The sequence below is a fragment of the Ornithorhynchus anatinus genome, chromosome 14 (genome assembly GCF_004115215.2).
Source record: "Ornithorhynchus anatinus isolate Pmale09 chromosome 14, mOrnAna1.pri.v4, whole genome shotgun sequence".
NCBI lineage: Eukaryota > Metazoa > Chordata > Mammalia > Monotremata > Ornithorhynchidae > Ornithorhynchus > Ornithorhynchus anatinus.
The window spans coordinates 8,628,072-8,772,250 of record NC_041741.1 but is presented as its reverse complement, the minus strand read 5'-3'; positions in this window follow the sequence as shown (position 1 = coordinate 8,772,250).

Here is a 144,179-nt window from a genome sequence, read left to right as displayed (position 1 = left end):
ATGATTAATAAAGATGTTGTATAAAACCAGGCTTAGTACCACTCCCTGTGGCCCCCGACGGCTCCCCCTCCTTCCCTGAGTACATTTTCCATTTATCATTCCGACTGTTTTATGAGGCTTGAGACAGTTTTCAATCCATGGGAAAATCAGCATCTTTAGCCCTTAGTTGAATCTACTACTTCTCTCTGGGAATCTCACTTCTGAAAATGGATTCCTCCTAAGGTTTTTTTGTATTTCCTTTATTTAGTTTTCCCCTGGAGACAAAAGCCTTTCTTTGGTAAATTGACCAAATGTCCCAGATTATCTGTTCCAGTTCCAGATCTGTGTTGTTGGCCCCAGGCAAATTTAGAACAACTCGTGAATGTGCTGGAATGGGATCGTGCTGTCCAGCTGACCCCAACTGTTCTTGTTCGATGCAAATGCTCAGCACCCCCAACACACATGTACAAGGTGAAGCCTACTCATGATCAGCTTGGAGACAACAGCATTCCGGGACTGGTTGTCCAGTTGTATCGGAATGCCGGTGGAACATTAAACCTACACTGCTCTCCCCTTCTCTACTCTAGCAATCACACAAACTACGGCTGGTGTTCCCATGTCCTGGTTTTCCTTAATGGGGTCAACCATATCGCTTATATTTTCAGCCCCTCCAGGAAGTAGATGCATAGGGGTTGTGTGAGCAGGCTGCAGTTTCAAAGGAGATCAATTAAATGAGACCCAGCTCACGTTTGAGGAGGTAAGATCACTGTAGGCAGGGAATGTGTCTGTTTATTCTTATATTGTATTCTCCCAGGCACTTAGAACAGTGCTCGGCACACAGTAAGCACTAGATAAATATGATTGAATGAATGAATTCATTAATTAATGGAAAGGTCTGTGGGGTTCTCTAGGGACAGACTTTTCCCAAAAGATAGAGCCGAGGTCCTTTCCAGACAACAAGAATGTTGCAAGGCTGGGCTGTGGGGGTGGGAAGAATACGAATGTGGGAAACAAAAATAAATTATGAATTCAAAGTGAACACGAGACACCTGGAGTGTCAGTTGGGCAGGATCGAGCAGGCTCTTTCTCCCAGGCTCCAGGGGAGAGTGAGGGCCTAGCTTCTGGCAGCCTAAAGCAATCAGGAGAGTTTTGTTTTGACCTTCAAAATGCTCTTGTCAGAAAATGAACAATCAGCCATGATATAAGCAGCAGGAACAGTGCAACAACATGGCCACTGGCTCTGCCTTCAACACGACCTGACCAGACCCTCCTGGGAGAACAAATCAGCCATGACCACTCTGCCTTCTGCCCACAGGGGGTGGAGCTAATCCCCTCTCCCTTCAAACCACGGGAAGGGTCCTCTATAGCCATCTCCAGCAGCAGCATGGCCTGGTTAGAAAGAGCACGGGTCTGAGAATCAGAGAACCTGGGATCTAACCCGGCCTCAGTCTCTTGCCATCTTTGTGACCATGGGCAAGTCACTTAACTACTTACTCTGGGCCTCAGTGCCCTCATCTGTAAAATGGAGATGAAATACCTCTTTTCCCTCCCTTGGAGCCTGGGAGCTCCATGGAGGGGCTATGTCTGATGTACTCATAGTGCACCATTCCCAGGGCTTAGTACAGCGCTTGGTACATAGTAAGCATTTAATAAATACCCTAATCATTATTACTGTTATAGGCAGAGGGATTTGGGAGAAGAAGGTGGTTCTTTTATAATTAATAATAATGATAGTAATAATATAGTGTTTGTGAAGCGCTTACTATGTGCCAGGCACTATGCTAGGCACTGGCGTGCATACAAGCAAATCCGGTGGGACACAGTCCCTCTCCTCTGTGGGGCTCACAATCTCAGTCCTCATTTTACAGATGAAGTAACTGATACCCAGAGAAGGGAAGTGACTTGTCCAAGGACACACAGCAGACAAGTGGAAAAACTGGGATAAGAGCCCATGACCTGCTGGCTCCCAGACCCATGCTCCATCCACTATGCCATGCTCCTCCTAAAGAGCTTTTCTGAGGTAACATTTTCCGAATTACCATCGTAGTGTGGATGGTGGCTGCACTCAGCAGAAGGAAGCAGCAGGTTTAGAGCTGGCTGCCATTAATAACTCCTCTAGATGCACCCTGGGGACTCTGACATAAGCACCCATCCATGTGATTGGCACAGAACCATGGGCTTTCCCACTCGGTCACCTGACATCCTCCGCTGCTGGAGACCCAGGATTGAAGTCAGGCTGCAATAGGGGGATAGGAGAGCACACACTCTCCAAGGCACCTGATAATTGGACAGACATTGGGGTCTATTAGGCAGTCTGAATGGGGAAGGAAAACTCCCAATCTAGTACACTTCACAAATAGACTTTTCAGTCCTGATTTGCTAAATCGTAACAAAAGTACCCCCTGATTTCTGCTGGTTGATGAATCTGACGAAGAGGTAATGTAGTCTAGTGGAAAGAGCCCAGATCTAGATAAGGAGATCTAACCTTTTCCACTAGCCTGCTGTGGGACCTTGGGCAAGCCACTTGACGTCTCTGTCATCACTTTCCTCATCTGCAAAATAAAAAGAATAAAAGCTCCTTTTCCCTACCTCACAGAGGTGTTGTGAGGATTAAAATGAAATAACTCACGTGAAAGTAGCATTACGTACTGGAAAGAGCACAGGCATGGGAGTCAGAGGACCTGGGTTCTAACCCCAGCTCTGCTACTTGTCTGCTGCATGACCTTGGGCAAGTCACTTCTCTGTATCTCAGTTACCATATCTGTAAAATGGGGATTAAGACTGTGAGCATGTAGGCCGTGGAGCGCATCCAACTTTGTATCTCCTCCAGTGCTTAGTGAATTTCCTGGACATAGTAAGTGCTTAACAAATTCCAATAAAAAAAAGTACTTTGGAAAAATAAAAGTGTTCTACAAATTCAGCAGATTAGATTGCAATTAGCGTGTATGAGTCATTTAGACACAGATGGGATCATATGGCAGGTTTGCCATTAGCTTCCCCCCAAAATTAGGATAATGTTTAAATGTCCGTATTAGCGTGATAGTGCACTGGGCAACAAACTCAATTAAAAAGGAACCAGTCTCTGTCCCTACCTATTCACTGCTGAAAATCAACAGCAGAAGAAATGACATGGGAGAAACATCTACAGTCCTGAAATGAACAGACAATGGGGAGGCCTCCTGAGGTGTTAACAGCAAATCAAAGTCTTGTTTTGGGTTATTGATTACAGCAGGGTTCAGTTTCCCTTGGAGGTTTTCAGGGAGGCAAGAAAAAAGTCAGGATTAGGGCTGTGGTTAGAGCAGATGGGCAGGAGGGAGTATTGATGCAGGAGGGAGTATTGATTAAGGGTCTGCTATCTGCAAAACAAAGTCCTAGGCACTTTTTTAATGGTATTTATTAAATGCTTAATATGTGCCAGGTGCTGTACTAAGTACTGGGGGAGACACAAGCTAATCAGGCTGGACACAGTCCATGCCCCACATGGGGCTCACAGTATTAATCTCCATTTTACAGAGGCGTTAATTGAGGACCTGGGGAGTGAAGTAACTTGCCCAAGGTTATATCCAGCAGACAAGTGGCAGAGCTGGCATTAGAACCCAGTCCCTTCTGACTCCCAGGCCTATGCTATATCCATTAGGCTACACTCCTCCTCACGTGAAAGAGTATCAAAGATACGATTCCTGTCCTTGAGGGGTTTATACTCTAATGTGGATTAACAGTGAGATTTAGGGAGTGAGACAACAGTATGAAGGAAGCCTAGGAAAAGGGGAAGAGAGGAGGGGGTGACGGGAGTGGGATGATGACAGAAGGATTGAGCCTCACATCCCTGCAGGTGTGTCTGGGAAGACTCACAGAAGAGTCGCTCACTGTACACTGCAGGCAAAAACAAAAAGAGCTCAGGCTACAAATAGCACTGGATTTGACATGGTCACAACCTTGCTTCAGCATAAACCAATTCACGAGCAGCAAAATGAAAATGCAAACTCTTGCAAGATAGGAGTCCCATCATGTGTGTCTTCAAAGCCATTGCAATTCTACCCTAAAGCTTATTCTCTCAGCTGCTACATTAGTAAAGATAGGCTCTCTCACTTACAAAACTCAAGGAGAGATTAATAGGTCACCAGGATAGTCAGGAAAATATGCATAATGCAGACTAAGTTGTTCAGATGGTACGCTGTTCACATTTTACTTTGAATGATGGGCAAAGGGTGAAGCTTTTTTATTTTAACTCGGCTGTTCACAAAAACTTTAGAATAAAATTCATAAGACAATTTCTCCAAAGTAATAGAGTTTGTTTCTGGCCATGAAACAAATCTTCCCATTTTATGATTGGCGGTCCTGCCTGTGAAACAAACTCTTATTTGACAGACAGCCCCAAATTCTCTGTCTCAGATGAAAGATTTAGCGATGTGTGAGAAAGCAAAGAGCAGAATGATGCCACATTAGCAGACCCAGAGTATGTAAATGTCCAAGGTTCTATCTGTGAATAACGTGAAAATAGGTTTATAAGAGAGACCCAGCCCTGTGCAAATATATCTGTTTTCTGGATGGATATGTATTGGCTGGATCTGCTCTGCACATTTCCTAAGAGGATATTTCCAATGAAACCCCACCCTCCCCACCCCTGTGACCAAAATCTATCCAGGGCAAATTGAATTTAGCCCTAATCCTGTCCTTATTGGGAGGGAACATTTCTGGGGTCACTGGAAATCTCTCAGATCACATGGTGGGCCGGCCTCAGCTGGATTGATATGCCCGCAGACTTTCCCACCTTTCAATTAGGACATAATCACATGATCAAAATTCCATGCTAAACCCATTATTTTGACCTTGACATTTTTTGATAAAATATATTGTTTGCTGATTTCCTTTTGGTTGAATGGAAAGGGAACATGAAAAGAAAATAATGTCAGGGATTATAGGTAACAATGCAACAGTGGAAAAGATTGGAAAAGATTGTCAATCAGGTAGTGGTTTTATTAGCCACACCTCCCACCCTGATAGATACACAATCTCTCTTTTTCTCCCTCTCTGTCTGCCTCCCCATATATATTTACTCACCTAATTGCCTCGCTTTTGTCCGTATCAGGGAGGGGCTATTATGAAGGGAATTAGGCCTATCAGTAAGGTAGGGGCAGGAGAAAAGAGAAGAAAAAAAGAGGAAGAAAAGGGAAGAGAAGAAAGATGAAGATAAAAAGACACTTGAGACTATTCTCCTGCTGCTATTTCACTTTCCCAGTTGCTGCATACAAGGTGTACTCAAAGAATTTGCTTGCCTTACGCCTGCTTTGTTGTCAGCCTTCTCACCCTTTTGCTCCTTCTGCTCCTACCTTAATGAATTCAGTACGCTCACCTTGCTTTGTCATGTTCTCGCCCTTCTGCTCTTCCCTGCGTGTGTGGCTCTCACTGTTTACAATTGGAGGTACAAACGATAATCTTGTATTTCCTCCTTAAAAACTGTAGTGGAGAAATTATGCAGTAGAGGTAATTGTATGTGTAATGTGTGTGGATGTATACGCACACAATTATATGTGTAGCTAGATCCACTATATATATTACACATACAGTATATATATATAGCTAGATCCACACTTAGGGAATTACAGAAGTATTTCTGTTCTCTGCTCCCAACTATCTTGTAGTTTAATAGAGAATTAACACAAAGATATGGAACAGTTGTAGTCAAGATAACCCCAAGAGCCTCACCCTCTTTCTAAAGTACAGAAAGAAACCACCCCCACCCCCCGCCCGCTGCCCGCAGAGTCGCTACCGAAATCTCTAGCTTGGGCGAACACACACACTTGCTGCTAAAGCCAGAGGATAGAAAGTCACAGAGTTGCAATATAGTAAAAGAATTCCATTGAAGTTTCTAAATCCAAGGTTATGGATAATTAGCCCGAATTGGGGTTGTTACTGAAAGGGATATATTAGCTGAGGGGTTTATTTTTTTTCAGTCGTTCCAAGAGTCATTGTAAAGAAACATGTTTCATCCTGAACAAGTGTCAGTGACATTAATTAAAGAAAACCAGTCAAGCAGAAAGAAAACTGCAGTAGTGTACTGAGTTGAAACTGGTTCAGTAAGTACTTCAGATCCTTGGGTCTGAGGACATCCTTGCCTCTCTAGAAAAGTCTGGAGTTTAGAGCTCCAGGAAAGAGTGATGCTGCCATTGTTTGGCAGAAACAGCAAACATGTCTCCAAAGTTTCTACTGTTTTAAATACATTTAAAATCCCAGCTCTGTTGTCAGATCTGGCATGATATATTCATAATTTTGACAAGTTGTAGAATGCATAGTATCAGACCTCATTTCTAACTGTTTTAGTGCTATTTATTTCACATACAAGTAGATACACACACACACACACACACACACATACACACTCTAAAATGTATACACACCCACAAAGCCTATAAAGTAAGTTTCTGTACAACATGGATTGCCTGAAGGAAGCCTAACATTTCAGACTTTCTGAGCTTCTGGGCACTATGAGATGAATGACAAGAATTTTGTTCCAAGCAAGAGTTTTTAGGAGTTGTATTTCAAGTTTGTCATTCATCCTATTTCCTGGGATAACAACCTCTAGATTAAGTGTAACTGTCCATTGGTAACTGAAAATTGATTTGGCAATCTACCTCCTTACCAATTATCTTTGTGTCACCTCTCAGGGTATCACTGAACAGGGTGCAGCCTAATTCTGTTAGTCTCCCAGAAACATATTAGCACGATGGAGATAATACAGCTCCCACCAGTAGATTGGAAAATTTATCCTTAGTTCCCTGGTTCCTTTGCCGCACTTAGTGTGAATGCAATTGCTGTTTATATTCCTTGCGTACAAGTGGATCCTTCTGTTTTGTTTATTTTTGAAATATATCTCCAAAGATGCACATAGCACATTATGATACCTGTTGGGTATCTTCATCTACCATTTCTCTAAATCAAATATTAGGATTTTATGACCTTATGGAAAATATTTCTGAGTTTATTAAAATGATTTCTATTTCACTGATAACACAGGGAGCCGCATAAAATCACAGAAATATATCTAGAAGGTGGTGTTTGAAGAACTCTACTCAAAGACAAATTCTATTCAAACAAGCGGCCCGATTGCCTAAGCATAGATACTGAAATATGGCATATACTTACATAACAAGCCAAACATGATGATAATTGAAGACCAGTAGTTCAGAAGATTGTGTCTGACCATTCAGTACCCATAGATATATTCAAGGTGCTGATTAGTCTTCGTGAAAGACAGTTATTCTTCTGGGATCCATTTTAGCATAATTATGCTTCTTCAGCTTCCATTTTCACCATGTTTGACTTAGACAAAGCCAATCTAAGCACAGTTCCACAAAATGTGCAATTTCCATAGGTATTGAAAATGCCCTTGGAAAATTGAAAGTTTGGCATTGGTGTTTGATTTCTTCCTTGCACCCGGTTAAAATCCCCCTCTTGATGCATCTGGGAATATTTAGGTCTAAATGTGATTTTCCTCATTAATAAACAGCCATTAATAGGTAGAATCATGTTTCAAGTTTTCTGGTTTTGCTCTTCTGCTTCAAGACCTAATAATAATCATTATTATGGTATTTATAAAGCATTTATTCTGTACCATTAGCTGAGGTAAACACAAAGTAATCAGATCAGACACCATCCCTGTCATACACAGGGCTCCCAATCTAAGAAGAAGAGAGTTCACTCACTCCCATTTTATGGTTAAGGAAACTGAGGTCTGGAGAGGCTAAATAACTTGCACAAGGTCACATAAACGGCAAGTGGCGGAGCCCAGTTTAGAATCTGTGTCATCTGACTTTCAATCCCATGCTCTTTCCACTATACCATACTGTCTCTTTAAGAAGAAATAGAAATTTGACAGCATTTAAGGAAAATTTATCATATTAATTGTCAGAACATTTCAGAAGTGTACCGCTCTACATGTGCTGAGTCAAGAGCAAGGAAAGAAGTAGGTCTAACCTGCACAGCCATGCAGGGCTGGCTCCAGACAATATTCAAGTGATGCAGCTCCATCAGGGCCTACCCTCACTGGGTGGGGGTGGTAAGCAGTTATCAGGTACTGAAGTGATATACATGCTCAGGTGTATAAAATGCAGAAAGCCCTTTAGCTGGGTTTACAACACTAGAAAGCTGCCTATTCCACTCTGGAAAATATGGTGATCCAGAGCAAAGCGCAATCCTCCCAAGCCCTACAGTTGGGCTCTTTCTTCCTAAATCCAGCATCTCAACTTCTTTTCCAATGTCATGAATTAAACAGGATCTCAGTCTCCCAGCACTGGGGGACTTCTACAACCCAGCCCGCTCACTCCGCTCCTTTACTGCTAACCTCCTCACAGTGCCTCGTTCTCGCCTGCCCCACCATCGACCCCTGGCCCACATCCTACCTCTGGCCTGGAATACCCTCCCTCCTCACATCTGCCAAATTAACTCACTTCCCCCCTCTCAAAGCCCGACTGAAAGCTCATCTCCTCCAGGAAGCCTTCCCAGATTGAGCCTTCCTTTTCCTCTGCTTCTCCTCCCCTCCCCGTTCCAGAGCACTTGTGTATATATATACATATTTATTATTCTATTTATTTTATTAATGATGTGTATATATCTATAATTCTATTTATTTTGATGCTGTTGATGCCAGTCTACTTGTTTTGTTGTCTTTGTCTCCCCTTCTAGACTGTGAGCTTGTTGTTGGGTAGGGATTGTCTCTATCTGTTGCCGAATTATGTTTTCCAAGCGCTTAGTGCTTACTGCTCTGCACACAATAAGCACTCAATAAATACTATTGAATGAATGAATGACTTCCACGGAGGGAGGATGCTCAGGACCTACAAGGAACCAGGGTCGATCTGACACCATTGAGATCTCTATTTCTCTATTTCTCTGGAATGTGTTCCTCCTCCTTTCCAGCCTCCATCTGTGTGGGAGCAAGAGTTACTCCATGGGAGTGAAGGCTGAGCTCTCCTAATGCCAGGACAGCCAAAAATTACCTGTCATTCTAAGTAAAGTCTGTGATTTTGAAATGTCACATAAATATAAATTGAACATATTTATCTGTCTCCATCACATTTGACTTAAACCAAAGGACAAAAAATTGGTTTTGTCCCTTAGAACACCTTCGAGGATGAATCAAATTCTACCAGACGAGATGGTGACTAGCCAGGTCAAACATGACTAGAGTAAGCAAAAGTACTTTGTCTCATTTTTTTTGCACAGTTCTTTCCATGCTGCTCTGCAATTCCCGCTCTGCATTTCCCAGCCCTCACCCCAGCACTACTAGGACTGTTCTATCTGTTATAGGAAGCAGTGTGGTCTAACGAAAAGATCACGGGCCTGGGAATCAGAGAACCTGGGTTCTAATCCCGACTCTGCCACTTGCATGCTATGGGACCTTGAGCAGGTCATTTAATTTATCTCTACATCAGTTTTGTCATTCTGTAAAATGGGGCTCAAACACCTGCTCTCCCTCCCACTAAGTCTGTGAGCCCTATGTGGGACGGGGACAGTGTCCAACCTGATCATCTTGTATCTTCCCCAGGGCTTGACACATAGAGCTTAAAAAATATCTTTTTTATTATTATTATTATTGTTCAAATGTCCAAAGCACCTGGGTCTGGACCCTGAGACCAGTTTCCAACTGATAGTCACCATTGGTCGTAGGTGCCAGGAGACCACTCCACCAAAGAGAAAGTCTGTGAATAGAAAATCTCCATAGAAGAGACATTCATATGTCATATCCACCTACTCATTTTAAGCAGCTTCAGGTTATAGTGAGAGCGAAAGGGTGAGATCCGGTCAGTGCGTTCTGTAGAACTGAATGATTACACCTATCTGTAATTTATTTTAATGTCTGTCTCCCCAACTAGATTGCAAGCTCCTTGGCAACAGGGATTATGTCTACCAACTCTATTGTACCGTTCTCTCCCAAATCCTTAGTACACTGCTCAGCACCCAGTAAGTGCTCAATAACTACCATTGATTGATTGGTTACTTTAGACTGTAAACTCCCTCTAGACTGTAAGCTCCTTATGGAAGAAGGAGTGTGGCTCAGTAGAAAGAGCGCGGGTTTTGGAGTCAGAGGTCATGGGTTCGAATTTGGGCTCTGCCACTTGTCAGCTGGGTGGGCAAGTCACTTAACTTCTCTATGCCTCAGTTACCTCATCTGTAAAATGGGGATTAAGACTGTGAGCCCCACGTGGGCCAACCTGATTCCCCTGTGTCTACCCCAGTGCTTAGAACAGTGCTCTGCACATAGTAAGCGCTTAACAAATACCAACATTATTATTATTATTATTATTATTAAGGGGCAGGGAATGTGTCTGTCAACTCTGTTGTATAGTATTCTTCCAAGTGTTTAGCGCAGTGCTCTGCACACAATAACCACTCAAATTCCATTAAGTGAGCACACCATACTCCACTTTCACTGTGCGGATTTGTATGCTTCTACAGTATGGAGACTACTGGTGTAATTTTCCAGGGGCAGAAGACTAAAAGACAGATGGAACAAAGACTTTTTTTTGAGTGTGGTGTTTGTGTGTTTGTCTGTGTTTGTGTGGATGTGGGTGTGAGTGTATGACCATATGCATCTGCATTCTCTGTGTCTAACAGCTAAAGTCCTTTGTGATCAGTGCTGTGGCTGATTGGGAAGGGAGCTGAAGTGCCAGTGACTCTGTGACAAGAACAATCTGAGATGGTCCAGCTAAAGGGAAGTAGCCAGGCAGGGGTGGAAGAAGCAGCCCAGTCAACACCTTATGCAGAGAGAGAGAGAGAGAGAGACAAACCCCAATTTTTATATCTGATTTTCCATTAAACATGAGGCCCTATAATTGTGGTTTAACATTCACTGAATGCTAACTGTCTAGGGGTGGGCTGCACAGAATATTAAGCAGACCCACTCTCTACGTTGCAGGCCTACAGTCTAAGTGAAAGAGGTTGATGAATGCATGAGTCCATATGGACTCAAGGATCTGCTATCAGAGACCCACTAACCCCACCTCAAAATAACCAGCCCAAAGCCTCACTGACTGACTATTACATGGGCCTGCACAGCTGAACGACCACAGCATAGGAAAGCACTGACCTCAGGACCCAGTCACTGTTTTGGTCTTTAGGCAACTAGCCAATGGGGAGAGGCCTCTGACCCTCCTTTCTAACTCAGGTTAGGCAGGTGACCCTGTCGGGGTAAGACTGTAGCACTGACTCCATGATAATAGAGTTCTAAGTGAAAGAGCACTTTACCGTAGGAAATCATGTAAAGTGCATTAATAAGACCCCAGGAGTCCCCCAAATCCACAAAACAATATAAAAATATTTTAAAAGTGATTAAAAATGAGAGACGTGATCAAATAGAAGATGCACTGTACTCGGAGAAGCAGCATGGTTCAGTGGAAAGAGCCCGGGCTTGGGAGTCAGAGGTAATGGGTTCAAATCCCAGCTCTGCCACTTGTCAACTGTGTGACTGTGGGCAAGTCAATTCTCTTCTCTGTGCCTCAGTTACCTCATCTGTAAAATGGGGATTAAGACTGTGGGGCTCATGTGGGACAACCTGATTACCCTATATCTACCCCAGCGTTTAGAACAGTGCTCTGCACATAGTAAGTGCTCAATAAAAATGATTGAATGAGTCTCCATTTTGCAGTTGAGGGAACTGAGGCACAGAGAAGTTAAGTGACTTGCCCAAGGTCACTCAGCAAGTACCTGGCTGAGCCGGAGATAGAGCCCAGGTCCTCTGACTTCCAGACCCAGGCTCTTTCAGTAGGCCACCCTGCTTCTGAAATCCAACAGAAATTCCTCAAAGGAAGTGAAGAAGAACTGGTCCAAGTTGGCCTCTGAGAAACTGCAGTTGAAGATGCCAGACATTCCTCACGAATGGAGCTAAAGAAGCGCTATGCTACAATCAGGAAAGCCCCTGGAGAAGGTTAGGTCAACAGGAAATGTGCTGATGAGAATTTTAGTAAAAGTAACATTTTCCAGCTTCCTCCATTTGCCCTCAAAAACTCCCTTTGGAAAACCTTACCCCCAAATTCCTGGCCCCTCTACATCACTGAATAACAAAGAGAACTTAGTGGCTTCATAAAAATTGAATCATGCGCATTTTGGAGAGAGCCAATTATGGAAATTGGAATCCACAAAGTCATTTTTAACATGGCTGCCTGTTTTAAATTCCTATAATCTTCTCGTGCACGTTTATATGGACTATAAAGTCCGGCCAGATATTATGTAAAAATGTCAAGGAGGCTGAAAGCAACCCTTGTCTCCTTCCCCTAATACATATTTTGATTTACACCTCTTCTAGCTTTATTCTACTTCCACTGATTAGTTTGAATTTACATTTTCATAGCATCCAGCTGCTCTACATTCATGATTTACACTCATCCAATGTAATTAAAGTATTTGTTGTGGGTTTATAAGATGTTTTAATGGTCTATATTTCTGCATTTTGTGTCTCTCCTTTCCCAAATTTATTTTATTCATCAAGCTGTGTCCTAAAAAGCAGCAGAAACAATTACCTCTGAAGTATGTATGTATACTGCATGAATAAAGCTCACAGCGGATTTAAAATTTCCCTCCCTTGAATTAACAATTCAATGCTGAAAATAAATGTCTCTCTCTTCAGAAATTAGAATATAATTACACACAATAAACTACTTTAAATAATGACAAGGATCCAGCTTAAACCAACAAGAGCCAGGACATTTAGATGGAGGTTTGAAATTTTATCCTGTTACTTTTGCCCTTTGGGGACACAAGTGCTTCTAGGGTTAGGCATTGAATTTAAAGTCTTCACGTGTTGCAGTATCTAGGCATGTTAAACTGAGCAAGAAGTAAATTAATTTTGTCCATTTTATAGCATGATCCCATCTAGGGGAAATGTTGTTTTCAGTTGTTTATATGTGACAAACAGTGAACTTGATTTGGAGAAAGGGGCCATTTCCAATCATAAGTACCACCATGAGACTTGTGGTGAAAACAGTAGGACAGTGTGCCGTCAGGGTCCTCATCTTACATTTCTCTGACTTTGTTCCTTCCCTCCCACCTCTAAGCTTTTGTTCAGATTCTTCCAAACCTATGAAAGAGCTTTTCTCCTCTTGGCTTCCAATCTCATTCTTTCCTTCTTTTTTTAAGGTTCCCTTCCACCAGGAAGATGTTTAGATCAACCATTCTCTGACCCCACTCAACAATCCAGTCTGAGTCAAATCACCTAAAGATCAAAATGCTTTAATGTTCAGTTGGTGACTAAACAAACCAAAGATTCCATCCCTAACCTAACCCTTAGCCCTAATTCTAACTATAACTCATTCAATCATATTTATAGAGCACTTACTGTGTGGAGAACACTGTACTAAGCGCTTGGAATGTACAATTAGGCAACAGATAGAGACAATCCCTGCCCAAACAATGGGCTCACAGTCTAAAAGGGGGAAACTCAAATCTTAAATCTAACCCTAATCTCTAACCTATCTCAAAACCCTAACCTGAATGCTAATCCCAACTTTAATCTTAACCCTAACTTTAAACCTAGGAATGGTTTTCAGTGATTGAGGTTGTTGATGGACAGAATTTTATTTTTATAAACTCTGACAATTGAAATTTGCAGCTGACTAGCGTTTGGTGATTTGTCTATCTCCCACAACACACTCTCATAATCACTGTATTTATCTGCACACGTTTATGTTGATTGTATTTTTTTTTCCTGCCTTATCTCTGCCATTATATTATAAACTCTAGATCTGGGACTGTTTTTAATCTTTACCATGGGCACTCAATAAGGACTTGTTGAAATAAAATAATCATTTAAAGAAAGATTAGATGTAGTACCAAGGGAAATTTGTGAATTCTGCATCCCATCGCATATTTGTTTTGATGAAAGGGAACTACATAATGGAATTATATAAATATCTCTGATGTGTGAATAAAATTGTGGGAAGCTAATATTAATATTCACCTATAATTTTTGGTATGTTGGATTCTATTAAATGAAATTACATAAAGTTATTCAATAGGACCAGTTCTGCATATTAATTTATACTTGCACTGAATGGCCCGGTGGTTTAATTAGCACTGCTTTTTATGAATATTCAGTGATTTTAATAAGAAAATGACCTCTCACATCATTCAGATTCGGACTTTAGGACCAGAAAGACTATCTCACCTCCTCTGAGGGAATCCACCCTAGAACCTCCAGGCTAAAATGAGAGGCAAACTCTTGATGCGGAGCTTTAGGAAGGTTCAAGCCAACCCCTCTGGTAGACTGTAACCTCCTTGAGAGCAGAGATCTTGTTGTACAGTCTCAAGCACTTAGTACAGTGGTCAGGCCACACTAAGGGTTCAAGAAATAGCATCGATTAATTTGGTAAGTATCTTGTTTATATCTAAGACAACTCTGGTGCACTGAATCTAGCCCTTCTCTGTTCCTCTGCTCTTTTTTCCCACTCCCTGCATGGACAGAGACTTGGGTCCCTGGGTCCCTTAGGAAATGGGAAGAGGGGCTTTATTTCAATACAGTGCCCTGGGCCTCCTGGTTGGGATATCATGGCACAAGGGAAAACAGTTTGACTAAACTAACCACATGCGCCCTATTAGGACCTACCAAGTCCAGTCCCACTTGGGTGGGCCCATGGAAATGATTAGTGTGGCCTAATGGAAAGAGTATGGGACTGGGAGTCAGAGGACCTGGTTTTTAATCTTGGCTCCACCACTTGTCCGCTGTATAACCTTGGGCAAGTCACTTCACTGCTCTGTACCTCAGTTGCCTCGCATGTAAAATGAGGATACGATACCTGTTCCACCTCCTTGTTAGACTGTGAACCCCGTGAAGCAAAAGCACTGGGTCTAATCTGTTTCTATTGTTTCACCCCCCGGCCTTAGTGCATAGTAAGCCCTTAAAAAATAAAATCATTATTATTACTGGGGGAGAGCATAGACCAAACTCAAGAATACTGGGGACTACTTTGACAACCCCCTCCCCCCCCCCGGGAAACTCACACCACACACCACCTACCTACTGTGGGAGACAGATCAGCTGAAAATCCAATGGTCTGTATCCTATCAGGCAAAAGGCCACTCCAAGCTTGGTCAGGCTGTTTCCCTGAAGCTCACAGCTTGGGTGGATACTTGGATTCGGAGGCTCAGGCTTGACCCGAGATGGGGCTGGTATTTGAGAAAGAAACACCACCCCAATCCCACAGGAGGCTACAGGGAGTGACCGACCGAGAGGCGCATTGGGTCTTCAATGGCCTCCACATTCACCATCGCCACCACTGCCTCAGCCCTCTAGCCCTTAGCAAAAAAGCCAGTACACTGAGTTACTCCTGCCAAGACACAAGCCCAATTCTCTCCTCTCCTAGTGGTGTGGGAGATTCCCTTATCACCCCAGGGTCAGTTAAGTGCTGCCTCTATCTGATTCACATACAGACACAATCAAGAAGCATGCTAGGGGCCTGAAAGAGGTAAATAACTTAATCACTGAAATGTTCAGGCTCAACCTGCTACTTTCTGCTCTTTTCTTGAGGAAAGTTCAAAATATTTCCTGAATCTTGTAATTGGTGCTGACAAGGGACCTATTACATCAGAACAAGCTGGCATGTTGTCTTCTAATTGTTCCTTTGTTAATTAATAGTAAAAAAAGCAAATCCACTGCATATTCTCCTAGGTTCAGTAACTCACCAAAAATTTGTCAGTTACCCATTTCTTTTAAAGACTCTAAATTAGTTCAAGCAGCCGAAACACCACTTACATTCTGACTCTCACCACAAAATTCTCTGTAACTTAAATCACATGATGACCCTCTCTTCGAGAACAATCCAACCTTGTAAAGAGGAATGTGAAAATTATAACTGCTTTCCTTAATGTCTCCGCCCTCACACCTCCTTTACCGAGTCTAATTGATTATCACAAGGCTTCTTCCCCAAGCCTCTTGGAGATGCCTGAAAATGGCTTTTATTTGGTTCCCTGTGCCTTTTTCTCCCTTCCTATCAGTTTTAAAGCTTTCCACCAGCCGGCTCCGCTTTACTTTTCCAGACTCTTCTCCCATTCCTCCCAAGCAAACCTCCTAATTGCTCTTCACCCTTTACCGACTCACCTTCCACCCCAATTTTCTTGTTTTTCTCTGTCCCCCCAACATTGGCTTCGCCAATTCCATCCCTCTCCTGTTTCCACATCCTGCAAAGAAGCTCCTGATTTATGTTTACCCCCACCCCTCATTCTCTGTCATACCATCACATTAATCACCATAGCGTTCAAAGATCACATTCTTTATTTACTTCTATTGTTTTTTATCTGTCTTGCCTCTTAGATTATAAACTTGCATTTTTTACTTCTATATGTTTCCCAAACCACCCAGAATGATACTCAGCACTCAGTGAGGCATATATGAGAAGCAGCATGGCTTAGTGGAAAGAGCCTGGGCTTAGGAATCAGAGGTTGTGGGTTCTAATCCCAGCTCTGCTACTTATCAGCTGTTTGACTTTGGGCAAGTCACTTAACTTCTCTGTGCCTCAGTTACCTCATCTGGGGATTAAGACTGTGAGCCCCACGTGGGACAACCTGATTACCTTGTAGGTACCCCAGCACTTAGTGCTTGGCATATAGTAAGCGCTTAACAAATACCATAAGTATTTATAATGGTCAATACCACTGATTCTCATCCTGAAAAAGTGCTCACCTCAGTCCACCCAGTCCACTCCATCATCCTTAATGAGGCTGTTATTGGGATGTTAATCCCGGGGCTATGGTAAGAATCTTTTCCTCAACCTTGCCTGGTGAGTCTCTTAGAAATACATTCTATACTGGGTGGTTAAGTTACTCAGTGGGGACGTGTGTGTGTGTGTGTGTGTGCATTGCCCAACATAGTTTCTGTTTTGCATTTTAGTCTCCCAATCTTCCCGAAGCCTTTGATTGAAAAGACTCCACCCTCTCCTCCTTGGCCGTCTGTAATTTAAGATTTCATAGCTCTTGTCTAAATGATGGGGCTTTTTGCACAAAAGCTATTTTCCCCTGGGTCGCAACGAATAGGGTATTACTCAATGTATTACACAGCCCAGAGAGATTCCATCTATTTATTCTAGTAGCAACTTTGCATTTCGATGGACTGTATTTATAGTCTGCCGTACAGGATCAGCGTCACCTAGCTTATGATGGACTGTGTGCTGATAGTGCCGGAAGGACAAGAACAAAAGCATTTCTAAATGTGGAGGGGAGGGGACATTATTTTCACCATATTTTATACTGGGTAACAATCATTTTAGAAGCTGGAGCATAAAGTGCAGAACTTGCAATCTAAAAAATAAGAATACATTTTAAAGACTTGGGTCCTCCAGTTACAAACAACGCAAATTAAAGTCTTTTGAGGTTCTGGAATGAGGACAGTGGAAACCGTATTTATCTCAAGTAGAGGTCACTGGATCCAGTGTCTCATGCTGGGAAGAAAAAAAACCCGGAGACCTGGGGTGGTGCCTTCTAATGATAGATTCAACAAGAATCCATTTTGTTCCGGTGGTGCACACATATCTATTACATCTGGCCAGACCAAAGGCCTCTTTCATAAACTCTTGCAGGACAAGTGATTTATAGTCATACCCCATTATAAAGCTTCTTTTAGCTTTAATACTGGTATTACCTAGAGCCCTCTCTCACTTTGACATTGTGTTGGAAAGTTTACTTCATTCAAGCTCTGCCATTCACCTCCCTTTGAAGTATTTTACTGACTTGACAGAGTGATGACAGCACATTTTAATTGAACATACATCATGCCATCAATTTAGCACAGATATCGGCAGATCTGTTAACACAGGGTTTCTTTTTGCTGAGTAGAGGGTAAATCTATTATATTTATTGAGCACTTACTGTGTGCAGAGCACTGTATTAAGCACTGGGGGGAATACAATGCAAGGGTTGATAGGACATGTCCCTAGCCTACTAGGAGCCTACAGTCTAGAAGGAAAGATCGCCTTTTGAAAACCAAGTACTCAATTTATATTTCGACATCAGAACTGTAATTTTAAACTTATTGGAATATATTTATATTGCTATTTTAATCTAAACAATATTGTCACGTCCCCCTTTAGACTGTAAACTCCTTTGGGCAGGTAACGTGCCTAACAACTCTATTATATTATATTCTCCAAAGTGCTTAATAACACACAGTAGGCTCTCAATAAATACGACTGATTGAATTGTTTGGATCTTGGGAAACTCTACTCCAGTTAGTCCTATTTTGCTTAGACCCTCCATTTTCATGGAAACAATTAAAAGTGCTATCCATGTCTTAGGAGTAGTAGCGTTTAAGTATCCACCTGGTTCAGTGCACTGTCCTAAGTGCTTGGAATGCAGAAAATAAAGAAGTGACACATTCCCCGCTCACGATGCTTTCTAGCTGTGGGAGTGAAGCCACATTTTCACTGTCAGTGCTGTTAGGGCTGGCCTCTGGGCTTGCCTCATCCCAGGTTTTTGATGAGATCTGAGCATGCTTCTAAGGGGAACCGCTGCAAAGAACTGCAGATGGGATCATTTCGAAGCCTATTAGTTAGCTAGTTGTGGTATTTATGAATTTCTTACCAAGTGCCAAGCAGTATGCTAAGCTCTGGAGTAGATTTTGTATTCCCTCATTTTCAAAGAGCCTGAAATTTCCTGAAAATGGACCTTGCAGAAAGCTAATGCTTGCCCTCTGCTGTGAGCTATGGTTGGGTTGGGAGTGGAAAATCGTGGAATATTTCTAAACTGGAAGGGATTCTGGGGAGAAAATCTGTCTATTTCACTCAGAGGCTGTTATGGATGTTGTGTGTAAGCTCCTTCTGGGCAGGGAACATATCTTGAATTGTACAGGCTCAAGCCGTTACTTGGCTCTGTGCACAGTAAGCGCTCAGTAAATATGTTTGACGGATTGAAGCGCTTAGTACAGTATTCAGCATTCACATGGCAAGTGCTCAATAAATATCATTGATTAATAGATAAAAGTATAAATCTGCAAGGAACAAGGTATTGATCAGAAAAGGGGTCAGAAAATATTCCACATAATTCTGGACCCCAAGACAAATTGCCATCCACTGGGAATTTGCTTTTGCTGCTCAGCTCCAGGCAGCATCACATCCCCAAACATTCTTCTCATCTCTCCCCTTTCTCTTACTTTAAATAAGAGGGGCATTACCTCATCACCTGGGAATATTATCACTTTATCAAGAGCTGTATTTTTCATTCAACATACCTTCTCTCCAATTTCCATAATTTCCTTTGCCACTTAGGAAGTTTTCCTTTTCCTTCCCTCTTAGCGAAATTTGCATCTCAATCGCTCCTCCATATAAGAGTCTCAAAACCCCTTAAATCAGAGCATTTCTGAAAACATGAAAGAAAGTTCAGGACTGACTTTGCTCTTTTCTTGTTTACCCATTGGATTAGTGGTTTACATTAACCTCCAGAGTTTAAGGACGAAAAAGCTACTTATAGAGAACTGATCTTTATCTGGGAATTAAATGATCTGGTAAAGCCCTAATTAGGATTTGGACTGTCTGTCCTTTGGGGAAGACCAGGAAATTATGAAGCAGATATAAAAAGGGTGGGGCTCCCAGTGAGGGTGGGGGCCATTAGATTAGTAATCCAAGCTCCAGGGCATGGAGGGAGGGGGGAAGAAAAGGGTGAAGATAAAGGCAGAAGAGAGAGAGAGAGAAAAAACAAAGGTATAGCTACAGAGACACAGAGACATAGGTGGCTGTCTTACTTGCTTTTGATCTGAAGCTGACCCTGCCTAAAATGCAGAGTTAAGAGGGAGGGGGAAGGGGAAGATAGCCCCAGTCCAGGAGGAATCTACTGTTCTGCCTAGAACGATTATAAAGGAGGCCCAAGGAACCCATGTTGTAGCTCTCTGTGACTTGACCACACTGTCTGGTCTCTGGACCAGGGTTGAGAAGGAAACACCTTCATTGAAGATGCAATAACCTTCTCCGTGACTTCACATCTTCCCCAGCAGATGGTCTTGAGTTTACCAGCCACCGGCACCTGCTGCTGCCTTTGTCCATTCAGCTGCGAGGTGGGGTCTGTGGGGTCTCTAAGAAGCCATGCCCCTTTAGGTTTGAACTTTATCAGCAGGATGAGGCACTGCAGCTGCAGGTCAAAGTGTAACCTAGTGGGAACAGCCCAGGCCTGGGAGTCAGGAGACCCAAATTCTAATTTTGCCTCTGCCATTGTTCTGCTGTGTGACCTTGGCAAGCCATTTAACCTCTCTGTGCCTCAGTCTCCACATTTGCAAAGCAGAAATAAGACACCGAATCTCCCTCCTTCTTAGATTTGGAGCCCCATATGAAACATGGACTTTGTCTGATCTATCTTGTATCTAAATGTTCCAAAGAGCCAAGTGCCGGGGCCTTCATCTCCTCTCAGAGTTCAGGCCTCTGGAGAGATTTCCAAAGGAAAAAGCCCCATTGCCTATTACTGGTCTATTCCAGGCTCAAGAGAGGCCTGAATACATAAACTGAAATACAATCTTCACCCATAAAATAGAAACTGATCCATCCATAGCACAAGAACAGAGCTTGAGCAGGTAGAACTTGAGCACATCAAACATTGGGCATGGGCAAAAGATTTGGCAAACTCAAACCCCCACTCTAACCCTTCTCCCATTGTCCCAAGAATTCCAAGGGGCAAAGGCCAAACAATGTCAAGAAAGAGGCAAGTTCAAAAAAGAGTTTTGGAGGGCTCAAATCAAATGATCCTTTTAGGAAGAAGACATTTGCAGCTGTGCTCACTGATGGGCGTACTCAGGAAAGTAATGCTTCCCTCAGAATTATAAGAGGAGATAATCTCTGCCTTGAAAGGAACTGTTTTCTTTGTAATTAAAAACAGTGCTATCATCTGCTTTGTATTATTACAGATACATACCTGATGTTCTTGAAATGGATTTATTCATTCCAGATTTCCTTTTGACATCTACCAACCAGTAGTATTTTTTGGAGAAACACTGTGTGCAGACCACTGTGCTAAGAACTTTGGAGAGTATAACAGAAGCAAAATACATTGTCCCTGACTTCCAAGTGCTTCTAAGCTAATGAAGCAGGCAGGAAAAGTTATTTACAAATAGAGGAATCAGGAAGTAAAATAATTGTTCTCCTTCCTACTTAGACTGTGAGCCCCTCATTTGCCAGGAACGGTGTCCAACCTGATTATCTTGTATTTACCCCAACATTTAGTAGAGCCCTTGGTACATAATAAACACTTAACAAATACCACACTTATTAACAAGGATCTAATAGATAGTGGCTCAAGTATGTCAAATTGAAATAGTTGAATAAATAGCAGAGTGAATAATTAAATATACATTATCTTAGGATGGATGCATAAATGTAAACACAATGATGGCTTACAGGACTTAGAGTGCTATGGGGGGTGTTTGGGGGGTAGTTCTTATTTGCAAGATAGGGTAGAGAACACAGCTGGACTCAGCATTGCCTATAAAGGATGCTTATGCCCAGAAAGAAGAGCGGTTCCTTGAGATTGAATGCAATAGTGCTGAGAAGCTGCCAAAGCTTTTGAATTCCATTCAGGTGGTCTTAGGTACACAGAACGCTGAAGCTGCTTCAGCTGGGGTTGCTCATAGCAACCCAAAGGGGACATCAATACCAGGTTTGTGTCCATTGAAAGTGGTTGTTTGGGCCACTTGTGTTTTAGAGGAAACACACCTGCAGCCATTCAACACTCAGGGTCCCCAGGACTATTTAAGCAAGAACTGCAACATCTTTCTCCTTTTGGTAGGAGGAGGTGTGGGAAAAGGGCTTCTTCTGTCACCTTTCTCTGGACCGGTGGAACTCTCTTTGTGGATTACTCTAACTGATGTGATACTCCTCTGAAGTCTTTTAAAAAAGGTATTCTTACTCCTGAGTGCATGAGATGAATAGATATCGTGTCAGCATCAGGCATTTGACTACCCAGAGGTAGGGCAATGATTTTTCTACCCAAAATCATTGTGTTGAGTCAGTCATCTAGTATAACTAAATATTGCAGAGGTTCACCCAAATGTCAGAGCCCTTGTCAAGAATATAATAGTGTTGGTTTGTTTTTTTTAAAAAAAGCATACTAAGGCTCCCTGAGAACAGGGACTATGTCTACTTTGGGAGCTGTGGTGGGAGGGAATTTTTGCAATCTGCAACCCTATCCCCTACCACTTTACCAAACCACACCCTTTCGCTTATTCAGAGTCTTTTAAAAAAATCCCTCCTCCAGGAGGTACCCCTTGATTGATTTCCCTCCTTTCAATCATTCTGTCACCTCAGAATTCTTATATTTATCTAACCAACCTATCAGTGGTATTGACTGAGCACTGTATTAAGTGCTTGAGAGAGTACAATTGAGTTGGTAGACATGATGGCTGATGTTAAGGAGCTTATGGCCTAATGGGAGCTATTGATTCATTTTTTTGAGCTGGTAGCTATTTATCTCTTCTTTCAACTCTTAACTATGTTTTAGTTATCAGCTGATGTGTGCTTCCTCCCTCATTAGATATGAGCTCTTTGTGGGGCTAGGAGACTCTCCTTTTACCATTTCTGCATGTTCCCCCAGTCCCTAACACAGGGACTCAGTTAATGCTTTTGATACCAGTGCTGCCTCTGCAACCTGTGAGTTCTCTTTGGCTGAGCCAGGTCACTCCTGAGGCTGATTCCCTCCAAGCATTCCCCCCGGGACCCCACGTTCATCTAAGCCATCTTGACAAGGAATGACCTCTCATCTCCAGGGCAGCTCAGAACCTCAGGCCTTTTCAGGTTTCTTCCTAAGAAAAAGGGACTTGCATCCATTGCCTTCCTGATCCAGAAGGTGGAGATGATCCTTCAGGTGGGTTTGTTGCCAGCAGCGGAGCAGGATTTAAGAACTGGGCCACACATTGAAGAGCCTGGCTCCCTCCACCTTTCTCTGACTGTTGGTGTTCACTGAGCCCCAACCAGGGGCTTCTCACTTCATCCTTTCCCAGTGCCCTCTGTTCTCTCAATCTGAATGAAACAAGGATCTGGACTTTTCTAAACCCGGAGGCATGGCCGTTACTAAAAGGAAGTGTGGGTTAGCTGGGAACAATTTGTCTTTAGCTCTAGTACCTCAGAAGTAGGAAGCAGAGTGGCCTAGTGGAATGGGCCTGGGACTCGGAGGACCTGAGTTCATTCATTCAATAGTATTTACTGAGCAGTTATTATGTGCAGAGCACTGTACTAAGCACTTGGAATGTACAATTCGGCAACAGATAGACATTCCCTGCCCATTGATGGGCTTACAGTCTAGTCAGGGAGGCAGACGGACAAAAACAAGACAACTTAATAGCAATAACTGAGCACAGTGCTGAGGGGAAGGGAGAGGGGGAGGAGTGGGGGGGAAAGGGGGCTTAGCTGAGAGGAGGTGAAGGTGGGGGCAGAGAGGCAGCAGAGGGAAAAGGGGAAGCTCAGTCTGGAGTTCTAATTCTGACCCTCCTACTTGTCTGCAAGGTGGTGACCTTAGGCAAGTCAAATTCTTTGTGCTTCAGTTATCTCACCTGGAAAATGGGGATTAAGACTGAGCCCCAAATGAAATGTGGACTGTGACTAACCTGATTAGCTTGTATCTGCCCCAGTGTTTCTAAGAGTGCCGGGCATATAAGTGATTAATGAATGCCATTTAAAAAAAAAAGAAGCTAAAGAGGCACAAATCAATTGAGAAGTAGTGTGGCCTAATGGAAAGAAGATGGGTGTGGGAGTCAGAAGATCTGGGTTCCAGTCCTGTCTCTGTCACTTGTCTGCAGTGTGACATTGGGCAAGTCACTTAACTCCTCCATGCCTATTACCTCATCTCTAAAATGGAGATTAAGACTGGGAGCCCCATGTGGGACATAGACTGTGTCCAACCCGATTGGCTTGTACCTACCCCAGCACTTTCAGTGGTGTCTGGCTTATAGTAAATGCTTCATGAATAACATTTAAAAAAAAATCCATGTAAACCAAATGCAGATGTGGAGGGGATTTTGTACTTGTATGTGTAGATGGGTTGGGTGTACATAGGGGGAGTGGGGAGGAGAGGGAGGGGAGAACTGGAGAGATGGAGAAAAAGAGAGTGTGTGCACTGGATTATATAAAAAGCCCAGTCCGAGGGGCTTACTGCAATGCAGTTTTACATAAAGGCCTGTAGGAGCAACTAGAATGTTATTAGACCATAAAAGCACATCAGGCTGATTTATGGTTTCTGATCAAGGTTTCTGTGAAAATTACTCTGCATCACCAGCTCAAGGTGACTGCTACCATTAATGTGTGGAAAATAAATGAGATAGGGAGGCTGATATCAGAGAAAGTAAAAGGAATAGCTGAGCCAGTTTATATGGCACAGGCTTCCTATTTTGTTTTACAGTGCAGAGAAGACTGTCATCAAAATGATTGCTCTGGGGCAGAAAAGGCAATTCTTGATAATTAGATCTTATGGCATGTCACTGGCATCTTTTTCTATCCAGTTATGATTATCAAGGAAGTGTCTACCTGATACCTGGCATCCCCTTCTCTACTCCCCAGTAAACACTTTCCATTCTGAAGCCCCCCAGGTTTTGGAAATAAACAACATTCTCCTATGTTCCTATACCATTTTTCTATCGGGGATCAAAGCAGAAGACCTTTCTGCAGGAGGAGACTCCAGGAATATTTAATGTCCCATCTGATCGTAGTGAAACACTTCTGCCCTTCATAGCTATGTCTTGCTTCTAATTTATCATTAAAGCAGTTTAGAGATAGGGAGGCGGGCTGTTTGTTTCAATACAAACCAATGCCATACATCAAAAGATTCTAATTCAAGATAGTTCTTGTGAAATATTTGAAATCTGCTGTGTTGACAGGTAACATTTTCCATGACCTTTTGGGGTTTTCAGCTCTCTAAATCTCATGCCTCCCTGTTGACCCTGTGTTTCTGGAACCGCCGGACCCAAAGCTCAGTGCTTGTTGGGAAAGAGCAAATTCTGAAGCCACATTTCTCGGACATACACGTGTGTTCGTGTGTGCACACACACACATACACTGCAGCCTCATTCGTGATAGAATAAAATGGTGCTTTGGATCTGGTTGTTTCATTGCACGTTCATGTGAATCTGCTGAAAGCCGTTGGTTTGCAGGTCATACAGAGAGGATTTCTTTGGTCTTGAGAGTGTGATTGTCCTATAAGTCCACCTATCTGACTACAGCTGTCCTCTCAGTCAGCGTGGACTTTGGACATTGCCATCAGCCCACTGTGCGTGGGGTGAAGGGAGAGGGCTGAGAGCTGGAAATTATAGAGAAGGAGAAGGTTCTTTGAAGCTTGTCAGCTGCAGCTCTGATGGTCCCATTAAAATACTAGAGAGGTGAGAATATGATACAGGGCCTGCTGGAAATTTAGGTATCCATTAGTTCTTGTTCCTGACAGCACAGAAATATCAAAACCAAATATTTTTGGTATTTTTAAGCACCATGTACCAAGCATTATGCTTAGCATTTGGTTAGAAAAGTGCAAGATAATCTTGTTCTTGGCCCACAAAGGGCTCACACTCTGAGGTAGTAACTCTCTTATCCCCATAAGGAAACTGAGGTTCAGAGAGGTTTTGTGACTTGACCCAGATCAAACAGTAGCCCAGTGGCAGAGGCAGGCTTTGAAGCCAGACTCATGTTCTTTCTGCTTTTTTGCCAAAGGTAGATTGTTTGTTTGTGACAGGGGTCTGCTGGTGTTGTGCTGCTTCCTGCTGTTCTGAAATGATCGTCCAGGGCACCTTTACTCAAGTCGGGTAGTGAAATTAGAGGCATCATGGCATAACCAGATGGTGGTGGTAAGAACTGGAAACCTAAGATGGCTATTTTAGAAGCCAGATTAAGTTTAGAGGGGTGTTTTGAGATTCAGACATGATTCTATCTCTTCTCCCCCCTCTACCAAGCTCCCAACACCTCCTCTTTCCTGAGACATGGAAAGGAAGAAGTGTGTTCATCAGAATTAGAACCAAAGCTTCCAGTCAAATGGGTGACCTTCTGGAGTCCTAGCTGTTACTTTAAACTGGGCCCTCAGAAGAATTGCTCCCGGCAGCAAAAAGGGAAATTGGAGCCACCCCATATCTGTGTTTGCTGAAGGGCATTGAGTTTGCCTGTCACTCTGCACCACACACAGGGATTAGTAACAATAGTGACTTCTAATAGAAGCAGCTTATCTGGTCTCCCACTCAAGGCACTAAAACTATCCCTACTGACTCAGGCTCCCATGGCAAAGAAAGGAATATGAAGAGGTAGTATTTGATTACCACTTTTGTTTAGTGCTTACTATGTGCCACCAGGGGTAGATACAGAAAAATCAGGTCAGACAGAGTCTCTGTCCCACATTGGGCTCACAGTCTAAGGAGGAGGGAGAACAGGTGTTGAATCCTCATTTTACAGATGAGGAAACTGAGGCACAGAAAAGTTAAGTAGTTTGCCCAAGGTCACACAGTGGGAAAGTGGCAGACCTGGGATTAGAACCCAGATTCTCTGACTCCCAGGCCCATGGTTTTTCCACTGGGTCACGGTGACAGAGGGAAGGGACAGCTTTCTGGCTGTTTGATACTACCCCCCTCCTTGGGTCTTTTGGGAGGCAGGTAGAGAAGATAACCTGATTAAGTTTAATTTTGAGACTGCTCAGAGACATATTTTCCCCTTGAATATGAATATTGTCATTTAGTGCAGCTCACTGGCTAGAAGTTGTGCCATCTTCTCCCTTCTCTTCCCTGAGAAAATAAAGCCTTGTGGCAAATATGCCCCCATTTAGGCCAAAGAGGGAGATAATTATCCCTGAGAGCTCAGAGTTTAAATCCCCAACCTCTCTAAATTCCCCTCCGACTCAGTGCTTACAACATGGCCACAAAAGGGCTCTGTGTTTTTGTCAGATTTACTGCTCATGTACCCAGCAATTTTTGTCAGAACTGTAATTTTGAAAATCTCCATTTATACTGGGAGATAACATCTCAAGGCCAATCAGCATCAGAAGCGAAGGTACAAATTACCAACTACTAGAGCAAGCAGTTAGGCCCCTTCCAAACTTTACATGATAAACACAGTTTTCTTTGAGAGAGCTTGCATTTGCCTGGCTCTCATTACCCAATTTAGGGACCCTTCACTGGAAACGTTCCTCTCCTAGCATCTCTTCAGCAAGAGTCTCTCTTCCACAGTAAATCATCTCTGCCTGCATCTCTGCAAAGAGGGTTTCATGAGTCACATGCCTGACATCGTCCCAGGGGGCTAGTGGCTGCTTGGATCAGTCGATCGTTGGCATTTGTTGAGCACTCACTGTGTGCATAGCACTCTACCAGGTGCTTGGGAGAGTGCAATACAACGGAGTTGGCAGACACATTCCCTGCTAAAAAGGAGCTTACAGTCTAGTCATTAAACTCATTTACAGACATGGTCCATAAGTACTTTGCAGCTGGGGGTGGAGTGAATATTAAGTCCTTTCAGGGTATACATCCAAGTGCATAGGTAAGGAAGAAGGGAGAGGGAGTAGGGGAAATGAGCACTTAGGGAAGGCCTCTTGGAAGAGATTGATTTTAACAAGGCTTTATTACCGAGGTCATTTAATATGATCACTTAATAAGGCTTTATTACCAACATCATGGCATGTCTACCTCTGAATCATATGCTTTTCTCTCTATTATCATAAACTAACACTGTCTCTATCTCACTGACCAAACTGGATTTACCCAATCTAACCATAGGCACCTGTCTTTGCTGCTGTGTCCAGTTCTCATGCCATCACCCTACTGCACCTCTCCACCTTCCACACAAGTACAGCTCTGCTTCTCCTACCTCACTCATGATCTAGTGGTCTGCTCTAGGCCTCCTCTAAGCCCTAGTGACCACGGGATGCTTCAGGACTCGCAGCTCCTAACACTGCCCCAGTTCCCAAACATCTCTATCCTTATCTGCCCTACTTTCTGCTCTTCCTGGGGGTGTGTCTCCTGCCAAAAAATGCCCAGCTCCTAGCTTCAGTTTTCCTCTTTTAACCTCCCCTTTACCTTTCCCCGTCTACTCATCCAACCTGCTCCAATACCCCAACGTTAGGCTGAGGGGCTGAGGGTCGTGATCAAGCTTTTAGCATCCCACTCAGAGAATATTGCTTCTGCCGGCCTCACCATGAGAGAGAGGAAAAAAAGGATGGCTGCCAACATGTACATACAGTTCTGTTCTCTTTCCCCCATGGGGCTCCCACCACCTTTCCGCCCTCATCTTGGGGGTCCCCACAATGCCCTGGGCACATCAATCGGTATTTACTGAGCACTTACTCTGTTCAGAGCAGTGTACTAAGTGCTTGGGAGAAGACAATACATAATAATGGTGATGGTATTTAAGTGGAGAAGCAGAGCCGGGAAGCAGCAAGGTTTAGTGGATAGAGCACAGGTCTGGGAGTCAGAAGGTCATGGGTTCTAATCCTGGTTCTAATCCCAACTCCACCATGTGTCTGTGACCATGGGCAAGTCATTTCACTTCTCTGGGCCTCGGTTACCTCATCTATAAAATGGGTATCATGACTGAGCACTGTGGAACAGGGACTGTGTCCAACCTGACTACCTTGTATCTAACCTAGTGCTTAGAACAGTGCTTGGCACATAGTAAGCACTCAACAAGTACCATAATTATTACATAAAAATGATTGCTGCCCTCAAGAAGCTTGCAATCCAGTGGGACAACTACCTTCCTACTCAGATCTCCCCTCATCCAGAGGAGTGGGGCTTTGAGTACTGTGCTGAAGCCGTATCTTTATGGGACAGAATATCCAGAAATCTGGCCAAATTTTCCCACCACAGTGTGGTCTCCCCTAGGTCATGCAACAGAAGAGTACAACCCCTCAGTTCCCTGGGTGTGGTCTTCAGCATAGGCCAGGGAGTCGGAGGACCTGGGTTCTAATCCCAGCTCCACCACTTACCTGCTGAATGACCTTGGGCAAGTCATCCCACTTCTCTGGGCCTCAGTTTCCTCAACTATAAAATGGGGATTCAATACCTGTTCTGCCTTTAGACTGTGAGCCCTATGTGAGACAGAGATTGTAGCTGACTTTATTATGATGAATCTACCCCAGTGCTTCACTTGCCACATAGTAAGTGCTTAACAAATACCATAATTATTTTTACAGTATTTGTTATAAGTGCTTACTTCTATATGCCAGGCACTCTACTAAGCCGTAGGGTAGGTACAAGATAATCAAGTCAGACAGTTCCCATCCCACATGGGTCTGATAGTCAATCCCCATTTGCAGATGAGGTAACTGAGGCACAGAGTAAGGTGCTTGCCCAAGGTCACACAGACAAGTGACTAGAACCAAAGTCCTTGTGACTTCTAGGCCCATGTTCTATCCATTAGGAACACTGCTTTTATTATTATCATCATCCAGTCTCAGACCAACACTTGGGTGATTTTTAGGCCCATCCTGGAAACCAGCCCTTCGACTCTAGACACGGACCAGCGTATAGGAAAAGAGCTATGCCCACTTCAGGAAGAAGTTCTTTTAAAACACTCAATCCTAAGGGGTATAGCCAGGGAGGATTGGTGGGTCCTGCTTAAAGCCCTCAGCCCAGCCTGCAGCATCTGACTTTCTCAGTGACCTTATGGCCTTCTTTATGACACATAAACAATTCAGACAACCTTCTTTCCCCAGCCCTATCCTGAGTTTGATTCCCAAGGAACAAAATACAAAAGCCCAAACAGCACTGAAAGCATGGGCTGGAAAGGAAGCCTGGGCTTAGGACAGGTCAAAAACATTTGTGCACTTTTCCATGAAATGAAGGAAATGGGGGTGGTGTAATAGTGTAGAAATCAGAAATAGCCGAGATAATGCCTACTCAGCTTCGGTACAAAAGATCAGCAAGGAGGGATGAATGGGTGTTAGAGAAAAACAGCCTACGAACAGACATTTGTATGGAGTTCTGGATTTTTTTCCTTTTCTTTTTGCCATCAGCATAATAAATGTGGGCAATGGCCTCTTTGGCAGTCTGTTCGGAAGCAGGATTTCTCAACAAGGTGAGCCTCTCCTCCTTAGAGAAAACAATATATTAAAATGACATGAAGATAGCTTTTTGCTTTTTCCCCTCAATGGGGATTTGTTATTCAGAGTAAGTCTCCAAATATTTTTAATGCTGACATGATGCTGCTCAGAACTGACCACTGTCATGATAAATCATATGCATTGAAGCCCCTACAATCAGTAAGCACTTCTGACCCCAGCTTCTGTTGTTGGTGCATTTTCAAAAGTTTTTTAACCAGAGTTGGATTGAGGATGTCAACCAACATTTGGTATTGTCTCTGAGGGCATATCAATAGGCTTCAGCTGTCTGGGCTCACCATCTTCAGTGCCAGCAACCCTGGAAGTGGAAGGGGAAGTCAGGGAGTGAAAGGGGAATTGATTCTCGTCTATCCAGGATAGATAAACAGTATGGCCTAGTAGAGCATAGTCATGGAAGTCAGAGGACCTGGGTTGTAATCCTAGCTCTGCCACTCGAGTACTGTGTGACTTTGGGCAAATCACTTAACTTCTCTGGGTCTCGGTTTCCTCACCTGTAAAATGGGGATTAAGACTGTGAGCCTCAGGTGGGACAGGGACTGTGGCCAACCCAATTAACTTGTATCTTCCCCAGAGCTTAATATGGCACCTTGCACATAGTAAACAACTTAAATATCACAAGCATTATAAAAGTCTAGATAAAAGGTATTTTTTAAGTGGTTTTCAGTGAGGGGGGTGAAACCCTCCCAGCCCAATGTCAGCACCCCTATTTGACTGGAGGCTCCTTGCGGGTTGGGACTGTGTCTATCAACTATTGTACTCTCCCAAGTGCTTAGTGCACTGTTCTGCACAGAGTAGTCACTCAATAAATATTTCTGATTGATTGTATGGTCCCGTTCCTATCCCATGCAGTATCGTCCACTCGCTACTACTCAGATGGCTGAATCATCTTCTGGATATGCTCCCCTCCCCACTCTCTGCATCTTCTGACACCCTTTGAAGCCCAAAGGCTTGAAACAGCAGGTGTGGAAAAAGCACAGACCTGGCAGTCAGGGTACCTGTATTCTAATTCTGACTCTGTTACTTATCTGCTGTGTGACCTTGGGCAAGTCACTGAATTTGTGTCTGTTCCTTCATCTCTAAAATGGGGATTAAGTCTATGGGGCTCAGTGAACTGTGTCCAGTCTTCTATCTACCTCAGTGCTTGGTACAGTGCATGGCACATAGTGCTTAATAAATACCATTAAAATAGAGACAAAATGTAGATGGGACAAGGGGTTAAACCTGGGGATTCAAAAATAGACAAGGGAGCCATAATTAATATAATAGCAATTGTGATATTTAGGAACTTAATATGTGCCAAGCACTGTGGTAGATACAATACAATCTGCTAGATTGTAAACTCTTCCAGGGCAGGGATCATGTCTACCAACAGTAGTGTTACAAGTGTTTTTAATACAGTGAGAAGCAGAGTGCGCAACTCTGCCATTTTCCTGCTTTGAGACCTGGGGTAAATCACTTCTTGGGGTTCAGTTTATTCATCTGTAAAATGGAGATTCAAAACCTGTTCTCCCTCCAACTTCTATGAGCCCTTCGTGAGACAGGAATTCATTCAGTTGTATTTGAGTGCTTACTGTGTGCAGAGCACTGTACTGAGTGCTTGGAAACTACAATTCAGCAATAAAGGAAGGCAATCCCTGCCCACACTGGGATTGCATTCAACCTCATTTTCTCATGCCTACTCCAGTGCTCAGCACATTGCTTGGCACATAGTATGTACATGACCAAAAAACATAATTATGATGATTATTATGGCTCTGCAGACAGTAAGTAATCCATAAATACCATTGATTGAATAAAGCCATTAATCCAAACAGAGTCAAGCCACAGGAAGAAGGTGACCTCACCCAAGGAAGCTCATTGTGGCCAAGGAATGTGTGTCTAACATTGCTATCTTGTACTCTCCCAAGCACTTAATACAGTGCTCTGCACACAATAAGTGCTTGATAAATATGAATTATGGCTTGATGGAGTATTAGAATCCATGTCAAAGAGCATGGTGGAAAGGCTACCAGTCAGGGGAATGAGGAAGCTGAAACTCCACAAGTGTCCTGGACTCTGGAAATCCAGAAGGGAGGGGATCTTGAGGAGGAGAGACTGATGTTGGGGGAAAGAACACCTGAGAAAAGACCTTTGATCTGTGGCAATCCAGTTGGAAAATAGCCCCTCGGAATTTTCTAGGGAAAATATATATTGTCCTGAGCACCAGTCTGACTGGCATGTTTTCATCACCACAGAAAGAGAAAGTTGGTGCATTATTGCAGCCAAGATGGAGTTTTCATTCACGGAAAGAACAAGCATATGTTTCATGTGGCTTAATCTGCAGCTGTCTCTAGAGATTTGATCTGCTACGAAAGTCATTTCATCACATGCATGAGTTGAGAACTATCCTATATAAACGAGGGAGATCATGCCAAAGTGCACCTCACAGCTGCATCCAGTTTGCAAATAATTGAACAAGATTTTATCTCTCCAGCTGACCTCCTAAGCTGATTAACTGTAGAAGGCAAAAAGTCCAATAAAATTCCGCTCTGAGGAATTCCATTAGGGTTTTGTGTTTTGGGGGCTGTTGTATAATGTAGACTACTCAGAAATGACCCTCTGAACTACAGTTCCTTAGGATGATGAGCTAACTGTGAAATGGCTTAGCTTTTCTTTGAGCTGACTGAACCGGAACCTCATCTTCTCACCCCAAGGCAGGGCTCGCACCAAATGAATATTGTGGTGATGGAGTAGTGTGTGATATGATTGAGATTCCCAACCATATCCCTAGAATGGTCATTATTGTGGTATTTGTTAAGCACTTACTATGTGCCAAGTACTGGGGTAGATACAGGACAGTCAGGTCAGACACAGTGCCTGTCCCACATAGGGCTCACACTCACAATCCCCATTTTACAGTTGACAGTTGAGGCACAGAGAACCTAAGTGACTTGTCCAAGGTCACACAGCAGGCATGTGCCAGAGACAGGACTAGAATCCCAGTCTTCTGGCTTCCAGTCCTGGACACTTTTCACTAAGCCATGAAAGATCACAGGGAAATGTTCCTTTCAAACTGATGTGCGCTGGTATATAGAGGTGAGACTCCCTGCCAAAGCCTTTATCTGACCTGGTGCTATTGGGGCTTACTGATGTTCCGAGGCTTGCTTTGATGTCACAGCTGAACGGGGAGGATAAATTTAACAGCGCACAGATCCGGGGCCTTTGGAGCTTCCCAGTATCAGGATGGGCATCACCTGCAGTACTGCTAAAAGCCGATCAACCTTATGATCTATTTCTCAGCTAAGAGGTGTCTCATAAGGAGCATCTTCACACAGGACAGTTGGAGATATTTGCCTCACATACACACTGCGTTAGAGTTGTTCCATCTCTGCTACTTCTTAGAGACCCAAAGACCCAAGCACAGAGTGGGTAATGGGATCCTCGCCCTACCCCTCGTGCAGGTTGAGGAAAGCAAGACCCACTTGGAAGGAGAAGCATGTCGGGGAGCATCCAGGAATCCCCAGAATGCAAGGTTACCATCCCGGGATGTGAGGTCTGAGTCAGTATAGACACCATCCACCACTTGTAGAGCAGTTCTCCAGTCAATTTATTGAGCATTTATTGTGAGCAGAGCACTGTACTAAGTTGTTGGAGAGAATACAATAAACACAATTCCTCCCCTCAAGGAGTTTACAATCTAATGCAAACCAGGTATCTTCTTGCTCACCAAGTGGCAGGACAGGATCCTCAAGGTAAGACTGAGGTCCTAGCAGGTAGTTCAGCTCGAAAGGATGCTCCTATGGGCTCTGCCGGTCATATCTGACTACTTGCCTTCTGCCTACTTGCCTGGGGTTACTCTGAGAAAGGCAGAGCAACCCGGGGGATGGTGCCGCTAAGTAGAGCATCTGTATCAAACTGTGTAGAGCAGCACAGTGGAAGTAGAGCAGTTCCTTCTCCTAAAACCTTTCCCCACTCTGAAGGGATCAGACCAGGTTTTCACAGTATTCATTTTGTAGGCTGCCTTATCCTGGTTCAGGAGCATTGCCTGATCAACTAGCATCAAAACAATACACATCACATGCCTTCACTTGATGGGACATGGGGGGGCATGGACAATGGCACGATAACTAAAATAAGTGCTCTATGATGAGCTGAGGAGGGGAGACCAAAATTGGTTTGGGACAGACAAAATGATTGAAAGGTTTAATGAAGTAAATTTCAAATGATGCACCAAGTCATGGTGGTCATTGTCTCCCAGATCATGTTGGCATCAAGTAATCAGAAATAGGGTGAGGCTCATGGAGCAGAGGCATAGGGAAGATTGTGACACAAAGAAGGAGAAAGGAAAACAGCACTGGTCACGGTTAGTAATATATACAGTAGAATTTCAAATTCACAATGTACAAGGGTCTGTTCTCAGACCACACCCACACATGAAAATTAAAATATCACTGTCAGTAGCATTACCTTCAAACATAAGTGATAACCTATGTACATTTTAGGTAGATGGTAATATAAATACTATCCATTTTAAATACCCTGAATGTACTCATCTTAATAAGTTGTCAAAATAATATTTTTTCAAGAAATCTTCTTAATTCTCCTTGACAACGTGCCTTTTATTACATGATTTTACATAGCATGCAGTTGTCTGAGGGCAACTATACTATTATATAAGATTTTACGATTCTAGCATTTTTAAAGATTCTTTGACAACTGTTTTTCAAATCAGATGAAAACACAGATATTACACAGTTCATAAACAGTCATATCATCTTCTAAGACAGAAATTGCATTTTCAGCTGACTGCTTTACAATATCTAAATATTCACCATAGTGCATAGTTTCGTAGAAAGGGTCACTTGGAACTTCCATTTCATTAAAAATAACTTTTATTTCCTTGACAAAGCCCACCAGCTGAAACGTCAATTACCTGTCCTAATGGATGACACCTGAAAGTAAAATAAACATATTTTTAATGGAATAGATAGTTAAAGTGACCCTATCTCAGGAAACATGCACTTTGGTGAATATTTATTACTGAATTAGAGAGATCCTAATAGAGAGAGGCAGTAGTTTCTATTCATTACTTTTTCTTACTTTCTAAAGAAAGAACTTGGAAAAAAATCCTGAAATGCCTTCAGTACCAATCATCTCTGCTGTATATTAAACTTCATATTGGGGGCCGTGAGGCCCAATACAAAAAACACAGGACTGGGAGTCAGAAGATTAAGCCACTGACCTGTTGTATGACCTTGGACAAGTCACTTAACCTCTCTGAGCCTTGGTTTCCTCAACTGTAAAAATGAGGATAAGCTAATTGCTCTTCCTACCACTTGGGTAGTTAAGCTTGTATGGGACAGGGTCTGATTCTGATCCACTTGTCTTATATCTACTTGGGGTTTAGCCCAGTGCTTGTCACAAAGTGCTTCATAAATACCATACCCCTCACTACTGTCAGCATTCCACATCCCCAGTAGGTGGAGGGTGTCTGAAGGAGTGTGTGAATGTTCCTCAGCTGATAGTATCGGCATAGGGTTCTGCTTTAATGGGTTTAGAGAGAAATTTTGCTTGCTTGCCACATTGGCACAGAAGAAAAGACCCTGAAAATCAAAACGGGGGCCTCCAGCTGGGATTGGGGTTCAGTGAAAATCACTTTTCTGCATGTCAGAGTACACTGGGCCAGCCCCTCTTATTCTGATGTCTAATTTGAATTCAAATGATAGTGCAACCATGATGCTTCTGTGATCCTGTAGCAGCTATTTGAGATCCCTGACATGGTGTGAGCCTTTGTCCCTCACTGCAGGAAGCTTTCAGCAGAGGTGAATGGCTGGCACAGTTTGAAAGAATGAGAAATCAGATTGGGAAAGTCAAAATTAGTTCTAAATTCAGAAATGCAATGGAGCCTTGAATTTGGAAGCAATCAAGCTGGAATTTCTCCCCCAGGATCTGGGATCTGCCTCCTTAGTTTCTTCCCTGGAGCTCACAATCTCTACAGTCCCAGATTTCATGCCCTCCTGTCCCAAACTGGAAATGGGATGAGAAAGTGTTTGGCTGGAGGCAAAGAGGGTGCCAGCTTCACTACTAAGCAGAAGGGTCCACAGTTATGTGCGTTCTGGAACTTGCCCCATCTGTGGCTCTGATGATAATGGCAATAATTAACATAATTGTATTTCTTGAATGCTTACTATGTGTCAAGGATGGTGCTAAGCATCAGGGTAGATATAGGATAATCACATAGGACAGAAAGTCCCTTTTCCATGTGGGAAAAGGAGGGAGGAAAAACAGGTATTGAATCCCATTTTACAGAGGAGGAATCTGATGCATAGAGAAGTTAAGTGAATTGCCCAAAAACAGGCAGCAGATAAATGCCCTGACTCCCTGTTCTCGGGATCCATGTGAATCCCTAGTCACTCAGCATCTAGGCAGACCTTTCCTCTCCTTTCTTCCTTTTTTTGCATCCAGGAGCACGGCCCCTCTGTGGGATCATTCTAATACATTCTCTCCCCACGGACCATAGAATTGATCTCTGATGAGCCTGCCGAATGCCTCACTTCAGGGGATGAGTAAAGGTTCAAAGATGAGGCAAACCACCACAGTCCTCTAGCGTCCAGCCCACCGAAGTGATAGAATGTGGAAGAGCTCGAAAACAGTCTCCAGTGCATTGCAAAAATGATGCAATGGCTGGAAAACTGTAGGGTTCTAATGTCCTTTCCCACTTGCCAAAGTAGCAGTGTTGTAAATAAGTAAGGAGTGGAATTAGTAGTGTTTCTGGGGACGGAGGGAAGGCTTAATTATTTACAGAGAACAACCCTTCAATTCCAGCCAAAGAATCAGTCCTTAGATCAATTCCATGTGGTACATTTTTTTATAATTCTATTTCATTTTAAGCATTGGTCCTTATAAAGAAACCAAAATGATCAAATGCATACTGCAATTACAGCACTTACAACTTAGTTTTGATGAGGAGATTAATAATTAATTAAATATATCTGGAAATCTGGATAACTTTCCGCCTGACTCTCTTTTCAGCTCTTTAACACTGAAAAAGAAATAGAAGCATTCGGTCTCCTTGGTTTCTAAAAGTGATAATCTGCGAGGTGTTTATCTTTCAGCTAAAAATTAAATGTTCAATTCTTACTTGAACTAGGGTACAATAAACTGTAGCACATACCTGCACAATACCTACAAGAAGCACACACTCTCTGACAGAAACACTATTTTAAGACCCACCGTAGAATGATCTCTCATCTCCAATCCCCTCCGATTGAAAGAAAGTTTAACATTTGAAGTTTGATATTAAGGAAATTGTATTTCCCAAGTGAGATTTCAATGCAGCGAGATGAAGCCTCCAGTATAGAAGTCTCCACATCAACTCAGGCATCCAGGAAATGGCTGTCACTTCAGTTTAGCTCCAAGCTCAGTCATTTAAAACAAACAACAAAAAAAAACCCTCTTGATCTATTCTGCCAGTCCACCCAAAGCCTGGTGAGGGTGTGTGTTAGAAAGTAATAATGAGGTTTTTATTTCACTAATTATTCTTCAGCCTTTGAAATGTCAGCGTAGGTCAAAGAGCAGCCAAGTTTTAAACCAGATAGGAATTCAAATAAGGAGGATACTGCAGCTCTTTCCACAAGAATGGAGTGAACAGTAAAATGGCTTTCAGTTATATGTGACAGTAAAAAGGGGTGCAAGGTTTCAAACTTGCTTGTTGGAATTGAAGTGTTTCTCTCCTAGGTTTTCATAACCATCCAGTGATGTCCCAATATAAAAGATGCTAACTTCTGAGGGTAACACTCTGAAATAATTCTCCTCCAACCCAAGGTCATCATATTTTCTAAAGCTTGGAGCAGTAGTTTCCAGAGATCAGGGATCAGAAGACAGGCAAGGTAGAGGCAAAAGCTGAAAAATACAGAGTGAGGAAATGCTTATTACGGTGCTCTGCATGTGATAAGCACTCAATAAATGCCATCGATTGATTGACTGACAGACAAAAATGGAGCCAGAGAGAGACTCATATATTTACAGAAACACAAAGAGGGGAAAGAGAGAGATGAGAAGCACATACAGACACACACACACACACACAATTATACCCAACCACAGGTCATTTACACAGGCAACAGCAGGTGAGCAGAAAAATTGTATGCTCCTTGTATTTATTTAACAGAATCCTTGTCATCAGCTTTAAGGCACTCAATCCCCTCTTCCCCTCCCAACTCTAATGTCAACTTGCTCACTGTACCTCAGTCTCATCTATCTCACTGCCAACCTCTTGTGCACATTCTTCCCCAGACCTGGACTCCTTCCCCCTTCATATTGGACAAATTACCACTCTCCCCACCTTCAAAGTTTTATTAAAATCACATCTACTTCAAGAGGCCTTCCCTGATTAAGTCCATTTCCCTACCTGTCTCTGCTTTGTCAATTATGTTGTCTGTCTCCCTCTTTTAGATTGTGAGCCCATTATTGAGCAGGGATTGTCTCTATCTCTTGCTGAATTGTACATTCCAAGTGCTTAGTACAGTGCTCCGCACACAGTAAGCGCTCAATAAATGCAATTGAATGAATTAATCTGTACCCCTTGAACACTGATACTCCACCCCCAGACCCACAACTCTTATGACATACCTGCCTTTTCCCTTACTTGAAATGTCATGTATTTTAATGTCTGTCTCCCTCTATAGACTTTGTGGTCAGAGATCATGTCTATCCACTCTATCATATTGTACTTTGCCAAGCATTTAGTATGGTGCTCTGCCCAGAGTAACCACTTGATAAATACCATTGACCGATTGAGTTAGTGAGTTTGCCCCTTCCCTGATACTGCCCCTTCAGGATTACTCCGTTCCAGGCCAGACCCAGCTGCACCACGGATTGGAGCTCTCCACCAAAGTCATCCTGCATACAGTCCCCTCTTGCTGAAAACCCTATGGAACCAACTAAAGGAGCAGAAGCAGCAACCCTTGCCACTGAGCCTGCAGATGGATCAGTGGCTGGGTAGAGTAGAGTATTTAGTGTTGACTAACTCTCTCCTTTGCTCATTTGCTGCAGCCCTGAGCATACTGCTGCTGCTACTACCAGCACTCCATAGTGCCACTTACCACAGCAGGATGGGCCCCCAACTGGGAATTTTCCAACCCCTAGACTCCGAGACCACTCTTATCTGACCCAGACACAACCCCCACCTCGGGTGGCCTGTATCTTTCAAAATCGACCCCAGGGGAGGGCTTGGGTGCCCCAAGTTTGGGAGAGAGCTATGATCCCAGAAATGTAAAACGGAAAAATGGATGTTTCTGGACAGTCAAGTTCAAGAGCGAAAAGTGAAGGTTGAACTTAGGATGATCATTTATTGTGAGCTCGTTGTGGGCAGAGAACATGTCTACCACTGTCATATTGTACTCTCCCAACCACTTAGTACAGTGCTCTGCACACAGTAAGCGTTCAATAAATACAATTGATTAATCCAACAGAACAATCCCAGTTCTGGGGCGGTGAGGGCTTCTCAGAAAATTCCATAAATCTTCCAGATTCCCTGGGAAGGACAAGGAATTGAGTTATCAGGTATATTGATGATCCTAAATTGAACGAGGCTACTGACACTTTTGGAAGAGAGAAATAAAATCCAAAATGATCTTGATAAATTAGGAAAATGATATAAAGCGTAGAAGAATTTAGTCCTTAGGTACCCAATTGTGAATGGAGCGGAAAACTATCCAAGGATCATAGCTGACCCCAAGATGACTATTAGCAATATAGAGTCAAGATTAACAAAGCCCACATGGTGATGGGGTGTATTTTTAGGAGTATACCATGCAAGAGTCGGTAAGGAGCCTTGTTTTCTCTGCACTGTGCACAGGTCAGACTTAGCTAGAGAACCAGGTCTGGTGTGGGAACTGCCTTGGAAATAAAAAGGTAGAGAAACTGAAATGGGTTTAGTGACAAACTCCAAAAATGATCAGTCAAAATGGACCTGTTATCATTCAATCGATCAATGGTATTGAGGGTTTATCAAAAGCAGAGCACCATACTAAGCACTTGCCTCACTCTGTCTCTTTTTCTGCTTTTGTCTCTATTGCCTGTCTTTTGGTTCTTGGGAAATAGGTCCATTTTGCAAAGGTTAAAAGAATCAGAGCTGTTAAATATGGAGAGGACTTGGCTGAGGGAATGACTTAACAATAGCTTCCAGGCGGCAGAAGGGATTTTACGAAGAGGCTGATGAGTTATTTTTCTCCGTATTTCAAGGATACCAAGCTAGGGAAGATGTGTGAAATTGGCGGCAAGATAGATTTGGATTGGCATTGGGAAAAAACAGTTACTGGTGTAAGTTGCAGAATCTCCAACTCTGGGGTTGTAAGCTTCTTGTGGGCAAGGAATGTGTCTACCAAATCTATTATTTTGCGCTCTCTCAATTGCTTAGTACAGTGGTCTGCACACAGTAAGCTCTCAGTAAACGTGATTGATTGATTGTAGAGTCTCCATCCCTGAAGATCTGGAAAGGAAGAATAGACACCTATATGACCCAGAAGGTAGAGTCAGACCCTCAGAGGCAGGTGTTCAGACAAGATGACCTCTTGATGTCTCCTCCAGCTCAGTGATTCTGAAACTATGCTTCCCTGGATTTCTGTCTGAGCTTTGCTGTGGCATTAATGAGGACTGGGCTGTACCAAAGAGCATATCGGAGAGTAATCAAATGCTTCCACCTCCTTTCCCCATCACCCAGAAATGATGATTTGTTGTTCTAACAAGACCCTACAAGGGAGCTTTGCTGCCACCTTGTGACTTGGTAGGAGTCCCCACCTGATTGTCTATCTTGATATGACTTTCAAATAAATCCACTGATTTCATACCACTCTCTTGCTAAGCCTCCTGGGTATTAGAATTGGGGCTAACAAGTTCCTCGGTGGTCAAACTAGTTGAGATGGGCCCCATGCCCAGGGAGTGGTTTCCGGGTAAATAGCGGGTAGGAGAACTAATAATGAGAAGATAAAGAGGCTTCTCCAAGAGCATGGGGTCATACTGGTGGGGAAGGCTCTAGGATCAAGTAGCACCTGGGAGGGACTCTTCTGGCCTCAAATGCTCTAAAACTGTTCTGTGTGACTCTTGTGATGGCGGCAACACTCAGCCCCACTAGAAAGCCATTCATGGCTGGAGAAACAAGGGGACTGATCCCCCAAGGCTAACATCTGCTGCATTGGAACAGCACTGACCTACTAAAGAGCCTCCTGCAATGTCTGAAGGATAGCCACTGCCCCTCCAGAGACCGGGAGCAGGATCTGGCCCATTTTCCTAAGGGCTGCTGCCACCTTTCCAGATCGGTGACTGGCATGCCTTGTCCCATCAATAGTTAGCGGATGGCCAAGCTCCCAGAACAGAGACTTGGAGGGTAATTGGGTCCTTTGGGGGCTCCCAGCCCCACTCTTTTTCTGGATGGGGGCTCAAGCTAAGTGTTGGAGGGATCCCCCAGGGTGGTAGACCTGCCCCTTCCTGCTGAAGACAGTGATGGCACACGGTGGCACTTTTAAATAGCTGCCACAAGTTCAGGTTCAGAGTACCGACCTTTCCATTTCCTCCAAAATCCCAACCACTGACCTGAAAGTCTTTCTTTGAATCCAACCTGAACTTTGCCTAGGCAAACCCAGGCTCTAGAACAAAACGCACACTAATTAAGGAAACAAGCACAGTGAATTCCTAATGTACTATATTGTTTTCAAATGTAATTGGATTGATGCATGACAAAATTGCCTCGGCTTCTTGCTCCTGAAAGGTTTTGTTGATGTAATTTATGTCTTGGAACCTGTTAGCATTCCGCAGGCACCAGAATGATGAACATAACTTCCTTAATGAAAGCTAACCTTAAATCTTTTTTTCTGCCAGTAGGCTATTTTTACAAGGCTGTGTAGGAAAAGAGAATATACTGCCCAACAGTTACACAGTCTTTTCACTGCAGTCACCAGCAAAGAACAGTGAGAATTGGTGCCTGTCACCTGGCCAGATAAGGCATCGACATCGATAAGGCATTGACATCACAGTATCAGATCGAACCATGCTTCCTGGTAACAGAGCTAAGGGCATAGACCATTAGGAGAAGTCTTGCCTTTGTATAATAATATCATTATCATCGATATCAGTGGAATTTAATGGCACCTACTGAGTGCAAAACCCTGTCTTGAGTGCTTGGGAGAGAACAATAGAAGTGAGACCCAGAAATTACTGCTCTCCACTAGTTCACAATCTAATGGTCTTGGATTGGTACTCAAACAGTGCTTACTTTCAGACCTCCCAAACACATCTGGTGGCATTAGTGACTTCCTAATGATCTACATCGGCCTCAAAAGCAGGATTGATTTGCTTCTAGGTTAAGTGCCCAACTCGGATGAATAATGATGAAGAGAAAGAAAAACTCTACAAGGATCTGGATAGTGTGGTAGTGCTCTCAAAATCTAGGAAGCCTTAGCACTACGGAATGGGGTGGGTAGTGATTCCAAAATGTGCACCAAAAGATCATTGGACCTCATGGGATTGTTAAGGTGTTTGCCCTTGGTGGGTTCAGGGACTATGTTATCTGAATATCTTGGTTTATTCCAGTGAGTAGCATAATGCTTGGTACATAGTAGTGTTTATACATGGCATTACTATCTATCTACCATCAGCCCACCTATATCTTGTCAGCAGATGTGTCAAATGTTGGCTTGTAATCACCGACACCATTTTCGTTTTCTCAAAAAAGAGAGATGGGAGGTCAACTCTGAGGGCAGAGACTCTGGAAAGACCAGGATATCAAGAGGTAGAGTAAAAAAACAACAACAAGTACTGCAAATGACAACCACATCAGTGCAGCAAATGACAATTTGATATGTGCTCACAGTGGAAAATGGCCATGTCGGTTCCATGTCAGTCTTTCCAGCTTTACCTGATGATATGGATAGGATTTTGCTTGTCAGTAGAGTCAGTCATCTTTGAGCAAAAAGGGCTGCTTGCGGTACAATCTATAATTCATCAATTAATTATATTTAATATTGAGTGCCTACTGCAGGCACTGCAGTACAATAATAAGGGTATACTTAAGTGCTTACTATGGGCCGGGCACTGTACTAAGCACTGGGGTAGATACAAGATAGTCAAGTTGATCACCATCCCTGTCCCACTTAGGGCTCACAGTCTTACTCCCCATTTTACAGATGAGGTAACTGAGGCATAGAGAGGTGAAGTGACTTGCCCAAGGTCACACAGCAGACAATTGGCGGAACTGGGATTAGAACCTCCCGTGCCATTCCATCAGCTATTCCTAGCACTTATAAACTTATTTACACCCATCCTCAGCGTTTATTATGTATGTCTATGGGACTATTTATTTTCAACACTCTAGCTGTGATATTTTCGTGTTTCTCACCCACTGGATAATGAGCTACTTGTAGTCAGGTAATTTATTCTTCATTGCAGGGTTGTTGAGAAGCAGAATGATCTAGTGAAGAATAGAAGCCTTGGAGACAGAGAACTTGGGTTCTAATCCAGACTCTGCCAATTACTAGCTGTGTGAACTTGGACAAGTCACTTAACTTTTCTATGCCTCAATTTTTTCAACTGTAAAGTGGGAATTAAATCCTACTCCCTCCTGCTTAGACTGTGAGCCCCACTTGGGTCAGGGACTGTGCCCAAACTGATTAACTTGTACTACACCCGGACTTAGAAAGTGCTTAACATATAGTAAGCACTTAAATACCATAATAATAATGATTGTTCTCTACTTACCAAGCACCTAGTATAATGCATTGTACCAAGTGGGTGTTCAATAAACACTATTACTACTTGAAAACAATCATATCTAGATTCACATTTAGCAACTTAAACAGGACTCTGGATATTTTCTTGAACTTCAGCAGAACGGGGATAATTTGGCCTGTAATATATTTATTACTGCTGCTTGGTAAAACGAGGCTGTTTAATTTTTCTGAGTCACAATATTTTGGCATCGCAGGATAATTATTTTGCATTTTCCTCTTCTCTGCTTTCTGAATCTTAATTGATTTCCTTTTTTTCCATATTGAATGGAAAGGCAGGATTTCTGTCTTTTTATCCAGCCTCTACATATTGTGAGTTCTTTGCCAGGTCTGTTGGGTTAGTGATCATAAAATTCAATGACTTGGGCTTTTAGATTTCCCTCACATTCTCTATTTTATTTTAAAGCACAAATGTGAATCCAAACACAATGCAACTCCGCAAAACATTCCAGGATTGACACCTGCCACAGTGCTAGGCTCTCCCACTACTTTATACCAATGACTGAGCTGGTTGGCTGCCTCTCCCAACTTTCTCAAACCAAGAGCTTCCATGGCAAAGGAGCAAGGGGAAGAGAGGATCAGACCTGTTCCTGGCTACACTGTCAATCCGAGCTGAAAGCAGGGAGATCAAGAAGGGTGATTGGATCCTTCAAATGTGTTGTCTGTCGTGCAGGGCAGTCCTGCTGTGGGCTTCCTGAGAAACTGCATGGCCTAGTGAAAAGAACATAGTCCTTGGAGACAAAGGACCTGGGTTCTAATCCTGAATCTGCCATTTGTCTACTGTGTGACCTAGGGCAAGTCACTTAACTTCTCTTTGCCTTGGTTTCCTCACTTGTAAAATGTAAAAGTTTTGGTGGCCCAATGGGCCAGGGACTGTCTGACCTGATTATCCTGAATCTACCCCAGGGCTTAATACAGTACTTGGCACATATAAGTGCTTAAAGAAAACGCAATTATTATTATTATTATTATGGTGACCCTTCAAGATCTTGTGTGCACTCTGGAGTGGAGCAAGTCTGGTTTCCGCATCGCGACTACCATCCCCTTGACCTCTCCAGTCTGGGCCCTGGTTCCTATTGGGAGACAAAACTGCCGTGGGGGTGGAGATGGGGTAGCTAAAGCTGCAACCCTGGCTCAGGCCAGCGGAGCCAACGGAGATTCCCTACCTCTGAGGGGCTTCCAGACTGGTAACAACCATGTCACACCGGAGCTAGCAGAGGCTCTATGCCTCCCAGGGGGCTCCAAACTGGTAATCCTCTCACTGGGACCAGGTGAGGAGCAAACCGCTGTCCACCCCAGCCTGGGCCCAGATCTGTGGGTGTAGCTGCAGTGAGGGGCACAGTGGCTCTGACCCCAGGCTCTGCAGCACCACATAACCTGTCCCAGCTGCAGATCCGCCAGTGGTTGGACCCTCATCTCCTGTCACTCAAGCAAAGGGTTTTTAGGACCAAAACCCAATCTTCCCCTAAAAGGTCCAGTCCCCCAGGAATCTCTGTTCCTTCCTCTTCCCTCCTTCATCTCTTAGCAGCTGAAGAACTTACTGTAGACATCGGGACCAGTTCAGGCCAAAGCAAAGGATGCAGGAAGGCAGAAGAACAACAAAGGGAGATGAGGGAGTAGGAAAGATCAGTCAATCAATCATACTAATTGAGTGTTTCCTGTGTGCAGAGCACCATACTAAGCGCTTGGGAGAGTATGATATAACAGGGTTAGAAGACATTTTCTGCCCACAATAACCTCACAGTCTAGAGGGGGAGATGGACATTAATATAAATAAGTTATGGTTATGTGCATATGTGCTATGGGGCTGAGGGAGGGGTGAATAAAGGGAACAAATTGGGGTGATTTAGAAGGGGGTGGAAAAAGAGGAAATGAAGGCTTAGGGAAGGCCTTTTGAAGGGGATGTGCCTTCAATAAGGCTTTGAAAGTGAAGAGAGTAATTGTTGGTTGTGAAGAGAGAAGCATTCCAGTCCAGAGGCAGAACGTGGGCGAGAGGTCACTGGCAAAATAGACAAGATCAAGGTACAGTGAGTAGTTTAGCATTAGAGGAGCGAAGTGTGTGGGCAGGGTTGTAATAAGCGAGCAGAAAAATGAAGTAGGAGGGGGCAAGGTGATTGAGTGCTTTAAAGCAGATGGTAAAGAGTTTCTGTTTGATGTGGAAGTGGATGGACAACCACTGCAAGTTCTTGAGTATTGGGGATACCTGTCCTGAATGTTTCTGTAGAAAAATAATCCAGGCAGCAGAGTGAAGTTTGGATTGGAATGAGGTGAGAGAGGAGGCAGGGAGGTCAGCAAAGAGGCTGATTCAGTAATCAAGGAGGGATAGGAGAAGTGCTTGGATTAACATGGTAGTTTGAATGGGGAGGAAAAGACAGATTTTAGCAATGTTGTGAAGGTTGAATCAGCAAGATTTAGTAATAGATTGAATATGTGGGTTGAATGAGAGAGATGAGTCAAGGATAACACCAAGCATTCCTGGGGTAACAAATCCAAGAAACCCTAAACACAGCCAAGCCTGCCTCTCCTTCCTCTCACACTAGCTGGGCAGGGCTTGAAAACAAAATAAAGGCCACTCTAAACCTCACACTACCCGCAATCCAGCTCATACACCCACACACACATCAAAGAGAAATGAGTCAGAGAAGAACTAAGGAAAAAGAGACGTATTAAAAGTACTTAAAGTTATTGAGGCTATATCTTTAGTGAAAGGTTTAACCACCCTGCTTTTCTAAATTCCATTTTGTCTTTCTCGCCCTTGAGGGTAACAAGAAACGGGATTCTTACGTTCCTTCAACCAGTTTTACCACACACAAACACGCACATACATACAAGTGCGTACGGGCAATAAGACACTATTCTGAACTTGTGCATTTCACTGTCATTCGAACAGTCAATAGCCACCGGGGAACCTTTTTGTCTGAAGGGTGATCGTGTCCACAAGACCTGTGTGTAGTACAGAGGAGAGAGGTTGTGTTATCTCTGCTCTGGCTAGCAATTGCACTGCGTCTGAAAACACCAGAACTCCCTATCTCAACACATTGAGTTAATAACAATCTGTCTTTCCCCAGGCCCCAACCAATCCAGAAGCTGTCTCCTTCCAGGGTGTTTGCTCAGTTGAAATTGCTCTAAGAGATAACGGGGAAAAAAAATCAAATTAAAATGTTTCCCTCCTACCCTTCGCTACCTCCTTGGAAATCGTTAGTCTGGATGAGGGTTAGCCTAGCAGTGGCGATTCAATGAAGACGGTGACGTCTGTCTCTGTGAATCCTGCTGTTCGCATGTGTATTATAGCAGCTGTTAATTCACAGTGACACACAATCATGGCCTCAGGAGCGGGGTTAACGCACCATTAGCAGTGCCTAAATGTAAGCAGAAATGATCGATATTAAAGGCCATCTCTCCTCACCTCCTCCCTTTCAGGAAAGAGAGAAAATGGAGACTGCAGGATCAGCGCCCCTCACATGGATCGAGTCTCCACAGGTTGGGGAAGATCCCGAGAAGGAAGCGACGCTGCTGCAAGGAATCAAAGATCTCTGTCTCTGGGAGATTATCCTTGCACCCTGCCATGGGATGGGAATGTGGCCGCCACACTGAGTGGAGAAAGCAGAGACCACTCGGAGTTCCAGTCCAGGTAAATCCTGCTCCTTAGCCCTTACCGGTTCCATGAACTCTCACAGCCTTCTTCCTACACTTCTCCCTCTCCTTCCCCACCCCCTCCACTTTTCACTGCTTCAACTCTTTCTGGTACTGTCTCATCCCTTGGGGATGCCCACAATAGCTTCATGTGCCTGTCTACTCAGACAAAATTAGTGATGGCTTTCTGTTGATCACCACTAAGGCTTCACCTGATAGCTCCCTCTTCTGTAAACCAAATGTGGAACACACTGAATTCTGCAATCTGAAAAGTCCAAACTGGACTCAGCTGGTTTTCAGTAGCCCCAAAATGAAGCCTTCCTTTCACCCCAGGGGGCCTTTCCAGAGTTTCCAGGTTGAACTCCTGTCCCATGAATCACCCCTGTAATCCTGAGCACTTGTGTCTACATCAACACTTAAATGCGCCTCTGTTTCTGCTGGAGGCGATCTTGTCTCCTAAATTGAAGCAAGTTTGGGTTATTTGTGTGACCTTTATCAGGACGGTCTTCATTGGTTGGATGTTACTTTTGAGTGCATATTTACGTTTGTCCTGTCGCTCAGATATGATGGGCTTGGGAGTTAGAGGATCTGCAGTCTAATCTTGGTCCCTTCACTTGCCTGCTCTGTGACCTTGGGCAAGTCACATAACGTCTCTGGGCCTCAATTTCCTCATCTGGAACATGGGGATTCAATGCCTGGCCTCTCTCCTACTGAGACTGCGAACACCAGGTGGGACAGGGTCTGTGTTCAGTATAATTATCTTGTGTGTACCTCAGTGCTTAGTGCAGTGCTTGACACCCACAGTTACTGTTACTATACCCCAGGAACCCTACCCGTCTTCCTGCCTCCCTTCCTCCTTCCTCCCTTCCACCTAACTCCCTGAATGTCTTCCTACCAGACAGTAAGGCACTCGGTCAGGTGGACAAATTGACTGGCTGTCTGCCCAACTGACAGGTCGACTGACTGAAAGTCAGAATGACTGTCCGACAGCCTCACTGCCTGCCTCACTGACTGTCTCACTGACCTCCTGATTCTCTCCCTGGCTGCCTGTCTCCATTTCTATCTGACTGGCTGAAGGACAGACTGTCTGCCTGTAAATATTAATGATCATAATAATTGTGGTACTTCTTAAGCACTTACTAAGTGCCACACACTGTGTTAAGTGCTAGGGTAAGTATAATACCATCAGATTAAACACAGTCCCTGTTGCACCGAGGCCTCACTCCTGTTCAGAGATTTCACTACTGGCAGAAAGAATGCTTCAGAAAAACCTACAATTGGGCCTCACCATCAGTCAGACTGACATTCTGACAGTCTGTCAGGCAGGCGGACCCCCTGCCTGACAGGCAGCTTGGCAGCCTCAGAGGCAGCAATAGGCAAAAGAGAGGCACCCCCAAACCATTCCCTCCCCCCCCCCGCACCAGCCAGTTCATTTTCACTTCCATCGAATTACAGTGCAGAAATCCGCTGCTGTCCTTGAAGGCCACTGCACAGCACCCTCCCCCAACCCCACAAAGCCCTCTTTGTGTTTTGTGTTTCCCTTTTCATCTGCCCCTTCCCCCTTCTCCAGAAGAACAGGCCATGTTTGTTTGCTCTGCACACTGGTGCAATACACAAACAGATTGACATAAATTTATGCCTGCCTTTCTTGTTTAAAAACATGAATTATTCAAGAAATATTATTATATTAATTAGAAATCATTAAAATGGGAGTGTTGGAGGGGATGGGGGGGATGAGGCATGCATTAGCGAAATCACATTTAGCCGCGAACATGAAATGTGCCAAAGCTGCTTAATCATTGTTTTGATAGTCAAAATATCATAACACAGTTTCACACAGCAGAGCGAGGGAGCCTCTTTAGAAGACACTGTATCCCATTATTATTGGAGGGATTAATTATTTATTGAGCTCCGACAGTGTGCTCGGTGCTCCAGAAGACACAGAGAAGGCTAGGTTCCTGCCCTGGGGGCTTCGGAGCTAAATCAGAAAGACACACAATTCCCCGACACACAATACCCGAGCGGAGGAGGTGATTAACATTCAGCCCCAAAAGGGGCTTTGGCTGTTAATTTCGGAGTTGTTTGAAGCGCTTTTGTTTTCTGAAGCTCAAAGTGGGACAGGGAGCGTGGCCCTCACACCAGGCTCTGAGAGCGGGGAGCCTTCGGGGTGGGGTGCGAGGGGGCTAATTGTTCATAGTTGGAACTGAGAGCCAGGAAGGGGAGACCAAGAGATAGAGACGGTGACAGAAGACAGAGCTGGAGATTGACAGCTGAGAGACACAAGTAGGCATACAGGCCTACACAGGTGGAGGCCCAGACGCTCATGCATTTAGAGGCCCATATATTCCCTGAGACAGTCATCCTCGGGTGGTGTGGCAGCAGGAGAAAATCAAAAAAATAAATTAAAACAGCAGTGCATCAGTGCATCTGCCCCTCAACTCTGGCTACTCAGAATTCCTGGCTCAGGGACCGTGGAGTGGCAGGTGTATGAAATTCAGATGGCCAGGAATGCCATAGCAACTGCCTTCGGCGGTAGTTAAGCAGCAGCCTGGCCTAGTGGATAAAGCTTGGGCCTGGGAGTCAAAAGGACCCGGGTTCTAATTCCGTCTCTGCCGGTTGTCTTGCTGTGCGAACCTAGGCAAGTCACTTCACTTCTCTGAACCTCAGTTACCTCATCTTTATATGGGGATTAAGACTGCTAGCCCCATCTGGGAAGGGAAAGGTGTCCAACCCAATTTGCTTGTATCCACTCCAACGTTTAGTACAGTGCCTGGCACATGGTAAGCACCTAACAGATACCACAACTATTATTATTATTAGTTTCTCCTTCCTCTTCCTGCCGTGGCTGCTGCTGCTCTGGACCCAGTGGCCGGCCACCACCGCTACATGGGATTTCTGTAGGTCCCTCCCGTCTGTATCCAGAGGGCCAAATCCAGCCCGCCCAACTTGGGACACCTGGTCACACTGGTCAGAGGGAGGAGATGTGTCTTTGTGGCTACTGGGACAGGGTTGGACTAACTTGGAGAAGTATGAGCACTTGCCAGGTTAGCTGCCCCTTAACCCTAAAATAGCCTTTGCCCCCGCAACCTGGCCAGCCAACTCTCCCGAATGCAGCCGTGTCCTAGCTCGGCCTGTCCTGACTTCACCCCCTCGATCCTAGCCCTATGCTGATGACCGACCCTGACTGTTAGAGTTTAGAAAGTCCAACTGCAGCCTCCTGCGCAGTGTCACCCCCCCATTCTCTCCCCCAGCCGTGGTGCAGCGTTGCTGGTGTTACGCCCAGCTGGCTCACCCCTCCTTTACTTTGGGTCCAGCACCCCTCTCCACCCCACCACCCCCAGCGGGATCTCTCTGGTTTTACTGTAGGCCAGGCTGCCAGCCCTCACAGGGCACAGCAACCATGTGGAGAAAAGGTGTGCTGCCCTATGTCTGATCACCAGATCTGGTTCCAGGTAGCACCGGGAGGTTGGGCAAGTCAGGAGGCCAGGACAGGTGGCTGGAATCGTGCCCTCTGCCCCGGTGAGAAAATCAGAGTCCCAGAGAAAAACTGCTATGTTTAATAAATCTCAAATCTTGCTATTCCCATGTGGGCAATACTGGGTGGGCCCAAGACAAAATGAAAAATCCTCAACAGATGAGGGGAAAAGAATCCACATCCCTGGGGAAAAGTTGTCAATCATTCAGCAGTGTGGCCTAGTAGAAAGAGCACATTCCTGGAAGTCAGCAGACCTGGTCTCAAGTCCCAGCTCCACCATTTGCCTGCTGTGTGACCATGGACATGTCACTTAAATTTTCTGTGTCTCAGTTCCTTCTCCATCCAAAATGCTATCGTGTTCATCCAAGCACTTGTCATATCCCATCTTTACTACTGCAACAGCCTCCTCGATGACCTCCCTGCCTCCTTTCTCTCCCTGCTCCAGCCCATACTTCATTCTTCTGTCTTGATCACGTTTCTAAAAAAGCATTCAGTTCACATCTCCCTATTCCTCAAAAATCCCCAGTGATTGTCCAACTACCTGCACTTCAAAAAGGAACTCCTTACCATCTAGTTTAAATCACTCAATCGGCTCACTCCTTCCTACCTTACCTCACTGATCTCCTACTACAACTGAGTCTGTGAACTTTCATGCATTTTCATTCATTCTTTCGTTCGTATTGAATGTACTAAGTGCTTGGACAAGTACAACAGAACAGTAAACAGATACATTCCCTACCCACAGTGGCCTTTCAGTCTTGAGGGGGGAGACAGACATTAATATAAATAAAGAGCACCATACTTGGGAGAGCACAATAGACATAGGAGACATGATCCCTGTCCTCAGGAAATTTATAATCTGGCAGGAGAGAAAGAAACTAAAATAATTTGCAGGTAAGAGGGAGAAGGAAAAGGGGCATTTGTACAAAGAGTTAGTGCTTAAGTAATAGGGTGTGTAAGACACGTAACACAAGTGCTCCGGGGGGTTATGAGTACAAAAACGTGTATGTAGGTGTCACAAAAGTGGCAGTTGGGGAAGATATAATCCGGGGCAATTGGAAATTAATTGGGGAAGGCCTCCCGGAGGAGATATGATTTCAGAAAGGCTTTGAAGTTGGGGAGAGTTCTCTTGCAACAGAAAGCTTTATCAGCAAATCCTCCTGTTCAGCTGAAAATGAGAATGGCTCACATTTGCACCATTAAGAAACATGTGGATTCTGCAAATTGGTTTCAAACAGACAATTCCTTTGCCCTTTGCAGATCCAAATAGTGTGTGAGAGAGACTTTTCTGCTCACCACACTGGTCATTCAGGTCCCCCTGCAGTATCTACCTGACTGTCCTGATATCATCCAGTCCAGGATCAAGGGAGATACTTGTCAGCAGGGAATGTGTCTATGAACTTTGTTGAATTGCACTCTTCCAAATGCTCAGTGCAGTGCTCTGCAAACAATCAGCCCTCAATAAACATCATTGATGATGATGAAAATGATGACGAAGTCTTCACCCGGTCCAAATCTAACTTGTGATGGCTGCCTGAATGGGTTACATCTTGATCCACTTCCCCTTTTCCTTATGATGATCCTTATCACAAGAACACATTAATCTTGTGCCATTTTCTGTTTTCATTACAATCTTTGTCACCCGAGTGAAGCATCAGAATGCTAATGCCTCATCTCCCCCGTGAAAGATAGCAGAATTCTCCACCGCGCTGACCTTTGCGATGTTCAGAATTTCCATTTGATCTGGAAGTTGATGATTAATGATAATTACAATAATTACACGAAGGGGCTCGAAATATAAATTGTCAAATGTTCCGAAGGAGCTGCTTGAAGGCTCGAATGGAATTTCGAGCAATTTTTCCCCAACATCTCTCGGTTCTTCTCCCTCATCTCCACCTGCTGCTGTCCAGAGGGTGGAATTGGAAGAAGACTCGGTCCAGGTTGCAGTGGGCAGAATAAAAGAGCTGTGATTTGTGAGCTGCTTTTTAGTTATATGAAGAGAAAGAAAAAAAAAGGAATCAATTTTTTAAATCGATAGAATGCTCCTTCGTCCAAACAGCTTTGCTTAACAAAGAGTGAGCATTCCATAAAACAGGGCTTTAGCTTTCGATTCAGATCATTAACTACGATTCCCATTATGTGCAAGGTGCCACAGGGAAAGGGGATATTTACTTGTCTCCTCTGCATTGGTTTCTTGGCTTTAATTGTAGGAAGGGTTCACTCCCCATTATACCTGGGTTATGACTTTCCCTAGTCTCAGATCCTTGCCATCAGAGATTTCTAGTCATGGATCTGTTTTTTTATACATGTCTAATCAGCTAGGTTTAGGAGTAGAGGAGATGCACTGAGCTTTCTGAGAGAGGTTGTAGAATAATCATAACTGTAACAACAACAATAATAATAATGATATTGCTAATATTGTATTCCTTAAGCACCTACTATGTGCCAAGCACTGGGCTAAACTCTGGGCCAATACAACCTTATCAGACACAGTCCCACAGTCTAAGGGGAAGGCATTTAATCATCGTGAGACAGAGAAATTAATGACTTGCCCCAGGTCATGCCATTCCTTAGAGTGACAGGCTCATGGAGGGAAGGTCTTCGCCTCAACCCTCCAACTTCCAGGTGATTGGAATCCCAGTGTGGCATAAGCCTCTCCTGTCCAATTTTTTATGTGACCAGAAGATTTGGACCCAACAGAATTGATGAAGTCAGCAACTTGAACCCGGGTTTGTATTTTTTTTGTCGTTTTGGTTTTTTATGGTGTTTGTCAAGTCCTTACTATGTGCCAGGCATTGTAATAATAATAATTATGGTATTTTTTTAATGCTTACTATGTGCCAAGAACTGTTCTAAATGCTGGGGTAGATACAAGGTGATCAGATTATCCCACATGGGGCTCACAGTCTTAATCCCCATTTTATAGATGAGGTAACTGAGGCACAGAGAAGTTGAGTGGCTTGCCCAAGCTCACACAGTAGGCAAGTCGCAAAGCTGGGATTAGAACCCATGTCATCTGACTCCCAAGCCTGTGTTCTTTCCACTAAGCCACGTTAAGCGCTTACTATGTGCCAAGCACCGTTCTAAGCAGCAGAGAAGCAGCGTGGCTCAGTGGAAAGAGCACGGGCTTTGGAGTCAGAGTTCATGGGTTCGAATCCCAGCTCGGCCACTTGTCAGCTGTGTGACTTTGGGCAAGTCACTTAACTTCTCTGTGCCTCAGTTACCTCATCTGTAAAATGGGGATTAAGACTGGGAGCCCCACGTGGGACAACCTGATTCCCCTGTGACTACCCCAGCGCTTAGAACAGTGCTCGGCACATAGTAAGCGCTTAACAAATACCAACATTGTTATTGTTAAGCATGGGGGTGGATAGGAGCTCATCAGCTTGGACACAGTCCATGTCCCACATGGGACTAACAGTCAGTCCCCAATTTATAGATGAGGCAACTATTTCATGGACTTGACCCACACAGCCTGTGTGACAGTACAGGGGTCATAAACCAAGAAAGATCTGAAAACGGCATCAACCTGCACTATAGTGATGATTCCAGCAAGCGAACCAAGGATCCAATCTGATTACCTGGTATTTATCCCAGTGCTTGGCACATAGTTGGCACTTAAAAAACACTTTTTTACTACTCTTTTATCTAGAGTAATTTCCTAGTCTTCTCTCACATTTCTGGCTGGGAGCCCTCTCTGCCAAGATGTCATAGTTTTCCATCCAGAGAAGCATTTCTCCATCAGAGAAGCAGCGTGGCTCAGTGGAAAGAGCACGGGCTTGGGAGTCAGAGGTCATGGGTTAAAATCCTGGCTCCACCGCTAGTTGTGTGACCTTGGGCAAGTCACTTAACTTCTCTGTGCCTCAGTTGCCTCATCTGTCAAATGGGGATTAAAACTGTGAGCCCTACGTGGGACAACCTGATCATCTTGTATCCCCCAGCACTTAGAAGAGTGCTTTGCACATAGTAGGCGCTTAACAAATACCACCATTTATTTATTTTATTTATCCAATCAATCAATCAATGGTATTTAGTGAACACTTGCAATGTGTAGAACACTGTACTAAGTGCTTGGGAGAGTACAGTAGCATAGAATTAGCAGACACACTCTCAACCCATAATGAGTTTACAGTCTTGGGGGGAATCAGATATTAATATGAATAAATATGTAATTTATAATATATAATTTAAAGATAAGTACATAAGTGCTGTGGGGTTGGAGGTGGGACAAATATCAAATGTGTTGATTCAGAATTCTAAAAAACCCCCAAAGAATTAAGACCCTCCACAAAATGAGATTGACATGTGCAATACGTTACCGGAAGGGCTGCATATATGATGTGTTGTTCAGCCTGCTTAGGGTATAAATAGATTCTGTGATGCCTTGGGCTAAGGACATGGTGGGGGTTCAAATAATAAATAACAACCACACCCCACAAAGACATAGCCCTCTTTTTGCCATGAGCAAAAATTTCCCACAGTATATATTTCTTTTTCCTGCCTCTTCACAGTATTGCCTCACTCCTGCCTAATCTGCCCATAAATAAGCTCTCTCACAGTTAGATTCCATTCCAAATATGCCTTATTATTTTGGGTGGTTCATTTGTACTTGAAACCATCCTTTCTTTCAGGACCGTGAGGCTCTCTGTCTAGTTTGTTGGTGCTTCAAACAGTTTCTGCTTTAATACATGAACCCGGGAAGTGACAAACTTTTCCATATCCCATAAGTTAAGGGGGGGGTGAATGAACAAGGATGATGTGGGACAAGAAGCAGCTCCCTCACATCGATCAATCGAATACTGGGTACCTACAGGGTGCATTAAGCACTTGGAAGAGTATGTTCGTATTAGTACTCATGACCCTCGCCCTCAAGGAGCTTACGTCAATCAATTGAGCGTGAAACTGGAAGGCAGAAGGCCCAGGTTTACAAGTGGCCTCTTGGGTGAGCTTAGACAGGTCACTTCACCTCTCTGTTCCTCAGTCTCCTCCTCTGGGAGGGTACCTCAGAAACCAAGTACACATTCCCTGTCCTCATGGAGTTTAGAATCTGATGGACTGTGATTTCATACATGCAAGACCAAAGTCCAATTCACTGATATAGCCCGCAGCTCAGAGAGAAGCAGAAGCAAAATGATGATAAGGGAGCCTAAATAAACAGGCCTGTAGATTGGGGTGTTTTGTTGGGTTGCTAAACATTCAGGTGCTTTGCTAAATCACATTCTCAAATTATTTTTCCAGGTCATTTTAATTGGAGCTTCAGAAACCCTATAATCTGTTTTGGCAGTTGAGATAATGATGTGCGGCGTGGACTGGGTTTATATTGCTATAGACAGTAACGTCCATATTGACACTCCGTCTTCTGAGAATGGGAAAGGGAGGCTGCCTAAAACCGACCTGGATCCCGCCAGCCTGTGCTCTCTCTGCCAAAGGCTGATTATAATGTATAGTGTATAATGCTGCTGGCTTCCATACCGTTGCGGTTGCCCAGACGTTACATCAACTGTTAAAAACCACTTAAACATCAAAATATTAATGGGCTTCAGGTCTCAGGCTACCCCAAAGTGATTTCATTAAAATCCAAAATCATTTTGACCTAATTCGGGGACAGGTTTAGACAAGAGCTAAAATCCATTGCTTCCTCTTCCCCTCCTTCTCCCCGCCAATACGTAGCCCTTTTTCGTGCTCTACCAATCTCTGTAGCTTTGCCAGCCGTGCCTCTTCGTTCCAGAGAAATAGCCCTTGCTCTTGACTCCAGAATCTCCCATTTGAAATGTTTCCTTTCCCCTCCTCCAAGCACATATGCTGATGCTCCTTACTGGCATGAAAACTTCTCTTCCTGGCAGAAACCCTTCTTGTCCTTGGGGCTAAGGGCCATGTTCAGCGTTCGGTAAAACAGCCTGAACCTCCTGAATCTATCTCATTACGTAGACTGCATGCACTAAGCCCCAGTACCTCACAGCTGCTGGGGGTATGATTAGGAGAAAATATTTAATTTGATTTAAGAGTGCAGGAGGCAAAATGTCTGCCATGCCTCTCACCTGCTCCCCAGGGTTTGGGCTGGATCTGTGGAATAACAGAGAAATCTTTTAATTGTGTCAACTCAGTGTGATGATGTTGGCTTAAAGTAAAAATTAGTTTTGCAGCATAAATTGATTAGCTGACAGGTTACTCGACTATTGCAGAGGCTAGTGAATGCAAAGGCAAAATTTGTTTGCTTAATATGGTGAAGGGGGAAAACCTATGAAATCAGGTGAAATAGATACAGTGTAAATTTGAATTAGTCTTTGTGTTCCGTAAATCAATGTAATACCAGGGAAAGGGAGAGAAGAGACGAGATTGTCTATCAAACTGGTTTTATTGTGTTTCTATTTCTACCCCTAGTAAACACATACCTTACAGTGTCTCTGTAAAGAGAGGCGTCTTTGACAAAGGCATAAAAATGGAATGAAGCTCAGGGCAGATGCACTATCAATGACAAAGAGAAACAGAGAGGGATGAGGAGTGATAAAGTGAGGAGAGAAGAGAATAAAGAAGAGAAAGAGAGAGGGAGGAGAGAGAGAGATCATCAGGGGAGAGAAAGGGAGATCCGAGAGAGAAAGAAAGAAAGAAGGAAAGGGGAAGGGAGAGATATGGAGAGAAAGAGGAGGGAGAGGAAGAAATAGTACGAGGAAGGAATGGAGAGGGATTAGAGAAAGAGGAAGGGGTAGAGAAAGGTGAGGGGGACAGAGAGAGAAAAAGCTGAGAGAGAAATGGAAAAACAGCTTTAAGAAGGAAGTGCAGAGAGCAAGAATGAAACTCAAAAACACCATTTCAACATCCCAGACCAAGATGATTCTAAATGTCTCAGGGGACAACTGGTGAAAATGAAGATAGATTTTAAATACCAACCTAAATGAAGCTTGCATGTTATGCAGAATATTAATCAGCAGTAATTTTAAAAGACAAAACTATTGTTTTGCTAGATTTAGAAAGAAACAAAGGTATGGTCACACACACACACACACACACACACACAGAAAAATCACTTAAGAAAGCTTAATTACCTGCCCCAAAAGCTTGCTCCCCGACAAACACCCTCATTCCCTGAAGGAGCTGTGACAACACAGAATACTAATTGTACAGTGCCAGTGGTCAGACCTGCTCATCTGAACAGTATTAATCTTTTCTAAACCCAGTGTTAAGGTATATTTCACTTGATTATTTTAATTTGGAGAAATATTTTTCTCTATTGACTTGGCTATGTTTCCCTAAAGCACCCTGATATTCACACGAGCCCCATAACAATCATGTGAATATTCTCGTGTGCTGCTATTTCCCCTAGTCCTCTGGACTGTAAACTCCTTTTGGGCAGAAAACTTGTCTGCCGACTCTGTTATACTGGAGTCTCCCAAGCACTTAGTACGGTGCTCTGCACACAGTAGATGTTCAATGAATATCATTGATTGATTGATCTCCCTTGACAGATAACATTAGTATTTACAGCTTAAGTTTTGGTGCAGAGGAGACAGTTCTTTACCAGACAGCCTGGTCTTGCAGGACATTGCACTCTGAGGCCAGGGAGAAACGGAGAAAGAAAGAGGGAGGGAGGAGGGGGAAGGAGCAAGGGAGGGAGAGAGAAGGAGGAAGAGAGAGAGGGAGAGGGAGAGGCAGGTTTGAACTGAGAAGCGGCACGTTACATTGCAGTAGGGGAAAAGCAGGCTGAGCAGCACAGATCTCTCCTTCTGAGCCCTTGAATGATAGTGGAGTCTTAGTGGCATTATTGTCCCAGATGTCCAGATGGCAATATCTGGCAGATGGAAGCCAGTTTCCCAGACTAAAGCTCAGCATTCTGCATGTCATAGACCAGGGTGACCCGAATGAGGGGCAGAGCCTGTGGCAGGGAGGTGGGTTGGAGAAAGGAAGAGCTGGGAGAGGCTAAGGGAGGAGGAGGAGGATGGGGAAAGGGAGACATAACTTTCTGTACCTCAGGAAGTCCCAGCCTCCTTTCCCACTTAGTTCAGCCAAGATTGTAAAGCAATGACCTTTGCAAGGAGGTAAGGATGGGGGGATGGAGCTTTTCCGGGACTCCAGAAACCTCAAGAAACTTGAGGTGAGGTGGTCTTTCCAGCCCAGCATCAAGGAGACTTGGTCAAATAGTCCAGGGGTAGAGTAAGCTTTTACAAGTCTTTCAGCAACTCTGAATATGACTCCAGTTGGTTTTTAGAAATCTGTGGGTTGAAAGAGAAAATCCTGCCAGAGAGAGGGGCTCCATTTCAGAAATCCTAGCCCCAAATTTGTCACTTTGATAGGAAAAGTCAGCCCTACCCTTACCTCCTAGGACAGTTTTCCCTGGCTGCGTGGAGCCAGGGCCACCAGGCTTGGTCTGTTGATCTCAAACCGCAGTCTCAGATACCCAGCCCAGGGCCTTTGCTGACCTGCTACAGTGCATTTCCTAAAAGCCCAACACATTTTCACCTAAGAATTCTATTTGAAGAGGGAGCAAGTGTGAGAGAAAAGGCCAGTCCTAGGGAGTGGGAGGAAGGTATATCCATTAGACTGTAAACTCCTTGAGGGTGAGGATAGTGTCTTTTACTTAGTACATACTCTGAACCCAGGAGGCACTCAATATATGTGATTGATTGATTGAATAATGAATTCATGTTAACACCCAAGCAGAGAAGGAACCAAACCTGCCTTACTGAGGGAGCTGCCTAATTTTGATGCCAACATCAAGGCTTTATTCAAAGTCAACGCATCAAAACACCCAGAAAGGTAAACAATAATACTCTTAATTGTGGTACTGAAGTGTTAATTATGTGCCAAGCCCTGTACCTTAGTAGATACAAATCCTGTGGTAGGTATAATATAAAGAGATTAGCAAGCATAGTCCCTGTCCTGTATAGGGCATGGAGTCTAAGGCAGAGAGGGAGAACAGGTTACAGGTTCCCCATTTTACAGTTGAGGAAGCTGGGGCACAGAGAAGTTAAGTGACTTGCCAAAGTTCAAACAGCAGGCAAGTGGCAGAGCTGAGAAGAGACCCCAGGTCTCCTGATTTCCAGGCCTGTGCTATTCCCACTGGGCAACCCTACCTCTCAATAAAATTGTATAATGGTGATTCTATTTGCCGTTTGATCATATAACCGTCAATTGTTCCCTGCACCCTTATAACCACAGTTGCCTATGTACCCTGCTATGCCCCCGGAGCAGAAGAGAGCACCCATAAATTCAGAGGAAATAGTGTGAAATGAAATATAAGTTTGCCCTTTGCATGCTGCAGCTAGAACTACCAAATTTATGCTTCTGGCTGTCAATTAAATGAACAGCTAGAACTTTTCTCCTAGTGACTCGAGAGACCTTTAAGCCAGTCACTGGGCTAACAGATCAGCAATCAGTTGCAGGCATAAAATAAGGAGGAATAATAATTGGCAGGGTATGTGATTCCTAGGAGTGTCCCTATCTAACCTCCCCAGCAGTTTCCCCTTCAGGTAGGCGAGGAATTGGAATCCTGCATAAATCAACAAAAATGTTCAGTCTATGCCTCCCCACTCCTCAAGAACCTCGAATGGCTGCCCATATACCTCCGCATCAAACAGAAACTCCTTACCATTGGCTTTAAAAAACTCCACCACTTGCCCCATTTTACCCCACCTCACATCTCCTATTACAGTCTAGCCTGCATGCCCTAATCCCCTAGCGCCAGTTTACTCACTGTGCCCTGATCTCATCTGTCTCCCTGCCAACCCCTTGCTCACATCCTCCCCCTAGCCTGGAACTCCCTCCCACTCCATATACACTAAACTACCACTCTCTCCACCTTCAAAGCATTTTTAAGGTTACGTCTCCAGGAGGTCTTCCCTGATTTAAGCCCTCTTTTCCCCAGCTTGCTCTCCCTTTTGTATTGTTTATGCATTTTGATCTGTGACAGCTATTTGCCCTACCTCCAGCCTCACAGCCCTTATGTCCATATCTGTAAATTAAATATTATAAATTATTCATATTAATGTCCATCTCCCCCTCTAGACTGTAAGCTTGTTATGGGCAGGGAACATGTCTGCTAGTTCTGTTGTATACTCTCCCAAGCACTTTAGTACCATGTTCTGCACATAGTAAGCACTTTCTAAGTACAATTGATTGATAGATCAGTTTTCACCATCCTTAATATGCATATACTATTATTATAATAATAGTAATAATGTATTTGTTAAATGTTTATTAATGTGCTAAGCACTGTTCTAATCACTGGGATAGATAGAAGTTAATCAGATCGGGTACAGTCCCATTTGGGGCTACCCGTCTAAGTTTCAAATCTATTCTTTGTGTTTGCTTTGCTGGGCATTTGTGAAGCTGCTGAACCCTGCCACTTTGTTTCCATGACAACTGGGGTTGCTACAGCCCCAGTCTGTGAAGTCTTGTGGCCTGGCAGTGTGGCTGTGCCTCGCGGCTCTGCTTAGTGAGGCTCACACGGCTCGTGGGTAATTACTGATGCCCCCTAGGTGGCAACCACAGGGCATGGACCAAGGTAGGAGCGGAGCCAAAGATAACTGTTGTTATTTTTTCTGCTGGGCAACCCCAACCCCACTATCTACACACCTCCTCCTCTCCTCCCCCCGCCACACACACACCCTCCTTCTAGGATTAAAGAAAAATGATCATTTCCACAACCCAAATCACATAACAAATATCATAAACCTTGCTCCCTTTTAAACATTTATAACGAAAGAATTTAGCACTGCAGATTTGTAAATTTGCAGAGAACAACTCAGTGGCATCGTCATGAATAATGGATGGGATTCTGATCCGGAGACCAAACGAAGGTCTCCAGTAGCTGTTCTCGGAAGAGTTGGTCCTGGAGGCTTTCTGAGCATTTACCTACAGCAGAGCAGCAGCACTGAGAACGCCCGGGAGACTCCATTTTATCGGGGAGTTGCAGGGGTTGGAGAGAGAGATTTGTGAGAACAGGGAGTAGTAATCACAGCCTGTGGGGAAAAGCTCTAAGGGAAAGCCCTCAGACACCAGAGGAGCTTAAAAGAGAGGCATGTATACACATTTGAAGAATGAGAGACGTCATGGGGGACGGAGGATTTCTACTTAGGAGCTTCTGTGTATACCGAGTGTGTTCAGGTCTAAAGACTTAACGTAGAAAATTTAGATATGCCAAGAGACACTTGGCAAGCCCTGAGTTGGAGGGAGATGTTGAAGCACTTACTCTGGCCCAACACTGTACTAAGCACTGGGGTAACTACAGGATCATCAGGTCAGAATCTGACTCCCTCATGGGACTCACAGTCTAAGTAGGAGAGAGTAATTGGTGATTTTAACCATGTTATCCTAGTGCTCGATGTTGGAGGAAAGATGTTATTTTTCAGAATAATTTGTAGTTGAGGATGAGGGTGAAAAGAAAAAAAGAAAATTCAATTACTGTTATTCTGAGTTACTTCATGAAGTTCAACAGTTCAGTCCATGCACTCTGTGATTACTTCTCATAATGGAAAGACTTCTCTTCTCATAAACAATGCCAGCCCTGTGTTCAGACTTCACACGTTTGTCACCCAGCTCTGAGGAACATCCATTTGTAAGAGAAAAGGTTCTTTGGTCATCAATAATCATCTCTTTGGTATCTCTTTCAACCACGGGAAACTAAAAGGAAAAAGAAAAGACAACCAGAGTGGAGTGAAGTAATATTCTTGTGTCTCAGTACAGGAGCTGGAATAATATTTTCCTTGTGAATTGAGTGCTGCAGAGGCTGAAAATTACTGCTGGTTCAGAGCTTTAGCTAGTGCTTTAGAGGAAAAGGTTGTTGACCATTTTCAATCATCAAAATATCCTCTTAATGACTCTGAAATGAGCTTTCCTGGGAACCATACGTATAGCTCAAATGCAGATCCTGAGATGGAGGAACAGTAGAATCTCTTCACTGCTGGGTTAAAAGCTTTTCCCAAACAGGATTCCTGATTTGATCTTGTACCCAGCAATTCAGTTCACATTATGCGATGCCCAGAAAATGAACATTATATTCTGTGTGCTTCTGTTCAGCGTACAGACTTGCACAATTGTAAAATAGATGCGACTTCTGTGCAGTGATGGATAAACTAGAATATTTGGTGCTTTCTGCCATCCATTCAAGACAAATATTTTCCTGTTACATAACCCTGTCCCAGCCCTCCCAGTCTTAAAAGCCCACAGAAACACCTGTCCTAACTGGATTTCCCCACTACTCCAGAGGCGGGGGGTGGGGGGGAGGGGAACAGGGAGGGGAACGGGGAGGGCGCTAGCCCTAAGTGGACTCAAAAGGACCCCAGTGAATTGAGGTGTCTTTGGCTCACCTCTCTCCCCTCCTCCTGCTTACTCTATGAACTATGCAGAGTCTGATTCCTGGCCACTGAGCTGTGTGGCTTCGAACATTCCCCATTCTAACTGGGCAGAAAATACAGAACTGTTTTGGACCAAATAATCCAATAATCAAAAAGCTAACCAGTGATAGTATTGAGCACCGACTCTGGGCAGAGCACCGTAGTAAGACCTTGCGAAAGTACAGTAGGTGTAAGAATAATTGTGGTATTTGTTAAGTGCTTACTACATGTATGCTAAACACTGCACTAAGTATATAGTGCAGATGCACAAGATAATCAGGTCCCACATAGGGCTCACAGTCTAAGTAGGAGGGACAACAGGTACTGAACCCTCATTTTGCAGAGGAGGGAACTGAGGCACAGAGAAGTTAAATGAATACCCAAAGTCACAAAACAGGTATGTGGCAGAGCTGGGATTTGAACCCACGTCCTTTGACTCCCAGGCCCAGGCTGTTTCTCTAAGCATGATCCCTGCCCACAAGCAGTCCAGCATCTAATGTGAGGGAGGCAGAAGCAAGGGGCAGTGAAGAAGGAGGAAGCATGGGCGTGTGAGGAAACAGGGATCAACCTAATCATTCATTTTTAGCCTCCAAGTTGTCCAGCAATAAAACCTTTAGCCAAGTATATTATGAGTCCATTGATAAGATAAAATCTTTTGACGCCATGTGACCATCCACTGTCCCAACCCAGGCTAGAAAGAATTTCCATTTTTAGTGTTGTTGTGTGGACAGTTTACTTTGTTGAATTCGCTTCTGTTCCTCTACATTCTCATTTCCATCCTTCATAGGTCCTCCTGAAATGTTTCGTTGGGAGGAAATAGAAATATCAGTTAATACCACTCTCAAAAAATATGTCAAGGGTCAGAATCTGTCATCCCAACTCTACTCCAGTACAATATATAACAGTGTTTCCATCACATTATTGTGTTCATCTATGTGCTATGATGCTGATCCATTCTCCAGTCCTGTATATGAAAATTAACTCTTGATACATTAACAATTGATGATGAAGATTAGGGAGACTGAAGGAGGCTGTCTTGGTGAGTGGAAAGTGCATAGGTCTGAGAAGCAGGAGACCCGTTTTGTCATGTCTGGTACTGTTTGAAGCAGTAGTTTAGAGCCATTATGTAGAATAAATGCCTGATGATGTGATGTTCATCACCACTTTTAGTCTTGAAGCCATGGTCAGTATTCTTTATTTCCTCCTTAAACTCAAGGATTCAGTTGCAAATAGACCTAAACAGACTGAATAAGGCTCCTTGAACTCTTCCCTGCTTTTTGAGTATGGCCCTTGAGCTGACAAGCCCCATCACTAATTGAGAGATGTAACAGAGTATTCCATTTACTCATTGCATACTTCAAAAAATTAATCACTGAAGGGCCAATCTTATAAACTTTCGAAATCTCTCATAGGCTCTGAATAGGGATATGTGAGACCTAGGCTTTTCTGTAATCAATTGAGCTCACTCTCAATTCTATTGTTATTTAATAACCTAATGAATGACCACAGAGGCTAAACTGACCTGGTCTTTTTAACCCTCTAAGAATCTGTGATATCCCTTCTGTTTATTTGGAGGACACCAATGGATGTCATTAGCAGGTTGGTGATGGGTGAACATGCTGATGGGCTCTACTTGGATGGATTTGAATTTCAGCTCTTTTCTGGCAAAGAAAACTATTTCTAATAATAATTACAATAACTGTGATACTTTTTAAGGGCTTACTATGTGTCAAGTGATGGGGTAGATACAAGATAAGCAGATGAGGCCCAGCCCCTGACCCATATGGAACTCATGATCTAAAAGGTGGAGGGTGGAGAACAGGTATGTAATCCCCATTTTACAGATGAGGAAACTGAAGTACAGACAAGTTAAGTGACTTGTCCAAGGTCACACAGAAGACAAAAGGTCGTGCTGGGATTATAGGACCCAGCTCTCCTGACTTCCAGTTCTGTGTGCTTTTCACCAGACCAAGTTCTTTCTCAAGTTTTATTAAGCTAGGTATTTCTTCCAGCTCAGACAAGGTCTTTATGAAGCATTTTCCAATAATGCCATATGGACTCATGAACTTCTACATATCAAGGGCGGGTACATTGTAATTCGAAGCCCTTAAGAACTTCAGTAACCTCCGGGTCACATATTCGGTAGTGGACATTTCCATAACTCTATCTGTCCAGTTAAGCTTTCCTTGCAACCTGAGAGGGAATAAAGGAGGAGAACTGCCCATATCTGCCGTTAATGAGACTGCCAATAACCCTCCATGCCAATTGCAAGAACAGGTCCCTGCTAGAGCCCACTCAGGAGCAGAAGATGGGTGGAGGAGGAGGGCAGCCAAATCCCCAGGCATCTAGCCCAAGCTGCCCGGCAGATATGAGAGCAGAGTCTACCGTCTGAGTTGCTGAATTGTTGGTTTTGGCCACCTATTCTCTCCATGTGTAAGTCTGACTGTTCACCCCTTTCTAGATTGTTTGCCCCATGTGTGTCTATGTGCCAGGCACTGTAATAATAATAATAATAATGTTGGTATTTGTTAAGCGCTTACTATGTACAGAGCACTGTTCTAAGTGCTGGGGTAGATACAGGGTCATCAGGTTGTCCCATGTGAGGCTCACAGTCTTCATCCTCATTTTGCAGATGAGGTAACTGAGGCACAGAGAAGTTAAGTGTGACTTGCCCACAGTCACACAGATGACAAGGAGCAGAGCCAGGATTCGAACCCATGACCTCTGACTGTACTAAGGTCTGGGGTGGATACAAGCAAATCAGGTTAGACACAGTCCCTGTCCCACATGGGGCACATAGTCTCGATCCCCATTTTACAGATAAGGCAACTGAAGCCCAGAAAAGTTAAGTGATTTGCCCGAGGTTCCTCAGCAGACAGGTGGAGGAGCCGGGATTAGAACTCACAACTTTCTGACTCCCAGGCCTGTGTTCTATCCACTATGCCATTCTGCACCTGAGTCAGTGTCTTCATACCTTTTTTCCTAACTTGGTTCAGGACTTTGGACCATGTGATGGCTTGATGATTATCATTACCACTACTCTTACCAGTCCTTCTCAGGATCACACCTAGAGAGTTGCCAGTACTCTACCAATCTCGGCTATGGGAGGGAGAGTCAAGCAGAGGCATACCCATTCTGTGTCTCAGTTACCTCATCTGTAAAATGGGGATTAAGTCTGCGAGCCTCCTGCGGGACAATCTGATTACCCTGTATCTACCCCAGCGCTTACAACAGTGCTCTGCACATAGTAAGCGCTCAACAAATACCAACATTATTATACCCATTCCATTCCTAGCTTGGACAGTGGCTAACGAGTGGAAGGCAATCTGCTACAAGTCAAAACTCATCTGTGCTGGGTAGCAGCAGCATCAGAGAGAGTCGAGGGCGAAGACTCAGGTTTATTGGGTGGAAGAAGGCAGCGGTAAATGACTTCCATTTATTTACCAAGAATACTCTATGGATACACTACCAGAACGATGGCAGATGGAGAGTGGGGCATTCTGGCAGAGATGTATCTATGGAGTCGCTATGTGTCGGAACCGACTTGACAGCAAAAGGACTATTACCGAAGTACTTCAGGGCCCTCCCACAGAGATGAACAAAATCCTCTCACACCCTCAGCTGGGAAAATGTACTCAATATACATTGTATTCCTATTAGGAGCTTCGATAAAGTTTTGTTTGATTACTTGGAAAGCCTTGTTCTACTTTTTTCAGTCTCAACTTCCTTTATATCTTTGTAAGCAATTTCTGTGCAAGCAGTTAATATTTATGTGCATGAATACATTATTTCTATCAATTTATCTTTTCTCCAGTCATTCAGTCAAGGTGGAGTAATTATCCAAGCAACATTATTAATTAATTTTCTTGATCGGTTGTTATTTTTGTATTGAGTAAGCCTTGCTGGATGTTTTCTTGGCATACAGATTTTTTTTTTCCTTCCGGTTGCTTTCTCTATTCTGGCTTCCATTTCGCCCTGTTGACTTGTTTATTGCTATTGTGCGGAGTTGTTTCTAGACCCATTGATCTTATTGCTGCCCCAGTCCTGGAATAAATTACCAACCAAATAACCTTCAGGTCAGATGTTTCCTTTAGTGCTTTAGGTAAATTCTGTACATTCAAGTAGTCCACGATGATGTCCACTAGTTTAGAAGCTTAATAATAATAATTGTAGTATTTTTTAAGTGCTTAACTATGTGTCAGGCACTGCACTAAGCAGATCAGACATAGGGCTCTCAGTCTAAGGGGAGGGAGAACTGGTATTGAATCCTCATTTACAGGTAAGGAAAACTGAGGCACAGAAAAATAACATGACTTGTCCAAGATCACATGGCAGGCAAGTGCACGCAGGGATTAGAACCCAGATTCTCTGTCTCCCAGGCCCAGGGTCTTCCCAGTAGGCCACAGTGTTTGGGTAGATATGTTTGGACATTGTAATACATTGTGTAGTATCAAAAATGATATCCTGCCTTTTAAAAATCACTGCTGAAGCTCATGTCTCTGGTTCAAAATTACTCCTGCTTCTTGGTTCATTAGATCTCTGCGGGTTCAGCATCACCAAGGTCCTTTTCATCTTTTTCAACCTTTATGTTGATTCCGAGCTAACACCTTGTGACTTTGCCAGGGATTCTCAACCCTAAATTCTGGGCAAAAAGATCCCCCTAGAGTCACTCTGAGTGCATCCACACCCCAGTTAGTTTCTGCTGCACCCTAAAGTCCTCCAGTTCTTTTTTTTCATCTTATGCAACTTGGAAACATTCTGTTCAGTGCTCCTTAAGTCTCTGCACCCATATTGAGGCAATCACTCTGCTGCTGAAGCCCTGGTGTCTCCCCTGTGGTGAAGAGGTCATCTGGGACAACCCACCACCCTGCTCCTAGAGCTGGCTACAGGAAACTCGTGGAGCGAGTCCTCTTGCCCAGGCCTGCGGCTCCCTGGATCCACATGCCTCTCCAGCCCCCAGAGCTTCTGCTTCAGCCCCTGACACAGGCAGACACCGAAATCTGAGCCATCTTAACAGTGATTAATGAAAATAATTCCATTTCAAATCTCCTTTCCCCATATCTAATATTTCTCCTCCCCCAGACCCCTTGGACTCCTCAGTACTTCCCCGTAGGTGTCCCAGAGCCCAGATTCCTCTGACCCTTTCCCTCTTCTCTTGGATAATCCCAGGTTCCAACCTCATCCTCTCTGAGTCCTAAAGACTCAGGTTCTCTGGGGCTCCTTTCCCCCAATGGGGGACAAAAGCTTTGCTCCTACAGAGTACTACTTCTGGACCCCAAGCCCCGAGGGTAGCCCAACCCTCGCCCCGGATCACCTCTGATCACTCCCTGTTCTTTGGGTCTGTTCAGGATCCCAGCATGAGCTTTCCCTATGCCCTGCTCTCCCAGGCACACAGCTTGCCTCTCTCATCTCTAAGCTAGCATAGGGTCTCCTTCCCTAACTACCTGTCCCCTCTGCTTCCTCCTCGGTCTTTCCCTCTGATTGACTTGGCTAAGTCTTTACACTTCCCTCAGGGAGGGACACCACAGAGTGACTTTCCTAGCTTCCCCCTTCTAAGTGTCAGGGCTAGCTGGGCTGGCTGGCACACACCTCTTGCCGGTGGTATTCATCTCAGTTTTGGGTAGTTGCTCTCTCTTCCTAACAGCCCGCCTCCTATCTCCTGCACTATCACCCAACTCTTGTTCCAGCCACTTCACTGCTGTAAGACTTCTCTGACTGTATTTTAGGCTCGGCTGAAGCCTAAGAAGTGGATTAGAAGGAAGAGGCGCCGCCCCAAGCAGAGTGCATTGGTTCGACCATTATCCCAACTCAAAGGAGGACACCAAACTACCACATGGTTCCTCCAAGCATCCTGTTGCCATTGTTGGAGCCAGAACATTTGGTAGGCTGGACCGTGGCTGAGTCTTGTGTGCTTAATCAAATCCTTTGGGTAATTATTATGCAGATGGAGGAAACTCAGCTAGGTTCCAAGTAGAGTTCCAAGGTTAACCGCAACTGAATGCGGGGGAGCAAACTCTAACCACTGACCCTCCCCCAGGCATCACGAGTCAAGAAGATAAGGTCTCTCTTCTACCACTTTGGTTCCTATCATTATCACTTGGCCCTTCAGTGCCCTCTGAAACTTCCTGAAGATGCCAGTAACTATCAGAGAGTGATTTGCAGTGGGAACAGTTCAGACAAGCCTCCAAGCAGACATGATGGAGGATGCTTCCCAGATGGGGGAACCTTCAGATACCAGGGGTCTGGCATTACTGAATGTCCTTAAACCACTAGTTTGGGTAGCTGCTGGCAGGCCTTAGACTGAAATTAATCTCCACCAATGAGTGAGGTTTAGATTAGAACTGGTTTACAGACTCCTAAATCTAGATCCATGGCCAACGGCTCCTTTCTCCAAATAACCTCCCGAAGTCACCTGTTCTTGAAACAGCGAGAGCTAGTGGAAAGAGCCCTGGCCTGGGAATCTGGGGAACTGGGTTCTAATCTTGGCCCTGACACTTTCTGGCTGTGTGACCTTGGTAAAGTCACTTACCTTGTCTGTGCCTTAGTTTCCCCATCTGTAAAATGGGGATTGAACACCTGTTCTCCCTCCCTCTTAGGCTGTGAACCCCAGATAGGCCAGGGACCTTGCCCAATCAGATTATCTTGCATCTACTCCAGAACTTCTTACCGTGCTTGGGACATAGTAAGTGTTAAACAAATACTACAATAATAATAATGATCATTATTATTATTATTATTATTATTATTAATAACCTCTCCCACTAAGCCATTCTTTCTGTCTTTCCCAACATCAGTGTATGCCTGGGAGAGCCTGTAGTTCTTGATGGGGATTGACAAGAAATAATTTTTGGCTCTCCCATGATCCCCTATGGGGACGGGCAGTTTTGAAATGGAGATTTTCAGTGGTCTTAATTCTTATTCTGACCCTCTGGAATTTCCAGAAGTCAAGCATCTTAATCCTGTCTTTGATGGAGAGGCCACTACAGGTTTGGAGATCAAAGTATCTATCCCAGGCCTCTCACAAGGATAGAGCTTGGATTTTTTTCACCAAAGGGAAGTGATCTTCTTGTCTTTTGTGTGTGTGTGAGTTTTTTTCCTAAACTAGACCCAGGAGCATGACTCCCTCAGGCCCTGATCTACAAGTGGAAGGAGTAGTCTCCTTCCTTTTGAAGAAGGCCCTGGGATGTGTCTCAGCAGAACCCAAAAAGTGTGCATTTTGTATACCAAAGAGTATAACCTTTTCTTTCTGAATAGTGCCCTGAGAATGCAACAGGGAAGACAATTAACATGACAAATGAATGTTTTATACACTAAGAAATGAGAAATTTTGAATATCAGCCTCATTAAATTCTCATTATTTACAGATGAAGCCGTTTGAATTACCTTGTTGCTATTCCCTGCTTTTTTGTTTTTTCCATTATTTTACATGGGATGTTTTTGTCATTTTAAGTGCCCAAATTTATACCCAGCATTTAATTATTTTGACAGTATATAGCACCATATGATTCTGGTGGTGGAAAGAAGTTTTGGTCACAGGAAGGATTGTGCCAATAGTCAAGGAGAAAATCTTTAAAGCTACAAGTCCAGTGGGTAAATAAAGACACGATTGAGAAAACAAAAGGTTGTATGGAATTTAGGCATTCTTTTATAGTTCCCATTAACAGTCAATGAGGTAACGAGGTATACGTTGTAAATCCAGAGTGAGTTAAGGGAAAATTAAGGTAATAATAAAGGTCGATTTTTTTTTCTGCCATAGTTCTGCAGGTTGTATCAAAGTATCCCTTGGGCCTTGGAAAAATATACTGCACCATAGCAAGAGTTGTCTGGGGGAGGTTCATACTGAAACCTCCCTGCTCTCCCGCTGACCCCACACGATCGTGAGGGCTATTCAAATGGCCCTACTCCTGGCCAGATGGCTAATAAAATCACAAGGTTGATACACCTCCAACAAAATGGTATGATCAATCCATTAATAGAAAGTGTGGAAGAGACCTATGAAATCTACCAGGCGGTAATAGAGAGGAAAAGTAGTTTTGTGAACAATTAATGCTATCCATAATTACAATGCGCAAACAAAGAAACCATGAGGGAACAATTGCACAATAATGAGTTTTTTTGATACTGATTCTACTCTGAAGGGGTGACGATACAGCTTTCATAAATACATGGGCGCAGGAAAGGAGGGGATAAATGGCCCAATTACACAATTTTTTTCATGTTAAAAAATTAAACACAAAATCACCGAAGTAACATTAAGCTTCCAAGTGCTGCTACACCTTCCTACAGCATTGCTAGCACATTCTGTTCCCAGGCAACTTTAGAAGACTGGGAGCACTAAGTTTGAACTGGGCTTCATTCTTAATTGGGGGTGACCTAGTCTTACAGTTAGGTATTGGTTCTTCAATTCCTTTGATGTATTCTCTCCGTTCTGAGACAGAGTTGTCCCCCATGCCATAAGTGGGCAATTCCCTGAAGTGAGTTTGGTACTTTTGGACTCAGGGCAGCACTCTTAAGGCCTTTAAGGAGGGTGTCTGTTAGGACATAATACTATAATACTTAACTCTGCATCTTGGAGGGCTGAAATCTCTCCAGGAAATTGCCCCATTGGGCTGGTTCCTTCCCAAGTAATGCTGCTCTCTTTCCCAGGCAAGGGACCACTACCAAACAAAGCCTGTCACAAAGAGCGCATCATGTATCCCCTGCCACTGAGCTTATCTGCTAAGGAAACGGGTCAGTGCCCCACCTTGGACATTTCCAGGAGGGGTTGTGTGTGCCTCTTAACTGATCCGGTGCATCAGCGTGTGGATTCTAGGTAAGGAGCCTGTAAAGAAGAGCCCAGCAGTTCTGACTACCAAACGACAAGCTAGCTGATGCTCTTATCAGATAACAGGCTTTCGCGACTGCACTTATCAATTTAATATAAATCATTTTAAGCTTTTAGTGCCAGATAAGGGAATTAAATTTGACTGAGCGATTTCCATAGAAACTAAGGCGTTCATGGGGACATTTGGTATTTGATTTCTTAATCGCGTCTTTCGAAGTGTTCCACCCAACAATAGATATGACATGGGGCAGGGCCTGGAAAGGGGAGCCAGGAAGTCAGGGTGGAATGATTTCTTCCCAGCTGGGGAGGTAATTGGACCACACTGAGCAGTAACAAAATTATAGCAGGCACATTTGGGAACCAAGGACAAAAGCATAAAGGTACCATTTTGATTCTGTGTGGTTCTCTTTCTCTCTCTGTCTCTCTCCCTCCCTCCCTTTTCCACCCTGTCCCTTCTTTCCTTTCATGCTGAACCTCCAGATTCTCACTTGAGGTAAACATGCCTAAATATTTCTGATTCTATAAAAAGCAACCTAAATAAATACCAGCTGGGTGAGTTTATCTAGAAATGGAAAACATGCAAAGGGAAGAAGGAGCCCTCATGCTTAATGCAACAGTAAAACAAATCTCAGAAGTCTGAAAAAAGCAGAGCTGTTCCACTTGGCCTGGTGGAAAGAGCACAGGATGGAGAGAGAGGATATCTTGGCTCCACCAGTCAAGATCAGGTGAGGTCACAGGCAGGGGTACCGATGTAGTTGACACGGTTGTGGCTTGTAAGTTTCCTCTTACCTGCCTCCCTCAGAAATACGGTTGCAGTCAGACAAGAGTCAAGCCCCCCAGCAGGATCAGGGTCTCCCACCTTCACTGCTATTTGGACTCAGTTCAGCATCTTAATTGTGGTACTTGTTAAGAGCTTACTATGTGCCAAGCATTGTACTAGGTGCTGGGGCAGATACCGAATGATCAGGTCCCACATGGGGCTCACAGTCTAAGTAGAAGGGAGAACAGATATTGAATCCTCATTTTACAGATGAGGTTACTGAGGCACAGATAAGTTAAATGACTTGCCCAAGGTCACACAGCAAAGGGAAGTGGCGAGCTGGAATTAGAACTCAGGTCCTCTGACTCAGAACTCAGGCCCATTCCCTTTTCACTAGGCCACCCAGCATCTTACCCACTGGGTGAGTTGCCTGAGAGCAGGACATGTTTTGCGGTTCCCAGGGGGAGGGAGAGGGATGTAGTTGCTTCACGTGACCTGGGTCAAGGTAAGAAGAGGTAGGTCACCCCAAGGGCCAACTCCGACATCTACCAAGACAGGCTGAGCCCTGAGCCTCCAGATATGTTGCTCCACTGTCCAGGAGCATCCAAATGAGCTAGACCCCAGGGTCCAGCTGGTGAACCCAGGAGAGGATGAGTCCTTCTTGGACAGTTCGACTGTCAGTCACCCAGAGAGTGTGCTTACCGACTGTCACCGACAGTTAAAGCGTGAGGGTTGGGACCTTATTTGATGCCAGAGTTTCCTGACTCAGGTGGTAACTGTGTAGTTTGGGGGATCTTAAAGTGTTCATACTCCACACAAAACAAACCAGCTAACTTGTGGGCAGCCACCTCATAAAATCTAACAAGCTATATTTGAATTCTTAGGCAAGAAATGTGGAGCCTTGAATCCCCAGGTGAATTGATGGTTAATAGAAAACTTGAAAAAATACTTCCCCAAAACCTACTGTGCTCATCATGCATCTACTTGACATGGATTTTTTTTTTCCGGATATAATTTTCATTATTTTTTATTTTAATAGAGTGGCGATCCTCTATTCAAGCACCCTGTCTCTGATCATAATGGATGTTCTTACTTTAAATGAAAATTTGCTCTTGTCCCATGGGAATCTGCTGTTATTAGACTCTATTGCAATAATTTATTAAAACCAAAGACATTAAATGATGATACACTGGACATTGAAAAACTGATTCTATCCTAAAGAAATAATTTCATTCAACTCCTTTAAGTTATTTTTTAAATGATTGGAAAATATTAATAACTGTTCTAGGAGATTTGTCAGATAAATGAACAGGACAAACATTTGAGAATTGGGAAGAAAATACCTGTAAGTAAAAATGTGGCTTTATCAATCTGATGAACTTTAGGTCCAGCCTAGCCATCTCCTTAATGTCACTTTAAAAATAATACTGCTATCCTCCCCATCTCTCAAGCTCTCAACCGTGGCATTATCTTTGACTTCTCTCTCTCTCTCTTTTAACCCCCATATCCAGTTAGCCAGCCAATCCTGCTCATTCTTTCCTCATAAAATGTCCAAAATCTGGCCATCCATACTGTCGCCACCCTGGTCCAAGCACTTGTCATGTCCTGACTCAACTACTGCTTCAGCCTCCTTGCTGACCTCCCTACCTCCAGTCGTTCCCTACTCCAGTCCATATTTCTCTCTGTTGCCATGATCTTGTTTCTAAAACATCATTCTCCCCAGTCCTCAGAAACCTCTCAAGGTTACCTATCCCTATCTGCATCAAGCAGAAACTCCTGAACATTAGCTTGAACAATTGACTCTCTCCTTACTACTCACTTTCACTCCTCTCTCATTGCAATCCAGCGCTCCCATTTTGCTCCTCTAATATCAACTCACCATTCTTTGTTCTCATCTCTCCCTCACTGCCGACCCCTTGCTCGTGTCCTTCCTCCTTCCCGAAACTCTCCCACCGGTCCACATCCAACAGGCCGCTGCTCTCCCCAGTTTCAAAGCCCTCTAAAATCACATCTCTTCCAGGAGGCCTTCCCTAATCAATCTCTCATCTTCTTATTCTGCTCCCCCCCCCACTGCCACTTCAACACTTTTGTGCCACCCAAGCACTGGGTATTCATCCATCCCCTGCCCCCCTACCCTGGTAATACATACATATCTCTAAAGTATGCTGCTTTCCTACTTGTAATTTCTTTTTGCGTCTGTCTCTCAAGCTAGATTGTAAGCTAATTTAGTGCAGTGCTCATGTCTCCTTCCTCTATTATACTCTCCCAGGTGCTTACTATAGCACCCTGCCCAGAGCAAATGCTCATTAAATACTGTTGATTGATTTTCACCCCGGGACACATCAGGACGATTCATCCTTTTGCCCCCTAGCTCTTCCTGAAGGGGTTTTCCTTCTTTTCCACACGTTTGAACTTTGTCCATGTATCTTTGCCAAGACTCTCACTAGCCCTTGGATCCTGGGCCATGGATCCTAACTGTGATATACTAAGGACTGTCCCAGAGTAGCATTCTCCATTACCAATGACTCCCAATGTCCTGAACCTGGTAGTGTTTTATTTTTTATTATTTTGTTTTTTTAATGGTAATGATTAAGCTCTTATTGTATGCCAGGCACCGTACTAAGCGCTGGGGTGGATACGAGCTAATTAGGTTGGACACAGTCCATGTCCACATGGGGCTCATAGTCTTAATCCCCATTTTACAGATGAGGTAACTGAAGCACAGAGGAAGAGAAGTGATTTATCCAAGGTCACACAACAAAGGGAAGTGGCAGAGGCAGGATTAGAGCCCAGGTCCTTCTGACTTCCAGGGCTGTGCTGTATCCACTTAGATCATGCTGCATCCAAATAAGTTGTTTTCTCCCAGAATCCTCATTGAGGCATTTGAGGGCAGGATTGGATTGGATGAGAGGTTATTGATCATATGGACCAAGTGCCTCAGTGTGTACTAAATCTGGACTGCCCCCAGCCCAGGCATTTCTAAGTAGGCCCACGTCTCCCTTATGTTCTCTGGCTCATCGTCGTGAACATCCCTGACCCCTTGGATGAGAGACCTTGTGCTTATGGTGTATCTAACAATAGGATTCAGTCTGAGAGACCCCTGGCTAGGATCAAGCTGGCTATGGAGGGCACTGGGATTCCAGGATCCAGGATCATCTCCTCGAGGGTGTTAGTGGTGTCAGTTCTGATATTCTATAGCATTTCTTCAGTGTTCTATATTTTGCTTTGCCTGCTGTGTGACCTTGGCCAAGTCACTTAACTTTTCAGTGCTTCAGTTTTCTCATCTGGAAAATGAGGATTAGATATCTGTTCTTCCTCCTATGTAGACTGAGAGCCCCACAGGGACAGGGACTGTGACCAACCTGATTGCCTCATATCTTGTAGAAGTAGCTTGACTTAGTGGAAAGGCCATGGGCTTGGGAGTCAGAGGTCGTGAGTTCTAATCCCGGTTCCGCCACTTGTCGGCTGTGTGACTTTGGGCAAGTCACTTCACTTCTCTGTGCCTCAGTTATCTCATCTGTAAAATGAGGATTAAGACTGTGAACCCCATCTGGGACAACCTAACCCTAGCACTTCAAAAAGTGCTTGGCACCTAAGCGCTTAACAAATGCCATCATTATTATTTTTACCCCTGTGCTTAGTACAGTTCTTGGCACATAATAAGCACTTAAATATGTCACAATTTCTAATATTATTATGTTGAGACACCTGAGCATCCTCTCCCTGCTTGTTAAGCTCAGCTGAGATACTTGCTGGCTTTGGCCTTATTAAGTGTTTACAGTGTTCAAGGCACCGTACTAAATGCTAGGGAAAAGGTCAAGAATATTGATTCAGGCAAGAGCCTTGGCCTAGTGGGAGTTTATAATCTAGGGGTGACTACAGGTGAGACATACAGAATAACAGGGAAAAATTCAATTAAAAGGCACAATGCAACAACAACATCATCAACAGTAATGATAACACCAGAGTACCAGTGCATTATAAGATCCAGAATGCATCATCCGTTCCAGATCCATCATTTTCCTGGCTCCAGCTGTGGAGGTGACTTCATTAAATATTGGGAAAAAAATTTTTTTTAAAAAGACCCAGGACTGGGAATCAGGAGACCTGGGTTCCAGTCCTGGCTTGGCGATTTGCCTGCTGTGTGACCTTGGACATGTCATTTAACTTCTCTGTGCCCGTTTCCTCATCTTTAAAGAAATGGGGATTAAATTCCTGTTCTCCCTCCCTCTTAGACTGCGAGCCCCTTCTGGGACAGGGACTGGATCGGAGTGTATGGTGCCAGCTGCTAGCTACTAGAGTATTTTTTTCATGCTACCAAATCCCCATGAAAATGCTTCTATCAGCCCCTTCCTAACCTAAGTCCAGCACCAGCTACCCTATCACTTGGCCCATAGTAAGCGCTTAATAAATACCACAATTATTTCTGTCAACTGATGAACTATTATGCACCTTGGGTGAGCAGAGACTGTACTTTTCTCCTTCTTCGTGCCTGTCTGAGTGCTTAATACAGTGTTCAGTGCCAGCTCTTTCATTTTATAATGTTCAGATTCCTTCGAGGATATTAACCAAATGACCAGTCTGTCAATATCACCGGGGCTGTTATTTCAACCTAGCTAGTTTCTCATCCTGCAGCAGCAGTCCAGACTTCCCCAAGGGAAACGGGCAAGCTTCCAAAGATGGGGTTTCCACCCCACCCTCTCCAGAGGTCAGTGCCAGCACTGCCAGCACAGTGCCAGGAGCTGGGCTTGCCAGATGTGCCGAGCGACAGCCTGACCCTTACAATGGTGGACACTAGCTCTCAGAGAAAGCTGAGGCTTTATCAAGAAGATGCTGATAGAAACATTTGCAGGAGGATTTGGCAGGGTGGAAAAAAAATGACCTGGTGTGGTCTGGGGCAGCTGAATCCAATTTGGAGTTATCATTATTAATATTAATGTTGTTTAAGTACCCTCTATGTTCCAAGTGCCAGGGTAGATACAAGATATCAAATCAGGTCTATTCTCCATTCAACATCTGGCTCAAAATCTAACGGAGAGGTAGGGCAGGTATCTAATCTCCATTTTACAGATGAAAAAACTGAGGCTCAAGGAATCACTCAGCAGGCAAGTGACAGAGCCATGTCTAGAACCTCCGTCTCCTGACCCGCTCTTTCCATTAAACCATGCTGTGATAAAATGATCAAGTCCCTCATAAGACACAGTCTTAGCATATACAGCAAAAAGTGCAACCCCCCCCCCAAAAAAATAAAAATAAACAAATGTATGGGCCCGATTAAAGACGCAACATACAAGTGAAATAAAATCTAACCTCCTCCTAGGATCTCGTCCCTAAAAGCCTGTTTGAAGGTTCGGACTAATGAAGCACAGCTTTCAGGCTGCTGCTGCGTGTTAAAAAAAGACGACGACACAGGGAGAGATGGGAGGAATGCGGCTTTATCGGTTTTAAAAAAAAGACAGGTTACTGATTCCTTGTGGAAATGAATCCTCTAATAAAGGAGGGCGCACTTTTAAGGCAATATTTTTCCTTCTAAATTCATCCACTGAAAATTAATCCTCATTGCATCTTCATTTGTTTATCCTCCTTCGGCTGACTTTTTATCTCTTCCTAATAAGCTCGACATTGCTCCTCATCTTTTCAAAATATACATATGAGAGATAATGTCAATGGACTAGAACGCCGTCCCAAGATAATGGTCTCCTGTCGCTAGATAAATGCCAAGGTAAAGTCAGACATTTATTGAAAGTAAATGTCGAGGCAAATTGAGAAACATTGATTCTAAGAAAATGTTCTAGTACAATGGCTTCATTTCTGTTCTACCAAATGATGCATGTTGATGTAATCATTTTCTCTAATGGATCTCGGTGCAGCGGCCTGAAAGTTGCTTACTGTACAATAGGGCCTCCACGTTCTGATTGGTGGAGAGGCCCAAACTTCGGCTCGGTCCTACGGGTCCCTTCTTCGCCCCTGGCTCTTGGAAGCCACGTGCTTTTTCTGTGGCTGGGCCCGCCTCCACCTGTCTGGGGAAGTAAACGAGGGTCGGCTGTGGATTTCTTTCCCCCCCCCCCCATCGGCTCCTGCAGAATCTCTTGGCTGTGATTGCCGGTCCTTCCAGTCGGGATATTTAGCTCCTAAAGAGGCAGGCGAATGTCAGCTGGGGACATCCCTTAGCGTGTAAGTGCAGATTTTTGCAGGAGCGAAGTTCTTGCCTTTCGAAATTCGATTTTGAGAACGTGACGCATTATTTATAGCCTTTCGATACTTTCTAGCATCTTGAGAACGATGGCAGCTCACTGAAATAATCGATTCCTGGATAAATCGGGGCTCTTCCTCTGTACATTGGAGCCATGCTTCACAGAACAGAGTGAAGTGGAGATTTGTCAATGTCAAACCTGATTATTCAGACCCCACACTTTTTTTTCTAATTCCGAATGAACCAGTCGGCTATCTACAAGGGTCACATTAAGCAGCTGATGATGACTGTAATAATAATGTGGGTATTTAAGTACCTACTGTGTGCCAAGTACTGGATTACATGCAGTACAGTCGGACCAGACTAGAATGTTAGATCCTTGTGGACAGGGAAGGGGTCTACCAACTCGGTTGTATTTCACTCTCCCAAGTGCTTAGTTCAGTGCTCTGCTCATGGAAGCACTTAATCAATCCTACTGATTGATCGAATGCAGTCCCTGTCCCACATGGGGTTCACAGTCTAATACGGAGGAAGGACAGGTGTTTGATACCCATTTTTCAGATGAAGAACTAAAGAAACTGAGGAAACTAAGGTCATGCAGTAAGCTTGGGCAGAGTCGGGATTAGAATCCAGGTCTCCTGCTTCCCAGTCCTGTACTCACTTGACTGGGCTATGCTGCTTCTCTGCTATGCAGACAGACTTTCCTGTTGTCAGAAATGGCTTCTGTCAAACTGTGAGGGGGAAGAAAATCCAAACTCAAGGGCCTCTAGGGAAGGGAACAAATTTAGGATTCATCACTAGTCGCGCCTTGGTTGACTGCCACTGTGGGAGAGTCCAGGGGAGAAGGCTAATGAAACTGGAAACTCATTTCACTCAAAAGGGGTTAATATAGCACATTACAGTGAAACTCCACTTCCACACCTTCCTGGGCACTGTGGGGGAAGAGGCGGTAAATGGCATGAATTTGTATATTGTGGGAAATTCTAATCTTAGGATAATGCTTTTCCTCAGGTCAGAGGCTGAAGGGGGTGGGAAGGATGAGGGTGGGAAGGAGGAAGGGAAATGGGGAGGGGTACTGTATTTTAGAGGGAATTTTTGGCCAGGCTGATTCCACTTAAACGTGACTGGGTTTGTACCCCCACCCCTAAGCTCCTACACTGTCCAGGAGGGTGACACCTCAGGGAATCGTTGGAGACCCAAAATGCTCTTGAACTGCATGGGCAACGAGTACTAACTGTGTGCAGCGTGTATTCTTTACCCGGCTTCTTTAATGGGAATCCAATACATTGACACCACTGGAATTTATAATATTGATTAATAATTGTGGTATGTCTTGTGGTATTTACTAAATGTTTATTATGTGCCAAAGCATTGTGAAAAATGCTGGGGTGAATGCAAGATAATCGGGTCAGATCCAGTAATCTGAAGTGCTATGTGCAGAGCACTGTACTAAAGACTTGGTAAAGTAGAATACATTTGGCAGGTGCAATCCCTGCCCTCAAGGAACTTAAATCTAGCAGGGGAGACTGTGGCTAAAATAAATTACAGGTAGGGGAAGCGGGTGAGTATAAAAATATGTATTTAAGTGGGGTGGGTTGGGGTGAGAACGCAAGGGCTTAAGTGACACAGGAGTGCTAAAGTGGCAGTAGGAGGGAGAAGTGATATGGGAAAATGAGAGGCATCCTGGAGGAGATGTGATTTCAGGAGGGCTTCAAATCTGGGGACAGCAACCTTCTGCTGGATATGCAGGGGGAGAGCGGTCCAGACGGTTGGGAGGGTGAGAGCAAGAGATCGACGGCAAGAGAGATGAAAACGAGGCACAGTGAGTAGGTTGGTTTAAGAGGAGCGAATCATGTGGGCTGGAATGTAGTGGGAGAGGAGTGAGGAAAAGTAGTGGGGAGAGAACAAACAGAACCTAAAATAAAGAGAACAGTGTAGAAAAGTGTAAATTCTACTAGCATAAACACTGGTTCCGCTAATCTTAACCCAGACCCTTTTCTAACAACAGTTCCACTTATGCAACGTTCCACAAGCTACCAAGTTCTGCAAAATGAAGATGATCTGGAGTGAAAGATGAACTTCAAGAGGAGGAATGGCAGCTTTAGGTGAAGCGAGGCAGCACTCTGGCGGATTGGTCGATGGTGCGGCTCTACTCCTGGGATGCCAGGTAAACCTCTGAGGCTGGGGGACATCTGGGGGTCCCCTTCTGGGGAATTCAGCCTCCACGCAATGGAGTTGTTTCCTCTTCTGGCATATTTCTTTCCAAATTGAACAGACCTGAACAGGACTTCCTATGGTGAGGAAGCTCCTTTCTCTGAAATGACAATGCTTGTTAACTGCTATTACAGTTCACTTGTGATGAGGCCAGGGAGGGGTTGTGGAGGTGCCAGACTTTCTCGGGAGGCCAGCGGCCTGTTTCAGAGCGAACCAACCCTCCCATTCCCTACACGGGTCCCTAGTCCTGCCGACACCAGAGAAGGCAGCAGGGTGGGTCACGGAGTCGTCGCGGCTGACATCTCTGTGTTCTCCATTGTCTGGGATCCGAGAGAGAAGCGGCGAGGCTTCTTTACCAACCAGAGTTTGGGGGGGGAAGAGAACTGGAGTCAGGGGGAGAGGCCTGGAGTGGGAGTGGGGATGGAGGGTGAGCTAAACAAAACCACTGGGTTCACTTTTTTGGTGTGACCATCTGAATCCCCTGATCTGGACATATCAGGGGGCTCCATGATATTCGCAGACTGCTGTAGCATGGGCAAGCAGGGAGGCAAGAGTGCAGACCCAGAGCCCTGCATTTGTTGGGATTTGAGAGTGAGGGCCAGGCCAAACTTGCTCCTGCCGAAGCAGGTGGGCACCTACTTGTGGCAGAAAGCACGGGGCCCAGTAGATTCAGATCTAGTCGTTGGGTGAGGGGGAAGAGGGGAGAGCAGGAGCTGAGGCCAGAGCTGAGGCCTAATGAAGTCTGAGGGAGGAAGAGCCCACCAGCAGTAGGAGAGTTCCCATCTCTTTAGGGAACAGTGGGGGATCCCCCCTTTTCCTTCCAGTATCGAGAAGTGACATGGCCTAGTGGATAGAGCCCGGGCCTGGGAGTCAGAAGGTCATGGGTTCTAATCCTGGCTCCGCCACTCATCTGCTGTATGACTTTGGAGAAGTCACTTCACTTCTCTGGGCCTCAGTTACCTCATCTGCAAAATGGGGATTGAGACTGTGAGCCCCGTGTGGGAGAGGGACTGTGTCCCCAACCTGATTTGCTTGTATCCACCCCGGCGCTGGTACGTAGTTAAGCACTTAACAAATACCATAATTATTATTATTATTATTACTACCAGCCTCCGGGGATGGGAAGCTGCCGAGCAGAGGGGCAGCAGTGCTCTACCTGGCAGAGCCAGTCCAGCTAGAAAATGAATTCTCCAGGCTGGGGGTGGGTTGGAAGGGGGCTCCAGGAGAGAGTCAGAAAGCTTTTCTATTAAGAAGCTTTTCTTCCTGTTCTTTAGTCTCTTTTTATCTTCCCTTTTATGTTTCTGTCTGCGAGGTTGTTTTTTTTCTCTCCCCCCTCTCTTTACCTTCATGCTTCAGCAGCCGAGCTGAATGCTAATGAGAGGAGCGAGTGACTATCCGTCGCCCCTTCCCCCCACCCCCAGACCCTCCGAGCCTGCCTCCAGAGATGGCTGGAATTGTGACTTTGAGGGACACACATGCAGACGAACCCGTCTCCCTAAAGGGTGGGGTGCGAAGCCAGGGCTACCAGGCTGGGTGACCAGGATACTCGGACTCCAGGAGCCAAAAATGCAAACAGGAAGGCAGGGTGGGCCCGGCTGGGGGTCTGGGATGAATCGGAGGCAGTCGGCCGGCAACCTGCAGTTCTCAAAGCAGGAAACAGACCGGCTCTCTCGGATCCCCACGGAAAGCCCGGCGGCCTGGCAGCTGCAAACCTTCCATCCCTCTGTAGCGCGGCTGCCGCTGCCCGTCACAGAAAGGTGAGGTTGCTAGGGACGGGCCCGGGAGCCACTGGAGTCACTGCCAACCGCACGGAACGGAAATTCTTACTAAAATGTAGACCAACCTCCTGATTTAGGCAGCTACCTAGGCCATTTGGGTGAACAGAAACTGGGAATTTTCTCAAAAGAACCGAGGGAGGCCTGCAGTCGGTTGGGAATGGACTTAAGTGGTCCCTGGGCCTGAACTGTGGGACCTGGGAAGGAAAGACTTTCCCTCCCTACCTGGGGAGGGTCTGGGGAGAAACACCCACCCAACAGGGAGAAGGTGAAGCCTGGGAGTCAGAAGGGCATGGATTCTAATCTCAGCTCTGCCACTTGTCTGCTGTGTGGCCTTGGAAAAGTCACTTAACTTCCTTGTACCTCAGTTACCTCATCTGTAAAATGGGGATTAAGACTGTGAGCCCCATGTGGGGTATGGACTGTGTCCAACCTGATTTGCTTGTATCCACCCCAGGTGCTTAGTACCGTTCCTGACACATAGTAAGCAGTTTACAAATACCATAATTGTTAGTATTGTTATTATTAGAGACGTGCCGTATACCAAGAGGGTTCCCTGGAACCACCAGCCCTCTGACTCAACATGTCTGTCGCCGGGAGGCAGAGGAGCTTCCGGGCTGGAACAGTTGCTAGGGAGGGCAGGGGAACAGATGGGTGATAGTTGGACCCTGACTTGTAAGGGGCTGGAGGGACTATTAGCAGTGGTCAGCCCCGTCTGATTCTGAGCACAGAGAAAACGGATGGCCCGGAGCAGAAGCGTCTCCACTCCTGCCCCCCCAAAAGTTTCCATCCCCCGAGATCCCGGGGCTAGCTTCCCTGCCCTCTCTCTGCTGTTGTCCACCCAACCGTCTCCAGCTGAGGCCTAGGTCCCTACTGTAGAGGTCACGGTGAATTGCCCAAATCCCGGAGCACAGTGGAAGCTCAAAGCCATGGGAATGCACCCTGGTCCAGTTTTTCCAGGTGTTGCTTCAAGGAGTCTGGGCCAGCTGGTATGCCTGGGTGGGGGCACTGCCTTCTAGTCAATCAATCAATCAATGGTATGTGTTGAGTACCTGTTCTGCAGAGCACCCGCGGGCTCACAATAGAGTTAGGAGACACGATCCCCAGACCCTTCCGATAGAGTCCAGGAAAAATGCCCACTTCTGGGGCGGAGGCGGTGAAGTTCAGATTCCGGATCCGAACCCTGCCTCCTCGTCGCCCGGGGTTTAATTAAAACCCTCCAACCTGCCCTGTCTGGAAGGAGCAGGCTACTGAGGGCGGGGGACACTCACCAGCCTTGCCACTTTGGTGCTATTTGCTCAGCTCATCACTTTAAACTATGTATGAAGGATGCACCTTGCAGCATGATGAATGCCGGGAGACAGATTTTAAAAGAAAACTTATCAGTAGTCGGCGGGGAAAGAATTCCAACTCTCATCAGGCTTGCAGCATTTCCATCCATCTCCCGCCAAGGCGCTTGGGGTTCTGAGAGCGGATTCACAGCGCCTCCATGTGGTTTGTTCCCCCTCCTCCCTTCTTGATGAAAGCCAAAACAGGCATCCATTTTTCTTTGGAGAGGAGAAGCTATTTGGAAGCGGAGCGAGGGCCCCAAAGCACAACAGATGATTATAATCTTTGCAGTGCAGTCTGAAAAAGAAAAAAGACATTTGGGCATACTAGCAAGCGGGGCGGGGTGGAAGTATTTTACTACCCTGTTGCAATTTGCTGCCGTGATTCAATAGAGTTTCAGAGACCTTCACCCGAGAGGGTCTTCCTTTGGTTTTAATTAAAACACTGCTCCCGAGCCCCATAAATACAGTACCCATAGTTACAGGTTGGGGAGTGGGTGGTTTGCAGAGCTGTGTAGGTAGTCAAAACAATCTAAGAGGCTGATCTTTGCAGAGCCAGATGTGCTTAGAAATCCCTCCTGAGAAGTTCTGGCATGGATACACGAGAGTAGGAGATAGCTGAAAGAGAAGACGCCCCTCTCCTGCCCTCTGCCACCATCCTCCACCCTCTTCCTCGTCGCGAGCAAATGAGGAGGCAAAGGATGGAAGGTGGAACAAGCCAATGTGGCCCTGATAGGCTCTGTTGTTGTTATTGTCAAATGCCTTTGAATCGTTTCTGATCCTTGGTGACTCCATGAACACATCTTCTCCAGAAAGTCCCATCTTCATCTGTAATCATTCTGGTATGTAGTCCAGAGTTTTCTTGGTAAAAAAAAAAAACAAGAAAAGAACAAAAACAAAGTGGTTTACCATTGCCTTCTTCCATGATAGGCTCTAGCCCCTGGGATTTTCTGGGGAGCTGGGACCTGTTCAGCCGCAGTCCCTGGACATAGAGTAGTCACCACCCACGGCTCTGTTAGGTTGGGAGACCAATGGGAAAACCAGATGAAGCCATAAATTGGTGCAGCTCTTTCTAGTCCTAAAAGGTTTAATGCAGCCTCATCCCCTTGCTGCCCCTCAGGTGTCCAGGATAGTTAAGGCAGGAAGAGTAGGGCTTAATTGGGACATTAATTCCACTTGGGAAACAAGCAAAGAAGCCAGGAAGCAGAAGATTTTCATGTAGGTAGGGCAGCATCGAGCTGTATTAGGCAGGGCATGGGAATTTTATATCAGGGTGGGAAGGTATTTCCAGTTACCCAGTTTGGGTCAAAGTGGAGTTCTCGGCATTTACAACAACGGAATTCGCCCATCCAGGTACAATCTGAGTCTTCCTGTTGCTGTGCCCCATTCCTAATAATTAAGATGGTATTTTATTATTAAGCTTTTACTAGATTCCAAGCACTCTGCTAAGCACTGGGATAGATATAAGTTAATCAGATAAGGGCCTGCTCCATGCGAGGCTCACAATCCAACCAATCAGTCAGTCGTATTTGAGTGCTTAGGTGTGCAGAACACTGTACTAAGCACTTGGGAGAGTACAAAACAATAGAGTTGGTAGACCCATTCCCTTCCCACAAGGAATTTACAGTCTAGAGGGGGAGACAGAACTTAATAAATTATGGGTCTATTCATAAGTGCTTGTGTGAGTATGGGGTGAATATCAAGGGCTTCAAGAGTACAGATCCAAGTGAAAGGGCAATGCAGAAGGGATGGGGTGTAAAGGGATGGGGTCAGAAGTGGAGGTAGAGGAGGTTGATTTTGAGACGAGGTGGGAGAGCTCTTGAGTTTCTGTGGGGAAAGATGGGACAATCAAAGGGGTCAGGAAGATGGAGGGGCTGGAGAGGAGCAGGGAATTTTAGGGAGATCACACCTAATTGCTTCAATTTTCACAATAAAGTGTGTGGCCAGGTCATTAGGGGAAAGAGATGGGGTACAGAGGCTATGGCAGGTTTGAGAGGAGTGTTAAACATCTGAAGGAACCTAAGAAAGAGAGAGAATAGGTAGCTTGTCCCTATTTTTTTTGCAGATAATGAAACTGGCACGGAGAGGTTAAGTGACTTAGCCAAGGTTACACAGCAGGCAAGTGGCAGATCGAGGACCACCTCGAACCTGGGTTTCCTCTCACTCTCAGTCCCGTGCTCTTCCCACCAGGCCACGCTGCCTCCCACTCCTCCCCCAGGCCCTCCAGTTTCCCAATCAATCAGTGGTATTTATTGAGCACTTACTATGGGCAGAGCACTGTACTAAGCAATTGTGAGAGTAAAATACAACAGAATTAGTGGACATAGTCCCTGCCCATAAGGAGCTTGTGATTCCCCAGATGTCAGTCTTAAAGGAGCAAGTACCATAAGGTTTTGGCTTCCTTCAGTGATTATCATTGGAGATAATGAGGAGATAAGAGTGCAGCTTTTGGAAGAAAACGGGACTCTCGCCTCTTAAACCAGGGGAGGTCTGTGGAGGTTTCTAGAATTCCTGTTGGAAATTCTGATGCCGTGTGGGTTCACTCCAGGCACCTTTATGTGAGCCCATATTGATTATTAATGCTAGCCTCTTTCACCCCAGAGAAGGCTCCTAACTAGCATTGAAAGGAAGGGTTTGGAGTTCTTGTTTATTAGTGCTCTTGTTAATTAGTTAATTAGGCAATCTTACCGACTTCCTTCTTGCCCTCTTCCCACCTACCTCCAAGTGTGTGTGTGTCTGTGTTTGTCTCGGGGTAGGAGGAGGGATTATTTTTCCAGGATTATACAAATCACCAATATAAAATAAGAGATTTGGCTATTTCTTCTAAAGCCTAAAGTCAGCTTTCATACTCTTTGAAGTGTAAGCTTCTTTCTGAATTTTCTTCAACTACCCAGCCAACTTGTGTGAAAATGCCCTGGTTCTGAGAGATGACAGAGGGTAGGGCCCGGTCACTGGGAGGCTTTGAGAATGAAGAGCCTTTTGACTTTGGATTAGTGCCGTTGTTTGAAACCTGACTGGTGGGTAAGCCTGTGGCTAATTTTTTTTTAAATCTCATTTTATTTAGAAACAATGCTTCATGGTGCTTTATATTTTTAGCCCGGGCCGCAGCCGACAGAAGCTGAATAAAGGCAATCAAATTTCCGTTCTTTCGGAAGCTTGGTACAATGAAAGACAGAGGCAGTCGTCCAAGTCCTGTATCTCCCGGACAGAAGTGCCTTCTGTTTCTCAGGCAAGACAGGTAACTTTAAGTAGTTGAAAAGTTTTCGCCTTTATCTGCAGGTTGCCAAGAACCACACTCCTCTGTGTCAGGTGACCTTCATTCGGTTCCATGAACCGGCGTTCCTGGGCAGAAATGGACCGCTCCATGCAACGCCCTGCCCCCAGTCATACCTCAGAAGTCCCAAGAGTCCCAAGAGTAATGATTGTCCTGCTTCGCCAGTTCTGGGGAACCAGACTGAAGTAAGTTCACCATCTCTAGCCCCTTCAGACAGGAAACTGGCATGTCTGAAGGCACAAGATCCCATAAGAAGGCAGACCTATCTCTCAGCTGGGCCCGGTAAACTCTCCTCTCTGATCATTGTCCCGAGGACCCCCTTCCTCACCCCCAGCCCCTCTGTCTTGCTGTCCAGCTCACTGTCTTTTTGGAAGGTCAAGCTTGCTAACATACTGTCTGTGTTGGACAGATGTGGTGGACTCTATGGGATCTGCGACCTACTGACGTCATGTAGTCCATCCTCCTGCCTCTGGGCAGGGCTGCCCCCAACCTTTATCTTGCTCCTCAAAATGTCCAGTAAAGGTGATTTCTTCAGCTAGTTTTGAGCACTTGGCTGGGCTACGAAGGATATGGTTTGACAAAGCAAAATCATCAGAGGTCCCCATTGTCCTCACATGGCCGTGGCTCACCAGTGTCTCCCGTCCCGGGAATTTTTGACCTTGTCACATGGATGGGATCTACCCATCCACAGCATCGCCTTCCAAAACTAAAGACACATACACATGTACATGCAAAAAATGTGGATAAGCCACTCCTTTCCTCTCACCAGCATCAGTCCATCAATAACTTTTAGTGGGGAATTTACTCTATACAGAGCACTGTACTAATCTGTAAGCTCCTTGTGACCAGGGATTGTCTACACCTACTCTTTTGTATTGCGCAGAGCTCTGCACTAAACCCTTGGACACATTCCTTCCCCATAAGGAGCTTACAGTCTGTCACACAATATACTCAATAAATAACAGGGGTTTGTTTAGCCACACCCTTAGTCACTCTCAGAAGTATCATCTGCAAAGGTGAGGGGTAGTTCTATATCTAAAGACCTGTAGTATATAAATTACAGCTTCCATAGCCTTGCCTTCAGGTCTTATTTTTTTTCAACCCCCCTTTCCTAGGGTTGAAAGGGGCATTAAAGTGTCATCTAATCCATCCCCTGCCTCCAACGGGGAGAGGTTCTCAGACCAAAACCCCCAAGAAATCTGTTTTCTTAAATCTCTGAAAGGATCAATATCGAAAACAGTGACCCCAAATTCTTGCAGAATTGGTAGCCAGCTCGGCTTCCCTTGTAGCTCATGACTTCGGTGCCAGGATAAAAATCTCGTGTCTCCACATCCAGTGCAGAGAGGAGACAGTTCCCTAGATGTTTCTGGGAAAAGCAGGCTATTTTTTTGCTTCAAGGATTCACTTTAATCACCTCCATTCTCTTTGCCCTGATAAGGGACTGTGGTAGTAGAGACAAAAATGATGGAATGACTCATCTAGCCAACAGCTGGCAGCAACAGGGAGATTTCTTTTGTGCTGACCAGAAACAACACTTGAAACCATTTATACTTCTGTCAAACTTAGGAAGACTCCTGAGGAGGGGTACCCACAATTCAGCATATGACGCTGGACGTCCGGCAAGGCTATCAGAGCAAATGCCACCAGGAAAGAAGCTAGAGTTCCCTTTCCAGGATTTAAAGGCTCCTCCCTGGTGGCTCGTTTAGTCTCGTTGCAAGAGGTTGCCGGGAAACATAGGCTTCTGAAACTTTAGTTCCAGACAGCAGGTGTGCCACAGAATAAGTTTTCTTTCTTCCCTTTCAATCCCGTGACCTCGGTCTCCAAAAGGAGCACGAACAGTTTCACAGCCGGACCGGACACTACGACCCAGTGCGTACACTTGGCTCCTCTTAAGGCCAACCTACTCACCGTACCTCGATCTCGTCTATCTTGCCACCAGCTCCTTGCCCGTGTCCTCCCTCTGGCTTGGAACTCCCTCTCACTTCACATATGACAGTCAGGGAAGGCCTCTTGGAGGAGATGTGATTTTAATAAGGCTTTGAAGGTGGGAAGAGTGGTGGTTTAAGACCTCATCTCTTTTACTCTCTGTCCCTTCTGCATCATCACCCTTGCACTTAGGTTTGTACCCTTTATTCACCCCACCCTCAACCCCACAACACTTATAGACCTGTAATTTATCTTAATGTCTGTCTTCCCTTCTAGAATGTAAGCCCCCAATGGGCGGGGAACATACCTACCAACTCTGTTGTACTCTTCCAAGCACTCAGCCAATGCTCCGCATGCAGTAAGTGCTCAGTCAATAGCATTGATTGACTCATTGATTGATTTTTGCCTGTTGTATCCCTCAAAATGTAAGCTACTTGAGGGAAGGGGGCAGGGCTAACCTTTGCTCCGCGTTCAGGGACGGACAGTGATTTGTATTTCCGAACTGATTTCAACTCTTTACCAATGTAAATCTCTTTGGGACTGTGAGCAAGGGAACATGTCTAACAGTTCTGTTGTATTGTACTTTCCTGAGCGCTTAGGATAGTGCTCTATACACTGTAAGTGCTCAATAATAATGATAATAACAGTAATTATGGTGTTTAAGCACTTCCTATGTGCCAAGCACTGTTCTAAGCACTAGGGTAGATACAAGGTAATCAGGTTGTCCGGCGTGGGGCTCACAGTCTTAATCCCCATTTTCCAGATGAGGTAACTGAGATACAGAGAAGTTAAGTGACTTGCCCGAGGTCACACAACAGACAAGTGACAGAGTTCAGATTAAAACCCACGTCCTCTGACTCCCAAGGCCACGGTTAGTTGACTGATAATTTTAATTTCACCTTCGCTGTCTCTCGGCATTCCTGACTAGAGAAACCCTCACTGAAGCCCAATTTAGAAAGTAATGTAGTCATAGTAGTGTTATTCTATTTACACCCTGCACAGATCTCAGAAGAGAGTCAGATGACAGAAGATGAAACTAAAGCAATTTGTCCAACTGGTCCAGTGATGAAAGCCAAAATAAGTTTGGAATAAATGATTTTCCCTTCCTCAGAAAACACTTCAATTTTCCAAACAGATTTGATGTTTTATCCTCAGAAAAAGAAAACGCTCGGCAGAGACCCGGTGCTATTTCATCCAGCTCTGCACTATAAAAACTTGATTTTGTAAAAAGAGTAATAAGGCTGTAAAAAAAAATATTTTCCTCTCTAATTGCATCCCCAGTCACCGCTCAGAGATTCAGAGGAATCCGTGATGGAAAAGACACAGATCAGTTGGCTGCCCAGAGTCGAGCTCTTCTGAGCCTCATTATCGGCACGGTGGGGCAGCGGGTAGGTAGGTAGGCAGGTAGGCATCCTTCCAGTTTTTCACCTCTGCCTGGTAGCAGGGGGAGACGGATTCCTCCCTCCCATCCTGGCCCCGAGGGCATCTCTCTTCCCCCTCCGCATCTGAACCTCCCAGGACAAACCCCGGGAGAGGCAGCATGGCCTAGTGGAAAGAGCCCAGGCTTGGAAGTCAGAAGACGTGGCTTCTAATGCCGACTCCTCCGCTTCTCTGCTGTGTGACCTTGGGCAAGTCACTTAGCTTCTCTATGTCTCGGTTCCCTCGTCCGTAAAAGGGGGATTAAGCCTGCGAGCCCCACGTCGGACAACCTGATTACCTCGTATCCGCCCCCTCCAGCGCTTAGAACAGTGCTTGGCATGTCATAAGCGTGTAACAAATACCATTATTATTTTATTAATGATGTGTATTTATAATTCTATTTATAGAATTGAACGTGGCTCAGTGCAAGGGCTTGGGGGTGAGAGATCGTGGGTTTGAATGCCGGCTCCGCCACTCGTCAGCTGTGTGACTGTGGGCAAGTCACTTCACTTCTCTATGCCTCAGTTACCTCATCTGTCAAATGGGGATTAAGACTGTGAGCCTCACGTGAAACAACATGATGACCCTGTATCTACCGCAGCGCTTAGAACAGTGCTCTGCACATAGTAAGAGCTTAACAAATACCAACATTATTATTATTATTAGAAGGAGGAAAGGAGGGAGGGAAGGAAGGAGGGAGAAAAGGAAGGAGGGAGAAAAGGAAGGAGGGGAGGGAAAGGAAGGGAAAGGAAGGGAAAGGAAAGGAAAGGAAAGGAAAGGAAAGGAAAGGAAAGGAAAGGAAAGGAAAGGAAAGGAAAGGAAAGGAAAGGAAAGGAAAGGAAAGGAAAGGAAAGGAAAGGAAAGGAAAGGAAAGGAAAGGAAAGGAAAGGAAAGGAAAGGAAGGGATCCCGATGAGCGGTCTGCAAGAAGCGGTTTGGCCGCCGGATGGCAGCACGTTCCCGGGCCGCGGCGCCTGCAGTTTGGGGGGCTTCATTCTAAGAGATGCTGGGGGCAATTCTGGGGGTATTTTCGGGGCCCGACTGATTGCACGGCTGGAGGGGGAGGAAGCAGAGCCCGGGCTTGGGAGGCCGAGGACGTGGGTTCTAATCCCCCCACTTGCCTGCTGGCTGACCTCGAGCAAGTCCCTTCACCTCTCTGGGCCCTCAGTTCCCTCATCTGTAAAATGGGAGTTAAAAGTGTGAGCCCCCACGTGGGGCAACGTGCTTACCCTGTATCCACCCCCCAGCGCTCAGATCGGTGCTTGGCACGTAAGTAAGAGCTTAACGAATACCGTCATTATTATAGTAGTATTGGTGAAGCAGCGTGGCTCAGTGGAAAGAGCACGGGCTTTGGAGTCACAGGTCATGGGTTCGAATCCCGGCTCGACCACTTGTCAGCTGTGTGACCTTGGGCAAGTCACTTACCTTCTCGGTACCTCAGTTCCCTCATCTGTAAAATGGGGATTAAGACTGTGAGCCCCACGTGGGACAACCTGATTCCCCTGTGTCTACCCCAGCGCTTAGAACAGTGCTCGGCACATAGTAAGCGCTTCACAAATACCAACATTATTATTATTATTATGGCGGTATTCCTCCTGTCCCCCTTCCCTGTCTAAAAGGTAATCTCTTGAGAGCAAGTCTTTCTGTTCTATGTTGTGATTCTATTATATTGTTACTCTGTTGAATAACTGCAAGCCTTTAATACAGGGCTTTTGAATATTTGATGATGAATACAGGCGGCTGTCGGAGTACCTGTATTGGCCGTCCTTGTTCTAGGTGAAGTGATCCCCCCAGGAAACACACAGAGGGTGAGGCCAGGAGGTCCGGTGTAAACAGCATATTCCATTGTAAGGCCTTTCCTCTTTGCCTGTTGCTAGTCTTCCACAGTTCATTTGCAGTTTGCCCTATTCAGAGCTGATCTGGATGTATTTTAATTCACCCCTCAGCCCTTAGCATTGTGGTGGCTGGGAAACCCAGGGCTCTGTGGACTAAGGAACGCAAAATCTCATATTGCTGCAGTAGGGGCTGTGTTGGTGTAGTCATTCATTTGACAGGCTCGGAGAGGGGAGTTCCTTGGACCCAAGCCGGGTGTCAGCCCGCTCCCCGGGACCGTTGGACTTGAGGGTGTGCATTCTGGTAGCTGAGGAAGGTTGCAAATCCTGTCTATTGCTTTGTCTCCACAGGCAAAGATGCCCAATGAATTCAGATCAAAAACCATGCACTGGGGTTTCTGTCCCTCTAAATTGAAAGCTCGTCACAGGGAACGTGTCTACCAACTCCGTTATATTGCAAGCCTCCGAGTGCTTAGATACAGTGCTCTGTACATGGTAAACACTCAGTAAATGCAATTGATTGACTCAGGGAATGGACATATTAGGCCTATGGATCCACACAGGACCTGCCTGGGCCATTTTGGTATTCTGGGGAAATTTGAAAAAATGGTCCCATTCAATTAGTCAACCCACCAAAAAAAAAAAAAAAGATTTTTGATTTTTTCTAAGCATTACCATACACAAATTCAAACCCAGATTTATAGAACATATTCCCTATGATTTTCAAAGTGTTCATCAAATTTCAATGTAAACAGGAACAAATATTTTATACTCAGCTTTTTGTTTTTTTATGGTATTTGTTAAGCGCTTACTTTGTGCCAGGCACTGTTCTAAGCACGGGAGTCGACGCAAGGTAATCAGATTGGACACAGTCTATATTCCCCATGGGACTCAGATAGCGTTTGGAGAGATCGAACACACCAGAGACTTCCTCAAACTACCCGTGTCAGAGCTTCAGTCCACACTGTCATATGAGGTGAAGGTAATAATCGCTAATGTTCATTTTGCTTGATACCAAACACCCCACTGAAATCTTCGAGGGTGGGGATCAGGTCTATTAACTCTTTTGTACTCCCTCAAGTGTTTAGTACAGGGCTCTGTGCAAAGTAAATGCTAAATAAATACCATTGATCGATTGAATTGCTGAACACTTATCTCCTGACTTAAATAACCAAGGCTTCTGCCACAAATTTCACCATCTAGCATAAGCAAAATACAAAACAATTCAAAGTGTTCTGCCAAATAAATGACAAGACCATTTTTTTAAATGAAAAAGTCTCACGTCAGGTTGTCTTTCCAAGAAGAACACTCAAGGTGAATAGCGAAATGAAGCCACCGGCTCCTTTGGGCTGCCTGACATAGAGACGTGACTTGCAGCGACGTCAGCCGAATGCTCCCCTGTATGACTATGTGTTCCAAATTCCTATGACATTTTGATCTGGCCCTCAGCTTACTGTTTAAACTTGAACTCTTTCAGCACCTTCCAGTTGAATTTTTCTAGGAACCTTAATCACCTTCTTCCAGCAGCTTGGAAATAAGCTAGTTGACATCAACTCTAAAGGATTTTCATTATGATCCAGAGATGGCTCTTCATCTCTATCACAATTGATAGCACAACTGAGACCCTTAAACTTACTTTTCATTTCCCTGAGATTTTAAAGTGGGCTTTAAAAAGTATTTTATGTAGCTTTTTGGCCTCAACGTGTTCCTGAAATTATTATTCCATTTTTACCACTGTGATAAAAAATGAAAAAAGAGTAGCATGCCCGTTACTGTTTATGTCCCATCTGCTGGAGACTATATAAAATTCCTGATCTGCATATAGACTATCTACTGAACATATCTGATATAATAAAAGGAAGGATTTGAAAGACTAGGCTCACTGAGAGAATCCTCATTCTATGCTGTGGGTCGTCCTATTAATCCATTTTCATACTGTGGCTATTATGTCAAGACTTGGCATGCATGTCATGCACTGTTGGTTACACAGCAGAATATTTAACATTTTGTATTATATCTGTAGTTAGGAATTTATACAGACAGTGTTTTTATAGCCACGATAGACTCCCAGTGTGAATCCCAGGCATTTTATGGTTGCTTGGGCCATCCGTACAGTGAATTGATCTAAAAAATAACAGTCTGCTGTGGTTCATTGGAGGCTCTGCCCAAACGTCTTATGCAAATCCTAGTTATTTTATGCAGTGTTGACAAGTGTTTATGCAAAGGACAGTGGATTTATACTTTACCTGCTCATCCTTAGGTCTGCTAGGTGATGCCAGTATATTAACCACGTTCTTTCACAGGATTCTGGAGGGCACCGGGGAATTCGTAATTTCAAATTCCAGTGTCTGCATAGACTCATTCCCTCCTCCCTTTTTTTAAAGGTATTTGTTAAGTGCTTACTAAATGCCAGGCACTGTACTAAGCACTGGGGTAGATTTAAGATAATCAGGTTGGGCACAGTCCATGTCCCCTGTGGGGCTCACAGTCTTCATCCTCATTTTACAGATGAGGTAACTGTGGCAAAGGAAATTTAAGTGACTTGCTCGAGGTCACATAACCGACAAGTGGCAGAGCTGGGATCAGAAGCCAGGTCCTTCTGACTTCCAGGCTTGTGCTCTATCCACTAAAGCTCTCCCTCTCTTTCTTTCATCATCTTTTGTGTTTGAAGATAAGGGGGACTCAGAGTGATGTAATTTATTTTGATGTGCATCTCCCTCGCTAGAATGTAAGCGTCTTAAGGGCAGAGATCAAGTTTACTTATTCTGCGACATTCTCCCAAGCGCTCAATTCAATATTCCACATATGGTAGGTGTTCAATAATTACTATTGATTGATGGGCAGCTAAAGTTGAAAAGATGCCTATAAGTGGAAGTCTTTTTTTACTGCTCTTAGTACAGTCCTATGCATACAGTGAGCACGTAATAAATACAACTGATTGATTTACACTGGGTATAAATACATATTTTCCTGGACCACATACACTGGGCTTGCTTTTTACAACAACCGTTATTGTTTGGGAACTTTTCTCTGGATATTCAACTCATTCTGAAACTTCGGGGGGGGGGGCTTTGGATTTTTGTTTTTTTTTAAAGGTATTTGTTAAACGCTTACTACGTGCCAGGAACTGTATTAGGTGGTTGGGTAGATACAAGCAAATCAGGTTGGACACAGTCCCTGTCCTACATGGGGTTCACACTTTTAACCCTCATTTTTCAGATGAGGTAACTGAGGCCCAGAGAAGTTAAGAGGCTTGTCCAAGGTCACCCAGCAGACAAGTGGCAGAGCCGGAATTAGAACCCACGTCTTCTGACTCCCAAGCCCATGCTCTTGCCAGATACTCATTCTTGGAGTTATATTAAGACTTGTCAGAATGACTGCCCCTGACTCATTCCTCTAAGAATCACATCATTTACTCATATGTGAGATCTTCCTCCATAGGGAACAAATTAAATCTACCAGTGTTTTGCAGTTGCAAACTCAACGTCTTTATTAGGCTCTAACTTTCGGTGCCGATCAGTTTTTCCTAAATGATGGAAATTGAGTTTTCTTCCAGGTTCCCATCACAATTTTATCTCCTTAACACTGCTTTAACTGTAAACATCTGGCCCTAATTTTTTTTGTTACGTAAAGCCCCATGTCTTCCTCCTCCAACTCTTTCTTCCGTCCCTAGATAGTAGCTCCATTCAACGGCTTTGTCCATCCGGAAATGGTTAGAAGGAAAAGTTAATAAAATAATGTCTTGCTCATACTATGCAGCTGTCGTATGGCCAGAATACCATATCTCATGGGCAAGAGGCCTCTTGGATTGGGTTGTCACAGGCAAAATCAAGTGGAAAATTAAGTCAATCATTTAGAAAATTCAGACCCAAAAATCTTTTATTGAGGAAGAAAAAAATGAGGGAGGCGAGTCGACCAGGATCATCTGACTTGACCGTTGACTGTGATCAGATTAACTGCCCAATGGCATCTTGAGACCATTTGGTCAGGGATCCCTCCACAGGAGAAATATTGTCACAAGAGGAGACTAAGAGTAGCATGGCTGTGCCGAAACAGGATGGCCTAGTGGATAGAGCACAGGCTTTGGAGTCAGAAGGTCATGGGTTCTAATTCTGGCTCCGCCACTGCTGTGTAACCTTGGGCAAGTCACTTCACGTCTCTGTACCTCAGTTACCTCATCTGTGAAATGGGGATTAAGACTGTGAGCCCGATGTGTGATAGGGACTGTGTCCAACCTGACTTGCTTATATTCCTCCCCCACATCCCCTTCAGGGCTAATACAGTGTCTGGCACATAGTAAGCACTTAATAAACACCACAATTATTATTGTCAGGGTTTTGAAGCTAAATCCTGTAAAAGGGAGGTGCAGAGAAGAGAGCAGTGGACCATTCAAACCACATAACTCCTAGAAACAACAATCCAAACCAGGCCAGACCTGGTCAGACTTGGATTTTTTTTATGGTATTTGTAAGTGCTTACTATGTGTCAAGCACTGTTCTAAGCACACTGGGGTAGATGCAAGTTTATCCGGTTGGATACAGTCTCTGTTCCACATGTGGCTCACAGTCAAAATTGGAGGGAGGAGGATTTAATCCCCACTTTACAGATGAGATAATTGAGGCCCAGAGAAGTTAAGTGACTTGCCCAAGGTCATATAGCAAGCAATTGGCAGAGCCAGGATTAGAACCCAATTCTTCTGACTCCCAGGCCTGCTGCTTCTCTTCATCTCTTTGGTCATGTGCTGCCACTTAAATAGTCCACATGGAAGGAGGAAATAGTTCTTGTCCCCAAGAGATTGTTGATATTCTTATTGTTTCCTCTGCTTAGACAACTGCCTCGGAATTAAAGTTTGCCAAATCATCACAGGGCAAGCCTAACTATAGCCTTAGAGATGGGGCCTGATGACCAAGGTGAAGGTTTTTATGCCCCCCTTCTGGTTCCCCGAGCACCCTGTCTGATGGGCAGAGAGTGTTTCCAGTCTTCTTTGCCCTCTCCTTCCCTGCTCTTCCTTGGCCATTTCCTCTTACGCAGTTTCCTTGCCAACTGATGAGACTCCCAAGCCAACTGGGCGGTACCACTGGGAGGGATTCCCATGCCCAACCAGTCTGACAGGATTTCGCAGCCCCACCCTGCCAGCCGATAAGTCAGGTGCCATTGACACTAAGACACAAGCGGAGACTGTGAACTTCCTTTAACCCGCTGTGGAGGTTTCCCACGTTATCAGTGTGGGCTTTGAAAGGCTTTGATCTTGAACTTTTCTGTCCCTTGGCTTTATGGAGAGTAATATATTTCTTCCCTTTCCATACTGTTCAGTTTGGCAACTGCCAGCCCTATGAATTATTTACACACACACAACCCCCCCTTGCCTCTTCTCCCTGAGGAGACAAATCTCAGAAGGAAAAAATGAAAAGGTGAAAGCAGTTTAACTTGGTGGTTTTGGTTTTGCTATCCACCCTCTTTTGTTTTGTAGGGCACCTGGGTTTCCAAAGCCATCAGTCTCTTTCCTTCAGTTTTACCTTTGACCATTGGGAAAATATATGCACCTATTGCCATATGAAAATGAATATGGGCCATTCTACTACTGTCTCAAATTCAGAGTACATCCAGTGCACTAGTCTGTCTCCGAAACCGATACATCTAGTACTTGGAAGAACCATTTGCTGAATGTCTTCCTTGATATCCCTTCTCTCAGTTAGACTTGTATCATCCTTAATCCCGTCCCTTCCTCCCAGTAAACTCATTAAGATCTTTAGACCCATCTCAGTTTATTTGTGATTCTTCTAATTCTATAGATTTTCTTCCTAGCAGCCTTAATTATTTTCTCGTAGCAACATACTCCAAGCTTTATATCCATGAGTGTATCCAAAACTCTCTTGGGCATATAGATATTTTCTACTTTCACAATATTCCTATTGTTGCCTCCCAAGAGCTGAGTACAGTGCTCTGCATACAGTAGACATTTAGAAAATACTGTTGAATAGCAAACACCAGGCACTGGGTGAAAAAGAATCACCTTTCATTTGTCTTCATCTTACCTACTTCCTTGATGCTTTAATGAATGTCCTCTAGCAGTCCTGCAAACATGCTCTGTTCCACCTGCATGTATGTAAGAATGAAGTGTCCTTTCTTCCACTCATGCGTTGGCCATTTGCAGTGGCTGTGCTTGTTTCCATATCTGCCTGTGGGTCTCCCAGTCTTCCCTAAGCCTGTGGTTTTGGAGAGCAACCCCTCTCTGGAATGTGGCCTTCCAAGCAGGTCTGGCTGCTGCTGTTTTCTCCTGGTGTGGCCTAATGGAAAGCACACCAATCTGTGCTTTCAGGAGACATAGGATTACTCAGTTTGACCCCTTCCTTGCTCTGTGACCTTGGGCAAGTCACTTCACTTCTCTGGGCCTCGATATCCCCGTCTGTAAAATGGGGATGCAATACTACTTCTCTATCTCCCTTTGACTGTGAGTCCCTTATGGAACAGAGACTGTGTCCGATCTGATCATCCCGTATCTACCCCAGCATTTAGTAAAGTGTTTGGCTTGTAGTAAGCACTTAATAAATACCACCATTATTACTCCACTAGATAGTATCTGCACTACATTGTAAGCTAACTGAGGTCAGAAATCATGTCTACCAACTCTATTGTGTTCTCCCAAGGACATAAAATAGTGCTCGGTTTACAGAAAGCACTTAAATACTGATTGATTGGTTGATCAACTAAGATTCTGTTCTTAAAACACTTGTCCTGCCCTCCGAGCTGGTGGGCCACTATTTTTTTTAAATTGAATTTTTAAAGCACTTATTATGTTCCAGGCATGGTACTAAGCCCTGGAGTAGATTCAAGCTAGTCAGGTTGGACACAGTCCCTGTCCCACATGGGGCTCAGATCTTAATCCCCATTTCACAGATGAGGTAACTGAGGCCCAGAGAAGTGACATGACTTGCCCAAGGTCACACAGCTGACAAGTGGTGGAGCTGGATTAGAACCTAGGCCCGGGCTCTTTCCACTAGGCCAAGCTGCTTCAGTCTCAATCAGGACTGGTAGCGGGATAATAATAATAATTATGTTGGTATTTGTTAAGCACTTACTATGTGCAGAGCACTGTTCTAAGCGCTGGAGTAGATACTGGGTAATCAGGTTGTCCCCCATAAAGCTCACCGTTAATCCCCATTTTACAGATGAGGTAACTGAGGCACAGAGAAGTTAAATGACTTGCCCACAGTCACACAGCTGACAAATGGCAGAGCCGGGATACGAACCCATGACCTCTGACTCCCAAGCCCGGGCTATTTCCATTGAGCCATGCTGCGGCTCAGGAGGTCCAGCCTTGGGGAGAGGGAAGAGGGGAGGCGGGGCAGTTCCTCCAGGTTCCCACCGACTAGAGGGAAGGGGGAGGGATCCTTACCATTCAGCTCACCATACAGCAGATGCTTGGTTATCTTGCCATCGTCCCTTACCTTCGTATTCACCACTCAGGGAGGTCATGTTGCAGGAGGGGGGCCTGATTTGAATGGTTGTGAACCTCTCTTTCAAGCATGAAATGCACAACTCGAATGGCCCCATGGAAAAGAACGGTCATTTTCTCAGCTCACCACTCTCCCCCTCCCCCCCAAAATCTGGATTTATGGCTTGATCTGCACCAGGAAGCCCTAAATGCTTTCTGGCAGCTAGGCCCCATCCTGTGCACCGCTTCCCCTTGAAGCATTCGGCCAAAAGAACAAACCTCGAAGAATAAGCCTGAGCTTGTGGTGAGTGGAAGTCAGCAAAAGTCTCATTTAATTTCAACCTCATAATTGCCCAAAAAGGGCATCCATTATTTTCAATCCACTGGAAGAGAAGTCCTTCCACCTTAAACGATTTAGCAGCGTTGTAAATGGAGATCGATTCATTAGGGCCGTGCAATGAAATGGAAATCTGTTCCCTTCTCCAAGCAATGTGATTACCATCATCGGTAACGATGTTACAAAAAAATGCACTCATGAGCTTTCCTTTATGCTTTTCCCTCTCATAGCTTTGTCCAGCCCTGAATAAAACACTGCTCATTCAGTCCATTCTGGCTGGAACTCGCTGTCAGAGCACCAAAATTTTTTTCTTTTTGGCCAGCAGCAGTTAATCATCTACCCTGTGGCAGGTGTCCCCTCTTCCTGTCATTCCCTCGCCTGGTTCGATTCTCCCCGTGAACCCACATGTTTAGCCCTGAACCCACCATACTAATATTGAAACGACAATAATAATTGGGGTATTTGCCAAGCACTGTGGCAAGCACTGTGGTAGATCCCAGATAATCAGGTCAGACACTCTCTGGAGTTCACAGTCTGAGTGGGAGGAAGAATAGGTGTTGGATCCCCATTTCACAGATGAGGTAACTGAGGCACAGAGAAGTTAAAGGATTGTCCGAGGTCACACAGCAGGCAGGTGGCAAAGTCGGGGTTAAAACCCAGGTCCTCTGGCTCCCTGACCCGTGATCCTTCCACTAGGCCACACTAAAACAAGTATAGCATTACTTCAGAGTAAGAGAGACTTAAATCGGAAATGGAATCTAGGTGTTGAGCAGTGTCAGAGGCTAGAGACTGCGTATGAGGAGAGGATGGGCTTGAAGTACTTGATTTTTCTTTTAAATATCTATAAGGAGGATTTAGAGAATGGAATAAAGGGGCAGGATTAAGCGGTTTGAGGAGGTGCAGAAAGGATAAGACGATCCTCAGAAAACTCCAAAGGAGCTTTTATTTCATTTTAATTAAGGGTTTAATATGTTTTCCAACCAGGAAGCTATAATAAAGGGTTACTAGTAGAGGATAACTTCAGGAGAGATTGTTTTCTTCTAAGAGAAAGCTGACAGATAATGGGAGGGCAGAGTAATTAGCAGACTGGCTTTTTCTCAGATCTTGGCTGAGATCCAAGGAAGCAGGGGAGGGATACTGGAGGCCGAAGTGGGGTGAAGTGAAGAGACGAAAAGCGGCATGGCCGAGTGGGAAAACAGTGTGGTCTAATGACACAGGCACAGACCTGGGAGTCAGTGGACCTGGGTTCTAATCCCAGCTCTGCCATTTGACTGCTGTGTGTGCCTGAGACAAGTCATTTAGTTTCCCGTTACCTCAGAGTCCTCATCTGTAAAAGGCAGGCTCAATACTTGTTCTTTCTCCTGCTTAGACTGTGAGCCCTTAATCTGGATCTGACCTGACTATCCTATATCTACTCCGGTGCTAAGTAAAGTGTTCGACACATCATATGTTTTAACAAATACTACTACTATTATTATCATTATTGCTGTTATCATTGTTAGTTATCATGAGCACAGAACGGGGAGTCAGAAAACCTGCTTTCCAATATCATCTCTGCTAACTGCCTGCTGTGTGACCTGGGGCAAGTTACTTAACTTCTCTTTGCCTTAGTTTTCTCACTGTAAAATGGGGTTAAAATATCTGTTCTCTCTCCACTCCCCCTAGACTATGAGCCCCATCTGGGACAGGGACTGTGTCTGACCTGATGGAATTGTTTCTACCCCAGGGCTTGGAACAGTGCTACCCATCAAGCCCCCCAATCTGAGGTCTGGGGGAGGCGGCCACTGAATTGAAAGGGACGGGGGACAGACAACGAACTACCTCTAGGCAATGAAGGGAATTCTTGCCTTGGTAAAATGTTGAGTTTTTCCCTTTCGAAGGACCTATTCTCTCTAAATTAAACAACCCTGGGTGTTTCTGAAGCAGCTCTGGAAGCTGGAAAGCATTCACTCTTCGCGTCCCAGTTACTCTTCTGATACACTGTTGGGTTTTTCTTTTCTTTTTCAAAAAAACCAAAACAAAAAAAAATTTAACTCGATTCAGACAAAAAGAAAAAAATGGCAAGGAATATAAACAGATTTGTTTGGCTGTGTTCGCTGTTGGAAAAAAAATTGAATTATGGGCAGAAAGCCAGGAAACAGTGATGGAGGATAAACTGCATTAATTTTGCAATGTCTGATAACGGCCTCGAAAAGCAGAATAATCATAATACGTAATCATACGGGTAGCCGTCAGGAGACAATGAAAATAAATACCATACCTTCAAAGATATACAAATTATCCATTTGAGTGAAAGTTCTTAAATAGCTATATAATGCTTCTGTCAAGTGAGATAACGTGTAACAACAATAGACTCCAGTGGGACTACAGATAATTGTTATGAAGTTACAATTTTTAGTTGCATAATATCTTTTTTTGGCTTATCGGCTATTTATCCATCGTTTAAATAGGTTCTAATTTTCCTTCTCTCGGGTTTCATGCTGGCTACTTAATTTCTGCAAGAAGTGCAAGTAATCTAGGCTAAATTCAATTTCCAATACCTAATAAGTGGATTGAAAAAATAGCCCAATTATTTCAGTATATCCTCAAGGCAGGGCCACAATCTGTAGGGAGAAAGAGCCTAAACTCTCGTGGTGTACGATAGTTTCTGCGAGGCCTCCAAGGGACCAGATGCAAAGAAAATGCACTCTAAAGCCCATCTGCCTTAGAGAAGCAGTGTGGCTCAGTGGAAAGAGCCTGGGCTTGGGAGTCAGAGGTCATGGGTTCTAATTCCGCTCCGCCGCTTGCCAGCTGTGTGACTTTGGGTCAGTCACTTAACTTCTCGGTGCCTCAGTTCCCTCATCTGTAAAATGGGGATGAAGACTGTGAGCCCCACATGGGACAACCTGATCACCTTGTATCCTCCCCAGTGCTTAGAACAGCGCTTTGCACATAGTAAGCGCTTAAATACCAACATCATTATTATTATTATTATCTGACCAACATCTTACCCAAAGAGATTCCCCAAGTCTCATTCACCTTAATACAGCAATTTGGAGCTGGGAGCAATATTTGATCTGCAGTTGAAATTCCCATGCAGGTTGCCCTTACTGCTCACATCCTCTTCTTTCCTTGCTGGCCCTCCACACGGGGACTGACATATGATTAATGGGGATGAATGGGAACAGAGAGCACTCGGTTGAGGAGGACAAGGCCCTGCATCACAAGGTCCGGGAGATAAGAGTCGAGTGGGTCAGGGGCTCCAAGGTGTTGTTTGCCTTCCCACGCAGACCCTTGCCTCTCCACACTCCTCCCCCACCTGGAAAAACTTTAGTCTCCCAAGGCTGGAGGGACCTGAAAGGATCATCTAATCCATTCCCCGTTCTTGAGCAGGAGGTCACTTATGTTGCTGGGACGATGAGTTTGTCCTTGGGTTGGAAACTTCCATAGCTCACTGTTGTCCTCATCATCCAGTTTTCCATGACCATCACCGATGTCGTGATTGCACTTGCTGACTTCTTCATCGTCTAGACGATCAATCAGTGGTATTTATTGAGATCTTACTGTGTGCAGAGAACTGTACTAAGCATTTGGGAGAGTACAATACAACGAAGGTGATAGAAACGCTCCCCGCCCACAAGAAGCTTGCATCTAAGAGCCCCTATAAGGTGTCCTAGGCACTGAGAGGAATTAGAAGGGGAGTGTAAATCTGGGTCCCTGGCTTGAGGGAGCTGACCATCCAATCGTAATAATAATAATTGTCGTATTTGTTAAACACTACGTGCCAGACGCTGTACTAAGATATGGTGGATATAAGCAAATCGGGTTGGATACAGTCCCTGTCCCACATGGGGCTCACAGTCTCAATCCCAATTTTACAGATGAGGTAACAGGCACAGAGAAGTGAAGTGACTTGCCAAAGATTACACAGCAGACAGTGGAGCAGGTTTAGAACCCATGACCTTCTGACTCCCAGACTCATGGTCTATCCACTCCTAGAGAGAAGCAGGTGGATGTATAGAGCTGTCCTGCATGCTCAAAGGCGACGTTATTGGCAGAAGATTCTCATCTGTCTGAGTGAGAAGTATGGCCAAAAAGACAGATTCTTCTACAGTATTTACTGCTACAAATAGGACATTTTGGGATTCCTAAATGAGTCAGCTCGAACACCCAGGAACTCTCTAAGGGGACTGCTGCCTCTTCAGCCACTGAGAGACCAACTCTGGGCTCCAAGGAACATAAGACAAGTTAGGGGTTTTGGAGAGAAGGAGGAGTATCCTATCACAAACTGGATGTGCATTTGATTTTTCTTTCCAGTAGTAGTGATGGGTTGCACTGAGTCATCCACACCCTCTCACCTGGACGCCACGTAGCGTAAAGCATGCCCTGCTAGATGGCTGGTAGGGATAGCAGGTACAGCCTCTGGCCAATCTCTGTACTTTTTTCACATTTGAGAGACCGTCTGTATGAGACTCACCATAAATTTGCAACAGGACCAACTTTTCTTCGGCAAATGCCCCCTCAAAATAATACACTGTTCTCCCCAACAGACCCCGGGCATAATGATTCTTGCCTTAGGCCAGTAGCAATAGCAATAGTAGAGAAGCAGTGTGGACTAGTGAAAAGAGTACATGCCTGGGAGTCAGAAGATGTGAGTTCTAATGACAGCTTTGCCATTTGCCTCTGGGTGACCCTAGATAAGTAACTTCACTTCCCTGTGCCTCAGTTTTCTTATCTTTCGAATGGGGGATTCGATACCTCTTCTCCCTTCTACTTCAACTGTGAGCCCTGTGTGGAACAGGGACTGTGGCCAACCTGATTACTTTGCATCTTCCCCAGCATTTAGAACGGCATTTGATGCTTAATGATATCATAATTTTTACTGATTAGTAGTAGTATTTATGGAGCACCCATTTGGTGCACTCTACTAGATGCACCAACTTCCATGCAGGAACTGTGAAAATGTGACCAGGTTCAAGGGATGGGCACCTAACATGGCCACTTCCCAGCAAAACAGAGAACCTAATTCACTTGTACCTACCCCAGTACTTAGAACAGTGTTTGCCACAGAGTAAGCACTTAACAAATACCATAAAAAAAGTTAATCTTCTCCAGTGCAGTATTGGGGGGGCTCCCAGGTCTCAATCCATTTCAGCTGACCCATTTTAATCAAAGCATTTACCTTCCTATTTCTGCCAAGGAGTTTCATAATCCTTCTCATTAAGATCTTTCACTAGATAGGTCAAGTCTTAGAGCAAGAGTTGCTAAAAAGCAATTTAAAATAACAACCATGTCATTCCAATAAGGGGTGTTGAACTGGAGGAAAGAGATAAGCATAATGCAGTAGTGATAAACAAGAAGAATTTGATTCTTAAAATGTCCTTCTGTTATTTCTGATGCAGATTATTTACTGTGGGTGAAATGCTTGAGTCTGTGTGACAGGGTCTGCTTTGATGTTACTCTATATGGATGAAGGGCACAGATTTGCTACTGCACTGAGGTGTAGAAGAATGGCAATATTTCCCCCACCCCACCCCCGACCCTCCCACCATATAGTGTGGGTCACACTCTCCTAGCAGGGAGCTAATTTCCTAGGACTCTTCTGGCCTCCTCCAGAAGGGAGGGAGCCATGGATTTCACTGGTAGGGATAAGATGCTCTTCTGCCCTTCCAGTGGACTGGAAAAGTAAACGCAGCTTCCAAAGAGGGTTAATGTTCACCATATAGCTGCAGAACCCTGGGTCAGATGTTTAGGGTCATATAATGGTATTCGTTAAGCGCTTACTATGTGCCCGGCACTATACAAGTGCTGGAGTAGATGCCACCTAATCAGGTTGGACACAGTCCATGTCCCACACTGGGCTCACAGTCTTAATCCCCATTTTAAAGATGAGGTGACTGAGGTACAGAGAATTTGTGACTTGTCCAAGGTCACACAGCCGACAAGTGGCAGAGCCAGATTTAGAACCCAGGTCCTTCTGACTCCCAGGCTTTTATGAATTCTGATTTTCAGTCCAGTGCTCTATACAGAGTAAGAACTCAATAAATGCTAGTGATTGATTAAAAAGGAGGAAGTAATCCTCGCCGTCCTGAGCCCTTAAGTATTCACCTATGCTTTCCTCACAACTATGCCAAGTACGTATCTTTGTAAACTCTGTTGCTTTTTCCTACCTGTAATGTATTTTAGTGTCTCTCTCCCCAAGTAGATTGGGAGCTACTCAAGGGCAGGGATCGTGTCTGCTAACTCTGTTTTACTTTCCCAGTATTCTGCAAAGACTGAGTGCTCTTGATCTATTATTTGATTGAGTGATTAATCAGGAAGGTAAGGAAGAGTTGGAGAAAAATGAGGAAGGAGAGAAGGAAGAAGCAGTAAATGCTTTAGCCTTCATTTGAACGAGCGACAGTATCATGTTGAGCAAATAGGAATTATCTGTCTTCAGGACCGATTTGCTTAACAACAGATTCCCTTGGACCACGCAGCTGTCCGGGAGCGAGGAAGCTGGTGTCCTCTGGGAAATTCTTCCGACTCAACAGGGCATCAATTAAGCGCATCATTGAAAGTCCTTGAAACAGTCATCCAGACACTCATTGAGGCTGAGGAGTGCTCGCTGGAGGCCCTACAGCAGGAGCCAGCCCACTCATTGCCAGCCACTTCTCAGGACCAGCCAACAGCTTGGCTGTCCTGTGGAAGGCTCACTGGCAGAAGGTATTGCCAGAATTGGCATCAGGATTCAGACCAAACCCAAGGTGGAGCCACCAGAAAGGGGGTACTGCCCTAGGCCAGAGTCTCTGAGAAGACAGCAACACCCTGAGGGATGAGAGAAATATAGCAGCAGGTAGAGCTGACTGACCCAGGGGTCGGGGGATACCTCAGGGCCCACCAGGACCTCTCCTGAGCTAATGTCCCCAGAGATGAGCAACCTTAGAGAAGCAGCTTGGCCTAGAGGAAAAATCACAGACCCGGGAGTCAAAGGACCTGTGTTCTAATCCCGGCGCAACCACTTGCCTGCTATGTGACCTTGAGCAAGTTGCTTAACCTCTCGGTGCCTCAGTTTCCTCATCTGTAAAATGGGGATTCAAAACCTGTTCTCCTGCCCCCTTAGATTGTGAGCTCCATGTGGGACAGGGATTGGGTCTGACCTGATTATCTAGGATCTACCCCCTTGGCACAAAGTAAGCATTTAAAAAATAGCACATCATTATTAGAAAAATCTCCTTGGCATCTTAGGAGGAGAGAGCTGGGCTGTGAACCAGCAGATGGAGCAGATTAAGTGGAGGCCTAGACCCAGAGGAAGACTGACTGACACCTTCTTGCTGTCAGGCCCTCCTCCCCCTGCCAGGATTACCTGAGCACCACTGTCAAACTCACCCGCCTCCTCTCCATTGCTGTATTAAATCCTCTAATCGCCCAGTTTTCTGGATGACTCATGCTCCCACAAATGCCAATTATTACTCCCAAGGATGTGACTCATAGTCTCAATGTGTTAACCGCAAATTTCCATTTTTCCCAGATTCCCTTAACCCTTCCTTTTTCCAGTCCATCCACTCCATTCCTTTTCCCCCAACCCAGGACTCTGGCAGGGGGAAAGGGAAGGAGCCTGGGGAGTAGCCCAGGCCAATTACTACTATTATTATTGCATTTGTTAAACGTTTACTATGGGTAACACTGTTCTAAGCGCTGAGGTTAGACAAGTCGACCACGTCGGCCCAGCCCCTGATCCTCTTCAGATCAATCAGTCGGTCATATTTATTGAACACTTACTCTGTGACTCGGGGAATAAAAGATTCAGTCCAGCAGCCCTCCGGCGAGTCAGAAATTGGTCCAGACTGATTCATCTTCCAGCCTGTAATGAGCTCTGCAGCCTGTGTTAATATGTGAATGGCATTTACTGAGCTCTGTGTTCAGAGAACTGTAGTAAGTGTTTGGGAGAGTACTGTACCATAGAGTTGGGAGTCAAGAGATCAGGGTGCTAGGAAGCTAAGGACAGCCCAAAAACCAATGGGCTCGGGGCCTGAAAGCAATTAGGCATGTTCTCAAAAAAAAAAAAGGTCAAGGATTTTTACTATGTGTAACACTATTCTAAGCGCCGAGGTAGATACAAGCTGTTCTGGTGGGACACAATCCCGGATCCTCAAATCAATAAGTCAATCAGTGGCATTTATGAAGCACTTAATATGTGCAGAGCATTGTTCTAAGCACTTGGGAGAGGACAGTAGAGTAAGTTAACCGAATCCCTGCCCTCAAAGAATTTACAATCCAGCAGAGTTCACAGACCCCAGTATTAGCACTGTAGCCCTGTAGATTTCTGAGACTGTCAGGGACACCCACCTCTCTGATCCTGGCTGGTAGACGTTGAACCCCATCTACAAGGCAGGATTAATGCGGTAAATGTCTGTCTTTCTCGAGGAGAAGGGATCTGTCGTGAATTCAGGATCAGCCTGGGTCTCTAGCTTCCATTTCTTAAAGCAGCGCCGTGGATAGACCATGGGCCTGGGAGTCACAAGGTCATGGGTTCTAATCCCGGCTCCGCCACTTGTCTGCTGTGTGACCTTGGGCAAATCACTTCACTTCTCTGTCCTAACTGAAAAGGAAGAGAAATCTCCTGAGAATGGAGAGAACCTGGGGCCCGAGGTGGTGCGTGTTTCCTTCCTGTGGGGATGAGGTTCTGGTGGCAGATGGGAGATGGGCAGGATTCTGGAGGGCGCGATGCCTACAAAGCCGGGAGGCAGAGATGAGCCTTGTTCTATCCACCAGAGGTCACCAGAACTCTGCGCCCAACCACTTGTTCTCTTCCAACTGCATCGCACCAACTGAGAGGTTAATAGATGCTACTCCTACTACCTGCCAGGACTTTACTAGATTCCACGATCGATTAGGAAACTGATGGGTCTCCTAGGTGAAAGCCCTCCTTCAAGACGCCCTTGACATAAGGCGGCCTGTTCCACTGGGACAAAAGAGGTGAGGGAAAAGTCAGCTTCAATAACACCTCAAATTATTGACGCAGACACGGTTCAGAGGGGGCCGTGTATAAATAGTTAATAGGTGGGATATGGCCCAGAAGAGGTTATTAAGAGGAGGAAAAAAGGTCGGTCACAAGAAATGTGGTTCTCGCAGCACCAAAATGCCCCTTTTAATCAACCCGAGAAGAGACCGGCCGGGTGGCTACCGGACTTCCAATGCCCCTTTTAATCAACCCAAGGAGAGACCGGCTGGGTGGCTACCGGACTTCCTGGCCGGCTGTCAGGCGGCTCCAAAGACACACCATGTCCCTGGGAGTGGCCGGGAGATTGGAGGAGAGATTCTTCAGCAGATCCTTCAGCCCAAAGGAGGAACCACCCCAAGGGGAATTTTAGGGACCAAGAGAAATTTTAGGGGCCTGATCTCCCTCAAGAGTCCAGGAGAACCCCAGAAAGGATTCTGAATAGGGGTTGTTGTTCTGAAACTTGGGAACTGGCATTTGGTAATTGACGACAAATCACCACGGGCCCACAAGTGTCCACTGGAGCAGTGAGGGTTCGAGCCCATACCCGTAAGCGCAAGCAGTCGGAGGGCACTGACCCACGTGAGGCTTCACGGCAGGCACCGCTTGGGCTCTCAGAAGGCAAGAACACATAATGTGGAAGACCGAGCCCTGGACTGGTTCACGCCCTCAGCCCACGTGCTGACGCAAACCTTCCTCCATGCAGTTTCTCATCCTATTTCCCAGCATCCTCTTTGGCCGGGGACACCATAAAAGATTTGCTGCTCTAAAAAGTCAGGGTCAATACTGACTCCCGGCCAGCCTTTCACTGCGATGCCAGGCCCGCAGGTGATAGTGAGTCTGAAAGCTGGGGTGGCTTCAAACTAAAGCCTGAAATGCTCTGTTGGAAAACAACTACTTGATATTATCGAGAGAGAGCATATTTTTCCTTTTGACCCCCCAAGGGACAGGCAGTGTTTGCTTCATGTTTCACATTCTAAAGATGAAGGAGCTTGATTGGTACCAGCTACGGACAGCCTGTTCTCCAACTGGCAAGGGTGATCTGGAAAGGGACCCAGTGGACCTGATTCCATTTCAGCCTTTTCCCTTCCCACGAGCGCTCTGAAATCATGTTTTATAAACTTTAGCAGTGTGGCCTAGGGGAAGGACCATAGGACTGGGAGTCAGGAGGTGCATGTTGACTCGGGCAAGTCATATACTTTCTCTGGATCTCAGTTTTTTCATATGTAAAATGGGGCCCACATATCTTTTGTCCCTCCCCACAGGATTATGAGCCCCATGTTTCCAGTCTGATGATCTTATATCTACCCCAGCTCTTAGCACAGTGCTTGATACATAACATAGCAAGCACTTAACACTTACCATGTTATTTTTATTTTATAAATAAGTAGATCTGTCTTTCCCCCACCAGTGATCTCTAGTCACCATTTTGTCCTAACTCAAGCTTCACTGGGAAAAGTGTCCGAGTCTAATCTCCTAACCGGAATCAAATAGTGATCATCACTGAGATGATAAATAACCTGAAAGATCTTCCTATTTTAGTATACTGGAGGTTTGATAAATACCCCTTTACTTCACTGAGTGGGCCAGCCACCAAAGTCTCATCTAGGTAAGGGTGGACCAGGCAGAAGGGAGGGGCTCTGCCAGCAGTGGGAACGGTTTCCAACCGAAGACCACCTGTGGCATCGGGTGGAGTGAGCTGTTCAGCTGGAACCCTGGAAAACCGGCAGGCCAACACAGGCCCCAAAGGCTGCAAAGGCCCTTGTCGGCCTGCCTACGGAGACTGCCCAGCCACGGTGCTAGCTTGCGGCCACTGCTGCCGTAAATAGGTTTGGGGTCTTAAAATCTGCTTGCGGCTTTCACATCGTGCCCCACCGTTCCGCTCGCCTCTTCACGCGTGGCGCCCATCCCCCCGGTGGGGGGGAATGAGGAAGAGCACGTGACGCTGGGCGCGCCGGCAGCCCTCTGATCACCCGCCTTTGGGGTCTCGCTGTGGCTCCTCCATCATTTTACCACTTCACTGCGTCCAGAATGAGCTGCCCACGGGTCACATGTCGATTTGAACGGCTTCTGCCTTGGGTGGATTGGTTCTCTCTCTTCCTCTCTCTGCATCTCATCTTCTCCGTCTCATAGAGCTGGGTCCAAGGTCAGTGAAGGAGATGTGCTTTTCTCTCTCCTCTGAAAAGTTTCGTAAGGAGCCCCTAGATGGTGCCCTTTCCTATCGCTAGTCACCATCAGGCCCTAGTTGACACTTTAAAAATGATCAAAATGATCTATTTCTCATTCTGTCCATGTTTGCGCATTCTTTAACATCTCAGTCCAAAGAGGAAGGCAGCTTCTGTTATTCAATATGGTACACCGAATGTTCATCTTGCTGATTTTTGTCTATGCAGACTTACCTCTAGAAAAGCAAATGTATAATAATGTCATTTATAAAGCACTCGCTGTGTGATATGCCCTGGTTTATGAGACTCGATTCAGTGCCTCTTCGACAAACAGCTCAAAGATCCCCATTTCACATATGAGGAAACCAAGGGCCAGAGAGGTAAAGTGACTTGCCCAAGGTCACACGGTAGGTCAGCCAGGGGCAGAGCTGAGACTTAATAATAATTATGGTATTTGTTAAGCGCTTACTATGTGCAGAGCACTGTTCTAAGCGCTGGGGAAGATACAGGGTAATCAGATTGACCCTCGTGGGGCTCACATTTTTTAATCCCCATTTTTACGGATGAGGTAACTGAGGCACAGAGAAGTTAAGTGACTTGCCCAAGGTCACACAGCAGACAAGTGGCGGAGCTGGGATTAGAACCCACGACCTCTGACTCCCAAACCCGTGCTCTTTCCACTAAGCCACGCTGCTTCTCTTACTTGAACTCAGGTCTCCTCAGGCCCAGGTTCTTTCCAATAGATTCCCCTGCCAGGCTTCAGAGGAATGGTCTGCACCCAGTAGGGTCTTCATAAATACAGTCAGTGACTCTTACATTCTGGCCAGATATTGTTTCAATTTCTCCCATGCTTTTCATCTCTCTTCATTTAGGGTTGGGGTCCTGATGTTATGATCTGACAAGTCAAACAATGCCATTAGCTTCTGCTAATAGTAGTTACGATTCATAGCGATAACTGGGTTTTTGTTAAGTGCTTACTATATGCCAAGCACTGTGCTCGCGGCTGGAGTAGATGCAAGAGAATCAGATTAGAAAAGGCCTGTCCTACTGAGACTCACAGACTAAGAGGAAAAGAACCAGGTGTTTCATTCCCATTTTACAGATGAGAAGACTAAGGCAGAGAATCATATCTTTCCCCGGGAGTCTAATTCCGTGAACTGTACTGCTCCAGAGATGGAACTGCAGGATAAAGAACCTGACTTTTTCCTTCTATGTACTATAGCAGTAGTAGCCTGTTTCTCAACGAAGGGCTCGGGCATCCTCATAACGTAGAATTCTGGTAATGGTTCTTAACCTCATAGTTCAGACTTCTGCCAAATGCCTGATTACATTTTTCAGGCCCAGATATGAAGTTTATGTGAGAACAAAGATTACTATGCCATCAACTGATGCTCTTCCCGCAACGTTTCAACAATAATGGACAGCTCATCCTTTTAGAAAAACAATTTTCAACCAAAATGAGGTGGAAGTCAGTAATTTACTATCCAGTCAAAACAATCACAGTTAGTAGAATTTTCTGCTTGAATAGCTAAGTTTGTCAGTCCATTTTAACAGAGCTTGTTTCATAAACAGTAGATCAAGCAATCTCATTTATCTGCAAAACTGCAGTTAACTAAAACAGAACTATTCTTACAGGTCAAGTGTTTCCCCAAAATATTGACAACTATAGAATTGCCAGTGTTAACAGTGCCTTTTTTGTGGGTTTAAATTACAATCATAATAGGATAAGCTCCGTTTCTAAGGTAACTACTATATTAGAATATGAATAGTGCAACTCTAAGCTAACTTTCCTTAGAAACAAATTCTCCCCAGGAGTGACATAAGTATTTTAAACTCACATGCCTTTTAGGAAGCCATTGAAGTTGTGCTGTGATTCCTCTATTTCATGAAGAATAATCAGACATGCTCAAAGTCCTCTTTTTTTCCAGGAGAATTAGATTTTTTACCAAAGAAAACTTTAAGGATAGTTCATAGAGCCAGTGGAGCTGTTCATGTCAGTGCCCCAGGAAGATCCTGGTGAGGTTGAGGGTGGGCCAAGGCTGGAGGAGTGGAGAGTTGCCCACTGGAGATTGAGACCAGAATTCTAGATGCAACTAGTTGATATTTGAAGGTGCTGTCAGACCTTTGATTGATAACTGACAGAAAGCCTGTTGTTGCCCCTCCTGGGTACCTTGGCTCCACCTGCCTGACACAAGACTGGCTGTGGGGAATGAATAGGGGCAGAAGTATCTGGCTGTGATAGCACCCCTGGGATCACAGAGTCCTTATCTCCTGCCTCTGGGCTCCTCCCCAGTTACTGTTTGCCAAGAACATTTTGTCCAGAGAATTGGATCCTCTCCCTAAACGGGATCGTACTCAGCAAGCCGAGAGTAATCCGAATTCTGCCTGGCATTATAAAACACCAGGCATCCAGGAAAAATGAAGGTTGAAAAATGCAGGAATGACCTTCTGCCATACTGGGTGAGGGGATGAGATATCGATGCAGTATGTCATAGCTGCGAACCCATTAGTGGGATGAGATATTACTTATTGAAGAGAAAGGTGGAGAGGCTAACTCAGCCTGTGCCGTGACAATTCAAGGTTTCTTTTTTGATAGAACAGATTCTTCCACCTAATTAATGTAATTGTGGTATTTGTTCAGTGCCTACTACTTGCCAAGCTCTGTGCTAAGCTCTGGGATAAATACAAAACAATCAGGTCAGACTCGATCCCGTGCCACTGGGTTATCTCAGTGAAGAATCTCTTTTATCGAACCTATCTTTTGGTATTCCCATTTTTGGAAAACCTGAACTTAAGATGAGCGATCCCCACTTCCAGTTGCTGCCCCCAAGGCTGGTCTGGGTGCTCAGGTGTTCTATCAATAGCCCAAGCTCTACCACCAAGCACAGTATTAAGCATTGGAGTGTATGCCAGATTAGCCAGGTCAGGCAGTCCCCGTCCCCTACCATGGGACTCCCAGTCAAAGTAGGAAGAAGAACAGGAATTGAATCCCCATTTTACAGATGAGAAAACTGAGGCATAGAGAAATGAAATGACTTCTCAAGGTCACACAGCTGATAAGCAGTAGAGTAGGGATCAGACCCTCCAAGCCGTGCTGTTTTTCTTGAGACTGTCCTTCGTGATGTGTCTCATTTATTCTGTCCTTCCGTACATGGCCGTTGGTAAACTCGCCCAGCCATTGATGGGGAGTATGGCTATAGGAGGACCTACTGCTACTGCTCCTACTGCTCCTGTAGCTGTATGCAGCCTCTGAAGTGGGGTGTCCTCATCCTAGAGAACGTTTTACACAACAACTCTGTAGACCTTCAATTTGGTATGAAGCAAGTGGGCTAGTGGAAAGGGCCGGGTTTCAATCCTGGCTCCACCACTGTCTGCTGTGTGACCTTGGGCAAGACACTTAACCTGTGCCTCAGATTCCTCATCTGTAAAATGGGGATTCAATACCTGTCCTCCCTCACCCTTAGATTGTGAACCCCTCGTGGGACAGGGGCTGTGCCTGACCTGATTGCATTGTTTCTATTCCAGTGGATAGCACAATGCTTGGCACATCGAATGTGCTTATTAATAACAATAATAATTTAGCAAATGCCACAGTTGTCATTATAGTTAAGCTTGATGGCCCATTGTTGCCAAATCCTGTTAGTTCCCATGTGCTATGTCGAATTACTTGGTATTTTTGTTACTTCTTTGTCAGTTCATTCAATCGTATTTCACTCAATCAAATGTATTTATAGAATGCTTACTGTGTGCAGAGCACAGTACTAAGCACTTGGGAGAGTACAATATAACTATATTCAGGCACATTCCCTGCCCACAACGAGCTTACAGCCTAGAGGGGGAGACAGACATTAAAAGAAATAAATTACAGATATGTACATAAGTGCTGTGGGGCTGGGAGGGAGGATGAATAAAAGGAGCAAGTCAGAGTGACACAGAAGGGAGTGGGAGAAGAGATGACAGTCTGCCAACTCTCTGTGGAACGCTGGGTTAATCTGCCCAAATGCTCTGAGAATAATAATAACAATAATAATAATTGAGGCATTTATTAAACACTTAGTGTGCCAAGCACTGTACTAAGTGCTGGGGTAGATGCGAGGTAATAAAGTTCCATATGGGGCTCACAGATCAACAGGGCAGGAGAACAGCTATTGAATCCCCATTTTGCAGATGAGGGAACTGAGGCCCAGAGAAGTTAAATGACTTACCCAAGGTCATACAGCAAATGCTTGGCAAAGCTGGAATTAGAACCCAGGTCCTCTGACTCCCAGGCCCGGGTTCTTTACACTAGGTCATGCTGCTTCTCAAAGGTAAGGTCCGTAGGAAAGACCATGACGACGTAGTTTTTGCTTTGTCCTCCTCATTAGAAAATGAGCAAACTATCCCATGGGACAGAATCTACGGTTAAGAAGGCGACTTGGTTCTGTAGACAATTTCTAGCAGACTGACCATACTAACAGTGTTCTGAACTTTTAGGCAACTCTTCCCTTCATCAACTGAAGTCGCAGTCTGGAGCAATTGAATAGTCGGAGGTATCGCTAGTTTCAATCCTAATTAAAATTTTGGCCCCAAGCCATGAGTCGAATCCAAGCCGGGAGCTTTTGACATTTGCATTAGCTTTTTAAACAAAGTCTCTTTCCTGGATACAAACATTTTGAGGATGTTTGGTTCTCCCAATTGCAGAAAAGTTCACAAGGAGTTCAGATGAAAGAAAACTAATTGGGTTAGCTCTTGTTTCTTTTTTCCAACTTCTGGAACAGGCTATGGAGCTGATATGTCACTTTGGATCTGTAAACTTGCATCAGGTTCTGCTTTTCCCCACGCCCCCGTTGACCTCCAGTCATGGAAGCTCTGTTGGCCTAGGTCTGGTGTGGTTATGGGTGGGAGTCAGCCTCATATTGCCAGAGGCAGGGAGCTGGACTCTCTGAAGATCCCTTCCAGCTCTTCCACTCTGAATTCCATTCATTTAAGATTGATTAAGCCATCAGTGAGTAGGAGACTTGATACAGAACAATTAGAGAAACACCATGGACTAATGGCTAGAGCACGGGCCTGGGAGTCAGAAGGACCTGGGTTCTCATCCTCGCTCCACCTCTTGTCTGCTGTGTGACCTTGGGCAAGTCACTTTACTTCTCTGGGCCTCAGTTACCTTATCTGTAACATGGGGTTGAGACTGTGAGCCCCTTGTGGAACATGGACTGTGTCCAACCTGATTAACTTGTACTTATCCCAGTGCTCAATACAGTGTCCTAGCACATAGTAAGAGCATAACAGAAACCATAAGTAATATATAAAAAAGAAGTATGGGCCCTCCCGGAGTTTACAGTCTAAGCAATCAGTGCTATTTATTGAGTGCTCACTATGCGCAGAGTACTGTACTAGGTGTTTGGGCGATACAATACAACAGGGTTGGTAGACATGTTCCCTGCCCATAGGGTTATGGTGATTAGTAGAGAGCCCAGCAGCAGGGCTTTGATTTATGAGCCAGCTGGGACAAAATGCAAGTGCCCCCACCTCCCCACTCAACCTTGTTAAGCCCATCCCACCTCCTGGGTCTGCCCACCAGTTAGTTCTCAAAGTCTCCCTGACTTCCTTCTTAAAGCCTGGGAGAAATCACAAGATTTCAAGAAGAGGAGAAGATTTTAGATGGGGGGAAGTAATGCATATGATAAAAAGCAAAAGCTAGCAATCAGAATAGATATTCTATTGAGTTACAGAGATACCAGGGTCCTGGTACGAAATGTATGCTCAGGGCATTGAGGAGGGGAAGCCAGATTTCAATTTGGAGAATCAGAACATGAGCTGTAGTCCTGTTTCCTCTGACCTCCGCTTCTGCAGAGAGGTGACACTCTTGTCACTGAAATATGAGGCAATTATGCATATTCTCTGATTTTCCGGGAAAACAAGAGCCATCCATAAAGACATTCCTATATGTGAAGACTGTCAGGCAACCTTACAAAGATGAAGGCTTGGAGAAGTGTTTCCTCTAGACTCCTTGTAGGTAGGGAACATGTCTACCAACTCTGGTATATTGTGCTGTCCCAAGTGCTTAGTTCAGTGCTCTGCACAGAGTAAGCGCTCAATAAATGCCATTGATTGATCATTCTCTCTAACCTGCACCTCAGCTGGGGCTAATCCAGGGACCCAAGGAGACTTAGATCCATCCTCCCACTGCCATGGTTACAGCCTTCCCTCTAAGCAGCTCCTGAGAACCACAGGATCAGGAGCCTGTGGGGGGCAGTTTCCCTTCTCTGACCAATCGGTGGAAAAGGGGTCACACTGTGGGGAGGCAAGAGTGAAAAGGTGGAGGCCTAGTTGGACCTAGCATTGTGTATTTGCTATCCAAGAGGGTAAGACCCTATCAGAAGGTTTTTTTATGCGATGTGCATAATTCTAATAAAAATCTTATTCCCCAGTTCATATGTCCTCTCCCTCAGCCAAATGTTTCTCTTCCTGCCATTCTTCCTGGGTGAATTCTCTGGATTCATATTCCAGACTCCTTTGTGACCGCCTCTCCTCTCGTTCTACCCTGCTTGCCTGTTGTCTGTCCCAGCTCCAGCCCTGCTGCCCAAGCATCACTGTGTTTGCACTGAGGACACATCAGTAATAGGGGATGAGTATTAGGAAAATACCCCCAAATCAAAACACATTAGGTGAAACTCCACAGGACACTGAATGATTCATTCCTGAAGGGTAGTGATGGAGAAGCTTTATTGAGGTCACTGATGAATAGATGGTTTGACCAGAATTCAAACTCCCTACATATAGTAGAATTCTTTACTCCAATCAACCAGAAGCAGTCATCCTCCCCAGGCAACTGGTGAAGGGTTCGGAAACCTCTGCTGGATCCCCACCAAGAAACGAAGTGTTGAGAATAAAAGCAATGTGGTCTAGTGGAAGAAGCACAGGATGGCAAATTGGGAGGCATGAGTTTGAGTCCAAGGGAGAGGGAGAACAGTTATTTTAACCCATTTCCACAGATGAGGAAACTGTGGCACAGAGAAGTGACCGCTTTCATCCATCTTCGCGTTTGGAATTGGCATGATTGCGAGCCCGTTGTTAGGTAGGGATTGTCTCTATCTGTTGCCGAATTGTACTTTCCAAGTGCTTAGTGCAGTGCTCTGCACACAGTAAGTGCTCAATAAATACGACTGAATAAATGAGTGTCAAACTTATGGCACCTGGATCAGTTCAGAACACGGGAGAGAGGAAAAAGGTACAGTGGAGGCCTTTGGGAGCTCAGCTCCTGAATCCTCCTCTCTATCGAAGGGGCCACCACCACCCTTGGGTGCTCTTTGGAAATCCAAGGGTGTGGGGAAGCAGCAGCAGCAGCCCCTGTATCCCAGAACAAAGAGCCAGCTGCGTGGCCCATGAGGAAGGGAAGAGCTCGCCACTGTTCCTCTACCTCACGGTTGTGTAAGGGGGAAAATTTCCTGGTGAATGTGTGCGTGTGCATGCGTGCATGTGCCCGTTTCTCTCATCTGTGACTTGCCTACACTACAGACCAGTACTAGGCCTTGCCCCTTCAGGGGCCACGGCAGTGCGCGGGCCAAAGGGACCATGGCCCCAGTGTGCCTTCCCGGGATGGCTCGGCCAGGGTCATGGACTCAGTGACTGCTGTCCCGACGGCCACCCTGGCTCAAATGATCAGTCCCGGTGCCGGGCATGAATGAGTTTCTGGTGCAGCCAGAAGCCAGGAAACCCTTCCATCTTCATCTCTTCCTTCTCCTAGTCCTTGCTCCGGGATCTCCAATACCCCAGTAGACAACAGAATCCACATAGGTCCTTCGTTAAGCTTTCAGGTGGGGGGATCAAACCCCTACAATCAGGACCATCCCATCTGATGTGTGTCATCCGGGCACTGCGGGTCAAGGGAAGTCTGCCCACTTTGACTGAGAAGTGGGAGGAAAAGTAAGAAAATGTTCAGGAGGAGGTGGGGGCAATCCACCCTTCCCACACTGGGAAGAAACAATCAGAGGGGGGAGAGGCGACTTAAGCCAAGTCTATTTAAGTCAATCAGACACTCCATTACTCCTAGACTCACTGGCTTGGCTCTGTTTTCTGCAGAAACTGAGAAAAGTACTTAAATTGATTCTGCCTAGAGAGCTAATGTGTGTTGTTCATTAGAACTTGTGAGAAGCAATTTGGGTTGCTGGGAGCAGCCTTTAGATTGACAGCAAGTAGACCTGGCCTTGTTACTTAAGAACATAAGATGGTGCATCGGGCCATTCCTGGTCAGACCAGTGGGCCATCCGACCCAGGATCCTATTCTCAACAGAGGCAGTGAGATGGTTGGAGGAACTATATAATGGTCCTCTGAGAGAAAAGTATTTTTCTTTATTTCAGTCCCTGAAATAACAGTTACAAAAATAGCCACGGTAATATATCATAGTAAATAATAGTAATAAAAGAAGCGTAGCCCCAAACTAGAGTGTCTCAGAAGAATTGGAGCGTTCTGTGCCCTAGATGGATCTTTTCTGAAGGTCACAAATTCCACATGGCACTTGCACTCTAGATCCCAAAACAGCTCAGTGGCATTATGAATTGTATTGCCCCACTGCATTTCCTTGGCCTCCCTCACTTGGCATGACACCACTTGAGCTTTGGATTTGGACATTTCATACCCATTGTGCACTGCTGAGTACTGTAGGTGAATTCAAGAAGTCCCTTCGCTATTCAGATTTACCACTGGGAGTGTATCCATTCCTCCACAGCTCCAACTCAATACATTCTCTAATCAATTAATCAGTCCGTGGTATTTATTGAGCACTTACTGACTGGCTGCAGAGCACTGAACTAAGCGCTTGGGAAAGAATAGTACAACAGAATTGGTAGAAGACTTCCCTGCCCACAACGAATTTACAGTCTAAAGGAGGAGCTCTTCTGAGTAGTCTGCCCCATCCCAGCCTTTACAGCACCTCGAGGGTTAAGACAGCCCTAGAGGCCTTGAATAACCAGTAATTACATTTCTCGAAGCCACATTAACATCCTCAGCAATATCAACTGCGCCCATGTAAAGTCAAGTTTCGTGAGGTTGATTGTAATTAGTCTTCAGGGTGACAATCTGGGAGTGTATTATCAGTCACAATGAGGCCTACACCAAATCTAAAAATACCATGTCAGCTGTGCCAGAATGCTTATCTATCACCGGGCTGTAGGATTAGCTGATGGAAAATGCACCTCAGATGTTCTTTTAAAAAAGAAGACTCCATGTTATCATACTAGAGGCACTTCTACAAATGACTTGCCTCTAAACTCAGCTAGCAAGGAGTCAACTCTCCACAGACATTCATTCACTCCTGAAACACACAAAGACACACACACACGACACCCAACTCAACTCTTATCAATAGTTTGCTTTTTTTTAATGGTATTTGGTAAGCGCTTACTAAGTGCCAGACACTCTACTAAGTTCTGGGGTAGATAAAAGCTAATCAGGTTGGATTCAGCCCCTGTCCCACCTGGGGCTCACAGTCTTAATCCCCATTTTACAGGTAAGGTTACTGAGTCACAGAAGTTAAGTGACTTGCCTAAGGTCACACAGCAGTCAGCTGATGGAGCTGGGATTAGAACCTAGGTCCTACTGTCTCCCAGGCCCATTGCTCTATCCACTGGGCCTCACTGTATGCCTAGGCTACCACTATTGAGTGCCTTCCATGCACAGAACACTGAAATAAGCACTTGAGAGATTATAATAGCTGAAGTGTATACGTATGTCTGTGTGTCCATCCCCATGGCCCTAGGTGCATGTATATCTCTGTGTCCATCTCCATGGCCTGTGGGTGTATCCGTGTCCACCAGCCTGGGGATTAAGACTGTGAGCCCCATGTGGGACATGGGCTGTGTCCAACCTGATTACCTTCTATCTACCCCAGGGTTTAGAACAGTGTTTGACACATAGTAAGTGCTTAACAAATACTATTATTATTATTACCCTAGCCCATTGGAAGAGTCCTGGTTGTCATTGCAAAGTGGCCCTTGGTAGCTGAGTCAAGGTCAGCACACTTGGCAACATTTGTCATCATGGCTTTCGTTGGTCCCAACTGGTACTGGTTGGAAGGGCTACTCTAGGGGATGTACCCCTAGGGTTTCTGTCACAGAAAAGACACCCAGGCTGGTCCATCAATCGGTTGGCATTCTAGTCTTCTGCCCTTCTCTTCCTAGAGCAGATAGCTGGTACGGGAGAATTTTCTGGTCCCGATTTGGGTCCCCAGAATACAAGACCCTCTGGCTTTCGGCTTTCCTTTGGAAAGGACAAAAAAGATTCTACTGAAGCTAAAAATAGTTTCAGTATTCATCAGTATTCAACAAGCTTTCATCAGATAACAAAGTTACACAGTCCAAGGTCAAAAGAGCATAAAATCCAATTCAATCACAAAACGTAATTCTCTTCCTGATATTTATCCCTCCTAGAGCTAGAATCCATATTCCTAAATCTTTCCAAGTTACTTTTTCCACCTAAGGTCTTTATCTGGGTCTCTCTTTTTTCAGCCAGGCCTGCTTCCCCAGAAGTTGTCATCCTTGGGCCTTCAGCACTTCCCAAAATGGTGGTTCAATCCCAGTCATATCACTAAAACACCTTCCCCGTTCACCTGACTCCCACTTTTATTAAGCCGAGCGGTGGCCCGGAAGCTGTTACTATGCACTTGGAATTCCCCTCTGCCATTGAAGAAGCTATTGCCCTGACGTGGTTCTTATGGTGGGTAAAAATGTTCTTAGTTTTGTAGGCTTAACTGCTATTTATCGAGACTTTGCTCCCACTGCTTCTTCGAAACCACTAGACTCTTCGATCTCTTAGGGAAAATGCTGTGGGGAATATTCTACTGTACAACCTCCTCAACTAGCAGCACTCTAAAATTCCATCCCTATGTTTTCTCCTCCACTGATGAGTTATTTAAACAGTGTAGACATTCCAAAAGTCTCCAAACCTCAACTAAGACTTGAATGGAACTGCAGGAGTTTCATCACCTCTGTCACCCCCGGGGCCCCACTTCCTCTCAGATTGAGTGGGTCACCCACCCCATCGTTGGCTTGGTGGGTTTTATGGTTTTCTGGAAAATAATGATGGATCCCTCCTGCCTGCAGTTTGAGCATCGCAGGGAGTGACCAGAGGCGGAAGGAAGTGAAAGGGCCAGCACTCAGTTTCCGTGAGAGATTAACAGTGGTCGTTCCACTATGAAAATTATTTTGCCGCTGCAGCCCTTTTGGCCCACACCACCCTGGGCGGGAGAGGAATGCTCGGCCCTGTCCCCAACCCCTGCTATGGGGGGCAGTAAAAGCCCTTTCCCCCCAGCAGTGGGTTGACCTCCATGCCTGCCTCCCATCCCCACTCTCCTCATCATCACAGGAGGCAGTAGTAGCATTCCATGGAGAAGCAGTATGGTCTACTGGAAAGAGCATGGGCCTGGGAGTCAGAGGATCTGGATTCTTATCTCAGCTCTGCCACTTTTCTCCTGTGTGACCTTGGGCAGGTCAGTTAACTTATTTGGGCCTCAGTTTCCTCATCTGTAAAATAGAGGATTAAATCCAACTTCTTCTTACTTATGAGCCCTATGTGGGACAGGAGCTGTGTCTTGTATCTTCCTCAGCTCTTGGTGCAATGCATTGCACATTGTAAGTGCTTAACAGGTACAATAACTATGATTATTGTTATTAAAATAAACTTACTTTCACCCTTGGGAACCTTCCCCTCCTGAAATGGAGTCCCTGAAATCTGTCAAGCTAGCTCCCCTTTAACAAGGCTCCTGAGTGAACTCCTCATCACTTGGTGGCCTAGGCCACGGGTAAGTTTGGACACCAGCTGAGCCAGAGTTTTCATTATATTCTTACCTCACCTTGCCGGGACATCTCAAGAATGTGAAATAATCCAACAGAGATTCCCCACCAGACTCCTCAAGCCTTCCTGGAGGTGCTAAGCACCTCACCCCACTGAGAAGTTCCATCTCTCTTTCCGCCTCGGAGAATCACCTCTGCCGAGAGGCACTCTCCGCCCACCGCTTCATGACTTCTTTGCATGCTGTTTTATAGTTCACTTCATCTTCCTTCGGGAAATCGCTTTTTAATAGCTTCATTGCATTTTACACCTGAAGAAAATATGTTCTAAAAATAAAAACTTCACTTCTCCAAGCTTCTGAAGTTCTCCCGAAAATGATAACCTGCTGGATGACGGATTCATCTTCTCTTTCTCCATATGCCTACCCAGAATCCTCCATTGCCTCTGCCGTCTCTGTTACTTTATAGCCCTTGGCCTCTCCGTCACGACTCCAAGTTTTGCTTTGACAGCCTAAGCAGAATCAATCCGTCAAATGTATTTATCTGCACTTACTATGTGCAGATCACTGTACTAAATTCTTATGAGAATACAGTCATAAATCTGGTACACATGTTCCCTGCCCACCATAAGCCCACAATCTAAAGGGGGAGTCAGATATTAATATAATAAATAAATTACAGATATGTTCTGAGGGATGAGTAAAGGGTGCAAATCCAAGTGCAAGAGTGACACAGAAGGGAATAGGGGAAGAGGAAATGAGGGTTTAATCAGGGAAGGCCTCTTGGAGGAGATGTACTTTTAATAAGATTTTGAAGGTGGGGAGTGTGATCGTCTGTCGGATATGAAGAGGAAGTGTATTTCTTTCTACAGCGTCTAATTCAATATGGATCCTTGGACCCCTGGGATGGAATGTGAATGTATCTAGGTTCAGACTAGCTTATTGGGTAGCATGTACTTTGCTAGTAGTTGGGAGAAGGGAAGACCTCCTCCAGAGGAGACCTCCTGCCTTCTTTCAAAATCTCCCCCTCCACCTGTTCCTCCAAGTTCATCCTTTTGCACTTAATCACACTTGCCCCCTCCCTTTTTTCCTCCCTGACCACCATCTTCAACTATTCACTTTCTAAATTGCTTCTTCCCCATGCTTTCAAACATGCTCATGTCTAAAAAAAACCCTCCCTTGACCCCATGCTTCTCTCCAGTTATTACCCCATCTCCCTTCTACCTTTCCTCTCCAGACTCCTTGAGTGAGTTGTCTATACCCATTTCCACCACTTCCTCTTCTCCAGTTCTCTCCTTGACCCCCTCCAATCTGGCTTCCACCCTCTTGACTCTGTGGAAACTGCCCTATCTAAGGTCATCAGTGACCTTCTTGCCAAATCCAACGACTGATACTCCTTCCTAATCTCAGCTGCATTCATCACTTTTGACCACCCCCTTCTCCTGGAAGCAGTATCCAACCTTGGCTTCCAAGCCTCTTATGCACTTGGATCTGTACTTAATATTGACTCCATGCTCAGCCCCTTTGCACTTATGTACCCATTTGGAATTACTTATGTGTTATAATGACTGTTTCCTCCTCTAGACTGTAAGCCCATTGTGGACATGGAACATGTCTACCAACTCTGTTGTATTCTCCCAAATGCTCTCCACACAGTGAGCGCTCAAAAAAATGATTAATTGGTTGATGGATTGAAGGCCTATCCCAGATTTGACTAGACTGAGTAAACTTTCCAGGGAGAATTTTTCAAGTCACTGGGTGATGGCAGGGAATGCTGGATAAACTCAGTGGGCTCACCATGAGACATACTCCGAAAGTCAAGTGAAAGGCTAGTGGCCCCAAGTACCAAAAACCTTGGCAGGTCAGCCTTAGAGGGGAGCACTTGTGAGAGCACACCAAATTAGAGCTGACTTACCCTGAAGTGAATTTTCAGGGATTTTTACTTGAAATCCTTGGGCAACAAGCCTGTCACAATCCACCCTCACAGACTCACAAAGATTAGAAGTTTGGCACAGCTCAAGATAAGTTACATGTGCCTGGAGTAGGGGAACAGTATTTTAATTACAGTGAACTAGGGAAAATGGAGAGCTGTTACTAAAAAGAAGAAAAGCAATAACTCGCCCAAAATAGCACATTCTCATGGTAATATCAGCCCCTGCCCCTTGGAGAATGGAGTGCAGAAATGAGTTACTGAAATTACTGCTCGTACGATTGCTCTGCCTTGAAGAATTGGCCATGCGCTTTGATGTTTGCACATTGCTGACTATCGTTTCAATAACTTCTTTGCTGTTCATACCCCAAGGCATATTTGGCTTTTCTGAATATTGTCTTTTTTCCTTTCTTTATTATGGTCTAGGTATTTTCATCCAGTTGGTTTAAGTTGGCTCCCTTCAGCCACCTGTTCAGTGATGAAATCTGGAATGTTTAGTACAGTGCTTAGCCCGGTGCTTGGCACATAATACGTGCTTGACAAATACCATACAAATGCTGTAATTAATTAACCTGTGTATTCCAGTGGGGCCCACGAGTTGGTTGGCTTTTCCTTTACTGAAAATGGAAAGGGGAGTAAAATTGCATAATTGCTCTCTGTCTACTCAGCATTTGGTGCACTTCAACTTTGTGACAGAAATAAGACACCATGTAATGATAATGATACTGACTGTTGTATTTGTTCAAAGATTACTTTGTGCTAAACAATGGGCTAAGCACCATCCCTGTGCCATTGTCTCCACCCACCTCCCCATCACACTCTCTACCCATTCCATCGTCATGCCAGAAACTGAGCATCAGGCTCCTTGCTCCCACCTTCGGCCCTCAGCTCACTGCCAGCCAACACAGCCTCAGGGATGTCCCCAGGATCCAGCCCACTGAGGGCGGGCCAGGATGCTCCCCCCAAATCAGCTGTCAATCATGGGAATTCTCTGGCTAACTAGAAGATAAGCCCAAGGCACACGGTTCCATCTCTCCCACAGGGGAACCGGCTGAAATTCAGTTGCGAGAAGATCCACTGTCAAACCCTTCTCCCTGGCTTGTCAACCAGGCTGAGCCACAGCAGTTATTAAGCAGCAGGCTGCATTCACCCAGATGCTATTTGCTGCTTTCTAGTTGTGCAGTCATCGCTCTCCCTCTTCAAAACAGGGTGATCTCTAAATCACGCATGAAATGGCGGTCTGTCAACAGGCAGTTTGCCATTTTCCCAGGGGAGTTTGGCCTTGGGCTAAGCGGATTCATTCATTCAATAGTATTTATTGAACACTTACTATGTGCAGAGCACTGTATTAAGCGCTTGGAATGTACAAATCGGCAACAGATAGAGACAGTCCCTGCCCTTTGACGGGCTTACAGTCTAATCGGGATGTCAACCCCACAGGAAGATGAAATGCATGGAAGTTATAGTCCAATCTCTGAATTGACCTTTCTCCCAGGCTCTGGGATAACTGTTCAGAGCTGAAATTCCAGAACCCCAATTCAACCCACCTCACCCACATTTTGTAGGAAGAAATTTCTGTCTCTCTCTGACCACCTGTGGGTCTGCAGAGGAGTTTAATTCCCTGCCCTAAGCAATTCCTCATCACTCTGGCAACTTTGAAGGTAGCTTTGAAGTTCTGCCCCATTGCCTGTACCCGTTTGAGAGCGACAGGTTCGGGGATGGAGGTTTTAGTTGGATTTCAGTTCACGGAGCAACCCTACATGACCAGATCAGGCCCCCCACAAGCAACCTGGGGTCAGTGGCTAGAAGAAAGAGAAAAGACCCTCACTGAGGACTAGAACAGTGCGTGGCCTATAGTAAGCCATCATTATTAAAATCAGAGGAAAGTCAAAAAAGCTAACTCTTTCCCTCACAATCAATCACTGGTATTTACTGAGCTCTTACTGTATGCAATGCACTTTATTAAGCAGCTGGAGGAGTACAGTAGAGTAAGTAGACATGATCTCTGCTGACCTTAAGCCTTCATTTCCTCTTCTCCCACTCCTGTCTGTATAATCCTTGCACTTTGATCTGGTCCCTTTTTTCACCTCTTCTTCAGCCCCTCAGCACTTATGTCCATATCTGTAATTTATTCATTCATATTAATGTCTGTCGCCCCCTCCAGATTGTAACCTCATTCTGGGCAGGGAATAAGTCTACTAACTGTTATATTGTACTCTCCCAAGTGCTTAGTATGGTGCTCTGCCCACAGTAAGAGCTCAATAGGTGTGATTGATTGATTGATCGAGGAGTTTAAGATCAGATTTGAAAGCCCTGAGGGGATGGCCTTACCATTAAAAACTAATTCATTGAAATTGGCCCGAATTAACCCCTAGAGGAATTCCTTTCTGATAGGCCCAGGTTTCCTTCTTTACAATTCTTCCCCATACTTGACCCCACTGTGGCCACTTCAGCCCAGACAGGCCCCACCATCAAGCTCCTCATGGTGACCCCTGAAGACCCCACACCCAGATTTCAGAATGCAGAATGCAGGCTCCACTTTCCCAGGGGTCAGCACACTCAGCACCTTGGATGGCTGCCTTTCCCCACCTCAAGTCCTGCCTCTCCTTGCCTGTCTCACAAATGGAACAGAAGGATTCCCCAAGCTCCCTTCCCTTAGCTGGCCAGCATTCCAGGCTTTATTATTCAGCCTTCTGTGACCGATGGCCAGTGTCACAGTGAGAAAGCCAGGATCTGACATTCAAGTGATTTTGAAGTCGATCCAGGAGTACCTGAGTGCTGGTAGCATCCAAGACAGCTGGTTGGAGAGAGGAGAGCATGCCATTCTCTATGGGTTGTTTGTTTTTCAATTAATACGGCATTTAAACTGAAAGCCACTTCTGGTTGTAAGGACTCTTGAAGGATACTTCATAAATTTAGTTGGGAGCTCATCATATATGAAGAGAAAGAGAGAAGAAGAAAGAGAGGAAGAAAAGGAGGGAGAAAGAGAGAGAGAGAGACCCATTCTCCCTCCCACAGGAGTTAAGGGAGAGGGAGAATGAGTATGTAATCCCCATTTTACAGCTGAAGAAGCTAATGTGTAGCGAAATCAAGGGACTTGCTCAAGGTCACACAGTAGGGAAGATTAGAACTCAGGTGTCCTGACTCTCAGTCCTGGGCTGTTATATTTGGCCCTGGGGCTTCTCATGTCCATCCTCAGAGTGTTAACTTATATTTCTCAGGGCCTGTATAGGAGAGAGTTGGTAAATTATTCCCTCCCCACCTTCAAAGCCCTCTTAAAATCCACCTCCTCTGGAGAGACTTCCACCACCCCAAATCATTTCAGCCCAACAGTAATATCAATATGCCATACTCAACATCTATGTATATACTGTTCTGCAAATCCTACTTATTTATTTTATTCTATTTATTCACCTCTTCACCTTCCCATTCTCTTGCCTTTACCGACGGCATCCGTGATCTTTCGTCTGCTCCACTATTTATAAATTATTCATTTCTGCCTGTCTGGCCCATTAAATTGTAAGCTCTTTGAGGGCAGAACTGTGCCTTTAACTTCTATTGTTCTCTCTCACGTGTTTAGTACAGTGCTTTGCACTCAGTAAGAATGCAGTTAATACTATTGATTGATTGACTGATGATACACCACTTTTCCAGGGAAGAAATATTCTCGGGTAAAAGGTTGGATGGTTTTGTTTTGTTCTACATGGTTAAGATCAATTCTTTCTAAGTAGCACTAGGCAGATGATCAATAAAAAAACATTTTCTGGGCAGAAAACCTTTTGCCCATGTGTATGAAGAGCTCACTGGCCAATCTTCTCCATGCCGACCTAACCCCGAACCCAGTTCTTCGGGCAAAGAAAACAAACAATTCATCCTCTTGGGAACCCTTGTAGAGTCTTATTTCTTAGGCTGACTCGACCTGTGAAATTTTGGAATGTTCAGCATCCTTTCGTGAAAATGTCAAACTTTTTTTTCTGTTCTCCCCTTCCAGTTCTGTCCCTTCAGAGATTCTGAGTTGTGGAGATTGGAGCGCCCTGGGGGGCAGGGCAAAGGGGAGAGCCATTGCCAGAGTGAGCCTGAGGGAGCCAGAGGGCCAAAGCTAAAAGGGATGAGTCAGGCTCCATGAATATCCATGAACCGCCTTCCATCTGGCCACCCTGCTGGAGGCCTAAGGAAAGGGAGCTGCTGGGCATAATGAGGGGAGTCAACGTTTTCTAAAGGTAGACTTCTGGGTTCTGAGGAGAAACAATGCAGAGTGCAGGCTGCCTTGGGAGGGCTGGAGGAATAATTAAAGTGGGAAGCATAATTCCATCCCAAACACAACATCTTCCTTTATGAGACAGTTTCATTCATTGTTTGCTCTGGACTAAGAGAAGTACCTCTGTGGGTGGGAAGTGATTGACAGGGCCCTACATGCCCTTCGCTGTTTTCCAATGCTGAGTTCTGCCTGTAAGAACCAAACTGAGTCCCCATGGCAAAAAAAGGGCAAATTTGGGATAGGATGGGATTGGAGTCCTTCGGGACTCCAAGAAGTCTTCTGAGCAGCTGTAGAAACATCCAGGCTCAGGACAATGAATAATGGGTGTAACTTTCTCTAGATTTCAGTAATTTATCTGCTCTTATTTACAACTGGAGCTTGGAGGAGCCAGAAATAGGAGAGAGAAAGCTGACAGGGTCATGAGGCTGAGATAGATTGTCTTTTCCTGAAGGGGGAGTTGGAATGCTTTTCATCAAAATGGTAGAATATGACTTTTTGAGTGAAAAAGGGCCAGAATGTAATCCTGGCTCCATCACTTGTTTGCTGTGTGACCTAGGGTAATCACTTCTCAGGACCTCAGTAACCTCATCTGTAAAATGGGGATTGAGACTGGGAGCCCCACATGGGACAGGGACTATGTCCAACCAGATTTGCTTGTATTCACCCCGGTGCTTAGTACAGTGCCTGGCACATAATAAGGACTTAACAAATGCCATAATTATTAATTATTATTATGCCGCTTTCTTGTCATGCCTTGCTCAGACCCAGCACTGAGCAATGATCGCATCTTGTGGAGGGGGCCAATGAGGGAGGGTAGGGTGAAGAGGGGTAGGATGAAGAGGCAAAATCTTCTTTGCCCTTGGGCAGGCAGAACAGCAGCACAAACTCTGGCCCAGGCAGGTTGAGGTGCCAGCATGGCCAGCTGGGGGAAGATGAGGAGCAGTCGCAAGTTGTCCCCAAACTCAGGAAGGCTAGCATGTTTGGAGGGCAGCTGTTAGATTTCAATTTCTTCAAAACCTCTTGGATCATGGTTCCACGCCTTGGGATTATATGGCTTGGGTGGAATTTTGCACATAATGGAGGATCCAATGAGACTTTAAATGTTTGCCAGGCATTTTCACAACACCCACAGATATAGATGCAGGAACGAAATAGAGGAGAGAGAGAGAGAGAAGAGAGAGAGAGAGAGAGAAAAAGGAAAGATTCAGTATATAACATGGAAAACAAAGGAGAGATGGAAGAAATGAAAAGAAACTGAAACAGGAGGAAATTCATTAATTTAAAAGCAATAATTGATTACCTTTTTTATAGTATTTGTTAAGCTCTTACTATGTGTCAGGCACTGTTCTAAGCACTGGGATAGAAACAAGCTAATCAATTTGGAAACTGTCCATGTCCCAAATGGGACTTGCAGTCTTAATCCTTATTTTACAGATGAGGGAGCTGAGACACAGAGAAGTGAAGTGACTGGCCCAAGATAACACAGCAAACAGGTGGCAGAGCTAGGACTAGAACCCAGGTCCTTCTGACTCCTAGGCCCCTGCTCTAGTCACTAAGCCATGTTGTGCTTGGGAAGGTGCAGTAAAGGTAAAGAAGCTCACAATCTTTTGAAAATCACAGTTGTTCTCCCCCAAGCACTTAGTACAGTACTCTGCACACAGTAAGAGCTCAATAAATACAATTGACTGATGGATTGATTGACTGATCAGATCATGAAAAACTCCTGAAGAGGAGGGAAAAGATTAAGTGGGAAGAGCAAAAAAACACTGCAGCACAAATAAACAGAATGTCTGTAAGGAAGTGTAATGAGAATGAAGATAAATGTGGCTAGAAAATAAAAAGAACAAATTGAAATGAAGTTACAGCCAAAATGTAAAGAGGCAAGGGATGTAAATTAAAAATATAGGAATAAACAAAATGGAAGGTATACCCAAACTGAAACAGAAGGACCAACATTAAGCTTAAGCAGCTCACGCCCCATTCCTTAATTTAAATTAGTTCGCTTATGTTAACATCCCACAGAACTAGAAAACAATTGATCGTTCTTGTTGAGCTTCATGCCACCACCTCCCCCATGTTCTATTTATAAAATCTCCATACTGCATTACTTTCTCTTCTCTGTTTTAATGTATACATGTCATGAATGGGGAGTAACTTAGAGGTACTGAGTAGTCAGACTAGTTAAAGAATTGTACTTGGGCAGTTTCTCCTGGTTTTTTTTTTTTACATCACCAACAGTAAATCTGGGGCAAGAGAATGGTTTAGATAAGGCTGGGATGGATTTGGTTCCTTCTTAATCCATAAAGCAAACTGGAATTCCCTTGGGATCACCTCTAGACTATACACTCTTTGTGGGCAGGGACCGTGTTTAGCAACTCTATTCTGTTGGTTTCTCCCAAGCACTTAGTACAGTGCTCTATGCATAATAAGCACTCAGTAAGTACCATTAATTGATTCACCTAGACCAGTTTTGGATGCATGTGTGCCCCCAAGTGTTTGAGACTAGAGTGTGGGGCTGGTGGATATTTCACTAGTTGAAGCCCAGAATATCCTTAGCTATTCTACTCTCAATAACTCTTCATGCATAGCCCTCCAGATGAAAATTTCATCCCAAAGCATTCATTTTATCCTGATGCTGTCTCTGGGGTTGGGGATCTATTTCATTCTCTCCTCTAGACCCAAGGATTTCATCTGTTCCATAATGGTTTCTGGGGGATAGCATCATCAGTAGTATTTATCGAGTGCTTACTATGTTCAGAGCACTGTACTAAGCGCTTGGGAAAGTACAAAACAGCAGAGTTCAAACAAGAGTTTCAAAATGGAGTAAATCTCTATGGAGAAACCGGAGTAGCCGTGACCCCTCAGTTTCCCAGGATTCACCCTTATGAGGTGTGTTTATGGAAAAGTCTGTTAGCCCCACTCCAGATGGGAAATACAATAGAAAAAAGAGAACATAGAGTGGGGAATGTAGCAATCTTATATTGTATCTTTGAAGAAATGCAATGAAAAGAGACAAAAAGAGCAGACTTGGCAAGAATCTTGCCCATCCCATCCTAGGCTCTCTTTGATCTATTAATAAGAAAGCTTTTGCCAGACAATTCAGGGACCGGTCAGTTCCTTAGAGAAACATTTGAAGTGAAGGACACTCCTTTTTGGGACTGATGAGTGTTCTTTCCTTCCCCTCCAGAGACGTTTACATCCCCAAAGCCCTGACTCTAAGAGGACACGCTGAGCCTGTCATCAAGAGTTCTGAGCTTGGCAGTGCTCTAGCTCAATCAGAATTGGGCTATTTATTAAGCCCTTTCTATATGCCAAGTGCCATACTAAGCGCTGGGTTAGAGCCCAGATAATAAAGTTGGATTCAGACTCTGATGTACAAAGAACAAGCCTGGGATGATCTTACAGGCAGCAGCGTGGCTCAGTGGAAAGAGCCCGGGTTTGGGAGTCAGAGGTCATGGGTTCAAATTCCGACTCTGTCACTTGTCAGCTGTGTGACTCTGGGCAAGTCACTTTGCTTCTCTGTGCCTCAGTTACCTCAACTGTAAAATGGGGATTAAGACTGTGAGCCTCACGTGGGACAATCTGATTACCCTGTATCTACCCCAGTGCTTAGAACAGTGCTCTGCACATATTAAGTGCTTAAATACCAACATTATTATTATTATCTGGGGCATTTCTTTCCTTTAAAAACATTGATATTGGGAAGTGGCTCTCACCTTAAAGTGTGATGTCTTATAAGATGAGCCGATTCTTCAGGGGCGTGGCCTATGGGTGGTGGGAGAAAGAAAGAAGGAGAAAGAATGGAAGGGCAGAGAGGAAGGGGGAAGAACAGGAAAGAGAGAAAGGGGAGAAGGGGAAAGAGAGGAAAAGGCGGGTGGGGAAAGAGGCAGAGAAAAAGAAAGAGGAGAGAGGGACATGGAGGGAATAGACTTGCCAAGCCACCGTTCTTCAGGTTCCCTCATCGTGGCCTCATTGCCTCTTGCCCGATTTATTTTGTCTTTGGCAAGCCAGAAGGCCCACTTCAGTCCATCAGTCATCCTTTCTGTTTTCTTCTCCATTTTCCCCACTGCTGCTGCTCTCATCATGGCCACTGCAACTGAGGAGTTCTCTCTGACTAAAATCAGGTCCCTAATGGGCCCCAACGTTGACATTCAGGTGATAGGACAGACCCTCCCACCCACACCCATGTCCCTCCTAGGGTAGGACACTGGTCACTGCAGTTATCTGGGATACAGTTACCTCACACACCGTGATGCCCACTGAAGAACAAAATGGAGGTTGCATTCTGAGAAGAACATTTGGTTTCCTCTATCAGGACCTCTTTCAGAGAGAAACTTCACAAGGTTTCATTGCAGCATCTTTCAACCCACACAGGAGGGTCATCAACCCCAGTGGCCGACTGACTTAAAATGCACTCGTCGCATCTTGGCAAAAGTGGCCCCAAAGGTGTGGTTCCTTTGGGGATGTGCACTAGGAACACAATCCTAGTGCCAGGGTACAAAGTTGTACACACGGGCAAGTGCGTCATACCAAGTGGGTGCTCAAGCGATGCTGCTAATGCTACTACCCCTAGTAGGTGCTCAGTAAATGCTCTCTATTGATTGATTGCTTTGTCCGTCGTTCTGAATGGCTATGGCTTTGCGTCCAGGATTTTCATTTTAAGCATTCAGCCTCCCTCTGCCACTGAGTTTCATTGCTCAGAAGCAGTTCCTGTGTTCTCAGAATTCTGGGAGGGGAACATGATCACTGTACGACAAGAGGGATGGGTCAGAGACACCCTCTCCACCGCCCGAGAAAGGCTCTAGATTTGGGGGTACAGATGAACTTCCATATGACATTATTAGTAGTAATACTAGTGGTAATAATAATAACAATGTTGGTATTTAAGTGCTTACTATGTGCCAAGCACTGTTCTAAGCGCTGGGTTGGATACAAGGTAATCAGGTTGTCTCATGCCGGCCTCACACTCTTCATTCCCCTTTTACAGATGAGGTAACTGAGGCACAGAGGAGTTAAGTGACTTGCCCAAGGTCACACAGCTGATAAGTGGTGGGGCCGGGATTAGAACCCATGACCTCTGACTCCCAAGCCCGTGCTCTTTCCACTGAGCCATGCTGCTTCTTGGTAGTGGTAGACAGTAAGCTCATTGTGGGCGGGGAATGTGTGTGTTTATTATTGTATTGTACTCTCCCAAGCGATTAGTACAGTGCTCTGCGCACAGTAAGTTCTCAATAAATATGATTGAATGTATGAACAGTAGGGGTAATAGCTATAATAATAACTGTGGTATTTGTTAAGTGCTTACTATATGCAAATCACTGTACTTAGTGCTAGAGAAAATATCATACATTGAGGTTAGACAAAATCTTATCCCATAGAACTCACAATCTAAAGGGCAGGGAGAATCGATATTGAATCCCCATTTTACAGATGAGGAAACTGAGACTCAAAGAAATGAAAGAGATTGGTGTCTACCTCAGCACTTAGAACCGTGCTTGACGAATCGTAAGCACTTAACAAGTACCACTTTTAAAAGAGGGTTAGTCCGTGTATGATAAATCAAGATGTTGAAAATTTTACGTCAAATTTATATTGGTTTTTATCTGATCTTTGTCATCTCGGATTCTGTATTATGTTTTGGATTGAAATTCTGGGTAGGGTTACATGAAAGTGAATTAACGCTTGGAGTTATATTTCTGCTTGTGCTATTTTTGTTTCATTTAATCAAAAACTGATGTTAAAGCTTGCTCTGTTTATCAAATTATAGAGTTTAAACACTTGGAAGCTTTAAAATATGGGCTGAAGCAATATGAATACCATCCTTGTGGTCTCTGGCCCCTAACATAACTCTCACCTTCCAAATATGATATGAATTGGGCACTGAGTAGTATGTGGTCTAGGTAGTTTTCATTACAAATATTGTAATCACTTTGTATTAATATCAAAATGTTATTACCTAAGGCTTGTAAAGCCCTCAATTAATCAATCAATGAATGGTATTTATTAAGCGCTTACTCTGTACAGAACACTGTACTGAGCTAATAGAATTAGCGGACATGTTCCCTGCCCAAAATGAGTTTACAGTCTAGTGGGGGATAACAGACATCAATATGAGTGAATAAGTAATTTATTATATATAATTTAAAGAAAAGCACCCAAGTGCTGTGAAGTTGCAGGCGGGGCAAATATCAAATACCCAAAAGTCTCAGATCCAAATGCATAGATGGCACAGAAGGGAGAGCAAGTCGGAGAAAAGAGGACTTATTCCAGAAAGGCCTCTTGGAGGAGATGTGACCTTAATTGTGCTTTGATGGTGGAGAGAGTAGTGGTCTGGCATATATGGACTGAGAGGGATTTCCAGGCCAGGGTGAGGATGTGGGAAAGGGATCAGCGACCAGATAGGATCGGGGCACGGTGAGTAAACTGGAATTAAGAGGAGGAGATTCTGCAGGCTGGGCTGTAGTAGGAGATTAGTGAGATGAGGTAGGATAGGGTGAGCTGATTGAGTGCTTTAAAACCAGTGGTTAGACGTTTCTGTTTGATGCAGAGGGGAATGGGCAGCCATTAGAGGTTCTTGAGGAGGGGGAAACATGGACTGTATGGTTTTCTTGATAAATGATCTGTGGAGCAGAGTGAAGTATGGACTGGAATGGGGAGAGAAAGGAGGCCGAAAGTCAGAGAGGAGGCAGATGCAGGGGTAAAGAAGGGTCAGACTAAGTTCTTGGATCAGCATGGTCCGCAGAAAACAGCTTTTCATTAACCTTGCAAAACTTCTGTACGGTTTGGAACAGTTGTTTTTTTAATCTATTTAATCCATTTTTCGGCCTTAGAATTGAAAACATGGCGAGTCGATGATGGGCACGGTCAACCAATATAATCAAAGATCAAGCCAGGAAAGGCTCAGGATACTTCCGTCCAGTAGGCTCCTCCGATCCTGGACTGTATTTTCTCTTTGCCATCCAAACTGCTAGTTTGGTATTATTCTCCCTACACAAAAGCTCATTTATTTGATGTATAGTTCAAGAACTCCAAAGCTTTAATGGCATTATGTATGAAAAGCTGATATGCATCAGAAATGAATCCCGGCTCAAGACAAAGGATAGAGTGTAAGGTATTGTTAATTGTTTCTCAGTAGGCTTCCAAGAAAGATACGTATAATTAGTGTCTTCACTGAATCATTTTAATACTCAGATCACCACAAAATGGAGTTCATGGAATATATTGGATAAATCTATTCTGCCTTGAATTGTAGGACCCCCAAAAAATAAATATGAAACTCCAATGTAGAGTAATCTTTTTCCACAGGGTATATCATGAGTAATTTTGTAATCTTCTGGGGTAGAAGGTTTTTTTCTGTATATGAAATGAAAACAGAATTATACTGAGTTTGCAAATTATTTGCCATACAATTACCAATGGAATTGAATCAATCAGAGATATTTATTGAGCTCTGACTTGGTGCAAAGCACTGTACTAAGCTCTCTGGAGAGTACACTAGGCATGATTCTTGCCCTCAAGGAGCATATAATTTAGAGTGGGAGACATACATTAAAATAGAGTATAAGACTAAATACATAAGTGCTGTAGGGGTGGGGGGATAAGTTCTGAAGTGCTTAGAGGATGTGATTTAAAAACATATGTGACTCAAAATGGAGAGAAAATAGGGTAGGGAGATGAGAGTTAGAGAAGGCTTCCTGGAGGAGATATGATTTTAATAGGGCTTTGAAGAATAGGAGAGTGATGGTCTTCAGTTTCAGAAGGGCAAATATTATTTATTGAATGCCTTCTTGTATACAGAGCACTGCCCAAGTTCTTGGGAGAGTCCAACAGTTTAAAATACATGATTGCTGACCTCCAAGATCCTACAATCCAGCCGGATAATACTAAGCCCCCAGTTCAGAACAACTGTAGATAACCCAGCACGGCCTAGTGGAAAGAGCATCGACCTGGGAGTCGGAGGACCTTTCATTTTTTTAAATGATATTTGTAAAGTGCTTACTATTTGTCAAACACTGTTCTAAGTGCTGAGGTAGATACAAGTTAATTAGTTAGGACACAGTTTCTGTCCCACAAGAGGCTCACAATCTGAGTAGGAGGGAGAACAAGAGAACTCAGGCACAGAGAAGTTGTGACTTGCCCAAGGTCACAAGCAATCATTTGGCAGAGCTGGGATTAGAACCCAGATCCTCTGACTCCCAGTCCCGTGTTCTTTCCACTAGGCCACGCTGCTTCTCATGTGGCTTGCCTTGTTCTAATTCTGGCATTGCCATTTGTCTGCTGGATGACCTTGGGTAAGACACTTCACTTCTCTGAGTTACCTCATCTGTGAAATGGGGATTAAATCCTATTCCTTCCTACTTAGTGAGCCTAATTTGGGACAGGGACTATATCCAGTGTAATTATCTACCCCAGTGTTTAGTACAGTGCTTGGCGCATAGTAAAAGCTTAACAAGCACCAAAATGAATGAACTAATTAAAACAGACTGGAAGAAAAGTAAAGGCTTAAGGAAGAGCTCAGATTTAGCCCAATAAACTTGTAACAGCAACATTGCTCAGGGGATGAGAGACCTTTGCTTCCCCTCCTGTCTGCTTCACTTCTTGTGGATATTTCACCTTCTATTTGTACTTCCTTGAGAGGAAATACCAGCCCATGGAATTTAGAGAATTCTACTTTACTACTTGGTACCACCCTTGGCAACAGTTGAATTGGGATAGAAGGGAGATGAGGGACTGACAACTACTGGCCTTGGTTAAGGAGCTTTTTGTTGTCATAGAACTGTGTTCTCCTTAATCCCAATACCATAGATAATTCATTCAATAGTATTTATTGAGCGCTTACTATGTGCAGAGCACTGTACTAAGCGCTTGGGATGAACAAGTCGGCAACAGATAGAGACGGTCCCTGCCGTTTGACGGGCTTACAGTCTAATCGGGGGAGACGGACAGACAAGAACAATGGCACTAAACAGCGTCAAGGGGAAGAACATCTCGTAAAAACCGATGGCAACTAAATAGAATCAAGGCGATGTACAATTCATTAACAAAATAAATAGGGTAACGAAAATATATACAGTTGAGCGGACGGGTACAGTGCTGTGGGGATGGGAAGGGAGAGGTGGAGGAGCAGAGGGAAAAGGGGAAAATGAGGCTTTAGCTGCGGAGAGGTAAAGGGGGGATGGCAGAGGGAGTAGAGGGGGAAGAGGAGCTCAGTCTGGGAAGGCCTCTTGGAGGAGGTGATTTTTAAGTAAGGTTTTGAAGAGGGAAAGAGAATCAGTTTGGCGGAGGTGAGGAGGGAGGGCGTTCCGGGACCGCGGGAGGACGTGACCCAGGGGTCGACGGCGGGATAGGCGAGACCGAGGGACGGCGAGGAGGTGGGCGGCAGAGGAGCGGAGCGTGCGGGGTGGGCGGTAGAAAGAGAGAAGGGAGGAGAGGTAGGAAGGGGCAAGGTGATGGAGAGCCTCGAAGCCTAGAGTGAGGAGTTTTTGTTTGGAGCGGAGGTCGATAGGCAACCACTGGAGTTGTTTAAGAAGGGGAGTGACATGCCCAGATCGTTTCTGCAGGAAGATGAGCCGGGCAGCGGAGTGAAGAATAGACCGGAGCGGGGCGTGAGAGGAGGAAGGGAGGTCAGAGAGAAGGCTGACACAGTAGTCTAGCCGGGATATAACGAGAGCCCGTAATAGTAAGGTAGCCGTTTGGGTGGAGAGGAAAGGGCGGATCTTGGCGATATTGTAGAGGTGAAACCGGCAGGTCTTGGTAACGGATAGGATGTGTGGGGTGAACGAGAGGGACGAGTCAAGGATGACACCGAGATTGCGGGCCTGCGGGACGGGAAGGATGGTCGTGCCATCCACGGTGATGGAGAAGTCTGGGAGCGGACCGGGCTTGGGAGGGAAGATGAGGAGCTCAGTCTTGCTCATGTTGAGTTTTAGGTGGCGGGCCGACATCCAGGTGGAGACGTCCCGGAGGCAGGAGGAGATGCGAGCCTGAAGGGAGGGGGAGAGGACAGGGGCGGAGATGTAGATCTGCGTGTCATCTGCGTAGAGATGGTAGTCAAAGCCGTGAGAGCGGATGAGTTCACCGAGGGAGTGAGTGTAAATGGAGAACAGAAGAGGGCCAAGAACTGACCCTTGAGGAACTCCAACAGTTAAAGGATGGGAGGGGGAGGAGGCTCCAGCGTAGGAGACCGAGAATGATCGGCCAGAGAGGTGAGAGGAGAACCGGGAGAGGACAGAGTCCGTGAAGCCAAGGTGAGATAAGGTATGGAGGAGGAGGGGATGGTCGACAGTGTCAAAGGCAGCAGAGAGGTCAAGGAGGATCAGAATGGAGTAGGAGCCATTGGATTTGGCAAGAAGGAGGTCACGGGTGACCTTAGAGAGAGCAGTCTCGGTAGAGTGGAGGGGACGGAAGCCAGATTGGAGGGGGTCTAGGAGAGAATGGGAGTTAAGGAATTCTAGGCATCGATTGTAGACGACTCGTTCTAAGATTTTGGAAAGGAAGGGTAGTAGGGAGATAGGACGATAACTGGAGGGGGAAGTGGGGTCAAGAGCGGGTTTTTTTAGGATGGGGGAGACGTGGGCGTGTTTGAAGGCAGAGGGGAAGGAGCCCTTGGAGATTGAGTGGTTAAAAATAGAAGTTAAGGAAGGGAGGAGGGCAGGGGCGATGGTTTTAAGAAGGTGAGAGGGAATGGGGTCCGAGGCGCAGGTGGAGGGGGTGGCACTTGCGAGGAGGGAGGAGATCTCCTCTGAGGATACTGCAGGGAAGGATGGGAAAGTAGGGGAGGGGGTTGTTGGGGGGGAGGGGAGAGGCGGAGGGGTGACTTTGGGGAGCTCAGACCTGATCGTGTTGATTTTCAAAACTTGCCTATTAATACTGCTGAAAGGATGGTTAAATGGACAACAACCTTTTGAAAATAAATTGCCCAAGGTTTCTGGCCCCTTTCCCAAAACCAAACTAAGAATGGATGATAGCTCTTCTTCCTATTATTTGCCTTGAAAAGTACAAAGACGAAAAGTTAGCCTCTTCATGGAAAGATGCTTGCTGAAAGGTTGAAAGCTCCTCAAGGGCAGGGAAAGTGCCTCTTCCTTTGTTTATATCCTTTTCTACTAGATAGAACAGAGGACTAATGGGCTAGGAGACCTGGGTAAGGGGGATGGAGAACAGGTATTGAATCCCCATTTTACAGATGTGGAAACGGAGGCACAGAGAGGTTAAGTGATTTCCCCAAGGTCACACAGCAGACAAATGGCAGATCTAGAGATTAGTGCCTATGTCCTCTGCCTGCTAGGCCCATGCTCTTTCCATCAGGCCATGCTGCTTCTTACATACCGCTGCCTCTCAAATGGGGATTCAATATCTGTTCTCCCTCTGGTTTAGACTGTGAGCCCAGTATGGGATAGGGAGTGTGTCCAATTTGATTATTCTGAATCTGCCCTAGCATTTAGAACACTGCTTGGCACACAGTAAGTACTTAACAAATACCCTCATGAAGGAATACTTCTTGAAACCATCCACTACTAGTAGGTAGAAGAAACACCAGAGTGAGAGAATTTTAAGAATTCTCAAGGCACTAGGTTGCAAAGAAGAAAAATCAATTAGAGAAAATGTTTTGGACCTTTATATGATAGATGACCTGTCAGCACTGCATAGGTAAACTTCAGTGATGTAATATTCAATCAATACACAAAACTCAATCAATTTACTAAATGGAACTTTTTCCAAATTAACCTCTCCGTCATCAGCAAAGTGAGAGAGTCATTTTTTCAGAGGTTCATCTGCTTTCCCAACAAGGAAACACCTTATGTTATGTTCTGGAGTCCTTTAGCTGGGTAAATCTCATGCTTTGTCAGATTAGAGTGAACTGTTCACTTAGCTCAGTTCATTAAATTCAGCAGAGGTACAATCCATCTGGCGGAATTTATATATATTTATGTATATGTATATATACATATATATAGTCTGTTGTTAATTTACTGTACAAGGCATTTATATGCAAAGTAGCTCAGAGACTAATATAAAATGCATAGATAGGACCCCCTGTATTACATCTAAGAGCAGTTCAGTTAGAAGGTCTTCAGCAGAGATGTACTACAGCACTTCACGTTTAATGGTAGTTTTAAGTCATTTCAAAATGTTTCTGCCCTTGCCATACAGAGCCAGACCAGCTGTAAGGAACAAAGTTATCTCCATGGGGAATTTTCCTAGCAATGGGAAATCGTCTCTGAGAGCAGAAAAATAAAATACAACTCATTTTACAGGAGTTGGAGACACTGAATTGTACAACTTTGATGTCTCTGGCCACCCAACCTTCTATTTAAGAGCTGCCGTCTGTAACCTTAAGAGGAAAAGGGGTCCAGGTGAAGTTTGGGTAGGAAACTTTTCCTCACTAGAGAAGCAGCATGGCCTTGTGGGAAGAGCACACGACTTCAATTGTAGGAAGGCCTTCAGGATCAGGTGTTGTGTCATTTTTCATGCTTTTGAAGCAGCTTGGCCTAGTGGAAAGAGCCCAGGCTTGGGGGTCAGTAGGGTCTGGGTTCTAATCCCAGTTCCACCACTAGTCTGCTGTGTGACCTTGGGCAAGTCACTAAACTTCTCTGTGCCTCAGTTACCTCATCTGCAAAATGGAGATTAAGACTGTGAGCCCTTTAGGGGTCAGGAACTGTGTCCAATACTATTAACTTGTATCTACCCCAACTCTTAGTACAGTTCCTGGCATGTAGTAAACGCTTAACATATTCCACAATTATTTTGAATTATTATTTAGTTGATTTCCTCAAAAGCCGAAGCAAAGACGCAGACCTACCTCCCCATTTTGGCTACTTTTCTATACCCTGAAATGCTTTCCCATTATGGATGGCCTCCATGATTCAGAAGATCATGGTAGTGATATTGCTCTCTAAACTGTAGCTAGCTCCTCATGGGTGGGAAACATGTCCACCAACTCTGTTGTATTGTACTCTTCCAAGCTCATAGTGCAATGCTTTGCACGTGGTAAATACTCAATAAATACGACTGACTTAAGTTGCTGAATTGTGTAACTTAAGCAGTACACTCTAATAATAATAATAGTTGTGGCATTGCTAAGTGCTTTCCATATGCCAAGCACTATTCTAAGTGCTGGGGTAGATCCAAGGTAGTCAGGTCGGTCACAGGCTCTGTCCCACACGGGGCTCACAGTCTTACTCCCCATTTTACAGATGAGGTAGCTGAGGCTCAGAGAAGTTAAGTGACTTGCCCGAGGTCACACAGCAGACTCATGACTCAGAGCCAGGATTAGAACCCACATCCTTTGACTCCCAGGCCCGTGCTCTTTACACTAGGCCATATGTCGCTTCCCTAAGGAAGGATAGACAGAGGAGAAGAGAATGGATTCAAAAGAAGGAGCTTGCTATTTAGGGAACTGACAGAGTCTAGCAAAAACAGGGCATTAAGCGTTACACCACGTTGAAGATCTACAAAGCTGCTGTGGGGTCCAACCTGCAAACATGAAAAATCGAAGGTTGAGTCTGCAGCTCTTACTTGTAACTTGGCCACCTTCCCTGAGAAGAGACCAATTTTAATGGATTTGTTTACCTTCAATCAGCCCCGCGATGATCCCGTGGTACCAACCCAACATCTCCTAGATTTTATGGCCCAGGCATCCACTGTCATTTATCATACATCACTCTTTTAAAAGTGATAGTGAAGTGGAAAGACATTTTATATGATCCGCATTTAATTTCCAATTATGCCTAATTTCGCGATTCAGAAATATTACCTTTTATATATGCCACCTCCAGATCGGAGGGACTTCAAGCACATCCTCGATGGGTTCGATATGAAAATGAAACCCGGAATACAGCTGGTTGAGCTCTGTATAGACCCAGTGACTCAGATAATGTGGATCCTTCAACAAAGGTGAAATAGGTAGTTATTTTCTGACAGCTTTATAATTGGCAATGCTTCCTGGTATGTGGCAAATCATTTGTGAAAAACAGTTTTTGCATAAAGCTGTCTTCTGTGCAGAAAAGAGTCAAAAAAACATATTTCCAGCTGTTTGGAGAATGTAAAATCTGTAACTGACAGAATGATTACTAGTTCGAGCCAGAGCTTATTGAGTTGTCATGGAATCTCAAGGGCATGTTTTGCACCTCAGGGAAATTCATACCAGACGCCCTTCAAATTTGAATGCTGTTTAAGAACAGGGCTGCTAGAGGAGGCCCAGGTAAATTGAGGCAGGGGCAACCCTGAAGCTCCAAGCTCTGTACCCTCGCCTTGGCATTAGCTATTACCGGGAGAAAAGGTTAAGAATTCTTCCCTCCTCCTCTTGATTCTCATTTCCTGGGCTTAATCCAAATTCTATCCATCTCATACCTGACTTTCCATCACCTTCATAAAGCATTCATTCCCCTTTCCCCCCCAGCCAAGCATTCTGAATTTGTCTTCTCTGCCTACCCCTTGAGCTTGGTAGCTCCACTCTTCATTCTAAATCACCTTTTTAAAAAATATTTTTTAAGCACTTACTATGTGCCAGGCACTGTCTTATGCTCTGGGGTAGATTCAAGGTAATCAGGTAGGACACAGTCCCTGACCCACGTAGGATTT